Here is a 144,179-nt window from a genome sequence, read left to right on the forward strand (position 1 = left end):
ACAATGGAAACAGAATCTGAGAAAATTATTAGGTAATAATTATATATATATACACATATATATATACGTACATATATATATGCATATATATATATACATATATATATATACATATATCTATATAATTCTGCTAAAATTATTATATTACATGCTATAATATAATGTTTATACATATATGTATATACATTATATTATTTTATAATTGTAACCAATATAACATACTCTCTAAACTCTAAACAGAATCTGAGAAAATGAGTAGGTAATAATTATATATATATACACACACACATATACATATATATGTATGTGTGTATATACACATATAATCTACTAAAAAACACACACACACACACATATAAATATATAAATCAGCTTTACATGCTATAATATAACGTATATGCATACACATATATATATATAAATATATAATATTATAGCATGTTTTAAAACTGTTAAGAACATATTTGAAACTAGACAATGGCAAATCTTAACAGAATCTAAGAAAATTAGTAGGTAATAATTATACACACACATATATATATATATACATATATATATATATATACGTATATACATATAACAATTATTATTTGACATGCTATATATATATGTATGCATGTGTGTGTATACATATATGATCTACTAAAACACGCATAAATATATATATGTGTGTACACATACATATATAATGTACCAAAACGTGTGTGTGTATATAATGCATGTATGTATATATGTTCTTATACTGTATAATATGCGCATGCGGAGGGCCGGACGTTGTTTTGTTGCATTCCTGCGGAGCGTTTGAACTTTGACCTGGTTGTTGCATTCCAGAGAGGCTTGTCCTGCAGCAGCAGCAGCAGCAGCAGCAGCACCACAGTCAGTCAGTCCGGCTCCCTCACTCACACACTCCCTCCCTGCTCCTGTGGCTACGCGGAGACGATGGTGTATGTCGAGCTCGTTTAAGCAGCAGATCACTGGGCGCAGTCGTGACAGGGTTGGCAGAGACGAGCACCGTCACACCGCAGCATCGTCCCCGAGCTCAAAGGAACGTCTCGCCGCGGCTCTCACCTACAACGTAGTTAGCCATCTTGCTAAGCAGCTAAGCCGCCATCGCATTGAGGTTGCTTTGTAGACACACAGGCAGCAGGCTAACCCCGCAGACACCAGCGCAGAGGAAATGAAGGACAAACAAAAGAGAAAGAAGGAGCGGACCTGGGCTGAGGCAGCTCGCATGGTAAAAACGTCTCATTTTTATATTTAAATAGCCGCGAGTGAGCTACGCGTGAATTAATGAGAGGTGATGGATCCAGATGTGTTGTGGTGTTTGAATATTCTCCTCACGACCACAGCCTGGGTTCTGCTTTAACGTTAGCTACCAACACACGCATGAGTGCTAACGTAGCACACAGGCTTCGGGTGAAACCGACCAAGTGAGAGGTGGCGTTTGTGCATTTGCAGCACGTCGTTCCGACTGTTAACATAAAAACGCTACGCCACGCAGCATGCTAACGCTGGTTAGCAACGCGAACACACACACACACCTCCCCTGTTTTGAGCTCTTTGTTTGCTAGGTAGCAAACAAGCTAGTGCTATGCTAATTATCATCCGAGCAATCCAGTGTAACACTGTCGCTGCACCGTCCCCACGGCGTGTTTTACGTGCCGTGTGTTTGGCAAACCTGTCAATGAGAGGTGGTGTTAAACCTTGGTGGTTCGCTAACCGTTTAACTCGACAGAGGAGTAGCCAGCTAATGTTGTGGAGCATTGTGTTTCGCTAACATTAGCAAAGCTACAAAGCTAAGCGTTGACGTTGACCCATAGCTCGGTTGTCTTCAGAACCCACATTGACATGGAACGGTGCATGAAAATCACAGCTCAGCCCGTTATTTAAACCTCAGATTATGTTTGTTTCTATCGTCAGTATAGGGAACACGAATATTGAGAGGAGTGGAGTGAATCAGCTGTGATTTAAACGTTACACACACACTGCCTGCAATAAGAGTGGTCGATTACATTATCCACTTAAGATTGGTAATTTGCCTACATGTCATTTAAGTCCATGGTAGTTTGAGGTCAAGGCGTTCAGGTGCCTGGGCTCAGTCTCATTTCATGTAAATCAGGCACAGTGTTGATTACTACATTGTGTTTCATATGCATAGGAAATCATGTTCATTGTCTCTTTTCATTAGCAGGGTACAATGGGCGTAATCCCCCAAACATACAGCAGCCCAATACAGTCTTCTGAGACATTTTTTTGTGCACAAATGACTATATTTAATTGTAAAAAGTGCTATTCTGCACACACGCCTGCACCCAAAAGCCCATGCTGATAATATAAAGATGTTATTACCAACAAAAATGTCCCTCCTGACATTTGCTGTGGCTCATCTCACTGTGTTCACGACGTCCATCCTGATCGGGTTAATCACGATAGAATTGCCATCTGCAAAACTACATGTGCTGGGCTTTTTTGGGCATATTTTTTGTTTTGTTTCGGTGCACCCTGAAGGTTTTACGGCATGAATGCACGTTTTTTTTTTTACATTTGAGACAATTGGTATTCTATGATAAAGACCATGGTGTCTTTTTATGGTGTAAGCTCAGCAGCAACAAAACAACGCTCCCAAATATCTCCTGATTTGCAAATATTTTCAATTTTTTTCAATTAAATTTCTCCAGAAACACACTACATTTGGTCTCATTTTGCATTGAGTACGTTGAATAAAAATGAAGTTGTGCAGGTGGTTTAGCAGGTGGTGCAGTATGGGTGAGGAAAGAGTCACTGGATTTGGAAAATGGTGTAATTTGATGCATGTTGTGTGATATTGATGAGATGATTCACAGTCTGGCCCACACAGACGGCCGATTTTGAAAATCTAAGTTCAGTTTTGACCAATGTATGTTGGCAAATCAAAATAACAAAAGAATGCTTCTTTTATTTCTGTTTGGAAATGAATTCAATTCATACGTTTACACCAATTGGGCAGTTTTGCTATTTCCAGTGGTGGAACAGATGTTTAAATCAAATATACACAGGAGGTGAATGAGGTTCAGGTTTTGTTACTTGTCACAGCTGAGCGATTTGGATTCTGATCAAACAAAGACACATGTGGCGGATTGAAACACGTCTTTAGCCGCACGCTTCCACCACCCCGTGGCGTCGACTGAAATCTGTGAGCTTGTGCACAGTGGGTCCTCGAGGCTGCAGCTTGCACAGCAGCAACGAGAATGGGATGCTGCTGAGGAATCTGCATCTCAATGAAACAATGCAGGTCTTTTATTTATTATATTTGGGGGCTTACTGGTAGATGCAGAACATACACATGTTTTCTTATTCTGGACATAAACAAACCAGTGCTGTACAAAGAGTAATTGGATTCAATTTCAGATTTAGATAGGTGGTGGAAACATCTGGGTCAGGGGTCTGCAACCTTAAGGATGAAAAGAGCCATTTTTGTCATCTCTCCGCCCAAATAAAATTCATTTGGAGCTGCAAAAAAACACACAAGATGAAGATAATAACACGTATGGAGGTTTTTATACAGACAAACTATATACAATAGCAATTGTCTCTCTTTCATTCATGACATTTAAGAACTACAACATGTTCAGTTTATACCCAACCTCTAGACCCCTTAGACCTGGTTCTTCATTGGTTTGTGGCAAATTAAAGACATTAAATGAACCCACTTTGAAATAAACGAAGCAAATGTTTGGATTGTATGTTGTTCGTGCTTGAGAAAACAGTATGTGGATCCAAAGATGGACAGGACACATCCAAACATGTACTGAATATTGAATTTTACGTCGACGTTGGATGTGATGCAAAAGATATTAAGACACTTTTATTTGTCGCCTTGATCTCTAAAGCTACAAGGAGCCACTGCAGAGTGCCACATGTGGCTCGAGAGCTGACCCCTGATCTGGGTCAAGATTTTTTTTTTTTTAAAGAAGAGGTTTGATTACACCAATCTATATCCTGTCATTGACCCTGCATCTTTTCTGGTGCAGTGTAGACGCTGCCAACTTGAAGGCAGTAGAAGAAGAAAGTAGCAAATTTAACGTTTTGACACGGCGTGATCTATTAGAGATGATAAAAAAAAAAACATGTACTCTACTCTAGTTATTTGAGCGACTCAAAGCCAACTGTATCCATTCCCATTACAGACAAAAGCCATATGTTAGATGGCATGAGTGGGTTTTGAATAGCTGTAAGTCTTTGTAGATGCCATGTCATTTTACACCCGTGAAATATCCCGCTCAATTCCTTTAGTGATTACAGCTCCATGTAGCCGTCGTCCTCAGTTTGTGAATGTTTATGTCGTCCTCCTCCTCCCTGAACCACAGAAGGTTTTTGTCTGATGTTTTTTTTGTTCAGAATGTTTATGTCCGTGTGGTTTAAAAAACATGTTGGATGTTTTCCAGGTTCTGGAGAACTTCTCTGATGCTCCCATGACTCCCAAACAAATCCTCCACGTCATCCAGACCAAGGGGCTGAAGGAAATGCGGTCAGACTCACACACGCACACATGTGCACACATTATTATATGTAGAACTGCAAGCTACGACTATTACAGCACTAATCAAATAAGTCTTAGTTTTAGGCTCAAAAATGTACACATATCTGTCCTACTAACTACCCTTATAAAGCTGTAGATTTCATGTTGAGTTCCCCATGGTTTAGTTTTGTAATTTGTGGTAGTGCTGGGTGGTGTACCGGTTCACACCGAATACCGGTTTATATTTTTGTTATGATATGAATTTTTAATCTATATACATACTGGTATATTGACATCTTTTCAGACGGAGCCCTTTTCAATGTTGCACATCTAAACTCGCATGGTGCGACTGCGAGGTTTTGAGGTTTAAAGCACTCTGGTGTTACGTGACGGTGAAGATGGATAGGACACGGAAAGTTCCCGAAATCTGCAGAAGCTGCAGAGCTAGTAGAACATGCTAACACAGAAGAACTTGTGCCAAAAAATGGAGCCGTGTCTGTTGTTCGGAAGTTTTTTGGGTTTAAAAAAATCAGACATTAACCAAACAACCATTTTATTCAAGTGTTGTCGGGCTAAAGTTGTCGCTGGAGATGACGATATGAGCGTTTTGTTCCACCACCTTAGCCGCAAGTATGTCTTGGAATATGAAGAGTGCTTGAAGTTAAGGTCGGCACCCTTCCACATCAGCAGGTAACACAGGGAATTCAAAAGTCGAGTCAAAGCATCATTTTCTGGTGCCATGCGAACCTCTACTCGTGTGGAGTTATTCTACAGTATTCATGACTGTAAAATAGACCATTCTAAATTAATCTACTGCAGTAATTCTGTTCTCAACCAGTAAAAAATGCTGTGAACAACTGATTATGCATGAAAAAAATACTGTTGTGTACCGTGAAACCGTTAGAATTTTGAAAAAATACCATGTTATATATTTTTGGTCATACCACCCAGCACTGTTTTTTTTGGGTAAAAGAGTTATGGATGTTAAATTCTACCATAAATTGTACCACACTGTGATTATTGTCAAAGGAAAATGGCGAGTTGTACCATTTGCTCCAATTTTGGATGCGTTTTTGTACTTCTGTTCACTAGTACGTGAACCTAATGCACTATTATGTATTTCTCTCTCTCTCTCTCTCTCCATGCACCACTGACCTGCTGCTGACCAACAGAAGGTGAGTTGTTGGACTATAACCCTGTTCCATTCAGTAACCTCCGACGAGGCAGCTCAGCCCCCCACAAAATAGCGATAGCGTCTACGGATCACGTCCAAAATTCATCCAAATCCGTCCGTGACTTTTCGAGTTATGTTGCTCACTAACAGACAAACAAACTCTGGCGAAAACATATACTACCTCCTGACGTAGGTCACTTACTCGTTTTCTGTCATTTTCTGGTAGTATTTTATACTACCACTACTACTTCATACTCCGCAACTTTACCCAGAGCTGAGAGAGTATCTGAGGGGATTTGTGTGGAAAGTCAATGTCATTAACGACCGTCACTTTAAACTGATTTGTGATATGGTGTCAGTTGACATTCAGATGACAGGAAGCGACTGACTTTGCCTGTCAGTCCAAAGTAAAGCCTGTTTTTAAATAAATAAATAAAAATGATGTGATTCCAGGGCAGTACATTGGGAAGCACATTGCCCTTGTTTTTACAAAATCACAGGTGGATATTTAAAATGTCGAGCCACGTCTGCTTCGACCACGCATACCGATTTTTGTCTCGGCTATAATATAAAACATGTTAATTTTTTACTGTCTTATCACTCTGCTCTGATTTCAGTATAGGAGGGCTTTTTGTCCAGTGTCCCTCTCACTCACAAAGCAAACAGCCGTGTAAAAACGGGTTTTAAACAATCAGGAGTATCACATGTTTTATTCTGCGACTGCTGTCACAACTTCAGCTTCAGCTGTCTGCTGACAGGTGGCATTGCAGCAATTTGTTGCTAATAATACTCGTAGTTAACGGAGCCGAGGGCGCTGTACAATTGCACTGTGAACCTCGATGAAGAGTATTGATGGGGAAAACTGAAACATCTGCACCATCCAACCCACGTCGGGATGTAAACGAATGAAACGAAAGAATGTAAACGAGCGCTGAAACGATTAATCGAGTATTAAGCGTCAAGTAATTTGATAATCGATTAAACGCTTTGAAGCTTTTTTCATGATTAAAACAAGATTTCTGATCGTTTTAGCTTCTCCTGTTGCACATATATGTGAGTTATGGAGGTCTGTTTACATACATTAACTTGTTTTTATGGTCAAAAACCTCCTAGTTACTGTAAATGAGCCGGTAGAAATCTCTCCTCACTGAAGCTCTCGTCAGCCGCGCTGTTTCAGACTGAAATTTCACCCCCAGAAGACAGAACTGTGTTGTGATTGGCCATCGTAGAGCTTTGACAACTATCTTGTGATTGGCTAATACCTGGAAGTGACGTAATTAGCACGTCAGCTCAGAGTAGCGCAGCTCCCCCCTCTGGAATGGTGGATGCACTGCTACTCATTATCAAAACATTGTTTTAACAGTGTTTAAAAATAGCTTCGTCACGACTCCCAAAGGTCGTCCCTTTTACGACCTTTGACCCGGAGTCGAACCCAGAGTCAGAAGACACTGTTTTTTTCTGAGATCTCGCTGAGCCCGAGATTACAATGCAACATAGCGTTCTCAGCAGTGGCTGAACGACAAACGATTTATCGAGAAAATAGTCGACAGATTAATCGATTACGAAAAGAATCGTCAGTTGCAGCTCTAATGTAAACCCATGTGGTTACAATATTAATTGAATCTCTGGATATTGAAGCCCATTTCTAACGTGACTTGATTATTTTGCTCTTTGTGCGTCCACACACACAGTGGCACAGCCCCTCTGGCCTGCCTGGTCACAATGCTGCACTCCCAGGTGAGAGGAGACCGAGTCAAGAACAGCATCTTCTTCAAACTGCCTGGACGAATGAGCCTGTTCACCCTGAAGGTACTTGAATGCAATTTAATAAATCATGTTTATAATCAAGCCATGATCCAGCTGCTTTGTATTCATCAGTCTGCCTGGCTGCCAAGGTCATGCAGTGTCTGAAGTCAAGTGTATTTCTTCAGTGTACATGAAAACATCATACACGCACAGCTAATGAACCAACAATACACGTTCAGATGAACGTAAGTGAAGTAATAAATCACTTCACGTAAACAGACTCACGAGACAAACAAAATCATGTTTTTTTTATGGATAAATAGTGTAGATGAGCTTGAGCAGGAGTTGCATGTTGAATTTTTGGTGCCACTAATGAGTCTGGCTGCTGTATTTTTGACCAGTTAAATCAGGCTCCGCCCCCTGGCTGCATAATATTACTGTGAGCTTGTGAAAAACAGTGAGTGAATTAAATCACATATTCATGTGAGGTTGTTGTTATCAAATTTCATCCAAATCCGTTCATGGCCCTTTGAGTTATGTTGCTAACAGACAGACAAACAAATACTGGCGAAAACGTTTACCTCCTTAGCGGAGGTCAATAAAGTAATATCAACTTGTGCCAGTGCCTTGATTTCGACGTCTTCAAACATAGGTCTTAACCATAAATCCCGGTCGATTGGTTCAGCGTGTCGGTGGTAGAGCTACGCAACAGCGCCCCCCCGGCTTATTGGTAGAAATACGGCAATGCTTTCCCGGCCTAAATGAGGCAGCCTCTTCTTCCCTGACCCTCTTTTTGGAGTCCCTGCTCGAAAATTACATGCCCAAACTAAATAGAGTAAATCTCTGCAGTTACAAGCTCTATGTGGATTATCTTGGTATCAAAATAACGATAACACTTGTGAGATTCCACCATAGGTGTAAGTTGTCACTGTAGATGCCACTGTGTCAGAGTAAATGCACATGGAACACAGCATAAATGAAGGATTTTTTTTTCTCTCGCCTAAAAAAATATTGCATTTTAAAGCAAATATCACTTTTAAAATCAGCAGCAGGAGCTTAAAAACACATGGAGGTCATGTAACAACATGTGGACATGAGCTGTGCAAAGTGTGATGCTGCTGAAGTGATGCAGAGTAAAATGACAGAGGTTTTAGCAAAGAGATGTCTAGGCGTTCTCTCTTTTGGCACGGTTTGGCACAATCTGTGCCATTTGAGATTTCTTAGGTACCAAATCATTAAAACCCCATTTAATTTTATTAACATGTCACTATTGGTCTAAAAAGAGGTTAATGACAACGTTGAAGAGTCCGACTAACTTTTCCATTCTTGACCCTGTAGAAGAACGCCCTCCAGTGGACAAAGACGACCTCGGAGTCAGAGACGGCAGCTGAGGGAGCAGGCAGCACAGCCCAGCCGGCGTCCAGCAGCAGCAGCACCCCGACAGCGGGCACAGCCGTCGTCTCCGTCGGTCCCTCGGACGCCGCAGAGCAGGAGAGCTGTGATTCCACCGAGACGGCTGCTGCCAGTGGAGACAACGATGGTAACGCCGTACACTGTACACCGAACACACCAGACATTATTCTAAATGGCTCGGCTCTCTTACCGTGAGCTATTTATAGGCCGTTGTCTGCTTCACTCACCTTGGATATGTGCATATGAAGGTTTTTGGGGTGACTGATGTAATCGCGGTGCCACATTTGTCCTTGGTGTTAATGTAAACCATGACATTCAGCGTTGAAGTGATGCAGTGCAGACTGTGAGGCTGCAGTGGACATGGCTTGGTGAAATACACTACTTGTTTAACTGTTTAAAAGTTTTTGATTCACTATTAAAATCTAGAGTTGGCAGATTAACCCATAGACCTGATTTTTTTTAAAATACAGAACTGACAAAGGGTCCGACTTCCTATTTCCATGCAGCACTTCCGGTGTTTGTTTCCTTCGTGTGTGAACGGAGCGAACGTTTGCTTTTTTAACAGTGTCCTGGGGAAAAACTCAAAACAAGTCTCTGACCACAACAGCCTTCACTACAGGCTGCAACAAACCCAGTGATCGAGATGGATCTGGCATTTAAAGATTTTTACCCTTTATTTTTTGTAATTGTCTTACAAAAATAGTAGCGGGCGTCTACTCTGTTTTTTCTGCTGAAAATAAATGAGGTCGAGAGCAGAGAAAAGGAAACTAGTGCTGGGCACGTTGACGCATGTGTTTCCATGATGCTAGTTAGCTGCGTTAGCTCCTTTAGTGCCATTAGCGAGTCTACAGTGGAACTGGAGCGGTCTGTTTATTAAAGGAAAAGAGCAGCGCTACAAATAACCAGCGTACCTGTGTACTGCGTATGTGTGCCTCTGTTTTTAAAGTTTAGCGTTACTTTAGAGACTCATTTTAACAATCGGGAGTCACGTAGGCGTGACGTCGCGCGCATCTTTTTCTGGTCAGTCATCGTGGAAACGTGGCATACATTAGCGTTGATGCCGTTAACGTGCTCAGCACTAAAGGAAACGCATTGATAAGGGAAATAATTCATTGTTGAAGCCCCTAAATAAGTCGGGTATAAGGGAGTAACTGTAATAATGTGTTTTTGTTGTTGTGGAAACTCATTGTACTGAAACCTGGCTGCCCAACGCTGGCAACGATGGTGCAAAAATACCGTTTATGACAAACCAGCGGATGTTTTCTTAAAAGTAGCTTCAGATAGAAGCTCCTCAGATGGAAGCTACTTTTCAGTGATCTCTGGAAATACACTACCGTTCAAAAGTTTGGGCTCACCTATACAATTTTTTTTGGAGTCACGTTTTTATTCATGAAAAGAGTTGCAAAATGAATGGAAAATGTAGTTAAGACATTGACAAAATTAGAAATAATTGTTTTTATTCCTAATAATAATTTTGCCCTTTCGTCAAAGAACCAGCAAAACTGTTTTCAGCTGTTGCACAAGGGTTTTCAAGGGTTTTCTAATCATCCAATAGCCTTCTAACGCCATTAGCAAACACAATGTACCATTAGAACACTTGAAATGGGCCTCTATACACCTATGCACATATTCCATTAAAAACCAGATGTTTGCAACTAGAATAGTCGTTTACCACATTAACAATGTATGAGTGTATTTATGATTTATTTAATGTTATATTCATTGAAAAAAGTGCTTTTCCTTAAAAATATGGACATTTCTAAGTGACCCCAAACTTTTTAATGGAAGTGTATGTCGAAGCTTGCTGCTAAATGCTGTCAACTACATGTGTGGTGTCAATGTTGTTGGACTATCTGTCAGGAGAGTGTGTCACTCGTTTGTGAGTGGATGTCTGACAGTGTTTTTTGATTCACCCTCTTTCAGCCTCGGTGGATGAAAGTTCCTCCAGTGCCTCCTGCTCTACAGAGCCGCAGGCTCCAAGCAACCAACCACAGACCCGTCTGAGCCGCTCAGCAGGACAACAGGGACGCACAGACACGCAGCAAACCCCGCACGCTCAGACCAGACTAAGCCGATCGAGACAGGTCAGCAGCCGTGTTTCCAATGTGCACAATCGAATGTTCGCGATTCGGGCCTGTACACACGAGAATCAGTTCAGGAGAATCTGAAAAGCCAAAGCTTTGTCGTTTCAGCTTTTTTATTTCCTTGGAACCAGCGTTTTGGAAGCTATAAAATGCTATTTTTGGAAAACGGGTCCCACAGTGGGAAAAAAATCTCAAAATGCCACCCTTGCTTTTTGGTGTAGACGATCAGTACGCAACTCTGCGAGCACGATGATGTCATGGTCACATCTCTTGCTCTTGCATTGGTTGTCACTATCGGTGTTGTCATCTTCTTCTACTTGTGTTTGGAGTTAGTTTGGTCTATTTACTTTATATCATATGTAATATTCAAATAAGGCTATATTAAAAAGAAGAAAGAAAATTTGCTCATAGCACACAATGTTTTTGTACCACATTGTCTTCTCCATTTTTGTTGTATTTCTATGCCAGTGTACAGCATCATATACAGGCCTGTTCTATGTACTACAGTGTACGTTCTTGAAACAATCCCACATTTCAACCAAAAACGATCATAACGGGGAAAGTTCTATTTCTGTGTGGATAAAGCCTGAGTCTTCAGCCACGTAGCGTATTTCTTGAACCAGATCCCTAATAGACAAAGCTGCTAATAAGATTTCTGTGAACTTATCTCGTCTCCTTGTGTTTGTTTACAGTCTGGGAGACAGAGGAAAAAAGCAGTCATGATGCCTCGCGTTGTCCTCACGCCTCTGAAAGTTAATGGAGAGCATGTCCCTTCAGGTAAGGACCTTTCCTCTGTTTTTAAATCAAGACATCCTTAAAAAAGGCAAAAAAAACGTGAGACCCCGTGCTCCAAAAGAGTCATGCGATTGTGGATAGTCTCCAAGTGTGTTTGTCATTTGCCGCAATCTTATTTTTAAGGATGTACGAATTACTTCGATGGGATCTATCTGATCACACCTCTTAGATGGCAAAATACACACTAGGGCTGCAATGATTACTCGAGTAATTCGATTACAAAAATTCCTATAAATTCCGCCTCGAGTATTTGTTTGATTCCTATCTTGCGCAGCCTGTTTGGCACAGGGATCATTGTTCCACACGGACCGTTTTAGCAGACGCACACCGCACGTCTGGATTTCAGCTGGCGCGATGGCATAGACGGAGAGTGAAACAGTCCGTAAAAGGCAGAAAATGTCCATTTCACACTTAAACAAGAAGTTAACCAGGTGCTGTGTAACCACTGCAAACTATCGTAAACCACAACAGCACGTCCTCAATGATTCAGCATATGAGCCCAAAGCATCTAGTTGCTAATGCTGTCGGCACACGCTAACGTAAACATTGATGTTAGCTGATTTGATGTAGCTTACTAGGGCTGCAGATGTCGAATATTTTTGTAATCGCATATTCTACTGATTATTCCTTGATTGATGAAGTAATCGGATTAAAAAATGAATAATAATCATTTTTAAAAATCAAAATATATATATTTTGTGTCCTCGATTAACCGAAAAATAATTGGTCGAATTCTCAATTACAAAAATATTCGATCACTGCAGCCCTAATACACATCTGATTCAAATCTGATTTATTTACTGATCCAGTGATATTTGAATCTGTGTGCGTTTCTTCCTGTTGACCTTTATGTCTCGCATATGATTTGTGTCACATGGGAGGATACAAATCAGTGTTAATGCAGCCATAGACACACTACCGTTCAAAAGTTTGGGCTCACTTAGAAATGTCCTTATTTCTGAAGGAAAATCACTTTTTCTCCCATTGAATATAACATTAAATGAATCATAAATACACTCTACACATTGTTAATGTGGTAAACCACTATTCTAGCTGCAAACGTCTGGTTTTTAATGGAATATGTACATAGGTGTATAGAGGCCCATTTCCAGTGTTCTAATGGTACATTGCGTTTGCTTATCATATTATTTTTGAATAAAAGTCATTATTTCTAATCTTGTCAATGTCTCAACTATATTTTTTTATTCAATTTGCAACTCTTTTGATTAATAAAAGTCTGACTTTTAATGGAAAACACAACAAAGATTGTATATGTGAGCCCAGACCTTTGAACGGTAGTGTATAAGAGGTTTTCCTTATGACTTTGTGTGTACATGTGGGAAGTGAATCTGCAGATAAAACTTAACTTGCATGGTTGTTCTTTTCAGGACCGATGAAGAGGAGTCGAGGAGGAGTGGACGTGGACTTTGAAACACCGGGCTCCATCCTGGTCAACACCAACATCAGAGCCCTCATTAACGTGCGGACGTTTGCAGCCTTCCCCACACACTCACAGCAGCAGTTGCTGCAGCTGCTGCCAGAAGTTGACCGACAGGTATGTTTTTCTGATTTTTTTTATCAGGGCGGGTGTACTCTCCTTGTGTACTAATGTTCTTGAAGTAGTAGTAGAAGTCATTTCTGAGTATCATTCATTCCTGTCATGCCCCCTCTCTTCCTGCAGATTGGCCCTGATGGTATGGCCAGACTGAGTAGTTCAGCTCTCAATAATGAGTTCTTCACCCATGCCTCCCAGAGCTGGAAAGAGAGACTGGCTGAGGGTAAATAAATGTTCAGTTATTTTGATTTTAGATCTAATTGTTCTATTTTCCTGGAATTGCAATATTTACGTCAGCCTTAGAAAATATGTGATTTCAGACTTTTAAAGAGATACTGCACAGTTAAGGAGTTTATGGGCTGTAACTGTGATGGAACACATGTGTTACCAAATGTATAAATAATAGAGGGGATTGAAATGAAGTCTTATCTCAGAGGCCTAACGTGTGTTTGTGCTGTTGTAGGCGAGTTCACCCATGAGATGCAGGTGCGTTTCCGACAGGAAATGGAGAAAGAGAAGAAGGTGGAGGCGTGGAAGGAGAAGTTCTTTGAAGAATACCACGGGCAAAAGTAAGAGTCCGTCTATTTTCACTGAGCTGTGAGATCGTTTTTTTGTCATTCTTGGGGGTCATAAGATGACATTTATGAGAAAAGCCTTGATGCCAAAACATGAACACCAGATGGGTTGATGGGGCTTGGGGCTCACCTATACAATTTTTTTGTTTTTTCCATTAAAAGTCAGACTTTTATTCATCAAAATAGTTGCAAAATGAATAGAAAATATAGTCGAGACATTGAAAAGATTAGAAATAATGACTTTTAGAACCAGCAAAACTGTTTTCAGCTGTGCTAACATCATTGCACAAGGGTTTTCTAATCATCCAATAGTCTTCTAACGCCATTAGCAAACACAATGTACCATTAGAACACTGGAAATGGGCCTCTATACACCTATGTACATATTCCATTAAAAACCGTTTGCAGCTAGAATAGTCGTTTACCACATTAACAATGCGTAGAGTGTATTTCTGATTCATTTAATGTTAGATTTATATTGTGCTTTTCCTCCAAAATAAGGAAGTTTCTAAGTGACCCCAAGTGACATTTTTGAAGTCACAAATGTCCTCCTCCATCAGTCACGGCCACTGTAATAAACATTGCTTTTGCCACGACGTCCTAACGTGATGTCTTTGAATCTGTAGGTCTGGCTTAACACGAGAGGAATCCCTGAAGCTCACCATGAGCGAAAGCAGCGAGGTCGCAGCTGCCGTGCTCGACAGCGACGTGGCTGTGGTGGCGGCGCCAAAGAGACGCACTGTGGGCCGGCGGAGGAGAGACGGCAGGATGAGGAGACGCACGCGGGCCGACCTGCGGCGAAGAGCCCGCAGGACCCTCTGCAAGGCCGCCGCTCCGGCCCTGCCGCCCGCAGACGCCACAGAGGCCAGCGCTGCCGTGGACATCTCGGCCGTCTCTGTCGGCTCGCCCGTTCCCGAGAACACGGTGGTTCAAGGCGAAGTGGTGCTGCAGGCTGAATGCGGCGTGGAGCTTCCAGATGAGGCAGTCCCTGTTGAGCCGAAGCCTGCTCCCAGTCCGGAACCAGTCATTGTGCCAGCTCCCACTCCTACGCCTACTCCGACACCCACCCCGACTCCTACTCCTACCCCGACTCCTACCCCGACTCGCACTCCCACCCCTACTCCGACTCCCAGCCCCAGCCCCAGCCCCAGCCCCAGCCCCAGCCCCAGCCCCAGCCCCAGCCCTGCGTCCACCAGCGCAAACGAAGAACCCGAAGTTACATCGCGTCTGCTCCCCGAAGAGACTGCACCCACCCTGGTCTCCACCTCCTCCCCTTCGTCCTCCTCCTCCTCCGTTTCATCCGCCTCTTCGCCCGCGTCCTCGCCCTCCTCGCCTTCAGACACGCAGGGAGCTTTCGCCGCAGGCCTGGACTCGTCGTCGTCCTCCTCGGCGTCTTCCAGTGCCGCAGTCGCCGCCGATCCCTTGGACGACACAGCGTCCGTGGTCACATCCGTCACAGGAGGAACCACCACCACCACTAGCAGCCGTGACAGCAGCCCCTCAGCCAGCCCAGCCAGCACTCCTGTACCCAGCGCCCAGCTCAAAGAGCAGAAGAGGAGGCCAGACGAGAGCCAGGCCTTCTCCAGCTTCCCCGAAAAGAGGCCGCGGCTTGACGATCGTCAGTCCTTTCGTACCACAATTGACGGTGTCCGTTCAGAGAAGCCGCAGCCGACAACAGAGGAGCCCAAGGTGCCGCCCATCCGGGTACGTTTTTGTTGCTGCAACTCTATTATTCTCTTTATTAATCGTTTGGTTGTTGATCAGTGTCAAACCTGGAAATTACTTTTGCGAATGTCTAAAATGATTCAGTTTTAAAGATTTCTTTGTTATTTGGAGCAAAGAAACGAAGAAAAAATTCACATTTCAGAAGCTGAAACAATCAGAAATCATGTTTTAATCATGAAAAAAAGCTTCAAACTGCTTAATCGATTATCAAAATAGTTGACGATTAATTTAGTCATGGATTAATTGTTTTAATGAAGTTTACTCACTGTCTTTGTCCCTCTGTCCCAGATTCAGCTGTCCAGAATCAAACCTCCCTGGGTCAAAGGGCACCCCACCTACCAGATCTGCCCGAGGATCGTGCCCCCCGGCGAGGGCTCGCGGCGGTCGGGGACGGGGGGCGCACGCACGCTGGCAGACATCAAAGCCCGCGCCCAGCAAGCCCGGGCCCAGCGCGAGGCCGCTGCTGCTGTTGCAGCCTCTACCGACGGGGCAGGGCCGGCGGGGGTCAGGCTGCGGACTTCTGCTGGGCTACCGGATAGCAGCAATGGACGAAGATCGCGAGAGCATCCAGGACCTATCGAGCCCGGAGGAGGAGGAGGAGGAGGAGGAGGAGGAGGAGGAGGAAGCGCCAGCAGGGGAGATGGTGAGATGGATGAGCAGGGAGCGTCTTCGGGCTCTAATTCGTCTGGAACACAATTACTGCTTCTCAGTGTAGATCCCACGCCCCAGCCCTCCCCGTCCCTGTCCACTACCTCGACGTCCACGTCCATGGAGCCCCCGCAGACGCCGAGTCCTCCTCGGGAGGAGGCCGCTGGAGGATCAGACGTTGTTGAGGAAACGGAATCGACATCGGCCAGTGCTCATAGCCCCTCTAATGGCCTCACTGACAAGATGGTTGACTCCTCGTCTCCAGAGCCCGACACTGTAACCGAGTCTGTGGCTGAGCAGCCAACCACGCAAAGTCCGGAGTCTTCTGCTGTTGCTGCTCCTGCTACACCTCCCTCAGAGAGTGCAGCCATGGGTGGTAGAAAGCCGACTCTTGCCCCAACTTCAATCCCAGATTCTCTTCCGCGGTTTGGGGCTCAGGGTGTGGACGTTATCCAAACGCTGGCCAGCTCCTGTCAGCCCAGAGAAAAGGAGCAAGTCAAGGAAGTTGGAATGGGCAGTGTCATCCAGCATGGTTCTCACCATGTGGATCCACAGGAGCCTCCGTCTCACACGGCTACAGAGAGGCGGCTAACAGACGTGTCCTCCTCGCCGCGCGTGGACTGTGGGATAGAGAAAGACGACGAGGCTGGGACGCACAGTGACTCGACAGAAACGGCTTCAGACTGTGAGAATGAGAGCCAGGAGGACGAGCAGCACCCTGACCACGACTGGTCCCCCCCTCTGAGCACCCAGAGGAACAGTCAGCTGGTCATCTGCAGCCCTTCTCCCCAGAACCAGCAGCCCGTCATCCAGGCCCACGTGTCGGGTCGACAAGGACAGACCGTCATTCAGCCTTGCTTCCCCAGCAGCTTGCAGAGTCGACCGAATTCTCAGGAGCACCAGACACAGGCGTTCAGAGACGGCAATGTCGTGGTCAAAATGGAACCTGGAGATGATTTCGTCGCTTCTCGACACAGTTCTGCTGAAGAAGAGCGTTGTGAAGCCTTAAAGCCTTCAGTCTCTCACCTGTCCTCCAGGAGACAGCTCAGCTCAGCCAGACCTGTGTCCACTGTGGAGGCCAACAACCCTTTAGTCACGCAGTTACTGCAGGGCAGCCTGTCCCTGGAGAAAGTTCTACCAACGCACTCTGCAAACCGGCTGGAGATCAGTCGCTTGCCAGGTCCACACCCAAGGCCGCCGATTTCCAGGACCACCGGGTCTCGCCACAGGCCTGAGGGTTCAACTCAGTCTCCTGCACCAGAACTGAACACGGTCTCTCAGAGCCACAAGTCTCCAACAGGACGCACCGTGTTGTGCCTGATGGAATCTCCAGCCTCGCAGTATCAGTCCCAGCAAGCCCCCGGAGCTGTCCCGGTCATCACCCCTCTGCCACCCTCCTCCTCCTCCTCCTCCTCCTCCTCCAGTTCCATGTCCTCCAGAACTAAGTCGGACATTAGCGCTCAGACTTCTGTGGAGTCCGCCGTCATCAAAGACTCTCGCGGTCCTCAGCCGTCAACAGGAGCCGTTCCAGACCGGGCCCAGCCGGCTCACCGGACCATACCCAATGGGCCATCTCCTACCCATGCGGACATCTGTCCCACCGAGGTGTTGCCCACGATTAAGATCAACTGGCGGCCCCCGCACTCTCAGCTGCCCCACCATCTCCAACAACAGCATTCTCCAGCGCCTGCCGTGAAGAGCGAAGTGACTTCGCGGCCGTCTTGCCAGGCTCTTGCCAAATCTTCCCCCATCATACCCATGAGTGTTACCAAAAAGGAGCCTGTGAGCGTCATGGACAGTTTCCTGAGCGGAGGCGCGATGGAGGGCCTCCTCAACATGGAGATGACTTTAGCCAGAATGGCGAAGAAGGAGCACGGCAAAGCTTCCTACTCCTCTGGCTCCCCGTCCACCTCCTCCTCCCCGTCGCCTTCCTCCTCCACTTCCTCCCTTCCCTTCCAGCTGTACGGGAAACTGCCCAAGCAGGCGGGAAGCGTGAGCTACACCGCCAACGTGTCAGTGATGGACAATAACGGCTTCACCCGGAGCATGGCAGACGGCATGCTCCAGCTCCGCCCCCGCTTGGCCTCCAGCCAGGCCACGCTGAGCATCCAGGCGTTCACCGACGGCGCGACGGAGGAGGTGGCGCTCAAGTGCTCGTGCCGCCTTAAAGCCATGATCATGTGCCAAGGCTGCGGGGCGTTCTGCCACGACGACTGCATCGGTCCGTCTAAACTGTGCGTGTCGTGTCTGGTGGTCAGATAGCATGTGGGTGTGGCAGTGAACTGTAGAGCTGTGTCTGTACAGAGTCAGCTGCAGGACTGAAGAGGTCACAGCACACAGGAGGGAGGAGCCTTGTATAATGACTGGTCTGTATTTTTTTTGTTGTTGCAGATTTTCAGATTTTTTTTAGTTGTATTGATATTATTATTATTATTATAATTATTATTATTATTATTGTTATTATTATTAATATTGTTATTGTGAATTTTGGGGCATGATTGATTGTAAATTGTGCCTTTTTTTGTTTTCTCTCCTCAAAAACATTTACCTCATCTTATCTTGCTCCACCTGTCATCATTTGGTGGCCATTATTGTTTCGGTCCCTCGTTTCCTCAGCGAACAGGGACGTGTTGTTGTCTCTTTGCTCAAAGAAGTATTTTTTTAACCATTAAAATGAGTAAATTAAGTCGTTTCACTGTTGACTAATTTCTTGGTTCAGTTAAACTTCAGCCTATTAAATGGTCTTTAATACCGTTTAATAAAATCTGCTTATTTATTAAAGGTACATTATGTAATAAATCTAAAGCAACTGGCCATAAAATCCTCCTAATATGACTGCAAATCATGTTTATGTTTTGAAATCATGTTTTGGCATGTGGCGCCACCTACCGCCGTCTACCACTCATTGCAGTCAGTAGAGTCTCACATTTTCTGCTCGCTAGCATCTCGTAGACCTTCTCTTTCACATTTTCATTTTAGAGCCGAGCAACCACGGGTTGCCAGTTACGTCATAAAACGAATCCTAAAAGACCTCGGTATTTTGAATTTGAATGTAGTAACCGTTTTTGGCCACATTCTTACATATGGCACCTTTAATCATTTTGTATGAATAATGTCGGTGACTTGATCACATCGATGGTAAATATTTATTCTGTAAACTATTGGATTAGGAGAAACATGATGGTGGATTACACACATGAAGTCATGTTGAAGATTTAGGGATCGTTTAAAAAAATTGCTTAAAGCGGACCTAGACCGGAAGTTCCAATTAACGCTGTTTTTTAGTGTGTATCTGCGTCATTACCTTGTTTAAGAAGCCCTGAAGTTTCTAAACAAACAGTTCAGCCACTCCTGAGAATGCTGTGTTTTATTGTAATCTCGGGCTCAGCAAGATCTCTTTAAAGCAGAACTAGACCGGAATTTCCTATTATCGCTGTTTTTTTGGTGTGTATCTGCGTCATTACCTTGTTTATGAAGCCCTGACGGTTCGAAACAAACAGTTCAGCCATTGCTGAGAACGTTGTGTTTTATTGTAATCTCGGGGCTCAACGAGATCACTGAAAATCCCGTAATAGTTACGTAAGCAGCGGTTCTCCTGAACAACCGATCGTCCTGCTCCGGGCGGTAGTCCGGGCACATCCGGTTGCGTACATTGAACCGCAGAAGAAGAATAACGTCCGTTGTGGAGGTGTTTCACGAGCAACAGTGTCTTCTGACTCTGGGTCTGACTCCGGTTTAAAGTCATAAAAGGGACTGCGGCGGGGAGTCGTGACGAAGCTATTTTTAAACACTGTTAAAACAATGTTTTGATAATGAGGAGCAGTGCATCCGCCGTTCCAGAGGGGGGCGCTGCGCTTCTGAGAACGGATGTGCTGGAAAGTACTGGCCAATCACAAGACTCTGTCTTCTGGGGGTGAAAGTTCACTCTGAAATCTCGCAGCAAAGAAACACTGTCAGAAAAGAGGATTTCTATCGGCTAGTTCACAGCAACTAGGAGGTTTTTGACCATAAAAACAAGTTAATATATGTAAGTAGACCTCCATAACTAACATTTATGTGCAACCACTCAGGACCACTCTATGTGACCTTTAAAAACCTGTTATAGTTGCGTAAACAGCGGTTCTCCGGAGCAGCAGATCCTCCTCCGGGCACTAGTCCCGGCATCCAGTTGCATACATTGAACCGCAGAAGAAGAATAACGTCCGTTGTGGAGGTGTTTCACGAGCGACAGTGTCTTCTGACTCTGGGTCTGACTCTGGGTCAAAGTCATAAAAGGGACTGCGGCGGGGAGTCGTGAAGAAGCTATTTTTAAACATTGTTAAAACATAGTTTTGATAATGAGTAGCAGTGCATCCACCGTTCCAGAGGGGGGTGCTGTGCTTCTGAGAGTGGGTGTGCTGATATGTCACTTCCGGGTACTGGCCAATCACAAGACAGTCTGTCTTCTGGGTATGAGAGTTTGTCTGAAACATCGCGGCTGGCGAACAACGTCAGAAAAGAGGATTTCTATCGGCTCGTTTACAGCAACTAGGAGGTTTTTGACCATAAAAACAAGTTAATATATCCAAGTAGACCTCCATAACTGACATATATGTGCAACAGGACCACTCGATGTAACCTTTAAAACGATGAAAAATCTAAATTAGAATGTAAGAATTTCAGCCTTTGCTAATTGCGATCATTATTTTGATCATTGTTCCGCCCTAGTGTTGCTGCCATCTCCTCGTTAAAAGCACTTAAACGTGGGTAAGTATTGCATATCGTGGCATTTATGACGTCTGTGACCCGGAAACCAGCGCATCTCAAAGGTAGCGCACTCGTCAACCACTAGGTGGCGATGCAAATGCAGTGTGCCGCACAGTTTAGCAAATAATTTGATGTGCACAATCTAAGGGGGACCTGTTGGATGTCTAAGGTTTGTTTAATCCATGGTCCATGTTATAAAATTCAAATATCTAATATAGAAAATGAGCCACGCCCCCTTCAGGGTCAGTTGCATAATCTCAATATACACGTCAGTCAAATGCGACCAGAATTGGTCCAAACATTCTCAACATGATATCACAGCAGTTTCTGCTGTTTTGCTATCATCTATGATTTATGTACATTTCCTCTTAATGCAAAGCTCCAGTGTGTGACTTCTGTTGACTCCGCCCCCTCAGACGAAGCTCACTCCTCACCTTGAGAACTGGGGTTATTTCCTTAACCTAAAGTTCACTTTCAACACTTGTTTCACCTGATTTCCGTTTCAGAGAACGAGGGTTAAGTCCTTAACCTAAAAGCTATCTATCAATATTTGTTTTTCTTCACTTGCTTTTCAAAGAACCAGGGTTAATTCCTTTACCTAAAGTACTCTCTCAACATTCATTTCATGTATATATATATATGTATGTGTGTATATATATATATGTATGTGTGTATATATATGTGTATATATATATATATATATATATATATATATATATAAATCTATGTATGTATGTATATATATGTATGTATATGTATATATGTGTATGTATGTATATATGTATATGTGTATGTATGTATATATGTATATGTGTATGTATGTATATATGTATATGTGTATGTATGTATATATGTATATATGTGTATGTATATATGTGTATGTATATATGTATATATATGTGTATGTATATATGTATATATGTGTATGTATATATGTATATATATGTGTATTTTATATGTATATATATGTGTATGTATATGTGTATGTATATGTGTATGTATATGTGTATGTATATGTGTATGTATATGTGTATGTATATATATCTATATATACGTGTATGTATATATATCTATATATACGTGTATGTATATATATCTATATATACGTATATATATGTTTATGTATATATGTATACAAACACACTTTATATATATAGTGTTTCATGTATATATATGTATGTATATATATATACACATGTGTGTATATATGTATGTATGTATATGTGTATATATGTATACACAAACATATCATTATTATTATTATTATACTGTATATATACAATGTCGTAGTAAAGGGATGAGTCCACACAAATTCAATCCACATGCACTGTGGGTTAACCTTTATTTCAAGAGAGCAACTTAAAGACTAATCCATACACAATCATAAACACATAGACGTTACAAAATAAATAATCACCATCACTTTTGTTCTTCATCACCAAATAAATACCAAATATGTGCAGCTCAATATTCACAGTGTATTGCAATGTACTGAAAATAGTTTGTGGAAATAAAAAGGAAAAATCATATCAACATAAGCACCAAAGAAACAAAAATATTTAGAAAATTATTAAAAACTTTCAGATACAAAATATTTGCACTTAAAAAGATCCCTGTATTTTAAATAAATAATAAGATATATAAAACAATTCATAGTTGATATCTTAAAATATTTCCTCTTTTGTTCAGCAATGTGGAGGAAACCATTACCTTCTCTGGATTACCGTTTTTAAAATCTTCTCAGGTAGCGTTTTTTTCTTTAAATGAAAACAAAACAAAACCTTAATAAATAAATAAATAGATAATGTATAATAAATAAGCCAAAAAATAAATATAATACAACGGACATGAGTAAATAAGTTATTGTTAAACCAACGTTTTCAAAGGACTTAAATAGTTAGACAGCAATTGTAAGAATGAATCTACAAACTAGTCCTGAAGGTGCAACATCACTATGCTCGTACAGAATACTATCAACATCACTGAGTGGAGATGAGATCAGCTCACTAACTAAACAACGTCTGCTCGGCTCAGCCGCTACACTGCACTCCTGCCTCAAGTGTAAACCTTTGACTCACACACACACATCACACACACATCACACACACGTGTCACACACACACACACACACACACACACACACACACACACACACCATCGTAAAGCAACATGCAAACGGGAAACCAACGCAAAGAACAGAGGACAAAGTTCCAAAATGAGAAGAAAGTGGTTACACACAGTATCTGAAGGGTATGGGAAAGAAAAGAGAGGTGTGGTCAGTGCGATGGTCCCGCCCCCCTCTTGCTGTCCGTCACACCTCGATGCCCTTCACGGCCTGATTGATGGACTCGAGCAGAGCCCGGTTCTCGGGGTTCTGGTAGCAGTCTTTGTTGGTAAACATGTGGGTGAGGGTGTCCACGTAGCTGTCGAAGTTCTGCTCAGACAGCGGCTCCTGCTGGAGATCACAAGAATGACAACGACGATGAGATTATTGTACAGGTCGTGATAACGACGCTGCAGCAGATCACCTGTCTGCGTCTTGCTGCTCCTGCTTCCTGCAGCTCCATCTTCAACATCTAATATAATCACTATCCCTCGTCTGCACATGAACAAACCATCTCAACCTTGCCTCTCATACTTGACCCCCAAACTGTTCAAATTGAGCTATTTCTAATCCTGTAGACCCTGGTCTCTCCCAATGGAACTCTCAGCATCTTCAGCTCCGACACCTTCAGCTCCACCTCCTGTCTTTTAGACGACGCCACCGTCTCCAAACCATATATCATAACAGGTCTCACAAGCATCTCATAGACCTTCTCTTTCAATTTAGGTGCTCTCTAACATCTCGTAGACCTTCTCTTTCATCTTTGTGGCCTACTAGCATCTCATAGACCTTCTCTTTTGCTTTTTGCTGCTCATTAGCATCCTGTAGACCTTCTCTTTCACCTTTGCTGCTCATTAGCATCTTGTGGACCTTCTCTTTCACCTTTGCTGCTCACTAGCATCTCGTAGACCTTCTCTTTCACCTTTGTGGCTTACTAGCATCTCATAGACCTTCTCTCTTGCTTTTTGCTGCTCATTAGCATCTTGTGGACCTTCTCTTTCACCTTTGCTGCTCACTAGCATCTCTGAGACCTTCTCTTTCACCTTTGCTGCTCGCTAGCATCTCGTAGACCTTCTCTTTCAATTTTGCTGCTCACTAGCATCTCGTAGGCCTTGTCTTTCAACTTTTGCTGCTCTCTAGCATCTCATAGACCTTCTCTTACACCTTTTCTGCTCACTAACATCCCATAGACCATCTCTTTCACCTTTGGTGCTCTCTAACATCCCGTAGACCTTCTCTTTTGATTTTGCTGCTCACTAGCATCTCGTAGACCTTCTCTTTCACCTTTGCTGCTCGCTAGCATCTCGTAAACCTTCTCTTTCACCTTTGCTGCTCACTAAGATCTCAGACATTCTCTTTCACCTTTGGTGCTCATTAGCATCTCGTAGACCTTCTCTTTCACCTTTTCTGCTCTCGTAGACCGTCTCCCTTTTTAACCACGTAACAAATAAGAAATCGTGTGTAGTTACCATGGTGGGCAGGCGTATGTTGGCCAGACTGCGGATCAGAACCTGACTCAGACCTGACAGCTCCAGGAACAGCGCCTCGTTCCTCTCCTCGATCTGTTTGTTCTCCTCCTCCATGCTCTTCAGGTTCTTCTCCATTGAAGAGATCTGAAGCAGGCAAAGAAACGCAGAACATCGTCCAGAGGCTTTAGCACAGAGAGCTGAAGAACAAATACTCATCAGCACAACCAGAGTAGCGCAACGTAGGTAAGGACACGCCAATGTGTAGAGGTTGGGTATTAAATATGGAACATCACAATCTGATTCTCTGTGTTTCTGTGAAAACTCCATCCTGTTTTGCAAGAAAATACTAAAACAGGGTTCATGCAAATGTGGATGGTATTGTTTTTTGGCTCCGTTCAGACCAGAAATTATTCAAATCTGCCCTGAGTGATTTGACACCAAGTATTAAAAATCTTCCTGGATGTGTTTCCTGTAAACAGCTTCACCAACACACTGAAGAGAAAAACATGATGTCCTTGTGAGTGTCGACATGAGTGACTGAAGAGAGAAAGAAAATGCGGCCAGGATGAGTCACGCGCTGTATACGCCCAGTTAGAAAAGAGGGGCAGTGAGCCTCTGGTGGACAAAAGACACACCTGAAGGACAACAACAAAACATCATGTCCTGCAACTGGGAGGCGGACGACCTTGCTTTGGACAAAGGCAGCACAGAAGGTGCAGCACATCATGAAATGGAACTCGACAACAAAGCAGAGGGAAGACAGAACGAGGCTCCACCCCCCACTCGTGACCCCGCCTTTCCATCTCCACCACACTGCACCAAAGTAAGTGGATCACGACCTCCACACCCATCTGAAGACCTACAGGTCGAGGACTCAGCAGAGAGGACAGTCGTCTCGTGACAGCTCATGATGCTGAGTCATAACAGGTCTCACTAGCATCTCGTAGACCTTCTCTTTCACATTTTCTGCTCGCTAGCATCTCGTAGACCTTCTCTTTCACCTTTGCTGCTCGCTAGCATCTCGTAGACCGTCTCTTTCACCTTTGCTGCTCGCTAGCATCTCATAGACCTTCTTTTTCACCGTTGCTGCTCGCTGGCATCTCGTAGACCTTCATTTTCACCTTTGCTGCTTGCTAGCATCTCGTAGACCTTCTTTTTCACCTTTGCTGCTCGCTAGCCTCTGGTAGACCTTCTCTTTCACCTAAGCTGTTCGCTAGCATCTCGTAGACCGTCTCTTTCACCTTTGCTGCTCACCAGCCTCTCGTAGACCTTCTCTTTCACCTTTGATGCTCGCTAGCATCTCGTAGACCATCTCTTTCACCTTTGCTGCTCGCTAGCATCTCGTAGACCTTCTTTTTCACCTTTGCTGCTCGCTAGCATCTCGTAGACCTTCTCTTTCACCTTTGCTGCTCGCTAGCATCTCGTAGACCTTCTCTTTCACCTTTGCTGCTAGCTAGCATCTTGTAGACCTTCTCTTTCACTGTTGCTGCTTGCTAGCATCTCGTAGACCTTCTTTTTCACCTTTGCTGCTCGCTAGCCTCTGGTAGACCTTCTCTTTCACCTTAGCTGTTCGCTAGCATCTCGTAGACCGTCTCTTTCACCTTTGCTGCTCACTAGCCTCTCGTAGACCTTCTCTTTCACCTTTGATGCTCGCTAGCATCTCGTAGACCATCTCTTTCACCTTTGCTGCTCGCTAGCATCTCGTAGACCTTCTTTTTCACCTTTGCTGCTCGCTAGCATCTCGTAGACCTTCTCTTTCACCTTTGCTGCTCGCTAGCATCTCGTAGACCTTCTCTTTCACCGTTGCTGCTTGCTAGCATCTCGTAGACCTTCTTTTTAACCTTTGCTGCTCGCTAGCATCTCGTAGACCATCTCTTTCACCTTTGCTGCTCGCTAGCATCTCGTAGACCTTCTTTTTCACCTTTGCTGCTCGCTAGCATCTCGTAGACCATCTCTTTCACCTTTGCTGCTCGCTAGCATCTCGTAGACCTTCTTTTTCACCTTTGCTGCTCGCTAGCATCTCGTAGACCTTCTCTTTCACCTTTGCTGCTCGCTAGCATCTTGTAGACCTTCTCTTTCACCGTTGCTGCTTGCTAGCATCTCGTAGACCTTCTTTTTAACCTTTGCTGCTCGCTAGCCTCTGGTAGACCTTCTCTTTCACCTTAGCTGTTCGCTAGCATCTCGTAGACCGTCTCTTTCACCTTTGCTGCTCACTAGCCTCTCGTAGACCTTCTCTTTCACCTTTGATGCTCGCTAGCATCTCGTAGACCATCTCTTTCACCTTTGCTGCTCGCTAGCATCTAGTAGACCTTCTTTTTCACCTTTGCTGCTCGCTAGCATCTCGTAGACCGTCTCTTTCACCTTTGCTGCTCGCTAGCCTCTCGTAGACCTTCTCTTTTACCATTGCTGCCCGCTAGCCTCTCGTAGACCTTCTCTTTCACCTTTGCTGCTCGCTAGCATCTCATATACCTTCTCTTTGACCGTTGCTGCTCGCTAGCATCTTGTAGACCTTCTCTTTCACCTTTGCTGATCACTAACATCTCGTAGACCTTCTCTTTCAACTTTGGTTCTCACTAGCATCAAGTAGATCTTCTCTTGGACCTTCTCTTTCACCTTTGCTGATCACTAACATCTCGTAGACCTTCTCTTTCAACTTTGCTGCTCGCTAGTATCTCGTAGACCTTCTCTTTCACCGTTGCTGCTCGATAACATCTCGTAGACCTTCTCTTTCAACTTTGGTTCTCACTAGCATCAAGTAGATCTTCTCTTGGACCTTCTCTTTCACCTTTGCTGATCACTAACATCTCGTAGACCTTCTCTTTCAACTTTGGTTCTCACTAGCATCAAGTTGATCTTCTCTTGGACCTTCTCTTTCACCTTTGCTGATCACTAACATCTCGTAGACCTTCTCTTTCAACTTTGCTGCTCGCTAGCATCTCGTAGACCTTCTCTTTGACCGTTGCTGCTCGCTAGCATCTCGTAAAGTAAGTGGATCACGGCCTCCACAGCCATCTGTAGACCCACAGGTGGATGACTCTGCAGAGAGGACAGTCATACTCGTCCCGAGTGACAGCCGGTGATGATGATGATGCTAAAAATAGATGTAGCCTTGAGGTTTGACAAGCGAAGCTAAAGAAGTCTGACGGAAAAAGCCAAAAGAGCTCGAGCTTCGACTTCTCACTTGAATTAAAACTCTTCGTCTCAATCATTCGTCTCTCAGCTCTTCTTCAGTGAAACATGACGTCATATTTGTCAAATTATGCTGCTCCCGTTCAGAGGAAAACAGACGATAAAGTGCGACATCAGTGTTTTGGACAACTATCGTCCAATAGGAGCCCGTTTCTATAGCACTGCTCACGCTGCTGTAACATGAAATAAGATTTCAACCATTAGGAAAGAGAAATCATGTGTTAATATTGTGGTGTTTGACTACAAGTGGAGGACGGAGTGCTGTTCACGTGTGATCAGGTCACTCATGGACGTCTAAACCTGCTCTTTCTATGACGATTACACTGTGGATTCATTGTTTGTGTCTTTATTTACCGTTAGCAGGAAAAGCTCACCTGAGTGTGCAGGCTCATCATGTCTGTCTCCATCTCTGAGTTGGAGTCGTTCAGCTCGTTGATCTCCTTGTTGAGCTGCTTGATGTCCTCGTCGTTGTCCAGAACTGAGCAAACACATGCAGAAAAAGGACACGTTGGTTAAGACTGTGAGACGGACAACAGTGCTGCAGCAAACACAAAGAAGGACTTTGTGGACTTTGTGGTCCACACGTGAGACACAGAGAAGAAAGTGAGAGTCTCTCACCGTCACTGGCTCTGAACTTTGCAGTAATGTACTCGTCTCCAGGCAACTTGGCTCTCTTCTTGTTGGCTGAGGCTCGGGGACAACCTGACAGACTGAGAGGACACGGGTAAGATCAATGTTTTAATGTTCAAGAGGGCAAAAATCATGAGCTTTGACATTTTCACACATATTCACTCAGCATCTCAACTCCTCTTGTACCAAATCCCACTGAGAAAATCAGCATTTTTTACTTCACAGCACACAGGAGTTGTTGATCCACTGCTCCTTCCTTCCGTCAGTTAGCGAAAATGTGTTATTTTGTGACTCCAATGTTTGAAATCTTTGACTAAACGGGGCAGCACTAAACCACATATTCCCTCCCTTGTTCCCTGTAAACTTTGGTGCAGGAGAGTGTATATATGACTAAATCATTAGTTATCTATAGAATAGTAGTAAAGCCCAATTAATACTCCTGCGTAAAGTGCTCTATGTAGGTGACACAGAGCCCTCTGCGTTGTCTCAGACTGCGCGAAAAGTGTCCGTCACTCCGTCAAGGGACAACAGAGACGGCAAGGGCTGCGATTGGTCCTCACGACAGGCCGAGATAACGCTGCTCTGTGCCGGCCACAGTGCGCACCGAGCGTCCACAGAGGCGGAGCTGATCACCGCCGACAACGTCGCTGCCAAACTATAAATACGTCATATCTTAATACACAAACCACATGTTTAGACTCTAAATGGCTAAATTCTCGCCTCAAATTATCTTAAAACTGTGTTCCGGGACAGAAAAATATTTATTTCAGTTGAGAAACGGCCACTGTTTCAATGTTATTCAGCTGCAACAACAACAACAACAACAGTCTTTCTCTCTCGGACGCCATTGCTCACTGTAGCCAAAAGCACAACAACCTTGTGTAGCGACACCTACTGATCGGGCGGGAAATTGCAGTGCATATCCGGCACCACGACGGAGAACTGTGAAGGCTCGATGGGGTCTCCGTGGTTACGCAGTCGGATAACGCATTGCATTACATTACATACTTCATTACAGGAGAAGTATAATGTGGTCTTAACCGTTTTCTTCTAAGACAAGTTAGTACAAAGATGTGGTGTTCTTGCCTGATCCATGAATTTGAAGACACGACTTCTTCAAATGAGACTAAAAACAAACCCTTGCAGTGAACTAGAGTTGTCGTGAATGCCTTTGAAGACAGCTGACCACACAGTCTATCATGTGCTTTGATGTCTCTGAAGGTCTTTCATCTTAACAACATCAAAAAACCCTTGTAACCTGACTAACGTAACAACAAACACAGGATTATATACATTTAATGGATATAAACAGTGATTTTGGACAATAAAGCTACGTCAAAATTGAATCGCTTTCTTTCCTTCTTTTTGCTACAAAATGCAGTAAAATGATTCACTTTGACACTTAATTATCATTTAAAGTTTAGTATTTTTAAAAGCAGAATGATGCTGTTCAACAGTTTCCGTCTACAATATGTTTTTCCAGACTTATATAACATGTATTGGTTGAGTTTAATTTTTAGTATGTAACATTTGGTGATTTTTGTCGCTGTTAATGTTATTATTCTGCCTCTGTTCGCTCTTAATGAACAGAAACTAAGCTGAATCCATGCTCTGTCAAGCAAAACTATCAGACCTGACGGAGGGTTGTGTGTTTGAAACTGAAACTGAAACCTTTTGTGTTTTTAGTCATTTGTTAAGTGTTGTAACTCTGCCTGTCTGACATAAGATCAATCACTTCCTGTGCGCAGCGAGATGTAAACACCGCTATGCTAACAAACAAATTTGCGGGAACCTATTTGACAATGGTTTATATGTAAGATACATTAGTTTATATTTAAACGTTTTAAAGTTCCAGAGGTCAAAGTCACGACCTTTGACATATGGCCAACACAGAAGAAAACCTACATTCTTTACAATCAAGAGATCGGACGTTTAGCGCGGTCAGGTACCTGCGGTGTGTCAGGAAACTGCCGTTAGCGTGACCGGAGCCGTCGCAGCCCAGCGTGGGGCAGGTCGGCCCGTCGCTCTTGAAGGCCTTCCAGGAGAAGGGCGTGCCGTTCAGAAGCCCCTCCTTCTGCCGGCGCGCCGCCAGCGGGCAGCCGTAGGCACTGCGGTGGGTGGCGTACTTTCCACTGATGTGACCCAGACTGTCACAGCCGGGAACCGGACACCTGGAGACGAGACGGAGGGCAAAAAAAGAGCGATGAAGAAGAAACTGAATGTCTCAGAATGTTAGAAAAGACAAAGATAATACAATATTTTAAACAGACAACAACATTTATTGGTCTATTTATCACAGCTGTGGAAGTATGTGTCATTATTATTATATATATATTACGTGTCTTATCTAAACATCATTGAATATACTGACGCTGAGGGATAAAACATACATATATAAGTCATGATCAAAATATGATGTATAAAACCATTATATAATAAAATGTAATAATAATATATCCAATATGTAATATAGAAAACATGGTAATTGTATAATATAATTATAGAATTTACACTATTTACATGATATAAAATCATATTGCGTCTGCTGTGCAACTGCAAATAAATATATATGATTTATCTATTTATATAACATAATGTACGGTTTAAGCGACGGTTTATTTAACTTACACATTCACAGAATGTTTTGTGAGAATTGAAAACTATATATATATATGTATGTGTATGGATGTACATATATATGTATGTATATATACATGTATGTATATATATATACAAGTACCTGATGCTAAATTAGAGTTCACAGTGCTTTGATCCCTATATACATACATATATATGTAATATATATGTGTATAAATATATATACACAAATACATGTATATATACAAATATATATACATATAGACACACATATATGTATATATACAAATATATATATATATATACATATACATACACATACGTAATTTGCTAAAACAAATATATTCTTATATGTATGTTGTATATATAAGTATATATGTATATATAAGTACCTGGTGCTAAATTTGACTTCACAGTGCTTTGATCCCTATATACATACATATATATGTAATATATGTGTATAAATATATATACACATATATATGTATATATACATATATACACACATATATGTATATATACAAATATATATACATACACAGGTAATTTGCTAAAACAATTATAATCTTATATGTATGTATGTATATATGTATGTATATATATATAAGTACCTGACGCTTAATTAGAGTTCACAGTGCTTTGATCCCTATATACATACATATATATGTAATATATATGTGTATAAATATATATACACAGATATATGTATATATACAAATATATATACATATATATATACACACACACATAATATGTGTGTATATATATTATATATACACACACACACATATATACATATATACACACATATATATATATATATATATATATACCTACGTAATTTGCTAAAACAATTATAATCATCCATTCTTGACACATGTGGTTTGCTCACCTCAACAGCTCAGAGTCTTCCTTGTCATCCTTGGTCGGGGTGGTCTTGATCCCGCATTTCTTGGCTCTGGGACATCCGGACAGACTGAAGGAGACAAAGAAATTGAGAGTGTGAAGGACACTGTGAAGGACACTGTGAAGGACACTGTGAAGGACACTGTGAAGGACACTGTGAAGGACACTGTGAAGAGCCAGAGAGCAGACAGAAGTCCTTCCTACCTTCTGTGTGACGCGTAGTTTCCCGTGATGTGTCCTGATCCGTCACAACCTGGCGTGGGACACCTGAGACACACACAGATGTGCTCTCTCTTAACACTAGGCTCTCACCAATAACACCAATCAACAATCACGTCTTTTCTTTAGTTTTTTTTTTTTAATCACTAAATATTCATCGTGACGCCACATCCAGTTAGTGGGATGTGTCTCTGCCGCCACCTTAGTGCAAAGGACTCAGAACAGAAGACAAGAAACAACAACAACAACAACAACAACAACAACGACGGAGCAAAGGTCTTTCACACGTGAGAAGATGATGACAAAAAGAGTGAGCTGGATACGATTGGACAGCTATCATCACAACTGAGCCTACGTTTCATCCTCTGTCAAAGCATACATGAGTAAAATAGATGAGTGTTTTTCGAGTCTGTCAAGGAAAAGGGGGTCGACTGTGTATCAGTGTTTGTGAAGTGAGCTCAGTGAACAGTGTTGTTGGAGGTGAGAGATAGGAGAAAGCAGACATACTTTAGTTCAGCTGTGTGGGCGGCCATGAGGGTCCGAAGTGATTTATCAGCAAGAGGACAGCCTGACAGACTGGAAGATACATTAGAGACAAAGAGAGAGGGGGGAGAGCGTCAGAGAAGCAGACTGTGAACAGAACGTCTGAGTGAAGAGAGCCTGAGCTGGACCACTGTGAGTGTGCGCACACACACACACACACACACACAAACTCAATGTGTGTGTCTTTCTTAGGACTTATTTTAACCTTTAACTACCACGACAGGTCACATTCATCCATTCACTCATAGGTAGAAGGAGCAGCAACCACTGACCTCGACCTCCTGAGACACAGCCACCCATTTAGTGTGTGTGTGTGTGTATGTGTGTGTGTGTGTGTTCTTGTACTTGCGGCATACTGAGGACCAGTGACGGTTTTTAACCAACAGAGTGAGGTCATTTTTTTGAAGTGAGGACATTTTAGCCGGTCCTCACTTTGTTTTCATTGAAATCACTTTCTTAGGTTGTAAACATGCTATTCTCTGGGTTTTTTTTTTGTTTTTTTTTTAACAGAGGCCCTCAATTAGGTGTTTCACACACTTTTTGCTCTGGGGCTCCACCTGCATACATTTTATGGTACTGCACCCAGTAGTTCTTAATAGATGTCATTCAAGAAGTAGATATTTGTAATTGTGTTGATTTATAAAGTGGAAATGCTGGTCCTCAGTATGCAGCAAGTACAAGAATGTGTGTGTGTGTGTGCCGTTGTGGGGACCTACATCTGTTTTCCTTATGGGGACAAACATCAAGTCACCATGAAGTTAGATTACTATGGGATGCTGTTTGTAAAGCGGCTCTAGCTGAAAATGACATTGTTGTTTAAGAACGGTAACTTTTTCCACATTTGTACCAATATTTGTTAACTCATATATAAATATTAAATAGTTAAATTTAAATGTTGAATGTTACACCTTAATGTTAAATATTAAATATAAATGTTAAATATAAATATCAAATGTATATTAAATGTATATTTTTATTTATATCGAGATTTAAATGTAATATTTATATTTATATTTATATTTATATTTATATTTAACATTTAGATTTAGATTCATCCCTCAACCCTCGGGTGGAGGATAAAGTGGTCGATAATGTATGTATGGATGGATTTATTTATTTATATTTAACATTTAGATTTAAATGTAATATTTATATTTAACATGTATATTTATATTTAACATTTATATATTTTTTTAACATTTATATTTAAATGTGACATTTATATTTAACATTTATATTTTGTATTAAACATTTATATTTATATTTAACATTTATATTTTTTATTTATATTTAACATTTAACATGTGGGTGTAACATTTAATATTTATATTTTAAATAAATATATAGTTAACAAATATTGGTGTAAATGTGGAAAAAGTTAACGTAAAAAAACAAACGGCAGCCCATAGATCACTACATTTTAAGGTGAAGACGTATGTTTTTAAGTTGGCATCAGGTCAGGGGTCAGAGGTCAGAGGTCACAGGTCAGAGGTCAGAGTTAGTCCAGTAGTAATTATGGTTATGGTGCGAGTAAGTCTCTGGGAAATGAATGTAAGTCAATGCAATGTCCTCTGAAGTCATGGAAACCTGTGTGTGCGCATGTGTGTGTGTGTGTGCGCGCGCATGTGTGTGTGTGTGTTATTAAATGGATATTATGGCCCTGTCCAAACCTGGTTTTAGCAGCCATTTTCTGTGATGTGAGAGCATGTGAAGAGCGCTAACAATTCACAGATGTGTGTGTGTGTGTGTGTGAGACGGAGAGAGTGTGCGTATTTTATATGTCTTTTCTTTTACGCCCTTTTCTGTCGTAAAAACACTGACCTTGTCAGGACCGGTCGTCCTCATGGAGAGAGACCAAAAACCTGGTCCTAAATGAGGCAGCAGCGACCTCAAGCCAAGTCTACCTCTGAACTGTATTCACACCATCAATTTAAAAACCCTAATATATACAAATAAAATCAAAAATAAAATAAAAGATTATTTCAAGTCACAGTGCAGGTCTCACCTTCGATGTGACGCGTAGTTGCCGGTTATGTGTCCACTGCCGTCACAGCCTGGGGTGGGACATCTGTAGACCAGAGACACACACACACACACATCAGCCACTATCTTTGGAAAATATCAACTTTATAATTATTATTATTCTATAAGAAATACGATCATTGACTGACACGACACACAAAAAAACCCCTGTACATGGAAAACGTAGCAGTGTATGATCGGTTTACTAAGATATAGTTGATGGACTTTGACGAACACGTCCATATTTGGTCTTCCTCTCAGTCCTATCTGTATCTGTCACTTAGACACTGACGTTGACAAACGTTAAAGTTGACAAACTGTCATGGGGGTCACTTCCTGTCTTTTATTTTGTTAAAGTTCTTGGTTTCCTGTGTTCCTGAGCCGCTCACCTGCAACTCATCTCCTCGTTACGTCTGCTATTTTAGACTCTGGTTTCTCTGGACCCGATTTACGTGATTCTCTGAGACTTAGAATAGTAACTGATTTGATTTTCTTAGCCTTAGAATACTTTTTGTTGTCTGTATTTTAGACAAGGGCCTTGCTTTATGAAGTTACGTCATCTTTTATTTTGGTACTTCCGGTTACCGACCGTGGGAACTGGCAGATTAGCTTAATATTGACTTTCACCCTGAATGTTTTATATTTATATTTGTATTTAACATTTTGATTTAAATGTAATATTTACCTTTAATATTTAAATATAACATTTTAATATATATATATATTTAACATTTAGATTTTTTTTATTTAGATTTTACATTTAGATTTGAATGTAATATTTATATTTAACATTTAAATTTAACATTTAAATTTAACATTTATATTTACATTTATATTTTAAATTTAGATTTAACATTTATATTTATATTGAAATTTAACATTTAAATGTAACATTTATATTTATATTTTACATTTAAATTTAACATTTATATTTTTTACTTATATTTTAAATATAGATTTAAATGTAATATTTAGATTCAACATTTACATTTATTTTTAACATTTAAATTTAACATTTATATTTATATTTAACATTTCAATTTAACATTTATATTTAAATTGAACATTTAAATGTATCATTTCAATTTAACATTTATATTTATATTTAACATTTAGATTTAAATGTAATATTTAGATTTAACATTTATATTTATATTTAAAATTTAGATTTAAATGTAATATTCAGATTTAACATTTATATTTATATTTGGCTTAAAATACTGAATTTACTGTTTTAATTTTCTTAGCCTTAGAATACTTTTTTTGTCTGTATTTTCGACGAGGGCCTTGCTTTATGGGGGACGCCTTCTTGTGTGCACTGCGCAAGCTAGGAGGGACAAGCTAGGATTAGCCCAACGCATAAACCAAGAAAGACGTAAACGGTAAACGGAGAGTTGTGAAGAGCGTAGAATTAAGTGGAGAACATAGAACTATATAAAACTGAAATATATATATATTTAGAACATTATATGCAGTGTGTTGACATCTGTGTCCATTACTATTCTATGAGGTGACCGAGCAGATGTTACATGAATGATCCAGACTCCTCTCACTGAAATGGAACCACGACTTACATGAGCAGGTCTTTTTTGCTGTCTTTGGGCTGAAACTTGACCTTGAAGCTGCTGGTGGTGACCTCGCCCGGGTACTTCCTGTCTTCCAGGTTGTCCTGGTCCTCGTCCTCGGGGTCGGACGAGGTGTACGACGGAGCCATGTTCTCCACCTGAGGCAGAGCGAGGACAGATGAAGACTTCCTTTGTTCAAACCGCAGCTGCGGAAACACTTTTTTTCGTGCCAGTGTATTTGATTTCGAATTCGATCTGAAAAAAATACCTCTTCGTGGTCTTCGTCTTTGACTCCGCTTGACTTGGTGAAGTCCAGCGGCCCCTCCCACTCCGGCTGAGAATGGCCCTGAGACAAGGAGACGGCGGTGTGTTGAGAGGACGAGGACGAGGAGGACGACGGCTCCAGAGACTGCACGCCTTCTCGCTTCGTCTTCTTCATGCTGAGGTCCAGCGTGCCATTCTCGTCCACCTCGATGTCTGATTCCTGCAGAGGTGGAATATGTTCATGATGATGAGGATGATGAGGAGGAGGAGGTGGTTTTTTTAAATCCTCAGGAGAACCTGACTGAGAGTCAGCGTACCTTGGCGCAGGCCTCCCTGGGCTTGGCGCTGAGAGTCTCGGGTCTCTCCCAGCAGCGGGTGGACAGGTTGAGGATGGCGGTCGCTGCCATGTGCGCCGCCTCTGCATCCTGACTGTAGTCATAACCACTGGAGGAGGAGGCGCTCTTAGAAAAGCCTCCAGACACACTGTGACTCGGGGAGGAGGCCTTAGGGAATGATTTAGCTGCGTGGGAGTGGAGGGGAAAATACATTCAGTCAAGCGGATCCTACATGGACATGGAGTGTGTTAGCGCTGCTACACACAGCAACAAACTGGTATGATAACCTTACGCTGAAGTTAAACGATGTTACAGCAGTTTTAAACCCTTCAAAAGTTTGGGCTCACTTAGAAATGTCCTTATTTTTTTAAGAAAAAACACTTTTTTTTCAATATATACAACTCTAGAAACACACTCTCTACTTTGTTAATGTGGTAAATGACTATTCTAGCTGCGCTCTTAGAAATAAAAGTGCTAAGTAGAACCCTATAATGTTTTTCGGCTTGTCCTCATAGGAGAACCCTTTTTGGCTCCAGGTAGAACCGTTCCACCTGGAACCCTTTTGGAGGGTTCCACCAAGAACCCTTTTAAAACCCTTTACTCAGGAAATGTTTTTAAAAGGGTTCTCTGGATCAAAATGGTTCTTACTGGAACCATTAGTGTTACCAAGAACCCTTGAGCTTTCTTTGGGAAAGGGTTTTTCAGAAGCAAATGGTTCCAGGTAGAACCTCAGCCCTTGTAGAAGGACCCTTATTTCTATGAGTGTGCAATCGTCTGGTTTTTAATGGAATATGTACATAGGTGTATAGAGGCCCATTTCCAGTTTTCTAATGGTACATTGTGTTTGCTAATGGTGTGAGAAGACTATTGGATGATTAGAAAACCCTTGTGCAATGATGTTAGCACAGCTGAAAAACAGTTTTGCTGGTTCTTTGACAAAATAGCAAAATTATGATTTGGAATAAAAATCATTATTTCTAATCTTGTCAATGTCTCGACTAAATTTTCTATTCATTTTGCAACTCTTTTGATGAATAAAGTCTGACTTTTAATGGAAAACACAACAAAAATTGTATAGGTGAGCCCTACTGTTTGAACAGTACACTCTTAGAAATAAGGGTTCCAAAAGGGTTCTTCTACAAGGGCTGAGGTTCTACCTGGAATGGTTTGCTCCTGAAAAACCCTTTCCCGAAGAAAGTAGAACCTAATATGGTTCTACTTAGCACTTTTATTTCTAAGAGTGTCGTGTATGGCGATATAATGCAGGGTTTCTCAATCCTGGTCCTCACGGACCCACTGCCCTGCCCATGTTTTAGATGTTTCCCTGCTCCAGCATAGCTGATTCACATAAATGGCTCGTTATCAGGCTTCTGCAGTGTTTGCCGATGAGCTCACCTTTTGAATGAGGTGTGTTGGATCTAAAACATGGGCAGGGCAGTGGGTCCTTCAGGACCAGGATTGAGCAACACTGGGTCTATGTCAATCCTAATCCTAATCTTCTGGGACCCACTGCTCCAACACAACTGATTCAAATGGTCAAGCTCTGAAAAACGACCCATTCCTTTGAATCAAGTGCGCTGTAGCAGAGGGTCCCCGAGCACCAGGATTGGGAGCTCATCTTCTCCAGGTGACGGTGAAGAGCGTGTCTTACATTTGAAGGCTTTCGGTGATGTTTCAGGAGTGCCGGGTGACTTTGGAATGAGCGTGCGCTTCCCAAACACCTGGACGTCGAAGCTTGCATAGTCGAAGGACACCTTGGAGTATTTCTCCAGCTCCTTGGCCAGGTTGGCGCGAGGCGTGGTGGTCACGGTGTTGGGCCGGTAGCTGCCGTACTGAGGGATCTCCAGCTGCTTCACGAAGCACATGGGCCTGGAAGAAGAACAGATCGGTGATGTTTGTTTTTGTTGTTGTTGTTGTTAATCCTGCAGAGACAGAAACGTGCGCTGCTAAAGCTCCGTCTCCTACCTGAGCACTCGGTCAGAGTTGGACGAGGGTTCACTGGAAGTCGGCTGCAGCACGACCTGCTTGTCCTGGGTCTTATTGAGTTTCGTGGCTGCTGCGATGGGACAGCCTGACAGACTGACGGAGGAGAGACACACCCACAGGTTTGGAGTCAACCATTTGGGGATTAGGCGAAAATGGACACTCTAGAATTGACTGTAGGTGTGAGTGTGAGAGTGGACGGTTGTTTGTCTCTATGTGTGTGTCCTTGTGATGGACTGACGACCTGTCCAGAGTCCGGTTTACACCGCCTTTCACCTTATGTCAGCTGGGAATGGCACCAGCGAACCCCCGCGACCCTCATGTGGAGGATACAGCGGTAGAATTTGAACGGATGGATATGAAAACACAAATTGTTGCTAAGCCGTCGACAGATTGAGACTGTGTCAGTGGTAGTGCTGGGCACGCTAACGGCGTCAACGCACATTAGCGCATGCCGCGTTCCCGTGGCGACTGACCGGAAAAAGACGCACGTGACGTGATGTAAACGTGACTCCCGATTGTTACGCAAAACTTCAAAAACAGAGGCACACATACGCAGTACACAGGTATTATTATTATTATTATTTGCTGCTCCAGTTAAACTGTCGGCGGCTTACGGCGATAAAACATGACGTCACGCTGCTAATGTGCGTTAACGGCGTCAACACCAGAGTCCAGGCACCAATTTACCAGTTAGCTCCGTTAGCTGCGTCATCTCTTTTAGCGCCGTTAGCGCGCCGACAGTTAAACTGGAGCAGCAAATAATAATAATAATACCTGTGTACTGCGTATGTGTGCCTCTGTTTTTAAAGTTTAGCGTAATTATCGGGAGTCACGTAAACATGACGTGACACACGTGACGCCATGTTTACGTGCCGCTGCACCAGAGTCCAGGCACCAGTTAGCTCGGTTAGCTCCTTTAGCGCCGTTAGCGCGCCTACAGTGGAACTGGAGCGGTCTGTTTATTAAACGAAAAGAGCAGCACTACAAATATTAATAATAATACCTGTGCACTGTGTATGTGTGCCTCTGTTTTTAAACTTTATCGTTACTTTAGAGACTCACTTTAACAATCGGGAGTCACGTAAACATGACGTCACGCAAACATGACAGTCAGTCATCATGGAAATGTAACGCTGGACGCGTTTCCATGACGACTGACCAGAAAAAGACGCGCTTGACATCATGTGTTGCGTTTCCATGACGACTGACTAGAAAAAGGTGCGCGTGATGTCATGTTGACGTGCCGCGGCACTGGTGTCCAGGCACCAGTTAGCTCGGTTAGCTCCTTTAGCGCCGTTAGCGCGCCTACAGTCGAACTGGAGCGGTCTGTTTATTAAAGGAAAAGAGCAGCGCTACAAATAACCAGCGTACCTGTGTGCTGCGTATGTGTGCCTCTGTTTTTAAAAGTTATTTTTAACTAAGTGATGGAAGAGGCTGTGGATGATCCACAACTCCACACATTTCCTCGATGGCTGTGTGAGATAACAGTGAGAACATGGTCTAAAGATAGCAAACACTTCAGCTGACTGAGCCTTTTGTCAAGTGACTAAAATGTGTTTTTTGTCCCTGACTGTGTCACAGAACGTAGTCAGCTGTATGTAAGATGCTGACGATGAGATAATACTTGTGCTGTGTGTGTGACTTTGTGTTTTTGTGACCTTTTTACAGAGGTGGAAACAGAACTGAAATATTCTAGTCAAGTAAAAGCACCAGTATTGTATACTTACGTGCACTTCAAAGTATTGATATAAAAATGTGCTAGTTAAACTAAAGAAAAGTAGCTCCTTTAAAATTAACTTTTTTCACTTAAATGTTGGGGTTCTTTCTTTGTGTTGTGCAAAAAGTCAAACATAGGTCAGAGGTCACAAAAATGTTAAGTTTCTCACTCACTCAGGGACCTTCTTTAGCACCAATTCACCTGTCCTTGTCATTCGTTCACCTGTCCTCATCATTCATTCACCTGTTTGTCCTCATCATTCATTCACCTGTTTGTCCTCATCATTCACCTGTCCTCATCATTCAATCACATGTTCTCATCATTCATTCACCTGTCCTCATCATTCATTCACCTGTCCTCGTTGTTCATTCAATTGTCCTCATCATTTACCTGTCCTCATTGTTCATTCAATTGTCCTCATCATTCACCTGTCCTCATCATTTATTCACCTGTCCTCATCATTCATTTGTCCTCATGATTCACCTGTCCTCATCATTCATTCACCTGTCCTCATCATTTATTCACCTGTCCTCATCATTCACCTGTCCTCATCATTCATTTGTCCTCATGATTCACCTGTCCTCATCATTTATTCACCTGTCCTCATCATTCACCTGTCCTCATCATTCATTTGTCCTCATGATTCACCTGTCCTCATCATTCACCTGTCCTTATCATTCATTCACCTGTGCTCATTATTCACCTGTCCTCATCATTCACCTGTCCTCATCATTCATTCACCTGTTCTCATCATTCATTCACCTGTCCTCGTTGTTCATTCAATTGTCCTCATCATTCACCTGTCCTCATTGTTCATTCAATTGTCCTCATCATTCACCTGTCCTCATCATTCATTCACTTGTCCTCATCGTTCATTCACTTGTCCTCATCATTCATTCACCTGTCCTCATCATTCAATTGTCCTCATCATTCACCTGTCCTCATCATTCATTCACCTGTCTTCATTGTTCACCTGTCCTCATCATTCACCTGTCCTCATCATCAAGTTTGGACTGAGATGTGAATTCTAGTCAGCTCAGGGTTAGAGTTAGGTATTAAGTGGTTATGGTTAAGGTTAGTGCTTTGGTTAGGCCGTGTGTGTGTGTGCGCGCGTGTGTGTGTGTGCACGCGTGTGTGTGTGCGTGTGTGTGTGAGTGTTGTTGTTAACCTGCGGTGTGTGTTGCGGTTACTGTTGACGTGTCCCTGGCCTGTGCAGCCAGGAGTCGGACACTTCAGGACGTTCTCATGCATGGCCAGAACTACAGACACAGTAACAGAGTTAGCTGTGAAAGCCACACATTAGCTGGAAAAAGGTGTTAATGGCATAAAAGAAGAAAGTAGTATTATTAGTATTTATTATTTTCTAAAAACAGGAGGAAGAAGTGGTATTAGTACTCGACGTAACGACGTCGGGGTTGTGAGCGTGTACTCACTCTCTGGAGGGATTCGGTCTTTGTGAGGACATCCAGACAGACTGCGGTGGTGAGGGTACAGTCCAGTCACATGACCTGTGCCGTCACAGCCCGGGGTCGGACATTTCACCTCCTTCTTGTCTGAAATGGAGGAAAACGGCAGGATTGATCACACACCCACTGCACTCTGGTGTTATTATTAACCCTTTAACACCTAATTCTGGACTTTTTTTTTTTTTTTTTTTTACTTATTTTCACCATAAAGGGCCAGAAAATGTCCTGTGACAGTATTTTTCCAGAGTAATGTTCAATATCTGGCAGTTATTTACAATTTACAATTTAAAATGAAGAAAAACATTGAGGAAAAAAAACAAAAAAACATTGTAGTTGTGCATTTTTGCGTGTTAAATTTGAAATTTGAACAATATAAAACACATCTAAATATAGTGAAATTACCGTAATAATCACATGGTTTTGGCTTTGACGCGCAACTTCTCAGTTTAGCACAAACCATAGCGTAAATATGCTAATGCAACGTGTTGTCTGTGATATACGCTCAGTGTTAAAGGGTTAAAGCCAGTCTAGATCTTTTTTTGCTTATTTTCACCATTAAAAGAGCCATGGTGCCTGTGACTGTTTGTGCCCATTTTTCCCATTTTTGTGCCCACTTTCAATATCTGGCAATAATTTACAATTGACTGCAGGTGTAAAATAGTGTTTTAACGATTTAAAATGGAGAAAAAAACTGTAGTTGTGCATGATTTTGCGCGTTAAATTTGAAATTTAAAATGGCCTTTGTTTGAGTCTGTGATGTGATGATTACCGTAATAACACACACATTGGATTTGGCGCGCAATGTAAATATGCTAATGCTCACGCGCCGTCTGCGATATATATGCACGTTTTTTGCTTGTGAATTTTGAAATTTTAAATCACAGTGAGTCTTTGTTTGAGTCTCACTGTGAAATGACCGTAATAACCACACAGTTTTGGCTTTGACCTTTGGGATTTTTCCGATAGCACAAACCATAGCGTAAATAACGCAATGTGTTGTCTGCAATATAAAAGTGTTAAAGCCAGTCTGGATCTTTTTTTTTTTTTTGCCTGACTAAGTATTCTGCTACATCTGCGGTGAATAAACCATTGGTCCTCACAGGAATCTAGTCACAAGTTTCATAAAGTGTGTTTTTACCGCGTTTATTTTGGTATTAAATATGGTATAATGTCACAAAAATGTCAATTTAGTCAGAAGATCGGATTTTTCTAAATCAAATTAGCATAAAACCCTGACCTGAGTGAGAAAAATGGGTCATTTTTGGATTCAGCGCTGCACAATGGTCCTAACTGAGTTGAAAAGACATTCTTAGACTTCCATGTTTTTGTAACCCAGTGTTATTAATAAGTGTGCCTTCGTACCTTTGCTGTATTGACCCGAGCGTCGAGCCAGCGCCGCGGGCTCCGAGCTCCTGCTGGACGAGCTGTACGGCTGATACTCGGGTGAACTCTGCACCTCCTGACCTCCTCCCTTCACCTCCTCCGCCTTCAGAGCGATGGCCTTCTCCAGCAGACCCAGGTTCCCCCGGGTCATGTCCCAGTTCTCCGAGTCGTCCGTGATCCCCGAGCCCTCTGAGACGCGGTCCTGCTCGTCTCCTCCGTCCTCCTCCTCTTCCTCCTCCTCCTCCTCTTCCTCCTCCTCCTCGTCCTCATCGTCTTCCTCCTCCTCCTCCTCTTCCTCGTCGTCGTCGTCGTCGTCGTCGTCAGAGTGGACTTCGATGACCACCGTCGTCGGCGAGGCTTTGCTGGAGTCTCGCCCGTCCTCTTCTTCCTCCTCCACCACTTCGCCCGCCTCCTTTCCTTGCCCCTCGTCCTCCTCCTCCTCCCTCTCCTCTTCCTGCTCCTCGTCCTCCTCCTCCTCTTCCTCCTCCTCCTCTTCCTCCTCAGTCATGGGGGTGATGACCTTTTCTTCCCTGAGCGACACCTCGGCATCTGATCCCTGAGTGTGTGGACTCAAAGCGTAAGGGGTGTCCACCTCTTGGTGCACCTCCCTCTCCTCGACCTCCTCGTCTTCCTCCTCTTCCTCTTCCTCCTCGTCCACCTCCTCCTCCTCCTCCTCCTCGTCCTCCTCCTCTGGCTCCTCCCTGTGACTCTGCATCTCGGCCGAGTCTTTGTCCTGATGCTTGTAATCGCCGCTCGAGTACTGGTGATCAGAGTTTTCTGGACTGAGAATCTGTCTCTTCACCTCCCTCTGCTCCACAATATCATTGTCCCTGTCCTGCTGCTCCTCCTCCTCCTCCTCCTCCTCCACTTCCTTCTCTTCCTCCTCCTCCTCCTCTTCTGCGTCCTCTTCCTCGTTTGTCTTCGTCGCCTCAATAACCTCAGCGTCTTCCTCAGGTGGCTCTGACGCGTCTTCCTCCTCCTCCTCTGTCACCAGTGGACCTTCGTCCTTCTCCTCCTTTGTCTCCTCCTGGTGGAGGAGGTGATGGTGGTGATGATGATGATCTTCATCAGCTGCTGTTAGCTGCTTCTCGTCCTTGTCCTCGTCGCTCACCTGTCCTTCAGCTTCGATTGCCGTCTCCGAGGCGACGCCTTGGCTCGTGTCCTCCTCGGCTGGAGGACAAACCACCGTCTCCACCGATGTCTCCACCGTCTCCGTGTCCTCTGCTGTCACCGCTGAGTCTGCTGTGGATTTAAAGCACGGAAACAACGTCTTTACCAGGTTCTGTGGAGACTGAGCGAGTTCTTAGCACTGATGAAGTCACAAATGTTCACATCTTTAGATTCTGACGTTGCTCCTTCTGTCTGCGTCCTACACTACAGTTCAAAAGTTTGGGCTCACGTGGAAATGTCCTTATTTTTGAAGGAAAATCACATTTTTTTTTCAATGAATATAACATTAAATGAATCATAAATGCACTCTATACATTGTTAATGTGGTAAACGACTATTCTAGCTGCAAACGTCTGGTTTTTAATGGAATATGTACATAGGCAGGATCTCTGCAGGTTTCAACAAGTCAAATTTACGACTTTTTAAGACTTTTTAAGACTTTTTAAAGATCATAATGAATAAGATTTAAGACCCATTTCAAATCCGTACTGGTAAAGAAGTACAAAAGACATGAAGGAAAATTGGAGCCATAAATCGTTCGGCTTAGCTGTGGGCTTTCATTAAGTTTTCTCCGCTGCTATGCTAAGCGGTAACACACACCGCGGCGCGCGCACAGCACACTAGCTAGTGGTGCTCGATAAATTGTCACCGGGCAGCACAGGTGACCTACTTTAGTTCCGTGTTGTAGTTACGTTATCGCATCCTCAAATACAGAAACATTTCAAAGTGAGACTGAAGTTTATGCTTTTTTTAAATAAAAGTTACGTTAATAGATTTTTAAGACCTTTCAAAATTGGATGTAAGACCTTTTATGAGATTTTAGGAGAATTTTAAGGCCTTAAATTACGGATATCCTGATAAGTGTATAGAGGTCCATTTCCAGTGTTCTAATGGTAGATTGTGTTTGCTAATAATAGAAGGCTATTGGATGATGAGAAAACCATTGAAAACCCTTGTGCTAATGATGTTAGCACAGCTGAAAACAGTTTTGCTGGTTCTTTGACGAAGAATAGTCAATGTCAATATAATATATTTTCTATTCATTTTGCAACTGTTTTGATGAATAAAAGTATGACTTTCACTGGAAAACACAACAAAAATTGTATAGGTGAATCCAAACTTTTGAACATTCGTGTATGTTGTTTTTATTTAAAATGACATGAGGTACTGTATATTTTTGTATTTGTTGGCTTTTGCCTTTATGATTCTCTCGTTTCTGTTCCCATCTGTCAAAGTCAAAGGAAGTGCAGAGGGTGAGTCTCAGTACCTCATACAACCACACTTAAGTATATCATATAATAATATAATAATAAAAAAACAACAACTTAAAAGTGCATTATGTAATAAATCTAAAGCAACTGGCCATAAAATCCTCCTAATATGTCACAGAGACTCAGGAATAATGTTCATATAACAAACTGAACTCACCAACAACAACAGTACAGACAAAATATTTGCACTCAAAAAAATATTTTGCAGACTGTAAATCATGTTTATGTTTTGAAATCATGTTTTGGCATGTGGCGCCACCTACTGCCGTCTACTAATCATTACAGTGAGTAGAGTCTCAGCTGCCGAGCAACCAAAGGTTGCCAGTTATGTCAGAAAACGAAACCTAAAAGACCTCGGTATTTTGAATTTGAATGTAGTAACCGCCACATTCTTACATATGGCGCCTTTAATTATATCATCTGTCACCTTTTCTTCTTAGTTATTATAATAATAATAATAATAATAATAATAATAACAATAATAATAAGTATACGAACACACTAAATTACCTGGGGACACTGGGGAGTGTCTAGCTTGGTCAATCGGGGCCCGGTCAAGTGAAAAAAGTGATCAAAATAACCATATTTATGATGATATTTCACACAATTTCAAAATAAAAGTGTTTGTTTTGATTGAATAGTTCACAATATAAACATATTTATACAGAAATAACTCACTATAACTTGATATTAAGCGGCTTATTCACCTTGTTCTGACTCTGGCTGACTTTTAGTTTTGCACGTCTTCTTCTCTTTGAGGTCTCCCCCCTCCTCCTCCTGCTGCTCCTCCTCCTGCTGCTCCTCCTCCTCCTCCTCCTCTTCGTCCTCTTTCTGCTGCTCCTCCTCCTCCTCCTCGCTGTCTGCAGTGGAGCCCTCGTCTGCCGCCTGCCTGTTGACGGCAGGCTGGTTCCTTCTCTTTGGAGCAGACTGGTTCTCCTCGGCCTCGGCCTCCTCCAGCTTCCTCTTCTTCACGATCGGGCATCCCAGTACGCTGAGGAGGAGGAGGAGGAGGAGGAGGAGGAGGAGCCGGGATTAAACATGAAACACATCCAACTTAAGCTTTAAACAAAGAAACTAACTCTTTTCTAGTCTGTTTTGTGTGTGTGTTTGCAGGTCGTACCTCCTGTGTCGGGAGTATCGTCCACTCACGTGTCCTTTGCCGTCACATCCAGGCGTGGGACAGCTGCTGCACATAGAGACACAGTTCACACACACAGACACACAAACAAACACCTGAAACATGACCGATGCACAACTGAGTGTCCTGTACCTTAACTCCTGCTTCATCTCCTGTCCCACGAGCTCTGATGAAGCTGAGGGTGAAACAGCACAGACAGAAACTCTCAGTGTTTGAGACGTTAACGTTGTCCAGAGAGACTGATATTATAGGATATTTGGCTGCAGGAAGTTCACCCTTTATCATTGTGTTCTGTTGTTATGAAGCCAAAAAAGATGCCAAATTTAACTCTTAAACTGTCTTGTACAAAGTACCTAAAAAGGGAAACTTGAGTAAAAGTACAAGTATGTTACCAGAAGTAAAAGTCTTAAAGTATGTGACAGTTACTGTACTCAAGTATCAAAAGTTGTTTTCTGATATAAAATGGACTGAAGTTTTAGAAGAAAAAGTAAAAGTATGAGGGTACACTCTTAGAAATAAAAGTGCTAAGTAGAACCACATAAGGTTCTGCGGCTTGTCCTCATAGGAGAACCCTGTTTGGCTCCAGGTGGAACCATTTTAAAACCCTTTATTCAGGAAAGGGGGTTTAAAGGGTTCTCTGGATCAAAATGGTTCCTTAGTGCTACCAAGAACCCTTGAAAAACCCTTTCTTCAGGAAAGGGTTTTCCAGAAGAAAATGGTTCTAGGTAGAACCTCAGCCCTTGTACACTCTTAGAAATAAGGGTTCCAAAAGGGTCCTTCTACAAGGGCTGAGGTTCTACCTGGAACCATTTGCTTCTGAAAAGAAAAGGGTTTTTCAAGGGTTCTTGGTAACACTAATGGTTCCAGTAAGAACCATTTTGACCCAGAGAACCCTCTGAAACCCCTTTCCTGAATAAAGGGTTTTAAAGGGGTTCTTGGTGGAACCTTTATAAAAAGGTTCTACCTCTAGCCAAAAAGGGTTCTCCTATGAGGACAAGCCGAAGACCCTTATATGGTTCTACTTAGCACTTTTATCTCTAAGAGTGTAGGGTGAGGTTGTGGGTTCAATTCCTGCCTCTGCTAATCTCTATGTGTCCTTGAGCAAAGACACTTAATGAGTGAAAAATATCTCTATATAAATACAGACCAACTCTTCTTCTTCTTCTGATTTGATTTGGTAGTAACGAGTAACAAAGACAGTTATAGGAAATGGAGTAAAAGTACACGCTGCTAGAAATATAAATAACACAGTAAAGTACACATACGTGAGTAACAAAGTATTTGTTACTGGTTCATACAAACCTCTGATGGCTTTGGAGCGGGTTCTTGTTCGTGTCTCTGTGATGTCTTGGCTCATCTGGGTTTCAGAGGGACAGAAGAGGAAGAATCGTCAGTGAGGAGGAAGGAAGGAAGGAAGGAAGGAAGGAAGGAAGGAAGGAAGGAAGGAAGGAAGGAAGGAAGGAAGGAAGGAAGGAAGGAAGAGAGAGTCCGTACTTTGATGCTGAGGCTCGTCGTCTGGGTTTGATTCCTCTCGTCCACTCTTCTCTTGGCTCAGTGCGTGACCTTTGAACTCATCGTCTGTCAGATTGAACACACAAAAACAAAGACGCGGCGATGATGTCATCGCGTTCACCTCCACACCAAACCTGTACATTAAAGGTGCATTATGCAATAAATCTAAAGCAACTGGCCATAAAATCCAAAAAAACAAAAGATTTGCATTAAAAAAAATATTTTGCAGACTGCAAATCATGTTTATGTTTTGAAATCATGTTTTGGCATGTGGCGCCACCTACCGCCGTCTACTAATCATTACAGTGAGTAGAGTCTCAGCTGCCGAGCAACCACGGGTTGCCAGTTACGTCAGAAAACGAAACCTAAAAGACCTCTGTATTTTGAATTTGAATGTAGTAACCGTTTTTGGCCACATTCTTACATATGGCGCCTTTAAGATGTGTACGTTTTCTGTGGCTTTTTTTTTTTTTTTGTTAACTTTTTTACTCATTCTCAAAAATCAAAGTCAGAAAATGGCTGCCTGTGCGGCCTCCATTTTGAACTAAATCAGAGAAATCTAAAAAAAAAAATGTTGTAATAAGAGAACTCACTGACATGTACAGAACACATGATAGACTATTTTTCTTAAATTTGTTTTCTTATGAGTGATATAATCAAGAATAACAATGAATGATAATAAATAGGGATCATTATTTGGCATGTACTGGTCATATTACAGTCATACCCAGGTCATAATTTGGTAATGGGGATTATTTTTATGCTATAAAAGTCAAAGTTGACATGTTTTATTGCCGATTACTGTCAAAATAAGACGCTTTTATCTCCATATTACTTCTATTTTGCTAAAATATGACCATAATGTGTTGTTCCAGGATGACTGTGAGCAGGAAAGCGCAGTTTTAACAACACAAAATGACATCACATGAGCAGAACCGGGTCGCTTCTTTCTAAAAAAAAAAGTGTCTCCGTGTTTTTGGAAACAATGAAACGCAGAGTAACGCGATGTCGAGCGAGTTCTCAGCGGGACGAGGCCTTTTCTCGCTTCTCCTGAACAACAGTGACAACAACACAAAAACCCCACAAACGCCCTCCGTGGACGTGGTTCACTTCCACTACACGACACTAATAACACGGTCGATATGTCCGCCATTGTGGGAAATAATAACGTCTCACTATCGTTAATCGGGTTTAAAAAAGAGAAAAATAAAGCCCGTGCGTCAGACAGAAATGCACCTGAATCCACGCGCGCGGCCTCGTCACGTCGCTCTCTGCCCGCTGTGGAATCCACCGAAGGCCCGAGGAAATACCGACGAGCGAGAGCGCTTCATCACGCTCTTTGTCACCGAGACATAAAGCCCTTACCTTCCGCTACTGACTTCCCCTCCCCCTCCGCTCCGACATCTCCGGCCTTCACACACACACACACACACAGTGACACACACACACACTGTGACACACACACACACGGTGAGTGTCAGCGAACACGGAGTCCAGCAGCAGATCACAGCGGACTGAAGTGATCCAGCAGCCGCTTCCACTCTGAGCAGCAGCAGCAGCAGCAGCAGCAGCAGCGACACGGAGCTGTTCAGCACCCAGGACAGAGCCAAACCCAGTAATCTTCAGCACCATGGACAGAAGCTCCCCCCTCTACTGCCTGCACTGCCCCCTGCAGGAGATACAGGAGCGCTGCAGCCCTGACCTGACAGGCCCTGGCCCTCTGCTGACTCTGAGTCAACACGCTGCAGGGCCCGGGTCGTGCGTCAATATGCAACAAAGAGGCCGCAGCCAAACAGCAGGAGGAGCAGGAGGAGCAGGAGGAGCAGGAGGAGGAGCAGGAGGAGGAGCAGGAGGAGCAGCAGGAGCTCACAGCAACAACAGCCAGAAACTCAACACCAGGAGGAGGCTACAGTTACACAAATACACTCACCAGACACTTTATTGTGTACTAGGAGAAGATAAGTTAAGTTAAGTTAAGATAAGCGATGATAAGATAACATGACCCAGATATGGAGGATAAAGCGATAGAAGATGGATGGGTGAGGATAGGATAGGATAAGATTAAGCAAGAGAAGATCAGATAAGGATAAGATGCAATAACACAACCCTGATGTGGAGGATAAAGCGATAGAAGATGGAAAGATGAATGGAAGAAAAGTTTAGATAAGAAAATATAAGATAAGATAAGATCCGTTAAGATAAGACAACACGACCCTGATGTGGAGGATAAAGCAGTAGAAGATGGAAAGATGAATGGAAGACAAGTTAAGTCAAGATAAGAGATGATAAGATAACACGACCCGGATGTGGAGGATAAAGCGGTAGAAGATGGACGGATGAATGGAAGATAAGTTAAGATAAGTTCAGATAAGTTAAGATATGATAAGGACCTGTACACGGTGTAACACAAGCCTGATGTGGAGGATAAAGCAGTAGAAGATGGAAAGATGAATGGAAGATAAGATAAGAAAATATAAGATACGTTAAGATAAGAAAATATAAGATAAGATAAGTTAAGATAAGAAAATATAAGATAAGATAAGTTAAGATAAGATAAGGACCTGTTTATGGTGTAACACAACCCTGATGTGGAGGATAAAGCGATAGAAGATGGAAAGATGGGTGAATGGAAGATAAGTTAAGATAAGTTAAGATAAGATAAGATAAGATAAGATAAGATAAGATAAGTTAAGATAAGATAAGTTAAGATTAGATAAGTTAAGATAAGATAAGATAAGATGTGTGCAGCAGCAATGATAACATGTATGACAGTATATATGGGTGAATAAATAGAGACCTTTTACCATCAGAGGCTCCAGGATTGAGACTGAGCTGATGCCAGGTCAGTGTCACCTGACAACAACACCAGCTGTCAATCACACTGGTGTCAAATGTACCGTCTGTTTTCCTTCTAAATGGGAGTTTGAGGCCAGTGATTTAAGAAAACTACTAAACCTCAAATAACAGTTAAATCTGCATGATTTTTTTAATGTTATACAGATTTATATGCAAATATAACTGTGTTTGTGTATATATATATACAGTATATGTAGGAGGATTATGATTGTGCTGCGAGGAAGATCGTCAACATTTGCTGCATATTTGATTTAATCTGCTCATTATTATCAATCACATCAGTCCAGAAGAAATTAAAGGTCCAGGGGTTAAAATAGAGGTGAGATTATTTTTCATTTGGCATAATTTGAAAATAAAATAATGATACTTTTGTGAAGGTTTGAAATCTATTATTATTGTTATTATTATTCATCCTCATAAATGGAACCATACAATGGTCAACTTTGGAAGGCAAGGCTAAAAAATGCTAAACAAGTGCTTTACAATGGGAACAAAGAGGGAAAAACAGCAATAACAGCATAAAATTCATAATAACAACACAATAAAAACTTAATAAACTAAAAGATTTATTTAAACTCAGTGGCAAACAGGTGCAGTACAGACACCAGTCCAGCAGAGGGCGGTAATCCAGGCGGTGGACAGATTTCGCCGGGAAAGAAGAAGAGGAAGGAGAAGGCGGAGTCTAATCAGAGAAAACGTCTACGTCACTCCCTCCCTCCGTCTGCTCAGCTCCGTCCTCCACAGCAGCTCAGGTTAGCACACATTAGCCTCTTTACTAACGGACTAAACCGGGATCTACGTGTCCACACTGAGCCGCTGTGACTTGTTTTTTTTTTACAGCCGAACCGAGAAGAGTGAAACGGGCTAACGTTCGCTCGAGTTAGCCGGCGGCGGTTGTCTTCGGAGACGCCGTGGACCTCATGCTAACTTTTAGTTTTTGCGTATAAAAGAAAAAGTTAAAAGTTAGCTCGGTTTAAGTTTGTCTCTTTTGATAACGTGAGTGAGTTAAACTTTACCTGTGAAATGTTGATCTCGGCTTAAAGTTGTAAATAGCAGACTTCTTACAGACTTCTACCCGTGGAGACTGAATATACTTTATATTTAACAGAAGTTAGTTTTGTTTTAAATGTGACTTCCCATCATTCGGCTTCTATAAACTGAATAAATCATTTAATATATATATATATATATTATCTAGTTATCTACATCCTAAAGTTGCTGGACCAATATCTATCTATCTATCTATCTATCTATCTATCTATCTATCTATCTATCTATCTATCTATCTATCTATCTATCTATCTATCTATCTATCTATCTATCTATCTATCTATCTATCTATCTATCTATCTATAACAATGGAAATACGTTTTGAATCTACGTCATTGGTCAAAAGGAACTTTATTTATAAAGCACTTTACAAACAATTCAAATGCCATTCAAAGTGCTTTACATGTGAATCACACAATTCAGGATTATTATGTTGCTATAAACGTTCATAATTAATATTTACTATTTAGAATAATGGCAATTGTGTGTGTTGAAACAATTACTCAATTCAATCAATCATCAACTATTTTGATAATCAATTATTCGACTTTACAGGTTTTTTTTCACTATTTAAACAAGCTTTGTGATTTTTCCGCTCCTTTTAATGTGAATTTTTTGGGGGGGTCTTGCTCCTTATAACAATAGCAAAATCATTAAATCTGGGTTTTGGTTTTTGGACAAAACAAGAACATTTTTTCCAGGTGTTGCAAACACTGATCCACATGTTCTGATATGTTTGGACCAAACGATTACTCGTTTGATTATTGTACCTGGATTATTGTAGAATATGGCAACTTTTATGAGGTTTAAATTAGGGAAGTGAATCTTTGGGTGGCTCACGATTCGATTCAAAATCTATTCTCGATTCATACGATTCTCAATTCAAGCAATTCTCAATTCAAAAATTGATACAATACATAGTGTGTTAAGGCAAATTACGGCATCAAAACAATAAAGTTTGTATCAGATAATGTGATCACGCAAAGGCAAACTTAAAGGTGCATTATGTAATAAATCTAAAGCAACTGGCCATAAAATCCTCCTAATATGTCACAGAGACTCAGGAATAATGTTCATATAACAAACTGAACTCAGCAACAACAACAGTACAGACAAAATATTTGCATTAAAAAAAATATTTTGCAGACTGCAAATCATGTTTATGTTTTGAAATCATGTTTTGGCATGTGGCGCCACCTACCGCCGTCTACCAATCATTGCAGTCAGTAAGGTCTCAGCTACCGAGCAACCACGGGTTGCCAGTTACGTCAGTAAAATGGAACTTAAAAGACCTCTGTATTTTGAATTTGAATGTAGTAACTGTTTTTGGCCACATTCTTACATATGGCACCTTTAAGACAAAAGTTAACATTTATTCATTCAAAGCAAATAAAAACTTACTGTACAAAAAATAACTAGCATAAATAAAAGCTTAGACTAGCTGCCCTTTTTCTCCCAGAAGTTACAGATATAAACTGTACACAAATAACACAAACTGGTGTTTTGTGGGGGTTTTCAAAATAGAAACTTTCAAAAATCGATTTTGGAAGTTTATGAATCAAGTCCTTTTTGTGTCTGTAATGTGCCTGTGTCTGTGTGTCCACAGCAGCAGGATGGACATGTCCAGCAGGCTGTTGATGTGGCAGGAGCTGGCAGAGAGCTGTGGTCTCAGCACAGTCTATCAGGGTGTTGAGCAGGTGTGGAGGCTGCTGCTGCTCTGCCTCATCTGCAGACTTTTCTTCAGACTGGGTGAGTGGGAAAACTTTCTGAAAGTGAGGTTCATTTTCGACTGCACCACAGTCAGTTTTCCTGTGGTGGTATGTTTTGGGAAATGCATTAACCAGTGTGCTCTGAGGCTGTTGTTGAGGCTGTTGTTTGTTCGTCAGGAGGCGTGTCCACACTGAAGCACGTGGTGTCAGTGTTGGTGGGGATGTACGGCCTCTTCCTCTTCTTCGAGCTGCACATGCTGTGGGTGCTGTTGCTCAGCGCGCTCTGTTACCTCGTCCTGCTGCTCACGCGACACTCCTCCAGCAGAGGCCTCTTCCTCTCGCTCGTCATCCTCGCCTACCTCCTTATCGGGTGAGAAAACGATGCAGCAAACACACGCACACGTACAGTACATGTGGTGGAAGAGAACTTTTGTAGGTGAGCAAAAGTCTTCATGTTTTCTTTTTTTCTCTTTCTTTCAGAGAGTTGCATTTGATTGACATGGTGACCTGGCATAAAATAAGAGGTAAATATTCCCTAATGTAGACGGACAAGCTTATAATACCTGTTTTATGGTCAGAGACAATTGTAGTATTACCTACAGTATCATCTAGTTCACCTCCTGCGTTATATATATATATATATATATATATATACATATACATATATATATATATATATATATATATGTGTGTATATATGTGTGTATATATATGTGTATATATATGTGTATATATATGTATATATATATGTATGTATGTATGTGTATATATATGTATGTATGTATGTGTATATATATATGTATATGTATATACATGTATATGTATATACATGTATATGTATATACATGTATATGTATATACATGTGTATGTACATGTATGTATATGTATGTACATGTATGTATATGTATGTATACATGTGTATGTATGTATGTACATGTATGTATATGTATGTATACATGTGTATGTATGTATGCATGTGTATGTATGTATATGTATATATACATGTATATTTATGTATGTATACATGTATATTTATGTATGTATACATGTATATGTATGTATGTATACATGTATATGTATGTATGTATACATGTATATGTATGTATGTATACATGTATATGTATGTATGTATGTATACATGTGTATGTGTATACATGTATATGTATGTATACATGTGTGTGTATGTATGTATACGTATGTATATGTACATACATATATATTTGTATATATATTATCCTCTTGTTCACATTTACTTTTCATAACTCATGGCTCTTCTAAGTGTAAATAAGTGTTATCAAAACACTGTTTTGCACAGTGGAGATGAGAGAGAATAGAGTACGGTGTCCCTGAAGTGTGTCTCACAGTAACACATTTAACTTCTAATTGAAGTGGGTGGACAATGACAATGTATATTTAACAGGAAACAATGTTCCTCATGAATTAATATTGATATTGTGGCGTGAGGGGGGAAAAAGAAAGAAAACGGTGTGTACCATAAAAGCTGTTTGTGTGTGGCTCAGGCTCCCAGATGGTGGTGGCCATGAAGGCCATCTCTCTGGCCTTTGACCTGGACAGAGGAGCAGTGAGCAGCCTCCCCTCTCCAGCTGAGGCCCTGGGCTATCTCCTCTTTGTGGGCACGGTGGTCTTTGGTCCTTGGATCAGCTTCTCCAGTTATAAGAATGCTACTGAAGGCAGGAAACTGGTGAGTGGACCATGTTTTGTGTGCACGCTGTTTCTTCTTGTGTAGTTCTGTAATGAGGTACTGAGGTGGTCTGTTTCCCTCAGAGCTGGTTGTGGTTTCAAAGCTCCTTCGTCAGTCTGCTGAAGAGTCAGATCTGTTTGCTGGTCTCCACCTGCATCGCTCCGTACCTCTTCCTTTTGTTCATCCCCATCCAAGGAAGCCCGGTCACAGAGAAGTGAGAAACATTTTCAGTAAAGTCTTCATCCACGTGTAGCAAAAAAAACAGTTCTGCAGATACGTGAACAAACACTGGTTTGAGAGCATCTTCTATCTTTCTTTCCCTGCTTCGAAGACTATTTTGACAAAGGTAAGTCTGCCTCGCAGGAAGTGGAACTCTAAGTAATATAAACTAGAGTAGCACTCACTCATCCTCCACTCAGAGGGAGTACAGAGACCCTCTGTGGTTTAGTTAAGGTGGAAATAATAATGGAGAAATAATAAGTGTATTTTTTGTATGTTGTTGTGATCCAAAGGTGGCTGCGTGCTTATGAGAATGCAGTGTCCTTCCACTTCAGTAACTACTTTGTGGGTCACCTCAGTGAAGGCACCACCATGCTAGCAGGAGCGGGCTTCACTGAAGACAAGGACAACATCAGATGGTGAGTGGAGCTGGAGCTGATCTTTCTACTAAGCAGCTGCACACACATATACTAATGTATAGTAGAGTTGTATTGTTTATTTGTTTTTTAATACAGAATTGGTGCTGGGCGTGCATGTCGTCATGTTTACGTGACTCCCCATTGTTAAAATAAGTCTATAAAGTAACGCTAACCTTTAAAAACAGAGGCACACATACGCAGTACACAGGTACGCTGGTTATTTGTAGCGCTGCTCTTTTCCTTTAATAAACAGACCGCTCCAGTTCAACTGTAGGCGCGCTAACGGCGGTAAAAGGAGCTAATGCAGCTAACGTAGATGGTAAGCGGTGCCTGGACTCTGGTGTCGCGGCACGTGAACGTGCCTTGCGTTAATGTGCGTTAACCTAGTGCCCAGCACTACACAGAATATAAGTGTTTAAAAGAAAGGTCAAATCTGTTGTGTTTTGTGTGCAGGGATATGAGTGTGGTGAAACCTCTGAGTGTGGAGATGCCTCGCTCCATGGTGCTGGTGGTGACGTCCTGGAACATCCCCATGTCCCGTTGGCTGAAAACCTGTGAGTGTTTTTCTCAGTGTGTGAAACCTTTTGTCAGAAAGTTTATTTATTATTGAAGGAAAAGCACTTTTTTCACATTAAATGAATCATAAATACACTCTATACATTGTTAATGTGGTAAACGACTATTCTAGCTGCAAACGTCTGGTTTTTAATGGAATATGTACATAGGTGTATAGAGGCCCATTTCCACTGTTCTAATGGTACATTGTGTTTGCTAATGGTGTTAGAAGACTATTGGATGATTAGAAAACCCTTGAAAACCCTTGTGCAATGATGTTAGCACAGCTGAAAACAGTTTTGCTGCTTCTTTGACGAAAGGGCAAAATAATTTTTATATAATATATTTTAAATAAAAATCATTATTTCTTAACTTGTCGATGTCTTGACTATATTTTTTATTAATTTGATGAATAAAAGTGTGAATTTTAATGGAAAACACAAATAAATTGTATAGGTGACCCCAAACTTTTGAACAGTAGTGTACATAGGGAGCCATTTTGGACCACCATGTTTTCACAATGGACAAACAAACATCCGTTTAGTTTACATTACAGCAGCAATACAACATGAAACCAGATTAAAAATCTATTTTTTATTTTACATACCGTACATTAAGTGCCATTTCTTTCAATGTTGATGGCATTTACACTCTTTGTTTAAAAATGGCAAACTAGTATTTACCATGTAAGTGTATTCTAGCTTATTTTTGTGTTCATTGTCATCGTGTTGTGAATGTTCCGTCTTTTGTCGCCACTCTGCAGATGTGTTTAAAAACGCCATGAAGCTGGGGACGTTTGCAGCCATCCTTATGACGTACACGGCCAGCGCCTTACTGCACGTTAGTAACCGCGCACATTTATAGTCTTTGTTCTCTTTCATCTTCACAATGTTATTCTAATATTTCCCGTCTACAGCTGTTGCCGTACCGTGATATTACACGTTTGCATTTTTCTCCCTGAACCCAACTCTTGACATCTATTTTGAGAGTAAACATTCACCACAGTAAAGTGTTGTTGTGTTGTTGCTTCCTCAGGGTCTGAGTTTCCACCTGGGCGCTGTTCTCCTCTCTCTGGGATTCATCACATATGTTGAACATGGTATGAAGAACATTTCTGTTTGTTCATATAGAGTCGTTTATCTTCATTTTAAAGCTCCCATAGAGTGGTCCTATCGCACATATATGTGAGTTATGGAGGTCTACATCACATACATTAATTTGTTTTTATGGTCAAAAACCTCCTAGTTGCTGTAAATGAGCCGATAGAAATCTCTCCTCATTGAAGCTCCGGTCAGCTGTGTTGGCCAGCCAACAAGGGCTTTTCCAACTGTCTTGTGATTGGCCAATACCTGGAAGTGATGTAATCAGCACACCAGCTCTCAGAGGCGCAGCTCCCCCCTCTGGAACGGTGGATGCACTGCTACTCATTATCAAAACATTGTTTTAACAATGTTTAAAAATGGCTTCGTCACGACTCCCCGCCGCAGTCCCTTTTACGACCTTTGACCCGGAGACACAGAGTCAGAAGACACTGTCGCAAGCGAAACACCTCCACAACGGAAGTTATTCTTCTTCTGTGGTTCAATGTACGCACCCGGATGTGCCCGGACTAGTGCCCGGAGGAGCAGGAGGATCTGCTGTTCAGGAGAACCGCTGTTTACGTAACCAGAACGGGTTTTTTCAGACATCTAGTTGAGCCTGAGATTACAATACAACACATCGTTGTATGGCTGAATTGTTTGTTTCGAACCTTCAGGGCTTCATAAACGAGGTAATGGCGCAGATGCACACTAAAAAAACAGCCTTAATTGGTACTTCCGTTCTATGGGAGCTTTAAACAACTGGTGCAGTTGTCCAGCAGAATATAAACACTCAGGTTGTTGATTTGTCTTCTCCTCAGTTCTGAGGAAGAGGCTTGCGTCCATCTTCAGCGCTTGTGTCCTGTCCAGACCTTGTAGCTCCGGCTGCAGCCATCAGCACAAGAAGGTAAACACTCAGACGCTTCCAGAACACAGACTTTGGTCACTGTTAAATAATGTAGAAATCTAGAGCAGTAGATGTGGATATTTGGTCCAGAAGAGATGGTTTTCATCATTTTACACAGGTCTTATGATCCGTTTCTACTCTTTCTCGGTGTGTAGGAGTACTGGGTGGTGATGTTGAACTTGCTCTTCAGCTTCCTGGCCATCTTCCACCTCACTTACCTGGGCTCCATGTTTGATCCTGGAGTAGATGAATATGAAGTAGAAGAGGTAAGAGAATTGAAAAAATCTACATGACGGTGTCCTTATTTTTGAAATAAAATCACTTTTTTCCCAATCAATATAACGTTAAATGAATCATAAATACACTCTATACATTGTTAATGTGGTAAACGACTATTCTAGCTGCAAACGTCTGGTTTTTAATGGAATATGTACACAGGTGTATAGAGGCCCATTTCCCAAAAAATAGTTAAGCCTCCATTTCTTTATTAATGCTTTGAATGGAAAGTTTGAACATATTGTATCCTTTCATGAAATTTAAAAAACATAGTGTATGCTTTTTCATGAAATTTGGACACTTTGAAGATATGGCAGGTGTGGTTAGCATTTTAATATTCATAATATTTAACAAGGTATAATAGGTTAACTAGTTTTATTAAAAACTAGAGAGAAATTTATGAGTTCAGGTATTCTGTGTTCAATATCGAGTTTATATGGATACTTTGAACATGTATAAAGTGTAGTCAGCATTATATCATAATATTTATATATTTATAACAGTTATTTTGTTGAATTTATTAATAATTAATTAAAACTGTTAGTGGCAGGTGCGAGTGCGTATACTCTATGTATATTGGAAAGTTGAGGATTGGCTAGTTTGGTGGATAAAAGTGTGACTTTTAATGGAAAACACAACAAAAATTGTATAGGTGAGCCCAAACCTTTGAATGGTAGTGTATCTTTCTTTGCTACGATTTAAAAACAAGACACAGGAAGCCAAACAAATGAGATCAGATTGTCTACGTTGGTTGTGTGAACCGTTGTCGATTTGAGGTTCTGTGTCCTGTGTTGCAGGGTTACGCAGCCATCCACACCATCCAGAGGTGGTCTGAGCTGAACTGGGCGAGCCACTGGGTCGTGTTTGCCTGTTGGATCTTCTACCGCTTAATCCAGTGATGGCAACCCCCGGACAGCAGATACGTAACTCTGCAAAACACCACGCAATACAAATGTGACGTCACGTTCGTATTAAAGCCGCTGTCCACACGAACCCTGAAAAACTGAGGACTATAAAAAAGATGCTGCTGTCTCCATTTTAATTTGAAATGGTGGGGCTTTGGAAGCCTTGATGAGTTCACTTCCTGTTTAGTTTTTATCTGCCACTACTCGACCGTCAGCTGTGAACAAAAGTTACTCATTTTTACAACATTTTTAGCCGCGTTAGTTAGTCGTTTAAGCAATTTAGAATATAGTCGTATGGATGCGTCGTGAATATCAGGGCGTTCTTGTATATGATGGGAATGAGGATCATGTGGATCTCAAAGCTAAAGGACACTTTACTATGTATTCACCTTTACCTGTGGATATTTACCTTTAAGGATCTTTTATCCAAAAGACAGAAACAAAACCACCTTTCAGACCAAATGAACTGCGTGTGTAGATACAGGTGTTGTCTTGGTACTGTTTTAAAGTCATTTCAGCATGTTTAAATATACATACATGTGTTTCTATTTATATATGTTTTTTTACTCTTTTTTTCTACGGAATGTTTGTGCCAATGTAAACGAACCCGAGTCGAGTCTTTTTGTCAGAACACGATCATAGTGGAGGAAACTCTTGAGGTATCGCGCAATATTATAATCCAACTTTTTTTTAATAAACACGTATTAAAGTGAATCAATCAGTGTTTTTTTGTTTTTTTGATCTCTTTAATGATTTCATAGGGACAAAGAAACGATGGATCAGAGCGACATTTGATTTAGAGCTGAGACTGATATGGGTCAGAAGATGAGGTTTGCTAATATTTTCAACTAAAGTCAGCTCACTGTCAAAGTGCATCAGGGCAAATAGATAATTTCCTGAATTTCAAAAATTCATTTAAAATATTCCTTAGGAAGTTTGCTAATATTTTCAACAGATCCGTGTTCAGGGCGATGCCGACTGTTATGATGGTAAATTTCAAGTCATTCCGAGATACTTTTTGTTTTTGAGAAGAAAGTCAGCTCACTGTCGAAGTGCATCAGGTCAAATGGATCATTTCCTGAATTTCAAAAATGTATTAAAAATATTCCTTAAGAGGTTTGTAAATATTTTCAACGGATCCTTGTTCAGGGCGATGCCGACAAAAATAAGGACATTTCTAGTGAGCCCAAACTTTTGAACGGTAGTGTAGATATTAGCTAAATAATCCAGAAATTAAATAAGTATCTGCAGTGCAGATATATGCCATATTTTACGTATATAAGCGTTTAAAGAAAATATGAAACAGGACCTGGACGTGACACAGAGCACTGAAGATGGACGTCTGTATGTAAGTGTGATCACTGTGTGTGAACGTGTACAGTAATCACAGTGTGGTTTCCCAGTCTCTCGGATGGACTTGGATCCCTCACCTGTTCCTCTCACCTGTATCCAGTCAATCATTAATGACTCCGACCAACACGGAAGCAACATCACCACGATTCTTTCATCCCTGATTCATTACAACATTACGAGGTCAGTTTTGTTATAACAGTCGATCAGTGATGGATCGTTCCTGACTCTGTGTTTGATACAGAAACAGGTGACACGGACGTTTAATTTACAGAATGGGAAGAGGAGCAAACTGTAGCTGGATCGAGGCTGAGATCCCTCTGTCCTCACAGTTCTTCAGTGGTAAGTTCATGACCTGTTACACATTATAGCATGAGACATTGTTTTTTATCTCCTTTTTTTTTTTTTTTTTTTAAATAGTTTTATTGTATGACCTGTTTATTTGTGGTGTTTTCATATTTCCTAGAGTATTTTATTGTTTGTTCTTAGGTCTATTATTAGGTCACATTTATTTATCTCTGATGTACAGCACTATGTTTCAACTGTTGTTGTTTTATAAGTGCTTTATAAATAAAGTTGGATTGGATTGGACATCTCCAGTTATGTGTATGAAGTGTAACTTGTTCTATATTTACTACGGTGTGTACATGTATGTACATGTATATATGTGTATGTACATGTATATATGCACATACACACATATATATGTGTATATATGTATATATGTGTATACATGTGTATATATGTATATATGTGATTACATGTGTATATATGTATATATATGTATACATGTGTATATATGTATACATATATGTGTGTATGTACGTGTATATACAGTATGGACATACACATATATATGTGTATATATTATATATACACATATATATGTGTATATATTATATATGTGTGTGTGTATGTATATATGTGCATATGTGTGTAGATATACGTATATACACAGTATATATGTGTGTATATATATATGTGTATATATATACATATGTATATATATATACATATATATGTATATGTATGTATATATATATAAGTTCGAATGATGAGATGAAATACGTTTTAAACTTCTTCTCGCTCTTTTTCAAACGTTTGAAGAAACTGATGAATGTGAATGATTTGATGTGCACGTCTGCTCGTCAATAGAACATTTGTTTGAAATAAATCAACTTGAGTGTTCCAACGACGGTGAGGAAGTGCTGGGATGAGATGGATCTTTAAAATCCTTTAAAATCCTGACTCGCTGATCTATGTTGTCCTAAATTCATGTATTAACTTCCATACACACACATCATCAAAAAGAGTCTTGATGACCTTGTCTTTTCTCAGCCATTAAAGGCGAGCTGTGGCTCTTCCTGATCCCGGCCGGCCTCGCCGTCGTCCTCCTGGCCGTGTTTCTGGAGGAGCTGGGCTTCATCCTGCGTCACATCGCCTCGTCCCGACGGAAGCGGCTCTACCTGTGGATATTGGGAATGTATCCGGTAACATTCATCAGTTCTCATTTCTTGACCTTAAACATGACCTCTATCATCTCAAAAAAATAAATCACTAACTTGTGAAACTGTGTGAGTGTTTTAATCTCTGTGTTCTTTCTTTTTAACTCAGGTTTTCACCTTCACCTCCCTCATAGCGCTGTATGTGCCACGCTCTTCCTCCCTGTGTAATTTCATGGCGTCACTGTGAGTAAACCATTCTCTATATATGTATATGTATATATGTATACAGCATAAATATATATATGTATGTATACATATATGTATATGTGTTTATGTGTTTATTTGTATATATGTATATATATATGTGTGTGTCTATATATGTATACAGTATATATGTATATGTCTATATATTTGTGTGTGTCTATATATACATATATATGTGTCTACATATATTATGTATATATGTGTAGGTGCATATATGTAAATATATGTGTGTGTAAGGTATATATGTATACGTATGTATGTACATATACATTGTGTGTATGTGTGTGTATATATATGTGTATATATGTATGTGTGCATGTGTGCATATGTATATATGTTTGTGTATATATATGTATGTATATATACTGTGCACACATACATCAACATAATGTATATATGTACATATATACATTGTGTGTATGTGTGTGTATATATATTTGTGTGTATATATGTATGTGTGTACATATACATATATATATATATATATATATATATATATTTGTGTATATATGTATATATATACTGTGTACACATACATACACATAATGTATATATGTACATATATACATATATATATGCATATACAGGTATCACTCCATCACCCTGCTGAAGTTCATGGAGCTGATCACAGACTTCTTTGGAGGTAAAGCTCGTATGCTGGCTGCTCTGCGTGGACAGCAGGTGTCTCCTGATCCTTTCCCCTGCTGCTGCTGCTGCTGCCTCCCTCTGGTGGCCATCAACAGGTTCTGAGTGACAAAAATGTTTTTTATTTTACTTATATACATTTACATATACATATACATACATACAACTGTCTGTAGCGATTACCCAGTCAACTTCTGTATAATGAAGTGTTCAAAATGGCCACTAGAGGGCCCTCACACACTTGATCATTTCACAACGGTGAACGGGGAAGTCTGTGAGGGTGGACATTGGGACAGGGCCAGGGACTCATGGTGTCAGTGAAGACATGGTCTGCCAGCGGAAACACATTATAATCCCTTTACAAACAGCTCACACTGTTGAAACCACACCAGTTTAATGGGGACACAGTCATTAGGAGGCCTTTTGTGTGTGGACAGTGTGACCTGACATGTCGACGTGTTGTGCCCTTGCCTTGTTTGCAGCAGCAGCCGGGGCTGGATGATGTTTGCGGTGCTGCAGCTCTCTGTCGTCCGCAGCATCCTGTTCTTTGTCACTCTGGTGCTGTGGACCGACGAACGCTACGACTACGGCGACGTGAGTGATTTAAAGAGAAGAAAAATTGACAATTGTCATGTCTGGGTTTGGTTTTTTGGGGGTTTCTTTACGGTGTCTGCAGTTGTTGACAGTATTTTAGGATTTATGCCAAAAAAAAGATTGTTTGCATAGAAGGAATATCCAAATCCAGACACTCACAGGTGGTTTCTCAGTAAAAGGGCATTTTGTATGTACAGTATTTGAAGGCTAAAAAAATTAAGTCCTTGAAAAGTGCTTGAATTTGACCCTAGAGTAGGTGCATGAACCCTGGATGTAGAATCACTGAGCATCCTTCAGTGTCACTGTTCTCGTTCTCCAGGTGGACTCAGTCGACCCCAACCTGTACGTGAACGGCATCATCGGCGTGTCGACGTTCGTGTCCTTCTACGGCCACCTGCTGTTTTACAAGGCGACGAAGGGAGCTCTCCACGGTTATGGCCTGAGAGCCAAGTTCATCTGTGTCATCATGGTGCTGGTGCTCTGTGGGCTGCAGAACAGCATCTTAGAGACCATGGGCGCTCTGGAGGTCATCCCCTGCACGCCGCCCTTCTCTGACCAGACCAGGTCTCAGTGTAAGTCACATCTGTCTCATTCTGTCATCTGTACAAAATAGGCCATTATTTTCCATCACAGTCACTTAGAAATGTCCTTACTTTTCAAGGAAAAGCTCCTTTTTTCAATGAATATAACACATTTTGAGGAAGAAATTAATATTTTAAGAGGAAAAAAAGAAATTTTGAGAAAAAAATTACAATTCTGGGGGGAAAAAAATAAAATGTTGAGAAAAAAAAATATGCCCTTGTTTTTTGAAGGAAAAGCACTTTTATCAATGAATATAACACATTTTGAGAAATAAATAAACATTTTGAGAAATAAATACAATTTGAGAAAAAAAAATGAATTTTGAGAAAAAAAAATTAATTTTGAAAAAAATATATTAAAATTTTGAGATAAATTTTTTTTAAATTTTGAGTGTTCTAATGGTACATTGTGTTTGCTAATGGCGTTAGAAGGCTATTGGATGATTAGAAAACCCTTGAAAAGCAATGATGTTAGCACAGCTGAAAACAGTTATTTTGAATAAAAATCATTAATTGCGAACTTGTTAATGTCTTGACTTTATTTTCTATTCATTTTGCAACTCTTTTGATAACAAAAGTGTGACTTTTAATGGGAAACAGAAAAAAATTGTATAGTTGACCCCAAACGGTAGTGTAGATTTTTTTCTTTCTACGTTGATTTATTTTACGCCTTGTTTTGTCACTTCTTCTCAGATCTTGTGCCTTGTGTTATCTTTCCACTCTCAGTGATCTATCATTACTGTGTGATCGTGGAGATGTTCTGCATCGGCCTGTACGCCCGCCACACTTTCCGAAAGGTGGAGCCGAGCGCGGTGGAGGACGTGGAGCGTCCGCTCGGCGTCTGGCAGGAGGACAAAGCGGTTCAAACAGACGAGGAGCAGACGCTGCGTCACAAGCTCGCCGTGTCCTCAGAGGAGTCTTGGCCCGGCCGCTGCCGCGTCAGCGCCTCCAGTCCGAGTGACAACAGTGACGGTGAGGATGCTCTGTGCAGGATAGAGCACGCACCTCTGGACGGGTTCCCCTTCCCTCAGGCCAGAGCTCAGAAGCCGGGCAGGGCCAAATCTGCTGAGGAACCCGGAGTAGATTTGACCCACGTTACGATCAGAGCTGACATTAACTATCAGGACTGTAAGGGTGACACTGTGGTTTGAACAACCACGGAGGACGTGGAACAGAACAGTAGTGAGGCAGTCTGTGTCTCTGAGGCTTTATCTGAAGGACGTCGCCCTCTTCCTCCACATGGTGAGAATTCATATAGATATATTCTGGCTTATACTGTACAAACTGTTACAAACTGTTACACACACATGTACGTGTACTTTTAATGACAGATAAGCAGGTACAATACTCTGTATCAATAACATCAGTGACACTGGTCACAATCAATGGATCCGATATCAGAAACAAACACATTATCTTATATGATCCAAAACCCCTGAAGTTCACATGAATGCTTCACTAAGCACAGCCTGTAAAATGTGGGCTATTTATATATTCTTTATAATAGCAGAATATTTAGGGTCACTTAGAAATGTCCTTATTTTTGAATGAAAATGACTATAACATAGGTGAATATGTACATAGGTGTATAGAGGCCCGTTTCCAGTGTTCTAATGGTACATTGTGTTTGCTAATGGCGTTAGAAGACAGTTTTGCTGGTTCTTTGACGAAAGGGCAAAATAATTATTTGAAATAAAAAAATAATTATTATTTCTAATCTTGTCAATGACTTGACTATATTTTCTATTCTTTTTGCAACTCTTTTGACGAATAAAAGTGTGACTTTTCATGGAAAACGCACACCAAAAATTGTAAAGATAACCCCAAACCTTTGAACAGTCGTGTAAGTTCAGCACTGGAGCTGTCACGTTGCTGCTGTTCCTGCACCATGCAGCTCCAAGCGTGCTACTCACTCTTGTGCGGGAGGTGGGGAACAGGGATTATGGTGCGATAAAAAAGCGTTAGACACTGACAATACAAGAATGATCTTGATACACTACTAATCTTGTCAATGTCTTGACTATATTTTCTATTCATTTTGCAACTCTTTTGATGAATAAAAGTGTTACTTTTAATGGAAAACAACAAAAATTGTATGGGTGAGCCCAAACTTTTGAACAATAGTGTAGTTGTGGTAAATGGACAAATGTGTTGTTCATGACTTGATAGTTTAAAAAATGGTAAAAAGTTCTGCCTACGACTAATATTGGTATTGGTAGATATTCATGGTTGTGATATCCGGACAAAGAATGTCGTATCATCCCTGTTTTGGATTTTTTTTTTTTTAAACCTTTACCCGAGGGAGGAACAATAATTTTTTCCTGTTCCTAAATGAACGCAATCAAGCAAAAACACAAAATACCCAAATTAATTTGGGTGAAGGTATGCAAGAGGTATGCGTGTCATTTGCAATATTTGAATATTAAAATACTTACAACCAAAACAAAGCTAATGCTAATGTGACGAAAGCTTACAGTAAGGATTTTAATTTCAACTAACACACAACAAAAGACCTGACATGATGCAACTCTTCTTGTTTGGCGTTTTGTTGGCGTTCATAAAAGTTGAATTACTGCCTCGATCTTCTCTCCGCTGCCTATTTCTTCTCTGTGTCTAAAACCTGGGCGGAGTCAATGCTGTAGCTGATGACTGACGCTTCTCCTCTGAGCTTGATCTGATATATAGGCCCTTCCTCCACGTGGCACTGAGCTACCACCTCTCTTTTGATGTGTTCGTGGCCGTAGAAAGAGACCGTGACCAGCTGCTTTTCCCCAGGCTGCAGGTGGCCGTACATTGGCAAGACGTCAAACACCTCTTCTGCACGCACGGGACAGTGTGCCCTGCTCTGTTCGTATACACTCGGCCAGGGTTTGAGCGGAACCGTGATCGCGGGAATAGACATTCTCGAGGAAGCCACGGCTTGGTGGACGTCCGCCTCTCTGACGGTGCAGTGTTCCCGGTCCTCGAGGTAAGCCCAGCGGTAGGACACGGGCAGCTGGGAGCAGTTCGTCATGGTGATCACGCTGAGAGTTTCGGTGTAGTTGAGCACGCATCCAAAATCCACCGTGGTGGAGGAGAAGTGAAGGTTGGGGAAGTGGACCTCGGCACGCAGCTCCACCCTGTCTTGTTGCGGTTGCCCTGGGTAAAACACCTCAAGGAACTTATTCACGACCCGAGACACCCGATCGCAACAATCGGGATTAAAGCATATCCACAAGTCGGCCTGTTTATCGTCATCTAAAACCATGGACCTCGACGTGATTGAGCTTTGCGTTTCCGGGGCCTCGCACAACGAGAACGGCTCTTCAAGACAGACGTTTATTGAGACGGGCAGAGACGATATATTCTTCAGGACCAGTTTCTTATACATGCGCTGGAGACTCTCTCCTGGTATCTTCCCGAAGCAGAAGCTCAGATACTTGGAGGAAAGGCTGAGCAGAGGAGCCACAAAGTGACAGATGACATCGACGGTCATCAGCTGCTCGTTGCAGCCCCTTTCGCCCACGACACCGCGGCACACCAGGCGCTCCTGCACGACCTTGGCAGAGTCCGAAGATCCCTTGAGCACCATGTCGACAGAGCAGCCCGGTAAAAGCTTCACTCGAGACGGGGTGAGGCTGAACACGGGCTCCTCCTCTTTTTTAGAGGCCGCTGAAGATCCGAGACTTTGAACGTCTTTCTTCTTGGGCGTGCAGGGTTTAACGTGAGGCAAGAGGCCGTCAATACCCCAGTACAACCAATTTGTCCTTAGGCCGTGGTTGGTCAATTTGAAATGGTACTGGCACGACCCAGGGCTAAAGTATTGCCCTAAGTGGAGTCTGGGTGCAAAAGGCTTGTCACTGACAATTGTGGTGCCAGTGCCTGTGCCTGACAGAGGTATTACATGCGTTTGACTGTCCCGTATGGACACTTCAAGCTTTTCGTGGAAGGTGATCGTGTCCCTCAGGTGGGCTACTACACGTAGCTCCACCTGGCTCTGCGGAGCCACTTCCCCTTCACTGGGATCAACGTGCCAAAAGGACTTCTTAAGGCCCAAGTGGGTCGTAAATCTGGCTCGAATAGGGGAGTGGTTTGACAGGTTCAGAGTTCTCGTAATGTTCACGAGAACTGGGATTCTGCCAAAGTCCAGCTGTGGGCTCTCAATGTGAACAACTGGACCCTGGCCGATAAAGGACAAGTCCACCTCCAGAGGAGGCTGGGTACAGCCAAACAATGCGATACGTAGAGTGTGATGCAGTCTTCCTGTGGCCTTAGCCAGCAGGGTCACATGAAGCTTCACTGACATTTGAGGAAGAATCACTCCTCTGGGTGTGGAACAATAGAAAAGCAATGATGGGAACTCGTCAGCTCGCTGATCAAGCACGCCATAGCAGGCTGGCAGACTGCTGGGGTTGGTAAGCTGCACTTGATGTTCATAGGGGACACTGAGGAAGCACCTTTGAAACTGTAACTCTGGAGTGTCCACCACGATTGCGGGAACAACGCATCTGGCATTGATGGGCAGCGTCCCAATCTCCTTTCCAACGCCTTCCATATCCACCACCAATGCCACTCTATACGTCCTGACTGTGTTGGAGCACAGAGTTACGTTAATGGTGACGTCCGACATGGCGCACACGCAATCTTGAGCGGGGCTGATGCTGAACTCCATCGGCCGTGTAAGAGGATCACTCGCAGTGCTGCCTTCCCAATTGTTCCTGAACACCTCGGACACCTGTATGGCACAGGTGACGCTCGGAGATCCCAGTCCATCTCCCAGGACACGCAGGGCAAAGTTCATGGGCACAAAGGAGGTGTTGAATAGGGTAAATGTCAATGTTTGTGGGAAACCAAAGGGTACGTCTCCAAAGTTGAGCTCCGAAACGTCGAAATTAAATGTGGGGCAAACGACGCAACCCCTGAAGGTCAGGGTGAGTGGTTTAGGTTGTCCTTTGACGGTTAAAAGTATGTCCTCGGAGAACGTTCCCAAGTTGTGACTCTGGAAGGTGATCTTCACAGACTGGTAGGACCCAAAGGGGATGACACCTTCCTCGGGGCTGAAGGAGAAACAGTGGCCAAAAGTGGTGTCAGGGCAGGACAGCTTGAAAGGGGCGTCGATCAGCCCCTTGTTGGACACCATTACCTCATAACAGCTTCTGTCGCCAATGAAAACATTCTTCATATCCAGCTGGTTATAGTTGAGCAGAAGTTTCGGTCCCATGCCCTCACCCTTGATTGACAGAGGCAACCGAGACTGACGGCCCGTGATGTCGCAGTAGATTGTTTGCGTGTAAAGCTTCGCCTCGTTAGGCTTGAAGAAGATGTTGAACGTTTGAGTCATTTGTGGCCATATTTCACCTGCCGCTGGCTGCAGGGTTGTGCAGCTGTGTGCCAGCGTGAGGTGGTCCGGTGGAGCCTGGCCTCTGTCATATTGCAGAGCTCTGGCCAGTAATGGGAGGCGATGGATTGCCGTGGGGTCAGACTTGTACTCCAAAAGCAACTGCTCTCGCTCGTCCTCCTCAATTTGTTGGAGAAGTGAACTTTCCATCAGTATGCTCAGGTCCTCCTCCTCCCTGCTGGGCCACACTGACCAATGGTACTGAAGAATGGTGTCGCTGGTGTTAGTGAGGGACACTTTGTGTACGTTGACCAGGGAGATGTAAGTCTTGTCCAGCGCGACAGACTCTGGCTTCAGATGGATGTCTAGTTCTTCACAAACCCCATGCAAGCTTATGTACACATCCTCACCAGTATGATAGTGCAGCAACAGGTCTTCTCTGTGTTGCCCCGTGGTAATGGGATTGAAACTGACAACCACCTGTATGCTCTCGTTCACTTCCAGAGTCCCACAGGGAGGCATCACTGAGAATGGCCTCTGTGTGTGTAGTTTGAACTTGCCTGTGATGTTTCCGATGTTAAGGACTTGCTGAGTCCTCTCCGTGGAAGCTTTCACCGGACAGAGGGGGAAATGGAGCTCATCTCGGAAGTTCAGAACGGCACGTGGCCCGATGGCACTGACCGGGACCTCAAAGCGCTCCCTGTCTGTCATAAAAACCAGCCTGTGGTGGTAATCCCTGTTCTCGTGTGGGTGGAAAAACACGGTCAAAGTCACGGCGCGGCTCGGCGCGACCTTGCTCGATGCGCCCTCGGGGCTGACCACGTGGAAATTCTTGGACTCGTGCAGCGCCAGCTTCAACCGCCGCGGAACCTTGTCCATGTTGACGAGGCGCAGCTGTAGCTTGTAGGTCTGCGACGGAGTGAAGTTCTGGAAGATCATCTCGGATGGATAGGGCTGGAAAAGAGCCTGGTCCAGATCAACCGTGGATAATTTCTGATACGTAGTGCTGGTCATGTCGAGCAGCTCCAGGATCCGCGGCGTGTGCACCTCCTTGGTGTTTGCGAGACGTTCCTCCGTAGACTGGAACATCTCCTGGTTGTAAACGGATGGAATTACCCTTCTTGTCTTGTCCTTCTTCGGGACAGGTTTCATGTTGTAAAACAAGGACATTTTCCCCTTGGCTTGTGTGCGATTGTCTGTCATTTTAAAGGTATTTTTTAGCAAAGGTACCATTCCGTAAGAGAATAAATGTTGGATTAAATCTCTCTGAGATACAGGCACACGCTCTTTTGTCAACATTGTTGGGCATTAAAATTCTTTAATGAGATGGAGGTGAAGTAACCATGACATCAAACTCTCTGATGCTGATGTAGATCAAAGGCAGCAGAAGGGCAAAGAATGCAGTAATGCAATTATTTACCAACTGTTGGTAAACAAACAAGTCTCTAACCCTTTATACTTTTCTTATTGTGCCCCTCATCTTTCACTTGAGATCCAGATACTTCTGTGAGATAGAGGCTAAACATGTGTGCTATATTAAAGGTGCGTTATGTAATAAATCTAAAGCAACTGGCCGTAAAATCCTCCTAATATGTCACAGAGACTCAGGAATAATGTTCATATAACAAACTGAACTCACCAACAACAACAGTACAGCCAAAATATTTGCATAACATTTATTTTTGCAGACTGCAAATAATGTTTATGTTTTGAAATCATGTTTTGGCATGTGGTGCCACCTACCGCCGTCTACCAATCATTACAGTCAGTAGAGTCTCAGCTGCCGAGCAACCACGGGTTGCCAGTTACGTCAGAAAAATAAACCTAAAAGACCTCGGTATTTTGAATTTGAATGTAGTAACCGTTTTTGGCCACATTCTTACATATGGCACCTTTAACATTAAATTGTTTTACATGTGTTGAAAAAGCTGAATTTTATTAGTACCTACAAATAATTGTACATGTTGATACATTCTGTTTTTCATTTTTTTTGTAGTTGTGTGTGTGTGTTTTGTCAACAAAACATCCCCTGAATATTTGTTTTCTCAGTAACACTGAAATTGAATGGGTAAAATGTACCATAATAATGGTGAATAATAAGCGGTAGCGTGAAATTCGGTGTCCAAAAAATACAGTATTTCACTGTATAATAAAATCATTGAGAAAATTATAGTAAATAAGTATTTATATAATATAGTACACAGTGGTCCTCAAACTGTTTATACCAGGGCTCTCAAACTCAAATGACCTGGGGGTCAATGCGCATCTATTGTGGTCAAGAGGGGGCCGGCCTAGAGAACAAAAAGTGGGGGGGGGGGGGTATACTTAATAATAATATTTATGATGCAAAATGAATGTATTAATATCAAAAACAGACATTTATTTTAAATGACATCAAAAATAGTGCGGACAACTGTAATTAAAATTTGTACCAGGAGCCGTTTCGGCCACTGCCGTTCGTGGCTCAGGCCCTAACAAGCCTATTTATATATGTAACTGAATGTTGTATAATGATACAGTTAATAATGGGATAATAATGACTAAATGTCTTATTATTACTGTTATAAAAAACATATATTAATAACAATAACATTAGATGGTGAAGTCGTGGGCCATGTTTTCATTATAACATGATATTAAGTGGGGGGCCGCATGTAATAATCGATTGGGGGCCGCAGTTTGAGACCCCTGGTTTATACCAAGCAGCACCATTGTGACACCATTGTCACCGACGTTAAAAAATACAGTGTTGTAAATGGACAGAGTGTAAACTACGGACTTTTCCCATTTTTAACATTAACGTTTTACATATAAATCATTAGAGAAATGTAACCGTTGTAATGTTTGCAATCAGAAAAACTACGACTCCCCCGTGAACTGCTGCTCTTGGTCAGGACCAACATGGCGACGACGTTGACGTATTATGGCCAAAATTTAAATGTTTCGTAAATCATTGGTGAATAGCACCAGCTCCGCACAATACGTGCCTACGTCACTCATTGTTTTCCGGTCGTCCCTGTGAACCAATGAGAGGCCTGGAAAACGACGCCGGTCCAATCAGCAGCCACTCCTCTGTGTTTCGCAGCGTGATCCCGCCCACCAACGTATGTTCTCCTGTTTTGGCGGTTGTGCGGAAAACATGGCGGAAAATTTGAAAGGTAACTAAGAGGGCTTTATATATATTTTTTTTAACGTGGCTTTGTCCGCTGTCCTCGTGTTGTTTCGTGTAGGCAGAGTCTCTTTCAAAGACACCGAACACACACGCTTTCGTAGCCTTTGAATTCACGTAACGTAAAGAGCGCTGGAAGTGCGCATCACGGTGAGTGTCCGGAGCCAACTTAGTTGTCTAAAGTTCCTTTTCTGTTCGGCGTAGCCCATTTTGTTAGCCACCGCTTTTCTCGCGTGTCACAATTGCTTCTACTGTTACAGTATTTAAGGGTTGTTGCGTTAGTTATTGTGTTGTTTAGAAACTGCTGCTGTTGTGGTTTAGCGGGCAAACGTAACTCGAGCAGTTTCACGCGCCATGCTGCGTCACATTAATGTTTAAATGGCAGTCGCCGCAGTTCTTTGCGTCAACGCCGTTGATTTCAGTTCACTTTGGTTTGTTTTGGTTTGGTTTTTTTGCGTCAAATCTTAACACGGTACGATAGATACGTTTTATTGTGAATGAATGAAGCGGCGCTGAACTTAAAGCAGGACACGGCGAAGTGAAGACGAGAGTGTAACAACAATACACTCCGGCCACTTTATTAGGTACAAGGGACGAATAATAAAGTGACCGGCGTGGTCCTTTTGCTGCTGTCGACCGTCTGCTTTCTCCATTTTAATGCGTTATGTCGATTTTAAAAACGATATGTCACATTATATATATGAATAATTACCATGTTGGACGATTGCTTTATGTGTAAATGCATACAGATGTTATACCTTATACCAGGGATTCCCAAACGGGGGTACGCAAAGTAATGGAGGGGGTACATGGAGACAAAAGAAACAAAAACATAACAAAGAAAACTCGATTTGCATCAAATCTCTGAAGGGATACGGGACTGTGAAAAGTTAGGCAACCACTGCCTTATATTTATAAATTAAAAGGATTGCATGTGTTGTGATTGTTCAATACACAAACATATTGATGTACAATATATTGAACGTTTTTAACACAATAGAAGAAGACGACGATTAATCTAATACGTTTAAATTAGATTTTTTCACAAAAATCTAGTTGTCATTTCAGCATCTTATGGTCTTAATTACATTGCTATTCTCAGGCACTGTCACACTTGTTACAATTACAATTAGGGCTGAAACTATCCATTCGTCAACTATTTTGTGAATTGGTTTGAGTGTTTTTTAAGGAATTAAAACACATTTTCAGACTATCTTCTTTAATGGACAACACGATTACTCTAGGTTGTGGACCAAGGAACAAATAATTTTATTTTGGTCATCATCCAGATCCATATTTTGGAAATTATTTTTTTTTTTCAAACAATAATTTTTAAAACTTAGTGTCCTTGGCCTTCGGTTGTACTTTCTGATTGTTATTTCCACTGTATATGAACCAATTTTGTGTTCAATTCATATTTTTTATCGAGTGGAACACTTCGGATTAGGGAGCACATATTCACCATTAACTAGGTGCTTACTAACATGCGTGTAAGTAGCATACTAGCTCTTTATTAGTAAATATTAAGCACATATTAACACCGTATATGTAGAAAAAATCTTAGTCTATGCTGTAATAGAGGTGTTGTAGAATAAGGTTATGTAGAATAAGTGCTTAATAATTACTAATAAAGGGCTAGTATGTGACTTATATATGTTAGTAAGCACCTAATTAATGGTGAATATGAGTGAATTCCTCTTAATTAGTTTATATGCCGAAGTAAGTCATTGTTATCAGTGTCAAAGTCATGTCATATTTTTTTGTGCGACCAGCATGAACAACGTCGCTTTAAAGGTCCAGTGTGTAAGCTTTTTGAGGATTTATTGGCAAAAATTTTATATACTTCCTATTAGTATTTATAATCACTTTAAAATCAACTAGTGCAGTGCCCGTAGGAAGTATGTATTCCTATAGTGAGTGCTGAAGAAGATTTTTCAGTTATGGTAATGTATGATAAGGAACGACAAGGCTAACATTATACAAACACTGTGCTACCTCATTAGGCACAACGCAAATCAAATACGCCTCGCAAAGAGATTCCAGTGTGGCTGATTGTCACAAAACAGCTAGCTACGCTAATGCTAATCGTAGCCTCGCTAGCTTACCATTGGAAACGGGTTGGCCAAGTTAGCCGCAAAATAATAGCATGCTATTGTTAAATAAATTTGTGCTTGCGTAATTGGTGGATGGACACCGACTTTGTCGCTTCAGTATAACACCATGTTCTGCGTTGAACCGCGTGAAAATGTCTCACCCGCCATGAGGACAGCCTCTTCACTCCCACCTCCCTGCTCCACACAGCGCCGCTGCTGGGTGTAGCGTGATAAGTCAATAAAAATTTAAATTACTCATAAAAACATGAAAATCAAGGATGCACACCATCGGGCCATGCTCAACCATCCTAGGTCGATCTGACTAACGATCAGCGAGATATGCCTGTCACAGACACAATTTGCTTTATAGATGGATATTATTTGGTCTTTTGTAGCCTTAGATTATGACTGTTGCATGTACTTGAGGCTTCACAGAGGCCATCGTCCTGTGCTGCCGTGTTTCTACAGCAGACATGGAATGCGTTTGGCATCTTGAAGCAGGTGATTAGTGCCGTCCCCTCTGGTCTGTGAAGGCCACCGTAGTTCCCCTGAAGCTGTTTTGTGTCAGTCTGTCGTCTCACTCACGACTACCGTAGACTTTGCTGTAGTTTGTGGTTTTGCTGCTTGACTCTGCAGTGGTTAAACGCTGAGTTGCTGTGTCAGATTGCAGCATACCTTGTAAGATGTCCTGGGACGAGCTGGAGGCCCTGTGTCGCACAGAGAGGATCCAGTCTGATCAGCTCGGCGTGAACAGAGCCAACGTCAACGAGTACGAGGTCGAGTTTCTCTGTGACTACAAGAAGACCAAGGTAAATCGATCAAATTTCATAATGCATGACTGCTATTAAAACAGCCTTTTTCATATGTGGAAGATTCCAAGTGGTTATGCAACATTTCACACAGTTACTTATGTGCAGCTTACATATATAATGTTAGTGTTTTATCTCAAACGGACAGCAGTGCAACAGAATGATTAAAGCGATCAAATTTTTCGATGTGTGGGTGTTTTACAAGGTACTGACGCATGATAAGGGCTGGCCATCGTTTGTGTCGCTTTGTGTTTGCTCATCCTCCACACCAAAGTCCATAGATAAAATAGTTTCATTTCACAGCACACAGGAGTTGTTGATTCGCTGCTGCTTTCATCATGAATTTGAAACATGTTATTTTGTGACTTGTGTTTGAAGTCCTTCATTTGGATTCACGCAAGGGACACAAATGTTGCAAATGAGGCAGCCTGGGTCTCTGTGAGCTTAAAACACCGATGTTCTCCACACTACCATTCAAAATTTTGGGCAATTTATTTGTGTTTTCCATTAAAAGTCACACTTTTATTCATCAAAAGATTTGCAAAATGACAAGAAAATATAGTCAAGACATTGACAAGATTAGAAATGATGATTTTTTTATTCAAAATAATAATTATGCCCTTTCATCAAAGCTAACATCTAAACATCTGCTAACATCATTGCACAAGGGTTTTCTAATCATCCAATAGCCTTCACAGAGGTGGAGCCGATCACTGCCGACAGTGTCACTGCCAAACTATAAATACGTCATATCTTAATACACACAGCACATGTTTAGACTCTAAATGGCAAATTTCTCGCCTCAAATGATCTTAAACCTGTGTTCCTGGACAGAAAAATATTTATTTCAGGTGAGAAACGGCCACCGTTTAAATGTTATTCAGCTGCAAGAACAACTCTCTTGGACGCCATTGCTCACTGTAACCAAAAGCACAACAACCTTGCATAGCGACACCTACTGATCGGGTGGGAAATTGCAGTGCGTGTCCGGCACCACGATGGAGAACTATGAAGGCTCGAGGGGTCTCCGTGGTTACGCAGTCGGATAACGCATTACACAGTCGGAGAATTAAACTGTGGCCTTAACGCGATTAGCAAACACAATGTACCATTAAGACACTGGAAATGGGCCTCTATACACCTATGTACATATTCCATTAAAACCAGATGTTTGCAGCTAGAATAGTCGTTTACAACATTAACAACGTATAGAGTGTATTTCAGGACATTTCTAAGTGACCCCAAACTTTTGAACGGTAGCGTATGTACTTTGGTGCAGGAGTGTAGATGGTTTACAATCTTCATTTCCTGTTAGATAAGACTGTCTAATGAAGAAATGATGCAGATATTGTAGATATTATTGTTCTAACCTTTTGTGAAGTAGTCCATGCGCCTAAGTGAAACTGTGTGTGTTTCAGGACGACGAGTTTTACCTGGTCAAGTGGAAGACGTTTCCAGAGTCTGACAACACCTGGGAGCCCAAGAGAAACCTCAAATGCGCCAAACTGATGAAGCGCTTCCACCTGGACCTTGACGAGGTGTTGAGAAGACACAAAAGACGCTCCGTCCCTAAAAAACTGGACAGGGAAATTGCGTCTTTCCTCACCCAGAAAGCCAAACTCCGCCTGAATCTGGAGCGCTGGCAGGAGCATTTAAATCTGACTCGTAACCACCCGGGCCGCATATTTGTCACAAACGAAGTGGACCTTGAGGGGCCGCCTAAAAACTTCACCTACATCAACAACTATAAAGTAGGCCAGGGTATCGTGTTGAATGAGATGGCCGTGGGTTGCGAGTGTAAGAACTGTGTCGAGGACCCAGTAAACGGATGCTGCCCTGGAGCGTCTTTGCATCGCATGGCTTACAGCGAGAAAGGCCAGGTCCGGATTAGACCAGGGAAGCCAATCTACGAGTGCAACTCCAGATGCAGCTGTGGCCCTGACTGTCTGAACAGAGTGGTGCAGAAGGGCATCCAGTTTGACCTGTGCATCTTTAAGACGGAGAACGGCCGGGGCTGGGGAGTTCGAGCGTTACAACGCATCAAGAAGAACACGTTTGTCATGGAATACATCGGAGAGGTGAGAGCTCAGTTATTATGTCCTTCTCTTTTTTTAACTGTTCACCCTTTAATGCAACTTTCTGATTATGGAAGAGGCAGGTTTTGTGTGAGGGGACGTGGTCAGAGTCTATGTTTGGCATTTGATAAGTCTCTCTGTAGAGATGATCATCTATTAATCGCTTTGAAGCTTTTTTCACGATTAAAACATGATTTCTGATTGTTTCAGCTTCTTAAATGTGAATATTTTCTTCGTTTCTTTGCTCCACATAACAAAGAAATCATTAGAACTGAATAATTTTGGTCTGTGGACAAAACACGACATTCGAGAACGTTGTCATTTCCAACGTTTTTTTTTACATTTTTTGGACCAAACGATTCATCGAGAAAATAAACAGCAGATTAACCGATTACGAAAATAATCGTTTGTTGCAGCTCTGGAACTGTTTATTTTTATTATTATTATTTTTGTCAGTGGTGCTTCTTTTGTTTTTAAAATGCATGTTACTGGTTGTGGCTTAGCTTGTGTGTGCTGGCATTGCAAAGCCTAGTAATTGGTTTGTTGTTGTTTGCATTTTCTTTATTTATTGGTATAGTTAAAAAAAATATATATTTTCGTAATTTATTAATCTGTCAATTTTTTTCTCAATTAATTAATCAACCAATTAAATAATTAATTAATTCAGTTTGGGCCATAAAATGTCAGAACATGCTAAAAAAAAACGTTGATCGGTGTTTGTCAAACCTGGAAATGACGATGTTCTCCAATGTCTTGTTTTTGTCCACAAACCAAAATGATTCAGTTTTTAATGATTTCTTTGTTATGTGGAGCAAAGAAACCCAAAAAATATTCACATTTAAGAAGCTAAAACAATTAGAAATCATGTTTTAATCATGAAAAAAATCTTCAAATCGATCAATTGATGATCAAAATAGTTGCGATCAATTTAGTAAATTAATTGTTTCCGCTCTATTCCCGAACACTGGTTCCAGTGAGATATCCTACGGTGTTTCCTTTCCCACAGATCATCACAACAGATGAAGCAGAGAGGAGAGGACAGGTGTACGATCGACAAGGATCGACATACCTGTTTGACCTGGACTATGTGGAGGACGTGTACACAGTAGACGCCGCGCACCATGGCAACATCTCCCACTTTGTCAACCACAGCGTGAGTAAAGTAACAGTAAAGTTCATACTGGGCCGCTGAGCTGGAGACGATTTTCATGCGTGTCGTGTTTCGGTTCTTAAAACTAGGCTAGAACATGGTATTACATTATGTATCATTCGTAATAGTAATACCTGTATAAACTTTTAAAAAGTTACGGTGACTGGATGTGTTGACGTGCTGACAACTAGTTGACAATGACTGCTTGTTTACACAACTGCAACACAAACATGGATGTGGGAGTGGTTGATCGACTCATAATATCACAAATACTATTATCACATATCTGTACTTTATGTCGTTATTTATGTTTCTGACCACTTTTACTTTTACTTCACTGCATTTCTGAAACATAATGTGTACTTTTACTCCGATAAATTTCCCTTAACCTTCTTCATTACTAAGAAATAAAAGTTGAGTTGGTGACCTAATGCCCGTTTGTAGTCGCTAGTTGTTTTTAGCGGCACTAGCTGTTGATAGGGTTGCAAAGATTACATCGACTGAAAAAAAAACGTAGACGCTAAAATGTAAGCTGTTTTTTTGCAGTCGACGTCATCGTTGTGTTGTTGTTGTTGTTGTAAATCACACACCGGCCGCTTCATGCTCATCTGTAACTGCAGTGTAAACGAACACGACCAAACCAGCTATCCAGAACTAGCTACAGGAAGTGCTGGAGGCAGTATTGCTCGCTGTTTATGATTTTTTTTTACGATAATTATGGCAGAAACGGACGAAGCGCCTCGAGAACTCCGACCCAAAGTTTTATTTCGTTATGGTTATAGTATCATAATAAGTTATATTTTATATTGTGACGTCATGAGTCGAGCCATGTCTTCGATTTGGGACATTGTCATGTCGCGATAACTAGATATCTGTAATGAGTGTGTATTTACAGTTTGTCACTGCAAACATCGCAGAAGATAACTATGCTATCATAATCATAATAATATTGCAATAATTGTAAAATCTGGATTGAATACTTATGCACTTACTAATGTCTCTAAAACATGCTGTTTTTTTTTTTCATCATAGATGGGATCTTTTGTTGAAAAAGATGAATTTTAAATGTTTTTATTTGTATGTAAAGACTGTTTGTGAAAATCTCCCTCACTTAACATTGTGTTCCGTTTGCAGTGTAACCCTAATCTGCAGGTGTTCAACGTGTTCATCGACAACATCGATGAGAGGCTTCCCAGAATCGCTTTATTTTCAACTCGGGCTATTCGGGCGGGGGAGGAGCTCACCTTTGACTACAAAATGCAAAGTAAGTGTCATTAGTTAGCGTTTCCAAAAAAAAAAAGAGCAACAACAAAAATGATTGCAAACCTTAAATGCATTTTCAAAGTTTGTTCAAAGAAAATGTGCATTTATCTGTTTCTCTCCACTGCGGTTCACCAGGATGAGCAGTAGGTGGCACAAAAGATGTGTCACCACAGAAGCATAAAAAGGCACACGTTTTATGACGTAACCAAAGAGTAATTGGCCTCAGCCAGGAGGTATATGTCTTCGCCGGAGTTTGTTTGTTTGTCTGTTAGCAACATAACTAGAAAAGTCGCAGACGGATTTCGATAAAATTCTCAGGAAATGTCTGCAATGGGACCACGAACAAGTGATTAAATTATGGACGCGATCTGTAGACGCTGCACGTCAGCAGGGTGTATTTTGTAGGCACTGAGCTGCTTTGCTAGAGGTCTGCGCTCTCCGAGTGCTTTTCTAGTATTTATATCTATATATTTTTTTTCATGGTTGGTTTTTTGGAGTAATTTTTTTTCTGATTTACTGATTGTTATTTTTTTTCTGAGCTCAGAGCGCATTTGAAACAATAAACGCATTTATTCCTTTATTGAGAGTAGGCCTGCAGCTTTGGAATATTTTTGTAATTAGTACTCGACCAATTATTTTTCGATTAATCGAGGACGCAAAACGCAAAATTCAAATTCTTATTTATATAATAAAAAAAAAATTAAAAACATTTTTTTGGTTTTTATTTTTAAAATCCTATTAATCAAGGAATAATCGATAGCTGCAGCCCGAGTAAGCTACATTAAATCAGCTAAGATCAATGTTTACGTTGCGTACTGGAAGTGCATGCAGACATTAATTTCTATGTTCTACATTTGGACTAAAACTGGCTTTACACAGACTTTAGGGCACTGCTTCTGTATTTAGTGGGGTTGTAAATTTTCTTTTTTACCAGTCAATAAGAGGTGCACCGTGTCTTTGCTCCGCTTGATTCTAGTTGACCCAGTCGACACAGAAAGCACCAAAATGGACACCAGTTTCAGTCAAGCGGGGCTACCCAGCTCGCCGAAGAAGAGGACTCGAGTGGAGTGTCGGTGTGGATCGGACACCTGTCGGAAATATCTCTTCTGACGAGGCGAAGCCGGTATTTGTATGAAGATGTGAAATGTTGTACAGTTTGTTTGTTTGTTTTTTTTAAAAATGAAATGTTTATTTTCTTTTAATGTACTTTTTTTATATGAAAGCTCAAAGCCACCGTCGACACCAGCCTGCATCACTCTGCGGTTATGATGTCATTCATTGTAGTTGTTAGTTATTATTTTTAAAATTCGAAAACAGTAAAAAAAAAAAAAAAAACACAATCTTAAGAGTATGATTTGTGTCGCAGTTAAACAGCCTTTTCCCATCGCAGCAAACTTCTTATGAACTTCCTTTGGTCGGCACCTTCTGCATGGACTTTAATACAGGAGAGTGAGTGAGTGGTTAGCAACAAAGACTTGACTCGGTATGTTTGTGTTACTCAAAATGGAGTCTATCGATCACCAAAGTCACAAAAATAATACAGTTTACCAGATACTTTAATTTACTGTGGTTAAACCCCCCCCCACTGAAATTGTGTTTGTACTGAATATGATGTGGATAAATTGTGAGTGTGTCCAGGACCCACAAAAATGACCACAAAATACACAAATTGCAAATAAAATATCGATTTAATCATTGTATTTTATTTGTTTGAAAATACAGTTTTTGGACGGACAAAACCCACGTTGTTTTAACAATGTGGAGTCACGTAAACACGACGTCATGCGCGCCTTTTTCCGGTCAGGCGTCATGGAAACGCGCCATGCGTTAACTTTGACGCCGTTAACCCGTGTTAACGCGCCCAGCACTAATAAAAATGAAAAAGTTCTTACACTAGTCTAAACTAAAATAAATAAGAAGCACTTTTCTTATTTCCAGTCTACATTCTCTTAATCTATCTGTAAATTCCAGGAACATCTGCCTGTCTGTGGGTTACTCGCATATCTCACTCTCGAATCAATCAATGGATTGATTGATTGCAGTGCCAAGTTTGACGTTGTTTGGAGAATTAATGCTCTACTGCCTCCTCTCACTCGCGCACAGCGCTGTGACGCTGAGACGGATGACGAGCGCGACCGAGGTTCGGGAAGTTGTCAGTGCTTGTTTTTTTTCAGTGTCGTGGGGTGGGGGGAAAGAAGAAAAACAATGTAAATAAATGGCTATGGAGTTAACGGATGCTGCTGTTATGTTTTCATTTCACACAAAAAAATTCTGCTTTCAAGGCTGTTTTGACATGTTTCCACTAGATGGAGCTTCTGAGCAGCGACAGTTATCCACAACATACAGTGGGTTTTCACCTTCACCTATTATAACGTATATATATATATATATGTATATGTGTATATGTATATATGTGTGAGTGCGTGCTGCCACACCAGTTTTCAGTGTATCCTCAGGAAAAGGCCGGACAGTTGTCTGTTTTCTCTGGACAGCGTTGGTGGGGATTGCTTTGGATTTGCTGGATTTGTGGAGGATCAAAAGACACAGGTGGGCCATGCTGGGCCAGATGGGCCTGTGTGTCTGGGTCAAATGAAGCACGACGGTGCGTTGAGGTACAGTTTAGAGAACTCGTGTCTCTTTAAAGTGCTCTCTGATCTGATCTGCTTAGAGATGGGGAACACAAAGAAAAGGGTTTGACGTGACTTTGTAAAGGAGATTTGAAGCAAAAATGCAGAGGTTAAAGTATCTTAAAGCAACACTGCAACTTGTTGAGAAACTGCTGTGGAATCATTGATGACTCACTGACGGCTTACAAAGCCTCCCTCTTTTCACTATCGATGTTTGGACAGTGAGTAGAAACTTAAAAAGTTTGATTGTTGAGTTTGTTTTCTGCTGGTTGTTTAAATGTTGAAGGTTTTTATGATCGCAGCGCTCCGTCCCGTGATCTTCTCATCACATGAGCACAGAAATACTCACTTGTAAATGACAAACTTGTGTTTGATCGTGTGTTTTAGTGTCTTTCTCACATGGACACAGAATAGCTCTGCTCTGATTGGTCAATGTCTTCTTTTGCAGGTCAGGTCCAGATGCAGATAGACAGGTAAGGTCTATTTTAGTCTCTTGGATCATTTGATTTACAATATGCTGGCTTATTATTATTATTATTATCATTATTATGGAGTTATTGATCAATAACTGCAGAAATCCTACCCACTGCACCTGTGAAGTCAGGTTAAAAAACAAAAGCTGCTTTCTTTATGGCGTGTTTTTTTTACAGAGCTCAAGTAGAAAGTGATGAAAATATAGAAAATCCGTGTCAGTCGGCTTCCAAAACAGGAAGTTCCATGTCCTGTGAACCTGACGGTGTGCTTTAACGTCTATAGATATGATGTAAACATCATTATGGTTTAGAAAGTACTTTCCTTGCATAACCTCAATGACACGTAGCTCACTGTGTTCACTTTCACTGTTATTGACCCGATTTGTTGTGTGTTTTTGAACGTGTATGTATGATCATGAAAGTTGTCAGTTTGACAGAGTAGTTTTAATGAAATGAAACATTCAGAAAGACGCCAGGGTATGCAGTCATATTTGGTTTTGTTCGGATGCTTTATCGCAAGCTTGTTTTCACCTTCATTTGTCCCGAAATATGTACAAAAAAATCCACTCCCAATTTATAATGATCTGTTACACATGTTTTTTTTTTGTTTGTTTTTTGAAAAAAGGAACTTGTAGTAAACATCATTGGTTTTTGAAAACACATTCATATCTTTGTATGAGAAAAAAGGGGTCGACATGAGGAAATGGAGAGGAAGCATTTGCGGGAATGATATCTTTTTAAAAACGCAAAATGAATCTCTTCGGTATTTTCCAGCCCGGTCTTCAAGGACAGTGATGCTAGGTCACGTTAATGCAAACCCAGGTTTAACCGCGTATTGTTGACACGATGATGAAGCGACATCATCTCCTCCTTTCTCACCCAAATCCAAAGGTTATACATTGCCGTTCAAAAGTTTGGTCACTTAGAAATGTCCTTATTTTTGAAGGAAAAGCACTTTTTCTTAACATTAAATGAATCATAAATACACTCTATACATTGTTAATGTGGTAAACGACTATTCTAGCTGCAAACGTCTGGTTTTTAATGAAATATGTACATAGGTGTATAGAGGCCCATTTCCAGTGTTCTAATGGTACATTGTGTTTGCTAATGGCGTTAGAAGGCTATTGGATGATTAGAAAACCCTTGAAAACCCTTGTGCAATGATGTTAGCACAGCTGAAAACAGCTTTGCTGGTTCTTTGACCAAAGGGCAAAATGATTATTTGGAATAAAAATCATTATTTCTAATCTTGTCAATGTCTTGACTATATTTTCTATTCATTTTGCAACTCTTTTGATGAATAAAAGTCTGAATTTTAATGGAAAACACGACAAAATCGTATAGGTGACCCCAAACTTTTGAACGGTAGTGTATACCAGGACATTTTGTTTCAGTGTCACTTAAGCCCACTACACTTCTCTCTTTCTTTTATATACTTTATTCATCTTAATTATTTATTAACCTTAACCTTCAGGGAAATTCTTCATTCCTTTAATTCTACTCTGTACCTTCCTAGAATTAGGAGCAGTGAGCAGCGCCCGTGGAGCAATGGGGGTTGGGTACCTTGCTTAGGGGTACCCCCGCCCTTTGACCTGGTGGGGACTCGTACAGGCAACCCTCCAGTTTACAAGCTAAGTTACCAGCTAAGCTAAGAGACAACTCATCACTTAAAGGTCCAGTGTTAAACATTTAGAAGGGGCTAATAGGATTATAGTGTACTTGTGCGTGGTAAAATTGAATATCCTACAGTGTGTATAATTGCTTTGAAGTAAAAAAAAAAAAGTTTTACATGGCTTTAGATGAAGCCACTTTTATGTACTTTGCTCACTACGCAAAGAACAACAATCTTTCTGGCTACCATTGTTCCGAGTCTCACCATTAGATGTCACTAATTCTGCAACACTGGACCTGAAAAGTGGAAAGTAAGCACTCATGATGACCTCATTTCCGCCGAATTGCGTCACAAATGCTTTAAACACATGATGTGCATATTATACCCTATTTCTCCAAGCTAACCCTAGTTCCCTGGTGTCCAAAACAGCCCTGTTCAGAACGCTCTCTTTTGAGGGCCTGTCTCTTTAAATATGCAAATGGCACACAGGAAACTACGTCAGCGTCACTGAGGCTTACGGCAGCTAACAGCAGTTAGCATTTGGAAAAGCCATCATTTGCCGACTCTAGCCGGCACATTGCCATCATATATAAAATGTAAATCCTCTGAGGCTGGAAGTTTTTGTAGAACTCTGTGCTGCACTGTGCAGACAACAATAGAACACTTCGCAGACTTCCACTCTTCAGGATACTATCGCCCTCGCCTGCACTCTGGTGTTTTTTAGGGACAAAGTGGAGCTCAGAGAGACAACAATTCATCTCATTGTGACGTAGCAATGAGTGCAGAAGTCAACATAGTGTGTTTTATCTCCTGTACTTAGACTGAGGAGGACCACAAAACATCTTTTTTCACACTTTGCTGACTCATAGGGCCTCCAGAGTCCCAAATATAAGTATTAAAATGATTAAAAAGTAGATTTCTGCATAATAAGTCTCCTTTAACATGTAAATAATAACATCACTTTGATTCTGAAACATACAGGCGGCTCATGGCTGAGCTGAAGGGAACTGGGCTTGCAACTGGAGGTGAGCTCGTTTGAATCCCTGTCAGTTCAAGGACTGAGCTGCCCCTCAACAAGGTGCTCAATCCCCATTGCTCATTGTTCATTGTGTATTCCAGTGTTCTTTCCAAGTGGAAAAGGAACATGGCTCGTCACTAGAGGGTTGCCGGTTGGAGTCTAAACAGGGTTGGGATACCCCCGAGCAAACATGGGCGCTGCTCCTAATCCTACGAATGTTTCTGGTAGAGGATGACTTAAATGACCAAGGAGTAATTTACTGATTTATAATTCGTTTCAGAAACGTGAGCGCTCACGCAAACGTGTGGTTTGCAGAAATGTAAATCCTGGAGACCGAGCTGGTATTTCCCTTCATTCCTTCCTGACATTCATGTGACCATCGTCTGACACAAACACACACATTCAGGCTACGTTTACACCAGCTGGATATTTTAAGAAATTTTCTTCCCTCCGTTTTCCAAAATAACTTTGTGCACACATCATCGTTTCCATTTATATTAACCCGCATAAATATGCTTTACAGAGCCGTCATAACTACGCCAAGCCTGTGGGCGGCAGTGTAGGAAGAAGGAGAAAGCCATACAAGCCAATCAGAATCCTCATCGACAACAACAATAACGACTGACCTCTGACCCTCGATGTATGGACGTAAGTATTCAAGTGACAGAGTGACAGCAGCGATGATGGCGACATCCTAAAATTGTCACGCCACTCCTCCGGGACAATAACCTCATTCTCAAGGTTTTCAGAGTAGAAATCGCCGTTTGTGTGTAAACGAAAGGCACAAACGCAGGGGAAAGTCTCTGTTTTTTTTTTAAAATACCCGTGCTCGTGTAAACGTAGCCTAAAACCTGCCAATAATAGCAACACACTCACTCACACACAGTCACAGTAAAAATACAATGACCAGGAAACTCTTCCGTTGCGTTTCAAAGTTAGTTTGCCGTCAAATATAATACACACTAAATAATACAGAGGTCACAGTAAATTTACAAAAGATAATCTGCCCGAGGCAACGTAAATATAACAATAAAAAGCATCGTCAGGCCTCTGCAGCATCAGCCGTGAATCCACGCGTCACTCTGGCTTCTTCCGTCTCGCTAATGAAGATGTGGTCGTCGTTTCCCCTTCGCTCCGCAGAGGAAGACGCAAAATAATCCAGAGCAGAGAAAAGTCCGCTAAGTCACTCTTTCACTGCTGCCAGTGTTCTGTTCCGTGACCACAGCGCCCCCCTGCTGGACGTGATGGGAAGAGCAGGCGTCTCAAAAGTGTACACAGTGTTGCGTTTTAGTTTTTTTTTTTTTCCCTCTTTCCTCTTTTCCACTTTTCCTCCGCTCTGTTGTTGCATTGGTTTGACTTTAGTATGGAGTTAAGGCCATAATTCTTAAAACAAGGAGAAGATTAGCGATTCATGGTGGCATGCTGTTACTGTGTGTGTGTGTGTGTGTGTGTGTGTGTGTGTGTGTGTGTGTGTGTGTGTGTGTGTGTGTGTGTGTGTGTGTGTGTGTGTGTGTGTGTGTGTGTGTGTGTGTGTGTGTCGCAAATCCCACCCTAACCCTACCCACCCGCCCCCCAAAAAAACAGCACTGCCCTCGACTCGTGTTTTTCGTACAATCTACTTCCACCTTAACTGCACCTCCAGTTACGCTAAAGTCGTTCAGAGGAAGAAAAAAAAAAAAAACGTTCATTGATTTGTGAAAAAATAAATAAATAAATAAAGTGGGAGTTTTGCTGCTTCATCACCACCATCTTCAGTGGTCTGAGTGAAATAACGAGGATTTAAATCTCACTTTAGGATCTGGACTCCGGGGCAGCGGCGGCCATCATGGCTCTGTTTTCACCATTCAAACTGAGTTTAGTTGCAGTGAGTGAATTGTAGCTTGTTACAGTTTCCACAGATCACTAATTTATACATAAATTAACAGTTAAGGACATCTGCACGGTATTCTTGTGTGTACGGCTTATTGAATTGGACAAAAAGACACGAGTGGGTTAGGGTTAATTGATTGATTAATTAATTACTAAATTAATCGTCATATATTTTGAACGATTAGTCGGTTTGAAGCCTTTTTTCGCTTCTTAAAGATGTTTTAGCCTCTTAAATGTGAATATTTCCGTGGTGTCTTTGCTCCACATAACAAAGAAATCATGGAAACTGAATAATTTTGGTTTGTGGACAAAAACAAGAAGGTTTGACAAACGCTGATCAACGTTTTTTTAACCTTTTCTGACATTTTATGGACCAAACGATTCGTCGATTAATCGAGAAAAATATTCAACACCTTAATCGCTTCAACTAAAATAATCGTTAGTTGCAGCTCTAGATTCTATACTCGACAAAAATAGAATGTCATGACATTTTCTCAGATTCTTGACACATTTGTTTATGGAATGATTTGTTTTGCTCAAACCCAGTAGTCCAGTGTCACTTGGCCACTCCTATCGACTACAATCTCAGATTGAGTATTTCAACTCACCAGAGTCATGGAGCAATGGCAGAGTGGTGGTCAGTATGCGTGACCAGTACACAGACACTGCTTATGGTCTGGTCAATAAGAGGGCACACCAAAATGTGGACTTTTGTCACTTTGTCAATATGCCACAGATGTCACAAATCATGAGTGCTGGGTTGAGCGTTTACAGCTGTGGCAACACAACTGAATGTGCATCATTCCACGATCATTCCACAACCTGGTGGTGTCTGTGCGTCGCCGGTGTATCGCTCCGCGTGAGGCTAACGGTGGACACACACGCTATTGAAGTTTGTGAACTTGTATCATTGACCCCCCTTGTGTTTTTCCTACCATTACTCCAGGACTTTTGTTTTGAAATTGATCCTAATGCTCGCAAATTAAAGCCACTTTCTTGATAAAGTTGTACTGTTATTTTTGGATAATTACTCCGTTTTGTCACAACAATAACTGCAAGTTTTTCTTCGTGCGTTTATATTTTTGTTGGGTGTAGTGTGATTATTCACTAACATACACTAATGTATCTCCAAACTCTTTGGATTACAGATTATTTTTCCCGTTTTTGTTGTGGATTTCAAAAAAAAAAGCAGAAGACTCCATCGATTAGAACTTAAATGGGGCGTTCAAACGATTAAATTACAACTGGGACACACTATCATGTCAGCCTTTTTGACGGCTTAGCAAGTTGAAATTTGGACTTCCACTTTGGCCGTCCTGGAATGGACCGAGACGTCCTTCTGTTAAAGCGTTAAAGCTCTACAGTTTGAGTGATTCTGGAGAATCCTGCGTGAACGAGTCCTGCAGCTTCAGTCTCAACTGTGCTTTTGTGTCTTATTCACGTTTCGCTCAGTAGCGGCACTTCCCTTCTTCACTCTCTGCCTCACCTCGCCTCACTAAACATCGTTTCCCAGGTGTAAAATACTAACAAAAATCGCGTCTGTCGTCGGGGGAAAATAATTCCTTTACAGCACAAGTGTAGTGAGGAGGACGATAAAGTGATTTAGGGCTCGATGGCTGGGAACAGATGGAAGTTTTTCTCTTTTTTAACCTGAAGTGGAAATGTGCAGAGGAGACTGGTTGCCAGGAAACGCTCATATCTGTCACACTGAATCAAGCCTCTGCACTGTCTCGTCTTCAACTTTGGCTCATTGATCTGTAATCGCTCTCTTCTCGGTCTAGACGGAGGTTTTTTTGAGTCTCTTCCTCGCTCGGTCGAACGCGTCGGCGTACGCTGTCTAACGATCACGCGACCGCGGACTTAAACTGCTGCAGTAACTGCTCGCCCCGTGATTCATGAGCTCGTTTTGTTTCGTGAACGAGGTGCTAATAACATACGGACCGGCTCCAACTGGAGCAAAACAAGGCCTTAGCGAAGGAGGTGGAGGGGGAGGGGTCAACTGCTGGACTTTATTGACACAGCGGTTGATAACCCTTTTCTCTATAATCGCTTATTTCCTCAGTCGTATTTTCATTAATTCTTTCTCCAGTTACAGAGGAAACGCTGACGTAAACATTAATTTCAACGATACAGACTTAGTCTGTATATTCTTATCATCTCTGGCCGCTGCAGCGTCAACTGTATGTGCGTATTATTTCTCTGTTTTTTGACTTGATGTCAAACTGCATGATCGTTTTTGTTCTATCGTTAGACTGTGTGTGTGTGTGTGTGTGTGTGAGGGGGATTTAAAAAGCCAGTGTTGTAGTTGAGTCACCAAACTTCAAGTCTGAGTCATCAAAGACTGAGTCGAGTCCACATATTAGTCTGAGTCTTGTGAGACGACGGACTCGGGCATATTTGTATGCTCCACTTACAGCTGACATACCAAAGGTTTTTTTTTTTTCTTTTATTATTTATCATTATTGATAATCTGTCTCTTTTGAATGAACTTTATAACCAAACAAATGCACGTACACGCATGCTAATGAATGGCTGCTTCACAATGATTTGCTTTAACCAATGAATATGTATTATTTTCTTTATTCATCTTTTTTTTTTATTATTTGGATCATTAAATTTCAGAAAGTGGCGGAAGAAAATAGGTGTCAATCAGTGTTTCACAGTCCTCAAAGTAAAGACATGCTCAAGTGTCCACAAAGATTAAGGATGGATTATGTAATAAATCTAAAGGAACTGGCCGAAAAAATCCTCCTAATATATCACAGAGACTCAGGAATAATGTCCATATAACGTGTTTTTTTGCAGACTGCAAATCATGTTTATGGTTTGAAGTCATGTTTTGGCATGTGGCGCCAACTACTGCCATCTACCAATTGAGTCTCAGCTGCCGAGCAACCACGGGTTGCCAGTTACGTCAAAAAACGAAACCTAAAAGTCCTCTGTATTTTGAATTTGAATGTAACCGTTTTTGGCCACATTCTTACATATGGCACCTTTAAGGATGGAAGATAATTACTAACCACATGTAGCCACACTTCCACACTTGAATTAATAAAGGTTTTGCTATTTTAATAAGCATGAATATTTTATGCCTAATGAATACGCTTCATTATGCAGTCGATGCTCGAGTCTGAGTCCAAGGGTGAATTCCAATTCCTTATATTCCAATAACCCTCAATCTCAAAAATGCTCCCTCTAGTGCAAGTGCTGTCCCGATTCTCAGAAAAATTAAGTTGAGGGGTAAGTTTAAGGGCTGTATCGCCCTCAATATTGAGATTTTCCGAGACCACCCTTGGGAGCCCGGGCTACCCAGAATGCATTGCGTGTTTTGCCATAACAAAGATGGCGCCGAAAGCAGCCAAACGAGTACGCTACAGATTAAGTGTTTTCTTTGTTAATAGAGATATAAAAATGATGAAAACCATTGTATTATCTTAGTTTAGGCCCATATTATGGATTACTGACGTCATTGTTGCGTAACATTTATTTTTATTTTACGATCTTTTGTCAATAGCCGGCCGGTGTGGTTTACTTTTCAATAAGCCGTGGTGTGTGGTAACTGTCAGCTGAATATGTCCGTGGTTGTGGTATTTGTATGAGTATCATCTTATAACTAACTGACAACCTAATAACTTGACTGACAAACGGATCGTAATAAATAATCCTGACGTAAATGTGTTCTTCTTCTTCTTCTTTTTTGGAGTTGACAGACTGGAACGCAGCTTTCGCGTTATACTGCCTACAGTCTGAAGACGTATCTGCATTTAAGGGGTGTCCCATTTCTAAGTGACAAAATAACCCTCAACACTTGGTTTTGAGGGCCAGTTAAGATTAAGGGTTGAGCTTGAGGGTTAAGATAGGAATTGGAATTGGCCCAAAGTCTCAGTCATCAGTGCACAAGTTCTGGACTCTGACGTGCTACGACGTTATAGGCATTTGGACATGGGAGATTTCCACGACATCGTCAGTGTTTGACCTTTCTTACACTTGGAAGAACAAAGATCAGACAGAAAGGGAAACTAAAATGGAGCCTAGGAACTGAGCTGATCGGGGTTTTATCTTTTGTCTTCTAATGAATCAGAATCAGAGGCCAACACCGTGGAGTTTTCTGCAGCCGTCTGCGGAGAGAATGAGAAATGACATCATCGCAGTTGTATAAAGGCTGGCGCTCGGCACTCGTTGGAGTTGAATGGTGGTGGTGTTATGTTCCTCTATCTGCAGCTTATTATGTTCTGATACTGCCGTCCATTAACTTAGCAAGTCGTCTCCTCCGTTTATTTTACGATTTAAAGCCAAAATGTGACATATTTTGAAATTTCAAGTAATGACTGATTTTGACTTCATATGTTTGAATGTGATGATGTGAAAATAACAACCGCGTGAGAATGTCTCTGGATCTGAGTTTTCTTTCCAAAAATCAATACATTAAGGTCAAAGATTTGAGCAGTATTTTTTTCTTTACATTTTAGTCCTAAAAAAAAGAAACTCTTATGAAGATGCAGTTAGGGGTCAGCCTCGTGGTTTAGGGGTTAAGATGAATGGCAGTGTCCCCGGTTACAATCTTGGTTGCATCGCTCCACCTCACATCCTCTGTCACTGTATAGATAACATTATCTGGCTTTGTCTGAGTGGGCTAGCACATTAGGAAATTTAGACTGAAACGTTGCTTCTTTGTATTAAAGAAAAACAACCTCTTTCAATCTACTTTTGACATTCTTTCTGAAGCAGCTCATATAATTTGTTGATTTTTTTTTTTGTCTGGCTTGATTTCCACAGTGACAGCATTAATATTTGCTTGTTTTTTTTCGCAATTCAACTATTTTTCTCATCATCAAAAGTCAGTGTCTGACTCCATATATGTTCCTTGTTTTGAGAGAAAAAAAAAAGGGTTGGTAGATGGTACATGCTTACCATTCCAGTGTTTTCACCAGTACGCTCACTAGTTTACACCCGCTGCTAACTAAGTAGCTTGCATTGAATCAAACACAATGATAAATCAAGTTAAGACTCCCACAATGCATGTGTTGGTTGGCCCTTGGTTTTTTTCTCCGCGTTCACGTCATCATCTCTGCTTACATGATGCAATAAGGCTCTCGTGGCAGATGAGGTTTAGTCCTGCAGCAGGCTGGCAGATGGGAAAGGAGCCCTTTCTTCAAGTCTTTGTTGAGGAAGAAACAAACGATGGGGTTAACGCCGGCTTGAGCGAAACTCATCCACACGGTGGTGGAGAGGTACCGGTGCGGTATTGTGCAAGCCTTGACAAACACCCTCCAATAGCAAGCCACTATGTAGGGAGACCAGAGCACCAGGAACAGCAGGGTGATCACGTAAAACATCCTGCCGAGCTGCTTCTCCGCTTTGAACTCCTCCATGCCCAACAGGCGCCGGTTCTGGTTGTGCAAGTTCTGCCGGATTCCCAGCAAAGTGGGCGGCATCGGGCCCCTGCCGAAGCCCGCGATCCAGTTGGCAGCCGCTTGGCCAGTGGCCCCCGGCCCGTGGAAGGTCCAGTTCTGGCTTATGGCCGGCACCATCTGGACGGGCTTCATTTTGCGGTGCTTGTATTCAAAAAGCAGCAACTTCATGTAGACGACGTGCGTGGCCAGAATGAGCACAGCCAGCATTAGCATGAAGCCTAATGTGTCGTTGGCCTTGAAGTAGCGATGCTCGAAGATGCACTGGTCCTCCTCGCGGATGAACTTGTACGTGCCCACGTCGAAAACGGGCGGGAAAGCCATGGCCACGGACAGCGTCCACACCATGCACACCACTGCCACACATGTCCAGAACGTCATGCGCTTGGAGTAGAAGCGGTGGTGTGCGATCGCCATGTATCGCGTCACGCTGATGCAGAACAGCATGAAGGCGGCGTGGAAGCAGAAGAGCACTGCCATGAAGGCCACCACTTTGCAACTCAGCACGCTGTAAGTCCAAGCGGAGCCGTTCTTTATCGACACCAGCACGAAGGGGAAGCAGATGGCCGAGCGGATCGTGTCCGCCAGGCACAGGTCCAGCAGGAAGTAATAAGGTGCTTTGTGCAGGGCCCGGTCCCGCAGTACAAGCAGAGATACCACCAGGTTGCCCACGAGGCTAATGCAGATGATTAGCCCGAGTAGCACCAGTTTAATATAGGTAGAGACAGCTGAGGAGGGACTCTCTGCTACCATCCCTCCTGCTGTAGCCACCACTGCAGACATGGACCCCGCAGGCCCCTCGTTACTCTCGTTTCCGTTCGCCATCCTGAATCGCTCCCCACCCATGCCACCTTTTCTTCAAGCACCCAAGCCACCACTGCCCCGCCGCCGCCTCCTCCGTCAGCTCGTAGTTCCGTCGTCCTCGTGGTTGCTTCCTTTTTGCAGTTCACAGGGAACAGGAACACCTTAATCCACATGGCCCCATTATGAGCGGGGTCCCTTTGATTGGTGTGATGTGATGCCTCACCTCCCGATCCCCTCCAGGACCCTGGAAATAGTCAGAAAAGACAACGAATTAGGAGTTTAGTCATCCAGGAAGTCCCATACTGGATCACAAATAAAATGCCAGACTTATATAATAATAATTATAACAAACACATATTTGAGCTAGGCGTCACTCCTTGCCTGGTTGTTCCAGAGATTCTCCTGTGGTTGTCAATGTGTCTACTGTTTTCTTTATATATTACCAGCAAACTCCCACCCCCTGTGATTCTACATTTTTGGTTTGTTTTTCTAGTTTTGAGGGCTACACACGCGGCGTAGCTGTTGCCTTGCAGCAGAATGACCCAGGTGTGCAACCCAATCCAATCCAGGGCATGGAATCCTTTCTGCATGGAGTTTGCATGTTCTCCTCGTGTGCACGTGTGGGTTTTTTTTTTTAAATCCTGGTTCTCCGGTTTCTTCCCACAGTCCAAAAGCATACAGACATATATTTGACACCCTAAAATGATCGTAGGTGGTTGTTTGTCTCTGTGTGTTTGCCCTGTGAAGAACTGGCGACCTGTCCAGGGTGCACCCAGCCTTTTGCCCCATGTCAGCTGGGATTGGCTCCAGCGAGCCTGGAGTAGAGTTAATGAATCACCGACAAACTTACAGAATTTGTGGCCTAAAACAGGGTTTACAACTCAGTCGGTGACTTCATGTTGGCCGCCATTTCATTTCAACTAGAGGAGCCTAACTTCATCCATCCATTATCTACCACTTTATCCTCCACCAAAGGGTCACGGGGGATACTATGCCTATCTCAGCTGACATAGGGCGATAGGCGGGGTACACCCCTGGACAGTTCACCAGTCCATCTCAGGGCCACATATCGAGACAAACAAACATTCACTCACACTCTCACACCTACGGTCAATTTACCTATATTAACAAGATATGCATGTTTTTGGACTGTTGGAGGAAGCTGGACTGGCGACCCTAGCACCCCCCGTGACCATCCGGTGGAGGATAAAGTGGTAGATAATGGATGGATGGATGGGAGGAAGCCGGAGAACCCGGAGAAAACCCACACACACATGGGGAGAACATGCTAACTCTATGTAGAAAGACCCTCGTTCCAACTGGGGCTTGAAAGGCAAGAGCGCTAACCGCTACACCAACCGTGTGGCCCAGCTTAATTTCAGTCATGATTTATTCCCAAAAAGTCCCTCATTAGTGGATTATACCATTTTATAGGTCTTCAGGGCATAAAAACAACAACTTTATGCCAGATACAGATACTTTATACCAGATACTTTATACCAGATACTTTATATCAGATACAGAGGCAGAGCACTCATATGTGACCTGCTTTATTGTCTATTTTCCATAATTCCATCATTTATAGATCATTAACTTCTCAGACAAATATTTACTGACATGATAAATCACTTGAGATGTTGGCTCATTCCCAAAGAATACAAATGGATTTCTTTTTCAAACTAGTGGAGTCACCCCCTGGTGGCTAGTCAGTGTATTGTTACTTCCTGTTTGACTTTACCAATCAAATCGTAAGATGGTTAGGGAGGGCGCTGGTGCCAATCCCAGTTGGCATTAGGCAATAGGCGGGGTTCACCCTGGACAGGTCGCCGGGCCATCCCATGGCAACTTAGAGACAAACAACCATTCACTTTGCCTAATCTCCATATCTGCGTGAACTGTGGGAGAGATTACGATCGAGATTACGATTGTGACAACCAGATTCTGAGACTTTTAGTGGTAGCTTCTTCGCTTTTTCAACCGTAGTCCAACTAAATGCAGCCACCTCGTTTTACTAGCGCTACATTGCAGCCATTCATGAGGTAAAATGCATTACATTTAGCATTTAGATTTAGCAATTAGATTTAACATTTAGGCCCTGTACCAATACCTCCCCTAACCCTAAATGTTTCCCCTAACCCTAAATTTTGCGCGTTCACGTGTAGGGGGATCAAGGGGAAAGTGCGATTTTGCCCTTATAATCAACCCTCAAAATAAAACGAAGTGGAAGATGAAATTACCCATGATGCTTTGCGAATTCAGTGAGCCGGCTGATTTTTATTTTTCAACAAAGATGGCGGCCACATCTGCCGACGAACAATTTCTTTGTAATATATTTTTTCGCACAATAAGCACGTTACAATGTCGAAGTGTGTTGGAATATGTTGGTTTGATACACATCCAAAGGACCGTTGAGCTTTGAGCGCTAATAAAAATAACTGACGATTTGTGAAAGCAGCTAGCTAACTAGCTAGCCAGCGTCTATTTGCCGAGTGCTTCGAGAGCGTTTGCATACTCTCTCGAAGCACTCGGCAAATAGCCGCTAGCTAGCTCTGCTACATCTAGGTAGTTTTGTCAGTGTTTTGGATGTGTGTACCCTGGACTTGTCAGATTTCAACATTCGTGATATAGGGTTTACGAGGACGGAGAAAAACAAACACAGCCAACGCAACAGGCAACACAAAAGCTGGATCCATGGTATTTTTCCTGAATGAAAATAGCAGCACACTCCACCGGTAGAATTGTCAACATGTGACGTAGGTTAGCATGTTCGTTGCGTTCAATATGCTAATTTGCATTTAGTGGTGTGGGAAACGAGGGAAATGTACGTTGTTTTTTTTTATTTAAACATTTACATTTAAGATTTAGATTTAGCATTCTTAACTCTTTTAAATGTTTCTAAGTGAACAAATATTGTTGTAAATGTGCTAAAAAATTACTTTTTCAAACATCGTTTGAAGCTAAATGTGACAAAATGGCACAGTTATCTTCAGAATTGTTCGGCACCCCGTAGATTAGGGCAGATTATCTGGCCAAATTATCCTGTCGTGTGAGGAGTTAATAACAGTTTCGAGTTTTACATCAGTGGACGCGTCAGTCTTCCCGATTTCAAATTTCGCACTAACCAATGAGAACCGTATCTTGCGAGCCAAGTCGATTCTTTCTTAGCCGTGGCTTCACCGTCACACACAGCCATCGCCTTCATGTCTGATCATATATTCTGATTCTGAAGTCACGTTAAATCACGCAGGATCCTGTGAGATCTGTGAAGTCTCCTCCCTAAAATGGTTCGATTAAACACCGACTGTGTGGTCCTGGATCGTCGAGTCTGTGCTTTGTCGGGATTAAAACATTCAGTGCTAGGGGTGTGCCAAAAAATCGATTCTCATCAGAATCGATTTAAAATGTATTTCTGGCACTTCTATTTTTGTTATTTATGCAATTATGTGTTATTTGCTTTTATGTTACAACAATTCTATTGAAGCATGGATAAATGTTTAAAACTTCATAAATCTGAAAAAGACACTTTAATGTCTCCATTTGTCATAGACTGGAGTCGATCATCCTTTGCACGCCTGTAGATTCAAGCAGAAATCATTAGGAATCAATTAGAAAATGGATTTTGAATCGAATCGTAGCCTCAAAAATCGGAATCCAATCGCGAGATAGTCAAAGATTCCCTGAGTCTGTGGTCTTCCACGTTTTTAAAATCAAGTCCTGATATGAAAATCCTGTTGCAGGCATTATTTTTGTATATATTTACAGAAAAATACAGCTCTAAATCTGTTACACAGTGATTATTAAAGCTTATCCTTAGCAGAAATATCACAATCAGCGATATTTTGATCATCCCTGGTATCAAATGAAGATTATTTTCCTCTTTCAACTGTATTTGTTGATTTTAATCTTTAATTTTTTTTCTGTTACAGCTCCACAGGCTGGGAGCTACAGGGAGCTGAGTGGCTGTGTGTGTGTGTTGAAGGAGGGGCTTTGTGGAGCTGAAAGTTGGTTGGCAGCGGAGGGCAGAGTCACTGTCAGGAACTGGGTAGCAACAGCAGCCCCCGATACCTCTGGCTCCATGTCGGTGGGAGGAGGCGGCAGCAGCAGCAGCAGAAGCTCAGCGGCTGAGCCGTAGACGGTTTGGTGTCTGTTGTGAGAGCGACGTCGGAGCTCACGGAGGGTCTGATGAGGAGAGCTGCAGTCCAAACTCTTCAAATATCACACACACTGAGGCTCCACACAACACCTCCCTCTCTACGGTGAATGCTATAAATCACTCGCCTGTGTCTGACGACGTGGAAAACCCTGCAAATGTTGAATCGACACAACACAACACGGCAGCGTCACATTGATGATGATGGCGATGATGATGATCACTGCATACACACAAAAAGGCTGTGTGAGGCCTGCAGGAGGAGGAGGAGAGGCTGCAGCTGGACGATGATGTGTTACACCCATAAACACTCGTGTAGCATGAAGGGAGGCAGGGATGCAGAGGCACAGTCACAAAATGGTAGTGGTGGTGGTGGTGTTGGTGGTGTTGCTTACCTGCTGTGGGGCTGCTTGTCCTCCACACTGAGGCAGGGAGGGAGGCAGGGCCGTGTGTTGCAGTCTACAGTGATGCACCTGCAGCAGCAGCAGCAGCAATGTCACTGCTCACTTCTCTGAGCCTGTTGCAGACTCCCTTTAAAACACAGAGGCTACAAAGAAACCAACGCTGCGTTTCCTCTTCTTTCTCGTGCCATGTCATGTCATCATGTCATGTCAGTCTCATCATCATCATCATCATGCTTGTCCACAGATAGTGTGTGTTTGTGTGTGTGTAGGTGTGTGTGTGTGTGTGAGAGGCGTTGACTCGTGTCTCCGGGCAGGTTTTTTTTTTTTTTTTTTTTTTTTTTCACAAAGCACAGCCTGTAGTGGTGTCCTCCTCCTCCTCTTCCTGCAGCTGTGGACTCATCTTCCCCTGGAGAAGATGACGGACACCGGCAGACGCCCTGTAGCGGTGGTGGTGGAGCATCATCATCATCATCATCATCATCATCTCGAAGACCTGTCGATCCACCGCCGCACTTCCCTCTGCATTGTCCCAACAGCCGTCATCATCATCATCATCATCATCATCATCATCATCACCATGTTAAAAAAAAAACAAAAAACAAATCCCTGCAGCTTCAACCTCACAGCTTCTTCTGCTCGGGAGGAGAATCTGCTGTTGTTCAGAGGCCACAAAGCCCCGAGCAGCAGCAGCAGCAGACGGGTCCAAGCTGCGGGATGATGACACCGACAATCCCCATCCTCCTCATCCTTACCCCCGCAGCCCGTCAGCAAAAAGCAGCCACCTCCTGGGCAAAGGCGGGAGAAAAGGTGCAGAGACAGGCGAGTGCGTCGTCCTCGGTGCGGCGGCGGCGGTGTCCGCAGCAGAGCCGCTGCTGTCGGGCAGTTTTCACCCGACGCTCGGTAACAGGCAACTTCGGCTGCGATGAGATCCCCGTCTGAATGATCCATGAGCGGCAGCAGGGGCGGCGCGAAGCTTTCTGTGGACTGTGGGCATTGGGAGCCCCCCCCCCCCCCCCCTCCCCCGACACACACACACACACATAATCACAGCATAAACCTCCTTCACACACCAGTTGTCTTCACATGTGAAGTGATCGAAATAGTCGAGACATTGGAACTCTGTACTATTTTTTTTGTGATTAGCGTTAATGTGCGTTTCCATGGCGACTGATAGCGCATGACGTCATGTTTGCGTGACTCCCGATTGTTAAAACGAGTCTCTAAAGTAACACTAAACTTTAAAAAAACAGAGGCACACATACGCAGTTACACAGGTACGCGGGTTATTTGTAGCGCTGCTCTTTTCGTTTAATAAACAGACTGCTCCAGTTCCACTGTAGGCGTGCTAAAGGCGCTAAAGGAGCTAACTGGTAAACGGAGCCTGGGCTCCGGTGCCGCGGCACATAAACATGACATCACGCACGTCTTTTTCTCCGTTCAGTCGCCATGGAAACGCGTCATATTTGCAAAAAGATAGAGGCGCAATTAGCGGTAAAAGTAGCAGCGTTTCAAGAATGACGGCCATCTTGGAGGTCCGAGGTTCAGACCTCAGAAATTCTGAGTTCCGACTATGAATAGAAATTAATATTTCAAGTTTGTTTTATGACCTCTCACCACCCACCCTGCAGTACTATCACATCCCACCAGGGGGTTGCTGCTTTCACTTATAGGGAATCACCGTAAAATTCACAGAAATGACGAGTAGTATTCAATTAGCCGTTAAAAGTGATTTTAAATCACGGTAAAGGATTTTGATATTTTTATAAATCAAAGTGGCAGCCATGTTTGTTTCTTTTTACATCTGAATTAATCTAATTGCTCTTTATCTGAGATATTTTATTGATCACTTCCAAACAAAAAGATGAATCAGGTTGCGCGCAGTGTGAAGATAGACTGCGGTTGACTTCATGAAAAGGAAACAACGCAAAAAAACGTTTCCACTGCTCACGCCTGATAAGAGGCTGCTGCAGCAGCATCGCGGGGCTCCGTGTTATCCTAACAGCAGTCACGCAGTGTTGTCAGATCTGTGTCTGCAGCTCACTCGGCTGGAGTTGAGCGGAGGTCACTGGGACGGGCGGCGATGACATGAGAAACTTCACACTGTGGCTTGGATCGCAGCCCTCATCGCTGGGCCAGCGAGGCGTGTTTTTGTGCCGTTAACAGCTGCCTGCTCTGCTGGAGACTGAACAACTCCAAATAAACAGCTGTTCTTCACTTTGAATAAAGCAAATGTAGATGTTGTGCACACACACACACACACACACACACAACGAGTTAATCACAAGTTAAATCTTAGCCTTGAACTCAACATGAGCTCCTGCCTCATTAGAACCAGGTTTTGGTCTCCACAAGGACTTACAGAATGGAAGAGAACGTCCTAAACAGGTAACAAATGCAAGTACACACACACACATACACTACCGTTCAAAAGTTTGGGCTCACTTAGAAATGTCCTTATTTTTAAAGGAAAAGCACTCATTTTTTCAATAAATATAACATTAAATGAATCATAAATACACTCTATACATTGTTAATGTGGTAAACAACTATTCTAGCTGCAAACGTCTGGTTTTTAATGGAATATGTACATAGGTGTATAGAGGCCCATTTCCAGTGTTCTAATGGTACATTGTGTTTGCTAATGGTGTTAGAAGACTATTGGATGATTAGAAAACCCTTGTGCAATAATGAAAACAGTTTTGCTGGTTCTTTGACAAAAGGGCAAAATTATTATTTTGAATAAAAATCATTATTTCTTATCTTGTCAATGTCTTGACTATATTTAACACATATATGAAACACAACAAAAATTGTATAGGTGAGCCCAAACTTTTGAACGGTAGTATACCATTATGCCAAATTGAACAGAGCACAAGTTGGTTTTATTCATTCTGGTTGTTCCCACAGGTTTGTCAGCAGCACAAGTGACCAAGATGGACAGAGGAAGACGAGGGGACGCTGTTCTTCAAAACTTCTGACCAGGAAACCGATCATTGTGAGTGTCTTACAGACTCCTTCTTCATTATGTCCTGTAGCAGAAGAAATGCCATATCGACACAGTTTGTGAAGGGTTCACAACAAATAAAGAAATAACATTAAAACACTTTGGATAAGCGCAAGTTAGACCAGGGAGTAAAACAAGAACATTACATTACAATTCACTAAATGAACTACACTCTTAGAAATAAGGGTTCCATAAGGGTTCTTCTACAAGGGCTGAGGTTCTACCTGGAACCATTTGCTTCTGAAAAACCCTTTCCAGAAGAAAGGGTTTTTCAAGCGTTCTTGGTAACACTAATGGTTCTAGTAAGAACCATTTTGATCATCCAGAGAACCCTTTAAAACCCCTTTCTTGGAAAAAGGGTTTTAAAAGGGTTCTTGGTGGAACCCTCCATAAGGGTTCTAGGTGCAACCTTTATAAAAAGGTTCTACCTGGAGCCAAAAAGGGTTCTCCTATGAGGACAAGCCGAAGAACCTTATATGGTTCTACTCAGAACCATATAATGGTCCTTCTACAAGGGCTGAGGTTCTACCTGGAACCATTTGCTTCTGAAAAACCCTTTCCCGAAGAAAGGTTTTTTCAAGGGTTCTTGGTAACAATAATGGTTCCAGTAAGAACCATTTTGTTCCAGAGAAACCTTTAAAACCCCTTTCCTGAATAAAGGGTTTTAAAAGGGTTCTTGGTAGAACCCTCCATAAGGGTTCTAGGTGCAACCTTTATAAATAGGTTCTACCTGGAGCCAAAAAAGGGTTCTCCTATGAGGACAAGCCGAAGAACCTTATATGGTTCTACTTGGCACCTTTATTTCTTAGAGTGTACACTCTTAGAAATAAGGGTTCCATAAGGGTCCTTCTACAAGAGCTGAGGTTCTACCTGGAACCATTTGCTTCTGAAAAACCCTTTCCCAAAGAAGCGTTCTTGTTTTCAAGCGTTCTTGGTAACACTTATGGTTCCAGTAAGAACCATTATGATCCAGAGAACCCCTTTCCTGAATAAAGGTTTTTAAAAGGGTTCTAGGTGGAACCTTTATAAAAAGGTCCTACCTGGAGCATTCAAGGACAAGCCGAAGAACCTTATATGGTTCTACTTAGCACTTTTAGCACTCGGAGAGCATAACCCAGCACCAAGGCCGCTCAGTTTCCCACAGTAGCCTTCACCGCTCAAGGTTAACGCTTAAATAGTCTTTCCTTTGGTGTAGATGTCTAAATTTGTCTGAATAGGGTTAGAAATTACAGTACATGACTCACCTATTATGCCCCATCAAAAGACCATATGACCTAGAAAATATCCAGACAGTACATTACTCATATTCTTACTGTTATTTTTTGAGTTCTGTCTTGCGTCTAATTCACATAATTTACACTCTCGCTATTGCAGCGTTTGCAAAACAACTCGCACACAGGAAAAAAAAACGGAACATCGACCATGGGCAGCCCCGAAAAACAACTCGATAATAATCAAAAGATTTGAAAGGACCTGAGCTTCCGCTGTGCCTCAGTGGTGTTCTGCAGCGAGATTGACCTTTGACTGCACAAAAAAAATAACCTCAAAAACGAGCTGTTTTCACCTCGAATGTCACACACCATGGGCTTTCCCCCCCGCTCCCTCTGCAGCTAATGCTTCCTCTTCAGCATTTAATGCTGAGGTTGTTGATAATGAAAATGACTGAGAAAGAGACGTGAATACTGAATAATTACACTGACACCAGGAAATAATATTTCTGAGGAATTGAGAAAAAAAAAAGTGAATTAATTATTGAAAAGCATCTATTATCTGAAAGCAAATGCTTTACCGAAACCTCTAAGACAGGTCTTCTAATGAAATTGTGGGCTCCGAAAGTCAAGCTTTTTTTTTTTTTTTTCTTTAATATAATGAATTGTCTGTGCTGTTTCTGATACGTACTTTATCACGTTTGGCGTGAGTGAATTATGTCACTAATGGCAACTGTCACAACTGTGAAAGTCGAGGTGGAAAATGACTACGATAACCTTTGCATAAACAATGCACCTACAGAGTAACTGTATCACTAAGCTTATTACAAAGACCGTCTTTATGCAAGAGGTTGGGAAATATGCAAGGTACACAACTACTCGCCCTTTATTAGTGAATATTAAGCACGTATTAACGTTACGTTAAAAATCTTAATTCATGTCGTAATAGAGGTAGAGTAAGGTTATGTAGAATAAGGTGTAACACAGGGCATAGTATGCTACTTCGTTAGTTATTGGTGAATATGTGTTCCCTAATCTAAGTATTACCTTTGTTTTATTTCCGTTTCATTGACTGTAGACTCTTATTATCTTTTAATAACATCCATCTGTTCCTCATGACAAGCTTGACGCGATACTTTGTAAAATCTTTGGAGAAGATGGAAGATTTGCTTTCTTTGCAAAGCGGAAAAAGTCCATAAGAAGACATAAGAAGAGCCGACCACACTCTTAGAAATAAAAGTGCTAAGTAGAACCATATAAGGTTCTTCGGCTTGTCCTCATAGAAGAACCCTGTTTGGCTCCAGGTAGAACCTTTTTTATAAAGGTTCCACCAAGAACCCTTTAAAACCCCTTTCCCGAATAAAGGGTTTTAGGGTTTTTCTCTGGATCAAAATGGTTCTTACTGGAGCCATTAGTGTTACCAAGAACCCTTGAAAAACCCTTTCTTTGGGAAGGGGTTTTTCAGAAGAAAATGGTTCCAGGTAGAACCTCAGCCCTTGTAGAAGAACCCTTTGGAACCCTTATTTCTAAGAATGTAGGATCTCTAGAGTTTACAGAGAATAGTCAGAAAAAGAGAAAATATCCAGACTTCTCTAAGGGCAAAAATGTGTTGTTGAGGTCATAGGTCAGAGGAGAATGGACAGAATGGTACAAAAGGATAGAACGTTTACAGGCTCTCAAACCAACCAAGAGCCTTCTCAACCATCCATTACAACCTTAAAGGTCGTCTTTGACCACACAACACATCAAACATGAAAGCAGATGGTCTACGAACTGGAGCACCATCTTGGATAAGAGGTCAAACATCTTCAAGAAAACTCAAGCCAAGTCCATTTGCCTCTATTTATACTCAGGAATATATAACACATACAAATATGGGATATTTTAATAAAACAAATGATGGCTTGAGTTTGCTGTTCTGAATTAAACAACCAGAGCCTTTATTTGGCCCTAAGCTTGATTTGTCCCATCACCGAAGATACGCTTGTGCAAAAAAACTGTAAAACTATACATTTTTATTAATTATATTATAGCTGTGTATAGTTCATGGGCATAGTTAAAGTTAGTAGTGGCCTAGTTTTAATTTCATCTTCAAAGTGAAGCGCTAAATGTGGTGCGTTTCATGGATTTTAAACCGTGGAACAGATGCACAAATGCTCCAAAATAAAACCAAATAAAATCAAATAACTAATGATGAGAACAATTTAGATACGTGAATGTATCTATATTTCTTTTTAAAAACAAACATGTTTTTCTGCCCACACAGCCTCAGGCTCTGGTCCCAGAGATGTGACTCATCATTATTTTGTAGTCGGCCATTTTCATGCAGACGACAACCGATTCAACCTTTGCTTCAGCACAGAAGAGAAAAATGTAAGAAAATAAAACTGTAGCTAGAGATATATTAACTTTATATTGGTTTAAGTGACCAGTTAGTAATTTATTTTTAACATGAACTTAAAAAGTAATGTTAGCTGACTCTATTATTGACCTTAGTTCACTCAAGCTAGCTGCCACTTGTTAGATTTAGCTAACTAGTGCAAGCTAACATGTAAAACTTGTGTGGTGGAATATGATGGGGGGGAAAAACTCCTGGCTAGCTTTAGGCTTTGCTCTAAGTCAGTGGTTCTGAAACGTTTTATACCAAGTTATCACTGAGAAAACATTATATTTATCTAATAATAATTATATTAAGACAACAGTTTGAGAACCATGGCTCTAGAGACGGTAAGCTAGCAATACGGACAGATATGGTTTGTCAAACTCTTTGACTGCTTTCAATTTCCTCTTATTTGTTCTCGTTGTTTGTGACATAAAGAACCAGTGGAACAAACCCACAGTGTGAATTAACGATGGAGAGAAATGGAACCTTCCTGAATTGCTCCCCACATTTAAAGGTAAGCTGAGCTCTTCACATAAGACCTAATGAAGTAAGTTTCGATAGAAATAAGGAATGAAGAATAGCTGTATTTGGCTGTCTCTTGTCTGTATTGGTAATGTAGATAAATAAATCACTAGCAAACATACAGGCTATACAATTGAACAGTTTAACAGTGTTTACTTTCTTTGAGCAGAGCATAGGTTTGTACACGAGCAGATAATCACATAATCTGGATGCACAAACAGGACCTCACACTCCCCGCTGGGAAAGTCCCACTTCTAACTGCTGCACGCACAAATCCAAAAAAACAAAGAATAATACCCCCGTTTTACCACTCAAAAAACAACATTATAATAAAAAGAATAAAACAATTGATGACTTAGTGAGTAGATTTGACTCAGGGATTTGCTTTGAGGTTGACATGGATTGTGCCGTCAAAAAATATATATCAATTACAAACACATGACCAAAACATTTTATTTTATTCCTGTTAATTTCCAGGAATCAGTCAAAATGGACCTTTTTTCACAATGAAAATGTCTTTGGCGGTGATACAGTATGATACAACCTGAAATGAAACAACTACTCACCCCAGTGTGGGTTGAATCAGCTGAGTAATCCTCACTTCCAACACCTTCGTCAGGGAAGGGGTGAGTTACTGTCATATCGACAATATGATTTTCATTCTGACTAACACAGAGTGCTTGCGCAGCATCATTCGCCCGTTACACACGCAAGCGTCCCAGAATCTCGTCAGCAAGAATCTCGACGCATGAGACAGAATTCGCACCTGCTCGCTGCACTTGTTACATCAGAAAGTCGAGTCATCGAAAGATCTTTTACCGCCCGTTGAAATTCACACGAGAACAAAATTAACACCGTGAGACTTGGAGGAGTTTTCTGACCTGTCTACGGTTTCCATTGTGTGTGATGGTTTATCACAGCTGAGGCATCGAAACGAAATAGATTTGATTTGGAAGTTTTTTCTCAGCCGAGATAAAAATGATAATCGAGGGACTTCCGATTGCAGAGGTGGAAAGTAACAAAATACATTTACTCAAGTTACTGTATTGAATACTTTTTTTGTGTATTTTGTATTTTTTAAGTACAATTTAAAATCAGGATTTTGTATTTTACATGAGTACGTATTGACTCAAGTATTGTACTTAGTTACTTTATAAATCCTATCCGTTACTGAGTAAAAATAAAACTTCAGCACAATGAAGACCTACAGGGGGAAAATATAAACCAGAACCAGACCAATGATGGTGTGATTAGCAGCAGCACTGGCGCGTGAACATAGAGGGCGCGCGCCAAAAGTGACGTAATATCCTGTGTCGCGCCGGGCGCGTGAGCTCCAAAGTAGTTTTGGTTTTCCCACGCAAAGTAGCTAAAAGTAACTTGTACTTAAAGTACATTTCAAATGAACTACTTTTTACTTCTACTTGCGTACATTTTCAGATGACTACTTTTACTTCTTCTTGAGTAATATTTCATCAAAGTATTGGTACTTTTACTTGAGTACCATATTTTAGTACTTTTTCCACCTCTGACCGATTGTTTTATCACTAAAGACTTTTATTTAACCAGGAAAGCGAATTTGAGAAATAAGGATCCGGGCCATGGTGGGCAACAGCGAACTGACAGACAAAATAAAATGGAGTTAAATGTACAGAAAATATTCAAGTATTCATCTAAAAGACGAAAAAAATCATAAAATATAAAAAATATACAATACCGTAAACGACTTTTCTATATGCAAACGTCTGGTATTTAATGGAATATGTACATAGGTGTATAGAGGCCCATTTCCAGTGTTCTAATGGTACATTGTGTTTGCTAATCACGTTAAAAGGCTATTGGATGATTAGAAAACCCTTGTGCAATGATGTTAGCACAGCTGAAAACAGTTTTACTGGTTCTTTGACGAAAGGGTAAGATGATTGTTTTGGATAAAAATCATTATTTCTAATCTTGTCAATATCTTGACTATATTTTATAATCATTTCGCAACTCTTTTGATGAATAAAAGTGTGACTTTTAATGGGAAACACAAAAAGATTGTATAGGTGACGCCAAACTTTTGATCGGTAGTGTATTCTATAGCTACGTGATGATAGTTCCCTCGTATCTGATACAGTAAATGTACAATATAAAACTTCACAGGTCGGTAAATAGCAGACAATTTTCATTTAAGTGTCTTTAGGTTACACACAATAGACTGGAGGCAGGTAATAGGCCTTTCCGGGAATAGGCCTTTATAGACACATATAGTCACTCCGCGGGTGTGAGTACGGGAGTTCGAGATGGTCAGATTCCATTTTAACTTTCCGCCAAGGCTTAGTGGCACATGTGAACATCGTCGAGACGAGTTGCGGTTATCAGTAACTTGAGCGCTTTCCGACTGAAAAGGCGACTGTGCCACGTCCGCGCGATCATAAATACAGATCAACAACCTGCTGTTCACACATGAACATGAAACCCACTCAGTTCTCAGGACGCAATGTGACTAACACAAATATCCGAGGGAGTCAAGAGAGAGAGAGAGAGAGAGACACCAACCTCATTCCCGTGACACACTTTGAACCTCCAATACTGTACATTCGGTGTGGTATGGGTACGCTGCACATTCGGTGTGCGTACAGTAAACGATTCCGTTTTCTCTGTTTGCACTTTTGTTTGTTTTCTGACAGAAAACTCTCGGTAAAGTGACTCTTGAGCAATTCAGTGTTTCTGAGACCGCGCGTTGCTTTCACGCCAAGAGAACGGTTCACATTCACCTGTAATCTTCTAAAAGTACAATTACTTTAATGACATTTTACTCAAACACTGTTCTACTAAAATCTACTGAAGTGAGTTAGTCATTTAAAATGTACATCTAGGGCTGGGGTCTGTCCTGTGTTATGCAAAAGTGCCTTTTTGATCATTTCTTTATGCTGTAATGGGTGTGATTTTAAATGTAGTGAAGAACAACACTTTAAATTAGGACTGTCAATCAGATAAACATTTAATCACAATTAACTCACAATTCATTGCAAATGCACCTGCATCATATACCTGCATCAATCAAATGCATCATATACATACTGTATGTAACAAATATTGTTGCAAATATGATAATATGATTAGTTGGGCATGAATGATGTGTCATGACACACACACATCACAAAGTGGGGTCTCCATCGCGTTAGTATTGTTAACTTTCATAGCCCTACTTTAAACAAAACATCATACTAAGTAAATGTAAACATTTTAAACTACTTAAAAATGTATATGTATACTAAAAAAACATTTAAATACAGTATCGTGAGTGATGGGTTTGTGATGAAATTCTAGTAAAATGAAAGTAAACTCAGTAAATTTACTGTAAAGTCAAAGTAATCTCAGAGTAAAGTCAACGTAAACTCAGAGTAAAGTCAAAGTAAACTCAGTAAATTTACAGTAAAGTCAACGTAAACTCAGAGTAAAGTCAAAGTAAAATCAAAGTAAACTGGGAGTAAATTTACAGTAAAGTCAAAGTAAAGTCAGTAAATTTACAGTAAAGTCAAAGTAAACTCGGAGCAAATTTATAGTAAAATCAAAGTAAATTTACTGTAAAATCAAAAAATCAATGTAAACTTGGAGTAAAGTCAAAGTAAAATCAAAGTAAATTTGGAGTAAAATCAAAGTAACCTCAGAGCAAATTTACAGTAAAGTCAAAGTAAATATATGGTAAATTCAAAGTAAACTCAGAGTAAATTTACAGTAAAATCAAAGTAAACTCAGACTAAATTTACAGTAAAATCAAAGTAAATTTACAGTAAAGTCAAAGTAAATTTAGAGTAAACTCAGAGTAAATTTATAGTAAAGTCAAAGTAAACTTAGAGTAAACTCAGAGTAAACAGAAAGAATGAGTACAGTAGTAAGATAGTGGCATGAAAGGACAAACAAAGGTTTTACCAACGACTTGAATTGTATCTATTGTTCAAGTGTAAGAGGAGGTCACATTTAACCTGTTTTAAATGATTATTATTTTATTAAAGTGACTGAGAAATAATGATATATGGTGAAAACATCTTACAAAGACAGTTCTGTGTATGTCACACCGTCTTTAAACACAGCTGTCAATCAATGATTCATTCGATTACCTTCATGCGTTTTATTTCAAGAAATCCTCGCCTTGTTTGTTCATGCAATGAAATTCAAATTCAAACGTAGACTTCAGAGCACTGATTATAAAAAGTTGAACGGATGATCTGTATCTGTGTTAAAACGTGACATATTCTTATTTTAGCTGAAAAGTGGCTCATTAATCCTGAAATAATCCAGTGTTTGGAGCTCAGCGGGTTCAATGTGGTGAAGGTGAACTTCTGCACAAACAGACAAACAAAGACAAAAAGCTTGTTTGTTGTTTTTGTTCTCCGCGTTTAAACGGTCGTGGACTTTCCAGCAAACATATTTTGTTCAGAGAGGTTCTTGTGTCAGTTTTCTTTGTGTGTTTTGATTTGCTGACGACTCGGGCTTTAGCGTCGCCTGCGTTTCCTGTTGTGCGTATAAATACTGAGTGGATATATATCGTAGCTTTAATGTGGCCTCCTCCTCTCAGACTGACAGGTGAGTGTTCATGTTGATAAGCTGTCACATAAATGATATTTACTGACATACAAGAACAACGCGCATGATATTACGTTGTGGTTTACACCAACAAAAACAAACATTTATATTTGTTTGTTATGTTGCTGCTTTGTTTTTTCTAGGATTTCTCGTCGTCTTCAGACTGAGATCTGTCTTTTCATACTATTACTTTTTTTTTTAAAGTCAGAAACCATATTTCCTGGAATAACACCCCCTCTGAATCATTTCACAGTATTTCCCTCAGTCGAGAGAAGGAAGACGTGGCCAGGCTGCAGGTTGTGCTCGCACGTGATAACGGTAAGCAGCAGCAATTTTTCATTTTACTCTTTTGTCAAAACTTCAAAATCTGGGTAACTGGGATTTTGACGTTGAGTAGGATTGCAGTGTTCAGCCAGAAAATATTTCACATCATGACAAAACACACACACACACACACACACACACACACACACACACACGATGTTAATCTGTCAATCCACATTGTTGTGCATCCTCAAATGCAAACGCTGAATACAATCAAACGTGGTATCGTATGTTTTTGAAGAGAAATCTTGACTTACATGTTAAGCTGTGACCCTAAATAACACATAAATGTCTTCACAGATACATTGAAAGTTATATAAAGATGATCCACTCAGAACATAAAAAAAAAAAATATATATATATATATATGTAAAAAATAACCTTAACAGAGAGTAACAATATTCAGAAAGGTTTTATGGTCATATTTAATTTTTTATACCTACAAGATATAGTGCAGGAAGCGGTGAAAGGATGAACTATTTATATATATGTATATATATGTTTATATACATATATATATATATTTAAAAGTCTCACCAATTAAAGCCTTTTTCATTATGTCTGGGTTTAATTGTTTATCTCTACAAGATATACTGCAGGAAGCAGTGAGAGGATGCAACTATTTATATATATATATACAAATCTGTATAAACATATCTAAATATATATGCATATATATGTTTATATACACATATACATGTATACATATATGTATACATGTATATGTATACATAAATATGCACATATATATGTATATATACATATGTGTATATATAAATGTATATATACATATATATATATATATGTATATATATTTAAACGTCTCACCAATTAAAGCCTTTTTCATTATGTCTGGGTTTAATCCCAAATATGCTCAAATTTTTCAAATTTTCAAAGGAAAATGATAATCCATTGGTTGTTGGTTGTTGGCAGAAGCTTCAGAAGACGTTACAAGGTTAAAATATATGATTTCTGACCTTACTCTAATCTCACAGTCAGTCTATTTCTCACAAATAACTAGACAATTAAGGATTTTAATAATAATGAGCCGGTCCCAGCTGCAGCTAAACCAATCGTTCTTCTCTAATCTAATGTGGTCAACATTTGAAGTGTTATCCCATTACCCCCCCCCCCCCAGTGCTTATGATTCAGCTTAATCTTATTATTATTATTCCACAGAAAACTACGATTCACGCAATATTATTATCCTAAATCACACATTTGCATTTCATTTGCACAGCGGCCATTTTGTGAGGTGTAACTGGTCACATGAACGCCGACGGCTCCGTTCACTTCAGAGTAACGGACCTCAGACGTCGTTTATTGGGTTATTTACACCTGGGATTTTGTAAAAGAGCCCAAAAATGTACCACCCACGATGACCAGTTAGCCTCACTCATGCTACGCCTGTGCTAACACTTAAGTCGCGTGTCAGAGTTCAATAGAAACCTCAAGTCACCTGTAAAAAATGTTTATTTGGTGACATCTGCCGTGTCTAGGTAAAAGGTATTTTACCTTATGTGCATTATGTACGTGCTCTATTAAACTCTAAACTCCTACACCAGTGCAACCTTTTGTCTAATTGTGACGCATGTATTGTAATTGGATTTTTGAATCAGGTCAAATGTCGCAGTTCAACCTTCGCTGCGATTTTAAGTGATGGAGCATTAAACATGAACTGCCCTGTGAATCTATGTATGAGTTCTGGTTTCAAAAGTAGTTTGGAACATTGTATTTTTAGAAATAAAATATTTAAATTGCAGCGCTTTTTTTGGTTTGCATTTGAGTTGCATTGTTTCAAATTGCCGTTATTTATTTTTTTTCTTTGACAATTTCTATGCATTTTTCCAATCCAAACAAATCCAACTTTATTTATAAAGCGCTTTAAAAACAACAACAGCTGAAACAAAGTGCTGTACATCACAGATAAATGAATAAAACAAATAAAACGTGCAGATGTGTGACCTAAGAACGAACAATAAAACATTCGAAAATATAAAAACAGCACAAATAAACAGGACATACAGTAAAACTATAAAAAAAGATCAAAACCAACGTCTCATACTGGGTCGAAAGAGTAAAAAAAGAGTAATAATGCGTTTTAAAAGTGAAGGATATTGTGCTTTTGAATAATGTAACATGGACTCATGAAGGCAAAAATATACTTTTAATATACGGTTTGGAGCACAAAAAAATGACAAAAGTATAGTTTAACTCGTCAGTTGTTGCTTCTTTTTTCACAGTTCAAATACAGTTAACATTTGAGACAATCTGTAAAAGTCAAAATTGTAAAATAAAACATGAATCACGCCACTGCCACACTTAAATGACAAAGAGTGATAAGAGGCATGAGTAAAAGCAGGTGTTGGTGTGAAATGGAAAAGTTGTCTAAGACTGTGTATATACATTACACACACACACACACACACTCCTAAACACTCAGACACAGCTTCTATTTATAAAGGTGACTCATTTGTCCCAAACGCCGTTTGGTTCGACACTGAAAACGAGAACAGAGGACCTTTGATCCAGATGTGTCCACGTGTCCTCCTGCAGATCGTCTGAAAGACGCCGTTTAACACCTTCAGATAACTGTTACTGATGAGAGAGAAACAGCCATGGAATCAGGAAGTGAGGCTTCAGAGGAAGACGGCGGTCCAAACGTTCACCTTTAGCTCACAACACTTACTAACACCTTTTTTTTTTTGCTTCTCGCTTGTTCGACGCGCCGTATTTGAAACTAAACAAAGGTTGTATCTCAAATAGATGAAGACGATTGGGAACATTAGCGTGAACTTGAATAATTAATTTTAACTTATGAGAAGTTAGTGGTCAAACGTCGAGGTCACTGCGACTTCATACAATATTATTCTATCGTTAGTTTTTGATCAAAATCAGCACATTGCCAAATATATATACGTATATATACGTATGTACATATATATAGATTTAGCCATGCATTCAATGATTTGTGTATAACTCGCGACCATACTAATACTTTGTGCAGGTTTTAAATTCATCAAAACATAATAAATACAAATATTTGAACTCTTTCAAAAAAAGAGAAAGAAAATAAAAAAATTCTAATAATGGGATAAATCTGTCTAATATTAACTTTAACAACAACATTAGCTTTGAACAACATCCTAAAACACACACACACACATCAAGACATATATTGCACTTTAAGGTGAAAATAAATAAACCATTTTCTTTAAAAAAAATAAAATAATTAAAGACAAAAATCATAAGTAAAAGTAAATGAATAATTAAAAAAATCACAGGTGGAACGGTGTCCACATAAATTATTCTTAAGCAAGATTAAATAGATCAATATATTGACACACACTTTTACCCTAACCCTAAATATAACCATCGCAACTAAAACCCTAACCATAAACCTTAACCTAAATCTAATTCTAATTCTAAGCCGAACCTGAAACCAGGTCTGACCCCAAAAAAAAGACTTTAGTGAGCACCAGACAAAATCAGTTAGGGTTTCCATCCTTCCCTTATTTGGTCCACACACACACACACACACACACACACACACACACACACACACACACACACACACACACACACACACACACACACACACACACACACATACCCACACACGCTCTTGAATGATTAACCCCTGATTAATTTTAGATCAAAGATCTAAAAACAGACGACTCCCACTGAGTAATTTCAAAGACTTTGAGAAAGGTGAATACGGACGCTATGTGAGATATGGGAGAGCATGTGAATAATAAACCCACACACGTCGTAGTAATATGAGGCGTCTGCAACTTTCCCGACTGTAATGTGGCTGATTACAATTTCCAAACAGGAAACACCTTCTTCAAACGCGCCTGTTGCCGAAAGATGTTGACTCAGAGGAATACCAAATATCAAATATATCACTCTGAGAGATCAGTGTTGTGACTAAAACGCCGCTCGCTTTGTCACAACACACACACACACAGAAAGACACTTTGATTGTTGAGACGGAGTAAATAAGGAAAACCAGAATGAGAGATGATGGTGAGAAGCCGCGCTCTCACTTTTTACTCAATTCCTGTGTCTGTGGGTGTGCATCTGCAGATCACACACAAGGCACCGGGCTGTTTGGTTAGATGCACGACGCTTCCCTATACTCGACTTTAAAGAAATCTCTGATGTGACGGTGAGATAGCTGAGGAAGGGGCGCCCATGCACTTCACACGAAACCTTAATTACACACACGGCACACCACGGCACTCACTATCACTTACTTCACGGATAACGCAGCGCTGAAATGTGTCATTCCGTCGTGAGGTGAAAACAAAGCCTATAAAGGCCAGTTTGTGCTACTTTTTTGGCATTTCTGTTGACAAGAATAAACACTACCGTTCAAAAGTTTGGGCTCACTTAGAAATGTCCTTATTTTTTAAGGAAAATCACTTTTTTTTCAATGAATATAACATTAGATGAATCATAAATACACTCTATACGTTGTTAATGTGGTAAACGACTATTCTAGCTGCAAACGTCTGGTTTTTAATGGAATATGTACATAGGTGTATAGAGGCCCATTTCCAGTGTTCTAATGGTACATTGTGTTTGCTAATGGCGTTAGAAGACTATTGGATGATAAGAAAACCCTTGAAAACCGTTGTGCATTGATGTTAGAACAGCTGAAAACTGTTTTGCTGGTTCTTTGACAAAAGGGCGAAATTATTAATTATTAAATTATTAATAACACATGACGTGTTTCCATGACGACTGACTGGAAAAAGACGTGTGGCGTCATATTTTCGTGCTGCGTCACCGGAATCCAGGCACTGTTTACCAGTTAGGTGCGTTAGTTGTGTTAGCTCCTTTAGCGTTGTTCGCGCGCCTACAATGGAACTGGAGTGGTCTGTTTATTAAACAAAAAGAGCAGCGCTACAAATAACCAGCGTACCTGTGTACTGCGTATGTGTGCCTCTGTTTTTAAAGTTTAGTGTTACTTTAGAGACTCATTTTAATAATCGGGAGTCACGTAAACATGACGTCACACGTGTCTTTTTCCGGTCAGTCGTCATGGAAGCGTGTCATGCATTAATGTGCATTAACGTTGACGCCGTTAACGTGCCCAGCACTTCTAAAAAGATTTAAAAATCCTGAAAACATGTGTTAATCTCTAACATTTAGAAAGGAAATCAAAACATAACAAGCTCGTAGCAATGAGTTCAGAAGTCTACTTAGACTGAGGAGGACCACAAAAACATAACCGAGTCATCTTTTTCACACTTTGCTGACTCATAGGGCCTCCAGAGTCCCAAATATAAGGTTTAAAATTATTAAAAAGTTTATTTTGCATAATATGTCTTCTTTAAATTAATAAAGAAACGGGCCATCAGTCAATTTTACAGCAACATTAACCAGATTATTGTCGTTTGCTGTCTAACTGTCGCACGTGTTGGTTTTTCAAGGTTCTGTAGCTGACATTGATTAACATCAGGTCTGGTCGGTGTTTTTTTTCTTTGTGAAGCTTTGCTGTCGCTTTACTGTAAGAATGAAGAAGTTTGAGAAGCTTTGAGCAGCATCAGACAACGCTGAACTTCACAAAGTGAAAGAACACTCCAGGAAAGATCGGGTGTCTGATCTGCAGGCATCTTCTACAAACACAAAGTCCCAGTGGTTACAGGTGACGCATTTCATCATGCACGCCGCTGCACACTGTGTGCATGTGTGTGTGTGTGTTTACACACTCGCACGTGTTTTCTTTGTCAGGACCAGCAGTCCTCATGGAGACCAACACCTGGTCCTAAAGATGCACAACCTCATTTCCTACACACTATAGTCAAGTTTAGGATGAAGATTTGAATGGTTAGGGGTTAACTGGTTATGTTTTAGAAAAATAGCTCTGCAGACCTGTGTGTGTCTCTACTAGGGTGAGAGGTGAGAAAAAAAGCCTATTTTGTGAGGATATTTGATCTTGTGGGGACATCTTGGCTGGTCCTCACAACTTTAAAGTTTGTTTTCAAGGGTTAGGGTTATTTAAGTTTAGGTTAAGGGTTTGCGTTATACGTTTAGTTGTTTTGGGTAAGGGGCGTAGGGAATGCTTTATGTCCTCACTGAGAGAAGTGTACAAGAATGTGTGTGTGTGTTTGTGCGCACCTGCTGATGAGCAACCACAGCTTTTGGAACAGGAAAACCATCACACTTAATGTTTTCGAAGACTAAAACACGAACACGGCTGCAGGGAAATTTTCAACAATTTGTGATTGGGTTTTAAAACGCATCTTAAAAGCCATTTTTTCTCTTCGGCTTTCAACCCAGTACGAGACGTTGGTTTTATTGTATGAGCTGTTTATTTGTGTTGTTGTGTTTATTTTTTTACAGTATTTGTATTGTTTTATTGTTTGTTCTTAGGTCTATTAGGTCACACGTTTGTATGTTTTATTTGATTTATTTATTTATTTATCTCTGATGTACAGCACTTTGTTTCAGCTGTTGTTGTTTTTAAAGTGCTTTATAAATAAAGTTGGTTTGGATTGGATTGCTGTGTGCGATGACAGATTCCAGTCAGGAGCCGGAAGTAAAATATGATACACTGAATTGATAAAAAATAAATAAATAAATTAATTAATTAATTAATTAATTAAATAAAGGTTTTAACAGTAAATTAGACACATTATGTGTTTTCCAACAATGTTGTTGTTGCAGTTATTAATGCAGGAAGTGTGGAATTTCTGCTCAGAAATCACAATAGGACACAACTCAGGCTCCAGTAATTCATCGATGATTCATCAATTCCTAAATTAATCGTTTTAATTAATTTGTGTTTTTTCTGTTTTCTGATTGTTCAGCTTCTTCAGTGTGAATATTTTCTAGCTTCTTTGCTCCAGATCACAAAGATATTGTTAAAACTGAATCATTCTGGTTTGTGGACAAAAAGAAGATATTTTAGAGGTTTGGGAAACATTAATTATTTATTAATTATTGTATGTTTATTTAATTAATTAATTAATTAATTAATTAGGAGTTAATCGAGAAAATAATCCACAGATTAATAAATTGTGAAAATAACCACCAGTTGCAGCTCTAGACACAACCTTACATTTTCTATGGTTAAAATCGCTGTCTCTCTTCTGTCGCTATAGAGATGCCAGAAACAACCAGTCAGAGTGTGAGATGTGGGCAGCCCCAAGTTCAACCACCGCAGGGCAAGATCAAACAACCTGAGGAGTCACTTCCTTCTCTTTCCTCTCCTCCTCCTCCTCCTCCTCCTCCACCACCACCACCACCACGTCCTCCTCAGACCAGGAGCGTAGAATCACCTCCTGCCTCAGGAAGTCAGGTATGACTCAGCCGACAACATCACACAACTCTGCTGGAACAAACAAACAAAAAACACTCAGATGAAATCCTCACAGTCATCAGGCCCCTCTTCATGTCAGGTGTTTCCTGTGTTTTCGGGCAGGTGCAAGTCTTAATGTACCAGACTAATGTCAGCTCACTGTCAAAGTGCATCAGGGCAAATGGATCATTGCCTGAATTTCAAAAATGTGTAAAAATTATTCCTTAAGAGGTTTGCAAATATTTTCAACAGATCCTTGTTCAGGGCAATGCCGACTATTACGATGGTAAATTTCAAGTCATTCCGAGATACTTTTTGATTTTGAGAAGAAAGTCAGCTCACTGTCAAATTTATCAGACGAGTCTTCATTGTTAAGTGGTTTTGTCATGTTACCAGTGTGGTAAATATTAATAATGACATTGCTTTTGTTCCCTCTCAGTGCTGGAGTGGAGGCGAAGGCGTCAGACAGAAGCAGCAGAGGCCGTCAGTGCTGCGCCACGTTTTCCCAATGGCTTCCAGACGACAACACGGTACGTCCTCGTCCCCAACGATTTTTTTAGACATTTGAAGGCATTTTTCATTTCATGTATTTTGGACCAAACTATCCAAGACCTTTCCTTCTCTGCTGTGTCTAGAAAACAACGCGGCCACCTCCGTTTGTGAGAAAGAGGAGGACACGGGCCGTCCTTCGCTGTCCTCTTCGCCACAGATGAGCCCTTATGTCAGACAAAGTCATCACCTGCTGCCTCTGAGGACAGACGCTCCAAATCAGAGTTCCATCGAGGCCAGACTTCATGATGGGTGACTTTTTGCATTTTCACGTCGACATACTGTACACTACCAACAGTTTGAGGTCACCTGTACACATTTTTTCTGTTTTCCATTAAAATTCACACTTTTATTCACCAAAAGCGTTGCAAAATGAATAGAAAATATAGTCAAGACATCAAAGAACCAGCGAAACTGTTTTCAGCTGTGCTAACATCATTGCACAAGGGTTTTCAAGGGTTTTCTAATCATCCAATAGTCTTCTCACTACGGTGGCCGACAGGGGCAAACGCACTGCAAACCCCAAAAAAACACCGGCAAGTAACAAAACGCCAGCAAGTAACAAAACGCCAGCAAATAAGAAAACACCAGCAAATAACAAAAAACGCCAGCAAGTAACAAAACACCAGCAAGTAACAAAACGCCAGCAAGTAACAAAACGCCAGCAAATAAGAAAACACCAGCAAGTAACAAAACACCAGCAAGTAACAAAACGCCAGCAAGTAACAAAACGCCAGCAAATAAGAAAACACCAGCAAGTAACAAAACGCCAGCAAGTAACAAAACGCCAGCAAATAAGAAAACACCGGCAAGTAAGAAAACACCGGCAAATAGGAAAACGGAAGTGCTCCGGGTCTGTGGGGGCGCTGTCGTGCAGGTCTTCGACCAACCTGTTGACTCGCACTGTTGGAGTAGCATCCAGCTGCAGCCCCGGAGACCAACACCCTGGCGTGACAACAACACCCTGGCGTGATAATAGTGGTTTAATGTACGGGATTTTTTTTCTAAAAACTTTATATACACACCGAAACGACGGGAGTGGTTGGACGGAAGTGATTTTTATCTTAAACAAGAACGAAGGAAGAATTTAAAAGTATGTTAGCCTGTCCATATATTGAGCGCCACAGCGGGGACAACGACCACCACCTAACCGCCTCCCTGGAGCCCCAGAGCGGATACAACAAGCACCACATACACACACCCCCTGGAGCTCCGCTGTTATACTTTTTTCACCGTTTTACACATTTTTCACACTATTAACTAATAAAACCTTGTCAGATATCAATGTTTCTTCCCCTTACTACTGCTCACTGTTTATTTGTAAAACTAACTAAACTAAATCTTAAAAAATTAAATTTTAAAAATTGTCATGTCATAATTTTACAATAAAGGTTTCTATTTTTAATTGTTTTAACGGTGATTATTGTTGTAAGTTTGTTTGTAAAACTAACTAAACAAAATCTGTCACGCCAGGGTGTTGGTCTCTGTGGCTGCAGCTGGTTACTATCGCAGTGTTGGGTGAAAACTTTTTTTTTTACAAACTGTATTTAAACTTTTCCAGTACACATATACACATATACAAAATACCTCAAAGGGAATATAAAATATATATAAAGTTTTCTTACTTGCTGGGGTTTTCTCACTTGCCGGTGTTTTCTTATTTGCTGGTGTTTTCTTATTTGCTGGCGTTTTCTTATTTGATGGCGTTTTGTTACTTGCTGGCGTTTTGTTACTTGCTGGCGTTTTGTTATTTGCCGGTGTTTTCTTGTTTGCCGGTGTTTTCTTATTGGCTGGTGTTTTGGGGTTGCAGTGCGTTTGCCCCTGTCGGCCACCGTATCTAACGCCATTAGCAAACACAATGTACCATTAGAACACTGGAAATGGGCCTCTATACACCTATGTACATATTCCATTAAAAAACAGACGTTTGCAGCTAGAATAGTCGTTTACCACATTAACAATGTATAGAGTGTGTTTATGATTAATTTAATGTAGTAGAAGGAAGTTTCAACGCATTCGTGTGCTCCTGGTGTTGTATGGCAGTGCTTCACAGTGCCACCTAGCCACCTGGCATGCATACTGCATCAAATTTCACACACTTTTGCGTCACCGTGTGCAGAGGCGCAGCTTGTGAACAGGCAAGGCAGGCAACTGCTTGGGGCCCCGAGCCGATAGGGGGCCCCCGACACTCGGAGCCTGAGGGCTGTTTTTACTGAAATGTGCAGTGAGCAGCCGCCTCCACGTCCCCCTTAAAAAACAATGGGCGATTTGCAATGACATCTCAGTAGGAAACCTCCCTAAAGGGGCCCCACCTCACTTTAACCTGTGTGAAGTTATGGTTCTGCAAGTTGGAAAATGAAGAGGATTATTTACAGTGTAATGCATATCTTTTTTACTCAGTTTATATATATTTTTTTTCAGTTATTTACAGTATTTTATTGTTCTATATATTTATATTGTTTTATAATTTGGGTTCTTTACAGTGTAATGTATTTTTTTAATACGTTTATATAGTTTTTTTAAAAGCTATTTACAGTATTTTATTGTTCTTTACATTTATATTTTCACATACTTTTTACTATACCATACTATACATACTATTACTATATACATACTATTTACTATTCAAGGTTTTTCATTCATTTAAAAAAATATATATATTTTGAACTCGTACATTTTTCGTTGGTGTCAGATTATTTGTAACATAATGGTGATGAACACTGGTTGGAAGGAAGGGCCCCCTGGGAATTTTTGCTTTGGGCCCCTACAGACTCTAGAATCGCCTCTGACCATGTGCAGATTTCCACCTAAAGACGCTCGTCTAGACGCGAAATAAAAAGTGGGAACGCAACGGCACTTTTGCGGTTTGTGTTCAGATCGTTGTCGTGTGAAGCTAGCCTTATGTGTCAGTACCTTACACAACCACACCAGGACACACCTGGTGTCATACGATAATGTCTTTCTCTTGCAGCGTCTCTGAGGGAAGCAGTGCTTTGTTTGTGAGCGGCTTCTGCCGCTGGCCGGGCTGTGACGCAGTGTCCAAAGACTTCCCAAGCTTCTTAAAGTGAGTGGACGGTTGAACTGGTCGCTGAAGAGTTGTGTTTCTGTTCAGTTTAAGCACTGGTTATTTGTATGCTGTGTCGTTTATCTCAGTGGTTCTCGGTCTGATTTTATGTTTCATAGAATACAAGTGTATATCCAGATGTCATAAAAACGTCATCATCATCTTCTCGTCTCGTAGGCATCTCCAGTCTGAACACAGTCATGGTGACAGAAGTGTTGCTCAGTGGAGGGTCCAGCAGGATATCGTGCAGTACATGGAGAGCCAGGTGAGCTGGTACAAAAACGCCCGTCTGAAATGATGGTGTGATCCGTTATTTCAGAACAAATGAAATACAAATGTGATGATGTTTTATTTTCAGCTCATTCTGGAAAAACGCAAACTCCTTGCGATGCAACTTCACCTGCACCTCTCTGAACACAAGTACACCGATCTGGTATGTTCAACTCTGACTCACTTTCTTTCTTTCACCTTTCTTTCGTCTGCCCATAAAATGATTTTAAACGGATAGTTCAGTTGTATGAGGTGAAACATCGGTGACTCACATGGAGCAACACGTTCAGTGAGAACAGCACTGTCAAACAAAAAACCCTACACAGCCTCAAATGCATGCTGTCTTAAGAATATCACACTGTACAACTACACATTTTTACCGCCTCGTAAACCTTTCATTCTCATGCACCAAACTCCATAGAGAAAATAAGCATTTTAAGCTTGCACAGACACAGGAGTTTCTGGTCGATTGCTGTCTCATTTAGCAAGTTTCTCTGATGAGGGTGAGTATTTCAAACGACAAAGTGAGAAGTGAGATACACTTCTCACTGAAGTCAGAAGTGTATCAATAACTTGTGTTTTCTATGAAATGAAATCGCTGGTTTTCTCTATGGACTTTGGTGCGGGTGTGGGAACAGGGTTACAGAGCAAAAAGGCTGTTTAATGGCAAGATAAAGTGGGCAAAACATGAATACACTTTATCAGATGAGTTTAAATGTTGTTCAGTCACCTGTATATGACACACTGATGATGTGTCAGCACCTCAGCACCACAGTGCAAAACACTAGAATATACACTACCGTTCAAAAGTTTGGGCTCACTTAGAAATGTCCTTATTTTTGAAGCAAAAGCAGTTTTTTTTAATGAACAATATAGCATTAAATGAATCAGAAATACACTCTATACATTGTTAATGTGGTAAACCACTATTTTAGCTGCAAACGTCTGGTTTTTAATGGAATATGTACATAGGTGTATAGAGGCCCATTTCCAGTGTTCTAATGGTACATTGTGTTTGCTAATGGCGTTCGAAGGCTATTGGATGATTAGAAAACCCTTGTGCAATGATGTTAGCACAGCTGAAAACATATTTTCTATTCATTTTGCAACTCTTTTGATGAATAAAAGTGTGACTTTTAATGGAAAGCACAAATTGCATAGGTGAGCCCAAACTTTTGAACAGTAGTGTACATAGTTTTGAACTTTGTTTCTGATGATCGCTCTTTGAATAACGTTCCTGGTGCAAAAGGCAGCCTCTGAGTGGCCGTACAGCCTCCCTCTGTTCCTGCCACAGCCTCAGGTGGCAGACGGAGACCGAGTACAACAGTGGTGCATGAAACAGCTGGAGGAACTGAGCCAACACGGCTACAGAGCTGCTGCTGCTTCTGCCAACCTCCTGACAGGTAAGAAAAATATCATTCACCAAACGTTACAGTGCATATATGTATATGTATATATACATACATACATATATATGTATGTATATATACATACATATATGTATATGATATATATACACATACATACATATATATATATATACATATATATAATATATAAAAACATTTCATTGTGTGTATATATATGTATATATATATATATATATATATATATTCCTTTATGGAATACAGTATTTGTGATGTAACCTTTCGGTCTAAATTACTTCTAAATGTATATTGGATGTTTGTTTGTTTTTATACACAAAACAATATTTTTTATAGTTTTTATGCTTCACCTGTTGTCTGGAAATGTGCGGTAAACACAAATTAATCTCATACCAATTCACTTTTTATATCCCAAAAAACGAGACGTGGAGATCGTAACTCAATCGTTGAAATTGTAACCATTGAATTCATTATGAAATTGGCCAAATAATGTGTAAAATGCATATGAAAATGTGTGTATGTTTTTTAAATAAATGATTGTTTTTGTGTGAAAATTAATCCGGACAAGAACTGATAAAAGAAGTAAACATGTTTTATTGAAAGGTGGGAAAACGCTAATCTTCATTATAGTGCATTATAGCGTCAGCGTATGAATGTATGAGAGTGAACGTGTGAATGTTCATTGTTGCTCTAAGACATTCTGTCTGATGACTGTTGTTGTTGTTGTTGCAGATGTGGTCCCCAGTATTGAATTTTACAAACACAAAAACATCAGGCCTCCGTACACTTACGCCTACTTGATACGATGGGTGAGTTTCTGTTGTTGTTCATAACAATAATAAAAGGTGTCTGTTCCTGTTAGAAACAGCACCAAATATATTCTTAAAATATCATAGAATTAAGCAAATATAGATTGTATATGGTGAACCATCTGCTTTTCTTTTTTTTATTATTATTTAACCTTTATTTATACTCTTTCAGACAAACGTTCAATATAACAAACAAACAAATAGTTACAGACAGATGACTGGAATACAGAAGTACAGTAAACTCAAAGTGCCAAGTGGAGCAGAATAAAATGCAAAGAACAGGAACACGTTTCCAGAGATCCTTCAAATGCAACTCAAAGTCAACTTCATATCCTGATATATGAGGGCGGCAGTCCCATGATCGATTAGTCGACGAGAATACAGAGAATACATCATTTAAAGCGAGGTATGAATCTGAGGGCTCTGTGGTAGACGTGAGGCGTAAAAATATGCCTTTAACATAATATATCCAGTGTGTGTGTGTGTGTGTGTGTGTGTGCTTCATCCATGACAGAAATGACTTGTTTGTGACTTGTTTGCAGTCGATCGTGGAGTCTTCAGAAAAACAGCGCACGCTTAATGAGATTTACAACTGGTTCACCACCATGTTCTGCTACTTCAGACACAACACTGCCACCTGGAAGGTTTGAACGTCTGTGTTTATTATCATTATTATTAGTAGTAGTAATACAAGTAGTATTAGTATTATTAGTATTATTTGTGTTATTATTACAACAAAAATAATACAAGAGAACGTGACACTGTTGGAGCGACTTCACTTCATCTTCTCTGTCCACTAATTAGAATCAGAAATACTATATATATGTATATATATATATATGTGTGTGTGTGTATATATATATAATATATATGTATACACATATAATGAATATATTTATATATGTATATATATATTAAGCAAAAGAAAAAAAGAATATACAATAACATGTTTACCTCTGAGTCAAATATACAAGCGCTGAATAAATAAGTACCAATACAGTGTTAGAAAAGTAATTAACCTCAATATGTGAACTGTGTATAACCTAATTATGACACATACTCCTGTCATACGTCATATATATTATTCATATATACGTATATGACAGGATTAGTTTACACTCTATCACATGCATTTTATTCACTTATATCAGACCAGGTATAGTTGTGCTTGTACACGCCTGGTTTTGTTCGTGTTGGTGAGCTTTAATGGGAATTCTAGTATTTTTTTCGACCTGGGTTTCATGTGTAAATTAAACATCTTGACGTAATCCAGTCAGTTATGATATTTTATACCCAATTTATTCACCTCCTAATATATTGGTTATGGTTTCATTGGCCAGTCCCAGTGAGAAGGAAGAAATTAATCCCTGACTTTGAACACTGTTAATCAACAGTCTTCGTCTCTCTCTCCCAGAATGCAGTGCGTCACAACCTCAGTCTACACAAGTGTTTTGTGCGAGTGGAGGGAGGGAAGGGAGCCGTGTGGACGGTGGACGAAACAGAATACCAGAGGAGGAAAGGACAGAAGTATCACAGGTACTGAGCATCTCCTCACATCTATCTATGAAGCAAGTTGTGTCTGTGTTAGCTTTAGACGCGAATAGCAAAAAGCTAGGACTTGGTTCAGGGCTAGATTTGTGTTTATTATAAAGTTAGGTATTATAAGAGGCTATGGTCGGGGATAATGCTTTGTTGTCACACTCACTGTGTGTGTTTCACAGGGACTGTCCTGTCAAGTGGCTCACGTCCTACTCACAGTATTATTGTCCAGAGGAGCCGTGAACACCAGCGTGGACACAACTGTGCAGCTGGAGTCGTCATGATTTGTTGTTGTTTTCAAATGTTAGACGTAGTTGTATTTCATTCCTCTCTTTTTTCTGATACATGAAGTATTATTTTTTTTTGTACGCATTGATTTTTAAAATGAACTGACATTAAAAATAAATAAAACCGACATGTTGCTGTTTTGTCCTGTTTTCACTCATTTATGACAGTCGTCTGAAATCCCTTAAAAGCCTCAGACGGATATTATTCCCCAATAATACAACAACAACAAAAACAGCATTATGGTTAATATTAATATTTGAATTGACAGTGTATCTCTAATGCTGTTTTAATACTTCATTCAGAGTGTCTCTTTGATTTCCTTTGAGATTTGAAGTCATTGTTCAGTCGTTGTCTCAGTGTGCTGTAGTTGACTAATAACAGCGATAGTTACTCAGCACCGACTGAAACCAAACGTATAGCAAACGCTGTTTTAAGTTACGACATCCTGTTATGTTTTAACTCTACAGTGTGTTGTTATCTTATGGAGAGGATGTAAAAGAAAGAAGAAAAAAAAACCATGATGGTTTTTGTGCTCACACCTCACCGCACTGATAAACCAGGAAGTGATTATCGTCACCCTTGTTTCCTCAAAAACCTCAAAAGGTGCAGTGAAAATGGCTGGATAGACAGATTCAGAGGGGGAATCCGTTACCTCCAGACTCTTGGACATTTTCTGTCCTCTCTGTCTCTATTTCCTCATCCCGCAGGCTGCAGAATCCAGATCCACTTTCGAGGCTATTATTATTAGCATTAGCACTAGTCGTGTTGTCATTTTTATGCTATGATAAAAATTTATATCTATATATTTTTTTATGCTTGTATAAATGACATTAAAAACACTGATTCAGAAATGTCCTGTAACTTAATACAACCTCTTTCTCTTTCTCTCTTACCTATTTTTCCTTTCACCCCAACCTGTCGAGGCAGAAACTGCACTTTTTTGAATCCGGTCTGTCAGAGATTTCTTCTTCTTTCTAGTTGCCTGCTACAATGGCATCACCTGGGTTGCATGATGTCAACTACACTCTTAGAAATAAAAGTGTTAAGTAGAACCATATGAGGTTCTTCGGCTTGACCTTTTTATAAAGGTTCCACCAAGATCCCTTTTAAAACCCATTATTCAGGAAAGGGGTTTTAAAGGGTTCTCTGGATCAAAATGGTTCTTACTGGAACAGTACAGTGTTACCAAGAACCCTTGAAAAACCTTTTCTTTGGGAAAGGGTTTTTCAGAAGCAAATGGTTCCAGGTAGAACCTCAGCCCTTGTAGAAGAACCCTTTTGGAACCCTTATTTCTAAGAGTGTACGAAGAACCTAGGTATTCAAACCAGGCAACAGTGAGCGTTTATACCCTACCGTTCAAAAGTCTGGGGTCACCGATTCCATTAAAAGTCACACTTTTATTCATCAAAAGAGTTGCAAAATGAATAGAAAATATAGTCAAGACATTGACAAGATTAGAAATAAGGATCAAACATCATTGCACACGAGTTTTAAAGGGTTTTCAAGGGTTTGCTAATCATCCAATAGTCTTCTAACACCATTAGCAAACACAATGTACCATTAGAACACTGGAAATGGGCCTCTATACACCTATGTACATATTCCATTAAAAACCAGACGTTTGCAGCTAGAATAGTCGTTTACCACATTAACAATGTATAGAGTGTATTTATGATTCATTTAATGTTATATTCATTGGGGAAAAAAAGTGCTTTTCCTTCAAAAATAAGGACGTTTCTTAGTGACCCCAAACTTTTGAACGGTATGGTAATGGTCCATTTAAAAACGACGGGGGTTCCAGAACTCTCTGCTGTTATAATCCCAAGCTTTTAGAGCAGATGTTAGTTTTAGTGGCAGGATAAATAATTTACTGCCGAGTTATTTTCTGTCCTCTCTGCAGTGCAGACACACACTTTCCTGACAGGGTTCTTTTGTCGTGACGCGTCGGTCGACCGTGTCGTAGGGCGGGGAGAGGAAATCTCCGCATATGAACTTTAAAATCTGTCCCCACACACACCTGCATCTGCTGAGACTGAGAGTGACACACAGCTGCTGCTGCTGCTTCACCTGCTTCATATACCAGCCACCGACCTCTGTCATGAGCAGCATCGTGCAGAACCCGTACATCGGCCGGACGCCGGCCTCACGGGTGAGTACAGCCACTGTTGGTTGGTGAGGGTGAATTATGGGATGCTTCACTGAGGTGATATTTTGGATTTGATATTTTGAGATTCCGCTGCTCTTTTGCTCAGATAAAGTCACTCGATGCCTGTTCTGGATGCAGAAAGAGGCCCCTGAATTATTGACTGGCTGGGATTCCCAGTGTATTTGCTTTATCTGGTTAGAACAAAGAAGACAGTAGGACGTGTACTGTGGTGTGACATCATACAATTATACAGACGTATTAACAATTATGAGTTTGGGAAACTTACGAGCATCTAATACAGGGTGTTTTTTTTACAATAAAAATACAACTCAAATTTTGTAGTATTACTAGAACACTTGAAAAACACAAAGAGGTTGTACGAAGGTTTCTACGACGAAATTAGCCTAATATTCCAAATGTATTGTGTTTTGTAAAAATGTACGAGGAAAGTAAATAATGGATGTCAAATAAATGTGCCAGCATTTCTAAAATTGGCTCCTGTCGTGGAGAACGTGGAGTTATCCGTTCGTAATGAATGTAACCATGAGTCCATTGAGGCTAAAATAAAAAGGCTTACATTTCAACACACAAGCAAGACTTCAGACTTTAGCCCAAACATCACCTGTGACACTAAGATCTGTATCTGTATCGGCCGTATTTTCCAAGTTGCAAAGACAACAATGAGGTGTGAAAGGAAATTATTTAAAAAAACCAAAACAAAAAAAAACCAATTATGTTATATAATACGTGTGTGTGTTTGAGGGTTAGGTTAGGGTTAGGGTTAGGCATTTAGTTGTGGTAGTTAAGATTAGTGTATGGTATAATGGAGTGTCCTCACTAAGAAGACTGGACAAGAATGTGTGTGCATTTGGGTCAGGAATGAAGAGCTGAGTTTGGAGCAACAACGTCTGTTTTTGCTGTCCGTACACTCTTAGAAATAAAAGTGTTAAGTAGAACCATATACGGTTCTTTGGCTTGTCCTCATAGGAGAACCCTTTTTGGCTCCAAGAACCCTTTTAAAACCCTTTATTCGGGAAAAGGTTTTTTTTAAAGGGTTCTCTGGATCAAAATGGTTCTTACTGGAACCATTAGTGATACCAAGAACCCTTGAAAAACCCTTTCTTTGGGAAAGGATTTTTCAGAAGCAAATGGTTCCAGGTAAAACCTCAGCCCTTGTAGAAGAACACTTTTGGAACCCTTATTTCTAAGAGTGTAGTTCCTACCTCGTACCTGGTGCTCAGGTTCCAAACGTCGACAGACTGCCGGTCACCGATTGGCCAGAGAGTATCATCACTGGAAGAGTCACGAGCGCGACGTGGGACGCAAGAACCAAATCAAACGATGCCGAACTGTAGATCAGTTAAAAAAAACGACTTAAAAATCCTGAAAACAAGCGTTTAGAAAGACAATTCCTCAAACCCTTATTTCTAAGAGTTAGTTTTGTCGGTCCTGTGTTTATTTAGTTTTGGATGTATTGTACGTGCTTTTGGGCATTTTAATATGCTGGCAGGTAAACGGGAAAAGATTAATCTTGCGTCATAAACGCATGTTTTTGTTGTAAACTACTTATCATTCAAAACAAGAACTTTTATTTTGAAATTCTATGACCTATTGTAAATATAATATAATAATATTTACACGACCTTTCAAAAGTCTGGACTCACTTAGAACATTTTTTTCAATGAGTTGAGTCCGCTGGTTTTAGTCCTCGTCCTCCATTACACAGGTTGAAAGAGAGTCATGTGATCATAACACAGCATTCTCCATCATCCTAGTTGTGTAGTCAGCTGACACTGACGCACACATCTGATTCATATCCACATACAAAACGAGGCCTGAACCCGATCTGACGATATCTGATATATCTCATATCTGATTTGTGCCACATGAGAGGACAAGACCAGAACTGGGTCACTGGCACCAAGTGGTGTAAACGCAGCCTTTAGAGATGGAAGTCATTGGCTTTTTGTTTGGCCTTCACTCTCCAGATGCCCAAGCCAGGAGGCAGCGGAGCGTTGCCCCCCGGGAGTCGAAGCAGCAGCATCAGCGGCGGAGGTGGAGGTGGAGGTGGCATCTCTGCAGGCAAGTTACTGTCTCTGGCGTCCATGAGCGACAGCGTGCACAGCGGCCTGAGCTTCTTCTTGTCCGAGCAAACGCTGGAGCAGGAGGAGAGGCAGCAGCGCAGTCACCACCTGGCAGAGTTTCAGCGGCTGAAGGAGGTGCGCGCGGCCGCTCAGCTCAAGAACCTGGAGGATTTCCTCAAAATGAACCACGTGTCGCTCAGGGACAGCACGTCATACTCTACAGGCATGATCTACAGGTAAGAGACACCACACCAGGTCCTGACCTGCATGTTTCACACTACCGTTCAAAAGTTTGGGCTCACCTGTACAATTATTGTTGTGTTTTCCATTAAAAGTCACACTTTTATTCATCAAAAAAGTTGGCAAAATTAATAGAAAATATAGTCAATGTGGGACAATGTTATTGTATGATTGTTTTTAAAGGACATCGCTGTACATCAGGGGCCTCAAAACTCAAATGGGCATCTAGTCTGGTCGAGAGGGGGCGGAGCCTCTTGATTTTTCCATCATGAATTTCACGCAGTTTCAAAGTGTTTGTTTGGACATGGAACGGTGCTATTTCACAATAAAACACGTGTCAACCTCAAGGCCCGGGGGCCAGATGTGGCCCGGGGGCCAGATGTGGCCCGCCACGTCATTTTATGTGGCCCGCGAGTGATTAATTGGTTTTAAAAATCTGTGCTAAAATAGGTCTATGCTGCTTTAAGGCGTGCGTTGACCATAAACTGCATTTCCCACAATGCATGGCGATTGTGTTACCCACCTGGCACCGCCACTAGATCAGTGTATCATTGTATATGGTTCAATGACAAATAAAGCTTCTAAATAGGTATTTTTAAAAAGTATTTTCAAAATAGGTGTAATGCATATGTTTGAGTCCAGAACAATGTGTTTGAACATTTCTAACTGTTTTAACTCATTTTAAACAGTATTTTCACTTCACAACAAAAGAATGTCAGGTGGCACAACTATTTATAAAAATATGTGACGAGTAATAAATACAGAAAGTTATTTAGCAATATGTTACAGAGTAGTGACCTTTATTTTACATTATATTTAGTTAGATTTAGTTACATTTATTCTGTATGACAGTTACATCTGGTAACCATTATGCTGATGTGGCCCTCGGTGAAAATGAGTTTGACACCCCTGCAATAAAAGGATAACATTTATGACGTAAAATGACTCTTTTAGGCAGAAATAAATAGGAGAAGTTGTTTTGGAAATCAGGGGCAGCTGATGACTGATAATTGATGCTGATTAATGATTTTACTCTATAAGAGGAAAACGTTTGAATTCAACATTTGTCCAGACTGGTTTATGTCTTTATTTGTCAAGTGATGTCATTCTTAAGTATTTTAGGGCAAAGTGAACCTTAGTGACCTCATTTACTGTGAAAACATCCAGCAGAAATTCAAATGTCAAATTCTCACCTTTTTGTGGACTTTTATGTTGACAGAAATCTGGGTAAATCTGGATTGAGGGTGTCCTGTCTTGGATTAGGTGAGTGCAGCAGATACAAAGTGCAAAAAAATAGGTTAGGGAACAAATATTCACCAATAACTAGGCGCTTGCTAACATATATAAGTCGCATACTAGCCCTTTATTAGTCATCATTAAGCACATATTAACACCTTATTCTACATAACCTTATTCTACCTCTATTATGTCATGAATTAAGCTTTTTCCTACATAAGGTGTTAATACGTGCTTAATATTTACTGATAAAGGGCTAGTATGCTACTTATATGCATGTTAGTAAGCACCTAGTTAATGGTGAATATCTGTTCCCTAATCTAAATGTACCACGAACTTTACTCTAATACTTGAATAAAATTGAATTTTGGGTGGTCTTCTTACAGATCTGTGCGCACGTATACTGAACACTACTTTGAGTTTAATTTTATTTCATTTTAATGATTCTATTGCTTGTTTAGCACACGGTGAAATCAGTTTATTTGTTATTTGCAGGCACGTGGGTCACCTTTGGAGGACAGATAACAAATGAGGTAGGCCAGAGAACATCTGGACAAGTATTCCGTTTCCTAAACTTTGTTCCTTTAGTCCAGGAATCATGAAAGCAAAAGACTAAATATATATGATTTCTTTCCATATATAATATTATATAACATATATTATATACTGTATGTCTATATCAGCTGTAAAAAACATTCACTCACTCATTTCATGGCAGTTCTGATCAAATCAAAAACCTTTATCCTAAAATTCATCTGAGGAAATCTGAAACATCAGTCTGTGTTTTGAATGTGTTCATAAATATAATGTTATATATATACATATATATATATACACATATATATATATATATACACATATATATATATATATATATATATATATATATATATACATATATATATATACATATATATATATATATACATATATATATATACATATATATATATATATACATATATATATATATATATATATATATATATATATATATATATATATAGTGATTAATCATTCAAAAATCTGAGCAGATGGGATGTCGGGATGATTGTCCTCTCAAACTCTGTGTTGAAGGTGGCAGAGGAGCTGATGACTTTGGCCTACGAGAGTGGAATCAACCTGTTTGACACGGCTGAGGTTTACAGTGCAGGAAAGTAAGTGTGTTTTCATTTATGCTTGTGTTTGAAGGGGACATATGATGCAAAATCAACTTTTTAATCATTTTTAATACTTGTATTTGGGACTCTGGAGGCCCTATGAGTCGGCAAAGTGTGGGAAAAAAGATGACTCAGTCATGTTTTTGTGGTCCTCCTCAGTCTAAGTACAGGAAATAAAACACGCGATGCTGACTTCTGCACTCTTTGCTACGCCACAATGAGACATTCCTGGAATTGTTGTCTCGCGGAGCTTTGCTTTGTCCCTAAAAAACATGAGAGTGCAGGCGAGGGCAATAGTATCCTGAAGAATGGAAGTTGGCAAAGTGTTCTATTCTTGTCTGCACAGTGCAGCACAGAGTTCTACACAAACTTCCAGCCTCAGAGGATTTACATTTTATATATTGTGACGGCAATGTGATGATGGCTTTTCCAAATGCTAACTGCTGTTAGCTGCCGTTAGCCTCAGTGACGCTGACGTAGTTTCCTGTGTCTCATTTGCATATTTAAAGAGACAGGCACTCAAAAGAGAGCGTTCTGAACAGGACTGTTTTGGCAGAGTGATTGAACTGCTGTGGTGCTTCATCCTTAAGGTATTTTGACCAAAGCATGTCACAGACATGTTCATTAGGACACCAGGGAACTAGGTTAGCTTGGACAAATAGGCTATAATATGAGTCATTTAACAAAAGTCTGAATGTGCCTGGCAAGTGTCAATACATGCACATACTTCTGCACTGAAAATTAATTCCCAGGGTTCCCACACCTTGACTGACTGATTCAAGGACTTTCCTGGAATCTGGAATCCCTCAAAATCAGGGGCTGAATGTGCACACAGCATAAAAGGGGAGGGCAACTTATAAAAGCCCCAGATGTCCTCTCCCGTGTGTGTGTGTGTGTGGGTTTTCTCCAGGTTATCCAGCTTCCTCCCACAGTCCAAAAACATGCGATATGGGGATTAGGTCAATTGGACACTCTAGATTGACCATAGGTGTGACAGTGAATGGTGAATGGTTGTTTGTCTCTATATGTGGCGGGTGTACAAGGAGTGACCCCCGCCTACGACTGTGGGTGCATAAAGATGCTGAGAAACACTACACACACACACACACACATACACACACACACAGCACACGCTGCCTTATTTATCACCATATACTGTCATATTTAGCTCTATTTCCACCTTCTTCTTCTTCTTTCTCAGGGCTGAAGTCGTCTTGGGGAGCATCATCAAGAAGAAAGGATGGAGGTACTGATGCATGTTTCATGGGCAGGTTCAAAAGTTTAAATGTGACATAACTTTAATGAATATCACATCAAATCACAATTTCAGACATTTTCTATGAATATATTGTTCACTTAAATATGCAGCACTTTGCTTTTTCTGGATTCCTCTGTTTTGAATCATCTACATGAGGTCGTTTTGAAAGCTCATTGTTTCATAATTTCAAAATGAAATGAGGCAAATTTTGAATTCATGATTTTTTTTGGAGGGGGGTGGGGGTGAATTCATGATTTTAAAGTATTTGTGAGTAAAATTTGTCCTGCTTTGTTTGTCTTTGTCCTCACATGCAGCCGCTCCAGTTTAGTCATCACCACCAAAATCTTCTGGGGAGGAAGGTACGTATGATCTATTATTATCTATCATAATCAATCATATCATAATAATAATAATCCATACATATATAATACATATATACAGTCGTTCAGCTGAGTTTATGCCCTATTTTATTTAGTAGAGAGCTATATTTCTAGGACTTTTTTCTATTTTTGAACCTCTTATTTGTTTTTCAGAGCAGAAACAGAACGAGGATTGTCCAGAAAACACATCATTGAAGGTAACTGAGTAAAAAATGGCACATTTCTGACAGTACCTGTAACATCCAAACACTTTCATTTCTCTTCATCACACCAACAACAACAGGTCTGAGAGCGTCGCTGCAGAGACTTGAGCTGGATTACGTGGACGTGGTGTTCGCTAATCGACCTGATCCTAACACGCCTGTAGAAGGTGGGCACACTTCAGTCTGAGCTGCACATATTTACTGATTTTCTTTGACTTTTTCTTAAGTAAAAGAAACTAAAAAACACACAGAAGTTTGTTCTGTGGATGTAATTCAGTGTCGTTTAAAACAACCACACATTTATCACTCAAAGACGACGTTTTTGTCAGTTTGCAGATTTGCCGGAGCTTTGTTGACGTTCGGTTGTATTTTGGAATATTTATGTGACGATTTAGTGATTTAAACCGGGCTTTTTTTTTTTGGTAGAGACGGTGAGGGCCATGACCCACGTGATCAACCATGGAATGGCCCTTTACTGGGGAACGTCACGCTGGAACTCCATGGAGATCATGGTGAGTTCATACAGCAGACGATCATCTTCTCATCATCTCGTCAACTACACAAAAGTTTGGGCTCACTTAGAAATGTGTTTATTTTTGAAGGAAAAGCACTTTTTCTTCAATGAATATAACATCAAATGAATCATAAACACACTCTATAGATTGTAAATGTGGTAAACAACATTCTCGCTCGCATTAGAAGGCTATTGGATGATTAGAAAACCCTTGAAAACCCTTGTGCAAAGATGTTAGCACAGCTGAAAACAGTTTTGCTGGCTCTTTGACGAAAGGGCAAAATTATTATTTTTGAATAAAAAATCATTATTTCTAATTTTGTCAGTGTCTTGACTATATTTTCTATCTTCATTTTGCAACTCTTTTGATGAATAAAAGTGTGACTTTTAATGGAAAACACAACAAAATGTGTAAAGGTGAGCCCAAACTTTTGAACAGGGCATATCTATCGGGAGTGTCTGGGCCTATAACCAATATATATTTTTATTTTATTTTTTTATTTAGGGATCATTTAGTCTGTTCTGTAGCGAAATTGTTACATAGGACATACATTTTCTTCTTTGTGCAAATGAAATAAACATAACAATAAGAGTTGTGGAGGGAGCACCAGCACATAGCAGTATACAAATCTCATTATCATAACCTTTAAGCCTTTTCTACCTAAAACTTTAAATTCATATTGCATATTTTGTATAAATTATATATATATATATATATATATTTCAGATCTTTTGTCACCATTGAGCTGTATTGTGTTTGTACAAACCTGTTCCCTGTGCTCGCTGTAGGAGGCGTACTCTGTGGCGCGGCAGTTTAACCAGATCCCGCCCGTCTGCGAACAGGCCGAGTATCACATGTTCCAGAGGGAGAAAGTTGAAGTGCAGCTTCCCGAACTCTTCCATAAGATAGGTACACGGGTTAAAGGAGACATATTATGTAAAAATCTACTTTTTAATCTTTTTAATTTGGACATTTCGACAAAGATGACTCAGTCATGTTTTTGTGGTCCTCCTCAGTCTAAGTACAGGAGATAAAACACACCAGGTTGACTTCCGCACTCATTGCTACGTCACAATGAGACATTCCTGGAATTGTTGTCTCGCGGAGCTCCGCTTTGTCCCTAAAAAAAAATAAATAAAAAAGAGTGCAGGCGAGGGCAATAGTATCCTGAAGAATGGAAGTTGGCAAAGTGTTCTATTCTTGTCTGCACAGTGCAGCACAGAGTTCTACACAAACTTCCAGCCTCAGAGGATTTACATTTTATATATGACGGCAATGTGCCGGCTAGAGTCGGCATATGATGTCCTTTTCCAAATGCTAACTGCTGTTAGCTGCCGTTAGCCTCAGTGACGCTGACTTGGTTTCCTGTGTCTCATTTGCATATTTAAAGAGGCAGGCGCTCAAAAGAGAGCGTTCTGAACAGGACTGTTTTGGCAGAGTGATTGAACTGCTGTGGTACATAGTAGAGCAGATTATTGCATTTTTTCAGGAAGCACCAAAATTAGCCACACAAAAATCAGGATGGCTGCTATTTTTTCCAAGATGGCTGCCAATTCAAGCTTTGTATAAAATTACCTAACAGGTTTATTTTGATATCAAATCATACATTTTTGACCACAGAGAAGTCAGATTTATTAAACTGGAGAGGCGAAGAAGCTTAAATCTTTACGGTATTTTGAAAGCATGTCGCAGAAATGTTCAATAGGACACCAGGGAACTTGGTTCACTTGGAGAAATAGGCTATAATATGTCTACTTTAACAGTTCAGAGGTGGCCTTCTGGAAACCAAGCTTGTAGTTCGTGGTTATTTGTTGTTCCTCTGACCTCAATGAGTGGATATTTTCTGGAGATGCTTGTGCATCTCTGTAAAACACCAACAACCATGTTCAAAGTCACTTAAATCATCTTTCTTCCCAATGCTGATCATCTCTGCGATGTGAATGGCTGATTAATAATTTGTTGAATAATTTGCTTCTAAGAAAAAAATGGCCAGTCAGTGTACATTAGTATGTATGTGTTCATCACACACTAAAAAGGAGATTGTAGTTTTAATATCAATTGATCAAAAGCTGCACGTAAACAAGTCTCAGAGTGTTACAGATGTTGTTTATGTGCAGGTATTGGAGCGATGACTTGGTCTCCACTGGCCTGTGGGATCATCTCAGGGAAATATAACAACGGGATTCCCTCCTCGTCACGTGCCTCACTGAAGGTAAACTCAGTCTTCTGAAATCTCATGGAATTATAAAAAATAAGAGCCTTTAAATTAAGGCTGGTTAGCTTGGTTTATTCTTAAATAATGCAAATAAAGCTAACAGTAGCTGACTTCCATTTCACTCAGGTCTCTTGTTTGCTCATGTTTGAAGTGGCTCTGTGCTGACCTCTGTGCTGACCTCTGTGACAGGGTCATCAGTGGATGAAGGACAAGATCCTGAGTGAGGAGGGACACCGTCAGCAAGTCAAGCTCAAAGAGCTGCATGCAGTCGCCGAGCAACTGGGCTGCACTCTGCCCCAGCTGGCCATCGGTAAATCAACATCTTTGTTGATGACGTCCACGACGTCGTCACCTCAGTCGTCACCTTTGTCGTCACATGTGACGCTCCCTTGTCTTCTTTTAAATTCTATGCAGCCTGGTGTCTGAGGAACGAGGGCGTGAACGCCGTCCTCATAGGAGCTTCTACTGCCGACCAGCTGAGGGAGAACATTCAAGCAATACAGGTCAGACAATCTGTCCATAGTCACATACGTGTCCTCCAGGACTGGAGATTCAGACAATGAGACAGGTCCATACGTGTCCTACAGGACTGTAGATTCAGACAATGAGACAGGTCCATACGTGTCCTACAGGACTGGAGATACAAGCAACTGGACAGTTCCATAAGTGTCCTCAAGGACTGGAGACTCAGACAATGAGACAGCTCCTCAAGGACTGCAGATTTGTACAACTAGACTTTCCATAAGCGTCCTCCAGGACTGGAGATTCAAGCAACCGGACAGTTCCATAAGTGTCCTCAAGGACTGTAGATTCAGACAATGAGACAGTTCCTTAAGTGTCTTCAAGGACTGTAGATGTAAGCAATTGGACAGTTCCATAAGTGTCCTCAAGAACTGTAGATTCAGGCAATGAGACAGTTCCTTAAGTGTCTTCAAGGACTGTAGATGTAAGCAATTGGACAGTTCCATAAGTGTCCTCAAGGACTGGAGATTCAGACAATGAGACAGCTCCTCAAGGACTGCAGATTTGTACAACTAGACTTTCCATAAGCGTCCTCCAGGACTGGAAATTCAAGCAACCGGACAGTTCCATAAGTGTCCTCAAGGACTGTAGCTTCAGACAATGAGACAGTTCCTTAAGTGTCTTCAAGGACTGTAGATTCAGGCAATGAGACAGGTCCATAAATGTACTCAAGGACTGTAGATTCAGTCAACTGCAGTTCCATAAATGTCCTCAATGACTGTAGATTCAGTCAACTGCAGTTCCATAAATGTCCTCAAGGACTGTAGATTCAGTCAACTGCAGTTCCATAAATGTCCTCAAGGACTGTAGATTCAGTCAACTGCAGTTCCATAAATGTCCTCAAGGACTGTAGATTCAGGCAACTGGACAGTTCCATAAGTGTCCTCAGGGACTGTAGATTCAATGAGACAGGTCTTCACGGAGCCCCTAACAGCTCTTTTGTCTTCTCTTACAGGTTCTACCAAAATTATCGCTGTCCCTCGTGTCTGAGATTGACAACATCCTGGGAAACAAGTCCTGCAGCAGAAAGGACTTCAGGTCGTAGACGCAGCAGCAGCAGAGGTGAACTGTGACAAACAGCCAGTGGATTATCTGGAATCTGCTTCTAAAAAAAGGTCAAAATGGTCCATGACATTAACTTCACCTCACTGATGCACTGTCACTTAAATGTCCTTCAATTTTTAATTGCACTTTTTAAGCAGAACTTAAACCTTCAAAGTGAAAGAGGCACCTTTTCGTAATCACACGTGTGTTAGCTGACATCACGCAGTCCCATGATGCATCAGTTGCAGGGGGTGAAAGAAGGACCTCTAGAAATGGGAATAGTGTCACCATTCTAACAGGTTTGCACTGGTATCTCCTTTTATTTTAGAATGAAAGAGGCTTGTTTCTACAGAGGAGGAGGTGCAGAAGTCGTAGTTATACCAAGTAATTGTCATGAAAGATTATTTTGATCACAGAGGCTAAAAAAAAAAAAAATACCCTAAACTGACTAATTGCAAAGCCACATTTGGTTTATGATGTAGCTCATAATAAAATGTAGATAAACTATATGGACAAAAGTATTTGGCCACACCAGTTAAGTATTGAATTTCAATCGGGCTTTGGGATCGACCCTTGAGCTCAGTGAAGGACAATCTTAGATTAATAATCGCAGATTATTGCATTTTTTCCAGGAAAATCTTTCACAAGTAGAAAGAAGCACCAAAATTAGCCACACAAAAATCAAGATGGCTGCCATTTTATTTTCCAAGATGGCTGCGAAGTCAAGCTCTGAAATGCTATTTTCGGGGCAACTTTGTATAAAATTGCATAATAGGTTTAATCTTGATTTTGAATCACAGATTTTTGACCACAGAGAAGTGAGATTTATTATACAGGAGAGGCTAAGAAGCTTCCCGTATATTCACCGTTTGACACCAACGTCACTGAAATCAGCCCAGGAAATGAAATTCTGATGTAAAAGACGACCATTTTGAAATGTACGTGGCTAATTGGATTTTTCAGAAGAATGACCCGAGAGGTACTTTCAGTCAAATTTTTTGGTGCTGAAAGATGTTTTTTTTGCTAATCTGTTCTACTAACGGAGACATCGAGCACCTGGAACTGGAACTGAGATCTGTTGTTGAGCGTCTGACCTCATAAGTGCTCGACAGAATGAATGGACACAAATTCACCATAGAAACACAGTCTTCCAAGAAGAGCGGAAGCTGTTTTAGCTGCAAAAGAGGGACCAACTCCATATTAAAGTAGTGTACACTACCGTTCAATCGTTTGGGCTCACCTAGAAAAGTCCCTATTTTTAAAGGAAAAGCACCTTTTTTCAATGAATATAACATTAAATGAATCGTAAATACACTCTTTACATTGTTAATGTGGTAAACGACTATTCTAGCTGCAAACGTCTGGTTTTTAATGCAATATGTACATAGGTGTAGAGAGGCCCATTTCCAGTGTTCTAATGGTACATTGTGTTTGCTAATGGCGTTAGAAGACTATTGGATGAAAACCCTTGAAAACCCTTGAAAACCCTTGTGCAATGATGTTATAGATATATATATATATATATATGATGTGGAGAATGTTGACCGGCTTCCACCCAAAAGAAACAACAACAAAAAAAAACACATTTTGTGACAAACAAAACAAGGATTTTTAGACTTCATCGAAATAACCCATCCATTTCATTTATTGAACAGTCAGTCCTTCTCGGCCAGTTTTCTGAAAGAAATGCAAAATTTAGGTAAGAAAACCAGACATCCAAATAGTTATTTACAACAATGTTAGCACTGTGAGTTTCTATGAGACTTTTCCAGAGACGGTGACAAGGGTACATGCAATGTTGCGTTAAAAGACGGCAGCATTGAACGAACAAACATACACATTAACGTAACATACACCAACCTATATAATAGATACTAACTTGCAACCTTATGAATAAAATGGGAGGCCTGTGTGTACTCTGTTTAATTCAGAGTAAGAGCGGCCCGTCAATCAAGACACATATGTTCTGGCGTGTACCCCTGGGATGGTGCGACAGCATAAATAAGATAGGGCTTCTTTAGCAGGAAGATTATATTTGGTAAATAAACAGTGGACATTTTTTTAATAAGCAAACGGCTGCATTTCACTCCATGTTAACAAACTGATGGAGAAGTGACAGAAGATCAATTACATGTTAAAATCAGAGGCAAAAAAAAAAAAAGATTTGGCAAAAACAAAGATGCACATGTTCATATGCAGCTATTAGAAACATAAGTATGTAAGAACTCTTCAAATGTGTCGCTCGTGAATATGAACCTGTGTGTGTTTTAGTCTATTGAGCAGCGTTAGAGACGAGGCTCTGCGTCTACAGTCGGTCTCTAATCGACCTTTTTGTAACAAGTTTTAAATCAGCTCATCACAAAATAGCATCATGTTGTTGATATTATATCATATTTAATATTCATACAATTTCCAGACAAAGATATTCGTCGTGAATAAAGACTTCTCAAAGTGCCAAAGTCTTTTCATCTTTTACTTCTTATTTTATAAAAACACATTTGGGGGGGAAATTTAAAAAAAAAATGTACACCACGACATCGGATTCAACGGCCTACGTTAAATTTAAATTGCCTAGAGTCAAATCAAAAGGTATTTCTTATACAATAATACTGTCAACGTGTCCTTTTCACGGGGTAAACTGCCGAGCCCAACGTCTCCTGTTACCACGGTTACCATAAAAAAACGAGTGTTGTGTTCAAAACAAGAACGTCAACGTTTGAGTCGTAGAGGATCGTCGTCGTCATCGTCACGGAGGGAAGATCGACTTTACTACATCCTGATCACAGTGAGTACACCAATCGCAGATAGACTGGATTTTTATTTGAAAAGCAGCATTTAGCCACCAGGGGGCGAGACTCCACTGGTCGCAAATACTCCATTTGAATGTAAGCCAATGGTAAAGTGAGCTTCTAGTTGTCACTTTGATTTATAGCATCACTATAGGAGGAGTTCACGGTCTCGGTCGCTAGCGTCTGGCCTGACGTCAATTTGGAGTGATTGATTGATTGACAGCTGGTATTTTAATATAATAGAGATTGTGATTGTATTGGGAGATGTTTTTGTCAAATTTTAGAAAGAGTCTATGAGGAATAGCTGGGTGCCATTTTTTTAACCAATACAGGAAACAGGAACAGTACACATCGCACCCTCCCCCGACGTCAAACAGCGACGATCACTGCCTCGGTTAGCATGTGCATGTGCTGGGGACGAAGCTGGAATAGACCGCATTGACTACAGCTCAGAAACAACCAGCACGTAAGTTCTGCAGCCGGCATGACATGAAACTACTCTCCCTTCCAACAGACGGCAGTAGGTAGTGTCGTTTTAATCTCGGTTGTTCTCGTGATAGCACGGTGATGTCATATCTGATCTTCAGAGCCATGTCAACGCTCTGAATCGGCCGTAAAAAGGGCTGCTGTCAACGACCCGACAACAGCTGACAGAGAGCTCTGGACAGATGTGGGTCTCAGGCCTTACACAGTGTGTCACTGAAGGGCTATTTCACTGGACACCACTGGACAGACACGTGGGACTGAACAGTAAATAAATATTGGCAGTGAATGGACAGCTGAAATATCAAAGTGGGCCAGAATCACAGCTGTAGATGGCGCCATGTGAGCGAGCATGTGACTTAAATGCCAGCAAAGACAAAATAATGTTGACAGTGGCCAAATATGAGCCTCTGACGGGGGGAGGGGGGCGGGGGGATCTACCTTTGCAGAACAGACAGTGAGACACAAAGCTTGACACAAGAAGACAAACTAAATGCAAATCAGCCGTGGTCTGCACCTTTTCTAGAAACATACACAACACTCTCTCGTCGAGTTTAATCCAAGCGATCTGAACTGTACCTGAAGAACCTTGAGAAGAAAAAAAAAAGGACAAACATGTCTGACATTAAGGTACATCTCCCACTGGGAGTAACTCATCAGCGTTAAGCATGTTTTGTGGATCGAAGATAACTCCGTTACACTTTGGAACAGGAGTGAAGAGTTAACGAATGATGACAGACCAGAAACCAGACACGAGTCAAAGTCAGTCCACGTTTGACATCAGCATTCTCCTTCCTTGAAGAAAACGCTTAGAAGCTTAGAAGTCAGAATAGCGCCAACCTGTATGCGTCGCTAACAATGTTCCCGATCACTTTGCATGCTACGCATATGGGCGCCGAGTAGATATCCTATGAACTGGGGTCTCAAGGAATCAATGGGGTGGACTGGAAGTCTTAGTTCCTCTCAGACACACACACACACACACACACACACTTCAGGGCACCTCAAACCACATCTCAACTATGACTTGTCGTGGAGGAACAGCAGCCTCCCTTTCATACGCTTCCACCTCCAGAGAGTGTGTATGTGTGTGTCTAAGATACAGAGTCTTTGCTGCCTCCTGGTGGGCCGCCGCCGCCACCACCGCTGCCGCCGCCGCCCGTGACCAAGTTACAAAGCAGTTTGCGCCGACCGGCCTGGTAGTCCTCCTCGTCAACGTTCACCAACAGTTTGATAGCCTCGTGGCCCACGGCCTGTTTAAGGGAATCTGTGATAAAGACCCCTTTAAGGGCTTCTAGCAACGATCCGTTGATGTAGTCCCTCCAGAAGGCATCTAAGTAGGTGAGCTCGGAGAACTTGATGTCGCAGATGATGGAGCCCAAGTCTCGCGATTTGAGGATAGTGTTGGCCTGGTTGAAGCGTTCAAAC

At 41.0% G+C, this 144,179-nt stretch overlaps 9 protein-coding genes across 11 annotated transcripts in view; 6 read left to right on the plus strand and 3 right to left on the minus strand.

Annotated features, from left to right (window-relative positions):
- Window positions 1-1,103: 1,103 nt before the first annotated feature.
- asxl1 (ASXL transcriptional regulator 1) lies at window positions 1,104-18,475 on the plus strand (the record flags this gene model as incomplete). Its single annotated transcript, XM_083894451.1, has 11 exons — window positions 1,104-1,234; window positions 4,425-4,507; window positions 7,364-7,481; window positions 8,757-8,958; window positions 10,755-10,915; window positions 11,608-11,692; window positions 13,099-13,265; window positions 13,392-13,488; window positions 13,729-13,834; window positions 14,467-15,544; window positions 15,854-18,475. The coding sequence occupies exons 1-11, from the start codon at window positions 1,178-1,180 to the stop codon at window positions 18,473-18,475; spliced, it is 4,776 nt and encodes a 1,591-aa protein (XP_083750577.1). The 5' UTR covers window positions 1,104-1,177.
- Window positions 18,476-23,270: 4,795 nt separating this feature from the next.
- On the minus strand, window positions 23,271-48,291 carry LOC310931365 (myelin transcription factor 1-like; the record flags this gene model as incomplete). Its single annotated transcript, XM_083894494.1, has 21 exons — window positions 23,271-23,414; window positions 24,533-24,676; window positions 28,096-28,199; window positions 28,340-28,431; window positions 30,301-30,522; window positions 31,842-31,925; window positions 32,060-32,122; window positions 32,582-32,650; window positions 34,623-34,685; window positions 36,214-36,362; window positions 36,473-36,688; window positions 36,786-36,988; window positions 38,455-38,672; window positions 38,769-38,882; window positions 41,675-41,765; window positions 41,940-42,059; window positions 43,335-44,597; window positions 46,504-46,787; window positions 46,917-46,982; window positions 47,067-47,109; window positions 48,237-48,291. The coding sequence occupies 21 exons, from the start codon at window positions 48,289-48,291 to the stop codon at window positions 23,271-23,273; spliced, it is 3,807 nt and encodes a 1,268-aa protein (XP_083750620.1).
- Window positions 48,292-52,232: 3,941 nt separating this feature from the next.
- LOC310931435 (protein-serine O-palmitoleoyltransferase porcupine-like) lies at window positions 52,233-60,118 on the plus strand (the record flags this gene model as incomplete). The annotated part of the gene is made up of 13 exons (XM_083894583.1): window positions 52,233-52,298; window positions 53,959-54,101; window positions 54,239-54,431; window positions 54,542-54,585; window positions 55,583-55,764; window positions 55,848-55,978; window positions 56,277-56,402; window positions 56,856-56,956; window positions 57,721-57,797; window positions 57,993-58,056; window positions 58,858-58,943; window positions 59,099-59,209; window positions 60,017-60,118. Exons 2-13 carry the CDS (start codon window positions 53,966-53,968, stop codon window positions 60,116-60,118), a joined length of 1,353 nt encoding a protein of 450 aa, XP_083750709.1. The 5' UTR covers window positions 52,233-52,298; window positions 53,959-53,965.
- Window positions 60,119-61,749: 1,631 nt separating this feature from the next.
- On the plus strand, window positions 61,750-66,154 carry LOC310932115 (organic solute transporter subunit alpha; the record flags this gene model as incomplete). Its single annotated transcript, XM_083895402.1, has 7 exons — window positions 61,750-61,816; window positions 62,813-62,964; window positions 63,089-63,162; window positions 63,771-63,926; window positions 64,311-64,422; window positions 64,742-64,994; window positions 65,730-66,154. The coding sequence occupies 7 exons, from the start codon at window positions 61,750-61,752 to the stop codon at window positions 66,152-66,154; spliced, it is 1,239 nt and encodes a 412-aa protein (XP_083751528.1).
- Window positions 66,155-73,444: 7,290 nt separating this feature from the next.
- On the plus strand, window positions 73,445-81,989 carry LOC310931678 (histone-lysine N-methyltransferase SUV39H1-like; the record flags this gene model as incomplete). The annotated part of the gene is made up of 6 exons (XM_083894907.1): window positions 73,445-73,478; window positions 76,246-76,391; window positions 77,810-78,469; window positions 79,473-79,619; window positions 80,751-80,880; window positions 81,856-81,989. The coding sequence occupies exons 1-6, from the start codon at window positions 73,460-73,462 to the stop codon at window positions 81,987-81,989; spliced, it is 1,236 nt and encodes a 411-aa protein (XP_083751033.1). The 5' UTR covers window positions 73,445-73,459.
- An 11,564-nt stretch (window positions 81,990-93,553) lies between these two features.
- On the minus strand, window positions 93,554-94,738 carry gpr173 (G protein-coupled receptor 173; the record flags this gene model as incomplete). Its single annotated transcript, XM_083895328.1, has 1 exon — window positions 93,554-94,738. The coding sequence occupies one exon, from the start codon at window positions 94,736-94,738 to the stop codon at window positions 93,554-93,556; it is 1,185 nt and encodes a 394-aa protein (XP_083751454.1).
- A 23,639-nt stretch (window positions 94,739-118,377) lies between these two features.
- On the plus strand, window positions 118,378-126,431 carry foxp3b (forkhead box P3b; the record flags this gene model as incomplete). Its single annotated transcript, XM_083895005.1, has 11 exons — window positions 118,378-118,401; window positions 119,012-119,102; window positions 119,208-119,373; window positions 122,093-122,185; window positions 122,363-122,450; window positions 122,544-122,618; window positions 123,705-123,858; window positions 124,573-124,649; window positions 125,192-125,293; window positions 126,064-126,185; window positions 126,371-126,431. 11 exons carry the CDS (start codon window positions 118,378-118,380, stop codon window positions 126,429-126,431), a joined length of 1,053 nt encoding a protein of 350 aa, XP_083751131.1.
- A 2,143-nt stretch (window positions 126,432-128,574) lies between these two features.
- On the plus strand, window positions 128,575-139,480 carry LOC310931364 (voltage-gated potassium channel subunit beta-2-like; the record flags this gene model as incomplete). The annotated part of the gene is made up of 15 exons (XM_083894493.1): window positions 128,575-128,625; window positions 130,611-130,942; window positions 132,166-132,209; window positions 132,678-132,715; window positions 133,260-133,339; window positions 134,544-134,588; window positions 134,915-134,959; window positions 135,134-135,177; window positions 135,264-135,350; window positions 135,610-135,695; window positions 136,487-136,607; window positions 137,816-137,910; window positions 138,103-138,223; window positions 138,328-138,416; window positions 139,391-139,480. The coding sequence occupies 15 exons, from the start codon at window positions 128,575-128,577 to the stop codon at window positions 139,478-139,480; spliced, it is 1,368 nt and encodes a 455-aa protein (XP_083750619.1).
- A 4,245-nt stretch (window positions 139,481-143,725) lies between these two features.
- The window catches only part of dedd (death effector domain containing), a 4,251-nt gene continuing 3,797 nt past the window's right edge, over window positions 143,726-144,179 (minus strand). For all 3 annotated transcript variants that reach the window (XM_083895726.1, XM_083895727.1, XM_083895725.1), the window contains one exon: window positions 143,726-144,179. This exon is cut by the window's right edge and continues 94 nt beyond it. In XM_083895726.1, the coding sequence (XP_083751852.1) occupies window positions 143,846-144,179 (334 nt within the window). In that variant the 3' untranslated portion in view covers window positions 143,726-143,845.

Source organism: Microchirus variegatus, assembly GCF_963457635.1.
Source record: "Microchirus variegatus genome assembly, chromosome: 9".
Lineage (NCBI taxonomy): Eukaryota > Metazoa > Chordata > Actinopteri > Pleuronectiformes > Soleidae > Microchirus > Microchirus variegatus.